General features: G+C 31.9%; 5 protein-coding genes across 8 annotated transcripts; 2 read left to right on the top strand and 3 right to left on the bottom strand.

Moving 5' to 3' along the window:
* Positions 1-34,879: 34,879 nt before the first annotated feature.
* Positions 34,880-36,839, top strand: LOC125072699 (gloverin-like). Its single transcript, XM_047683370.1, has 5 exons — positions 34,880-34,925; positions 35,049-35,145; positions 35,326-35,446; positions 35,928-36,113; positions 36,646-36,839. The coding sequence occupies exons 2-5, from the start codon at positions 35,054-35,056 to the stop codon at positions 36,775-36,777; spliced, it is 531 nt and encodes a 176-aa protein (XP_047539326.1). The 5' UTR covers positions 34,880-34,925; positions 35,049-35,053; the 3' UTR covers positions 36,778-36,839.
* An 8,368-nt stretch (positions 36,840-45,207) lies between these two features.
* Positions 45,208-93,826, bottom strand: LOC125072723 (myb protein). Of its 4 annotated transcripts, XM_047683402.1 has the most exons (17): positions 93,648-93,821; positions 91,981-92,097; positions 64,817-64,946; positions 64,256-64,405; positions 56,676-56,773; positions 56,052-56,186; positions 55,590-55,749; positions 54,430-54,632; positions 54,169-54,260; positions 53,499-53,641; positions 52,937-53,083; positions 52,544-52,629; positions 51,902-52,094; positions 51,347-51,505; positions 50,426-50,599; positions 46,679-46,789; positions 45,208-46,115 (listed from the first exon to the last, which is right to left on the bottom strand). In XM_047683402.1, exons 1-17 carry the CDS (start codon positions 93,668-93,670, stop codon positions 45,996-45,998), a joined length of 2,241 nt encoding a protein of 746 aa, XP_047539358.1. In that variant the 5' UTR covers positions 93,671-93,821; the 3' UTR covers positions 45,208-45,995. The 4 variants fall into 4 exon arrangements, with proteins under 4 accessions (XP_047539358.1, XP_047539357.1, XP_047539355.1 ...); XM_047683401.1 differs by lacking the exons at positions 45,208-46,115; positions 46,679-46,789 and having other exon boundaries at positions 49,698-50,599; positions 55,635-55,749; positions 93,648-93,826; XM_047683399.1 differs by lacking the exons at positions 45,208-46,115; positions 46,679-46,789 and having other exon boundaries at positions 49,705-50,599; positions 93,648-93,824.
* Positions 93,827-94,683: 857 nt separating this feature from the next.
* LOC125072717 (checkpoint protein HUS1) lies at positions 94,684-100,368 on the top strand. Its single transcript, XM_047683392.1, has 6 exons — positions 94,684-94,894; positions 94,963-95,169; positions 95,636-95,736; positions 96,435-96,545; positions 96,824-97,001; positions 100,086-100,368. Exons 1-6 carry the CDS (start codon positions 94,843-94,845, stop codon positions 100,313-100,315), a joined length of 879 nt encoding a protein of 292 aa, XP_047539348.1. The 5' UTR covers positions 94,684-94,842; the 3' UTR covers positions 100,316-100,368.
* Positions 100,369-100,569: 201 nt separating this feature from the next.
* On the bottom strand, positions 100,570-116,551 carry LOC125072778 (nucleoporin NSP1-like). The gene is made up of 13 exons (XM_047683471.1): positions 116,368-116,551; positions 115,798-115,845; positions 115,506-115,601; positions 114,700-114,824; positions 114,307-114,388; positions 113,711-113,820; positions 111,951-112,101; positions 110,750-111,832; positions 109,741-109,822; positions 105,176-105,344; positions 103,501-103,676; positions 101,373-101,484; positions 100,570-100,888 (listed from the first exon to the last, which is right to left on the bottom strand). Exons 1-13 carry the CDS (start codon positions 116,432-116,434, stop codon positions 100,730-100,732), a joined length of 2,460 nt encoding a protein of 819 aa, XP_047539427.1. The 5' UTR covers positions 116,435-116,551; the 3' UTR covers positions 100,570-100,729.
* A 976-nt stretch (positions 116,552-117,527) lies between these two features.
* Positions 117,528-134,028, bottom strand: LOC125072755. The gene is made up of 5 exons (XM_047683439.1): positions 133,325-134,028; positions 131,006-131,116; positions 123,761-123,848; positions 119,662-119,794; positions 117,528-117,837 (listed from the first exon to the last, which is right to left on the bottom strand). Exons 1-5 carry the CDS (start codon positions 134,026-134,028, stop codon positions 117,629-117,631), a joined length of 1,245 nt encoding a protein of 414 aa, XP_047539395.1. The 3' UTR covers positions 117,528-117,628.
* Between the last annotated feature and the right edge of the window lie 10,151 nt (positions 134,029-144,179).

Below are 144,179 nucleotides of genomic sequence, written 5' to 3'. Positions count from 1 at the left end.
AGCTAAAATACTGTTTCGTTGCTACATCAAAATTGCTTTTTGATGTCACGAATAAAAAGTCATATTTATCTTATAACCAACGTGTAACGTAAATGTTTTATATTTAAATTATTTAATTATTCCTAAAAACTTTACAGAGACTATTAATAATGAGTTTTTATTCGTAAAGTTTTAATATATTGGGATATATTTGGGATTGTGGCCAGAAATGTATTTATATCACGGGTTTAAATTTGTCAAAAGTACAAAGCGCTATCCGTCCAATACGTTGGATACAACTTGGACGTGGTTGAAGTCATGTTGGCCGCGATAACGTTGACATTATGTGATCAATCACAACCGTAATGTGACCTTTAGGTTACGGATAATAACATGATCACTAATTCGTCATCAGATTAGAGTCCTATGATAAATTGAAAACTTGGATTATGAGTTGAATTTTCAGCAAAAATTAACACTGTAATAATATAATATTTAAAAAATAAGCAATATATATTTACGGTCCTTTTAAGTGCATCAAGTACTCTGTTCATTTTAAAATTTATTACGTTAAAATGATATCAATAATTTAATGTTTTAATAATCATCTAAAGATAAAGGACTTAGTTGCATAATTTCAGATTGTGTATAAATTGTATTGCAGGAGAATGTTTTTTATGTACCAAATGTATTAGATACTTAATTCAATAATATTATTGAGTTGGATGGCTGCAGTTGCCTGGTCGAGTGTATCCAGATTCCTACTGGTGCTGCTCCGTATGATGGATACTGTTCCCTTAAACATTAGCATTATCCACGTGTAACTGGAAAGTCTTTCCAACATACATATTTATGCGACACATACGCACGACTTTACGCACACAAGCAAACACCCATACACAAAAAAATCACCCGCAATTTCCAAATTTCAATATCATCATTTTTATTTTTAACAATACACTTAAAAATTATACCATTAAGACGTTCAGGAATTCATTCATCAAAATATCTGTCACGTCACTCGCGATGACTGTGCAAACCCGTCCGAAAATATCAAAGTGAATTTTCTACGTAATTGACAGCGTAATAAGGAAGAATAGCAACATCATTAATGTCACCTTCGTTTCAGGGAAGCGAGATTTTTACCTCGGGTTTTTGTCCGGCCATTTTGTTAACCGCCATTACACGCACTAAACATATTAGATAGTTATTTTATAGATTACTTAATATACATATATATATATATCTATACCGAATTTGTAGTCTATGTATTTACAAATTAATAATAATATTCATCTGATTTCTCCCCAAGGAAGGTGATCTCACCCGCTCACACTCCTCGCCAGTGCGTACGGCATAACGTGACCACACTGGCTGCAATCGTCCTTAAGGTCAATTGGAAGGCAAAGCCAAATTGGCATCAAAAAAGCTTGGTGTGCTCAGCAAGGCAAGACAGTATTTCACGTCGGCCCATTGTCTAAGACTATACAAGGCGCAAATTCGGCCTCACATGGAATACTGCTCTCACCTCTGGGCGGGTGCTCCCCAGTACCAGCTCCTTCCATTTGACCGTATCCAACGTAGAGCGGTTCAAATTATCGACGATCAAGCCCTTTCCGATCTGCTTGATCCTTTGGCTTTGCGTAGAGATGTTGGATCGCTCTGCATCTTCTACAGAATTTATCACGGGGAATGTTCCGAGGAATTGTTCGGATTAATCCCGGCTGCTGAATTTCACCTTCGGACATCTCGTCAAAATTCCAAATATCACCCGCACCACCTAGATGTCCGAAAATCCACAACAGGGCGATTTTTAAGACATTTTCTGCCTCGCACAACCACTCTGTGGAACCAGCCTCGCACAACCACTCTGTGGAACCTCCTGCTCGTTTGCCACGTTATGACATAAAAAAAAAAAAATCTGAAACAAGACACGTGACACACACACGACAAGACAAGATCCCTACCTCACCCCACACGGTGACGTCTTTTGTTTTAAGTCTCGAACAAGAGCCATGCTACTAAAACAAAAAGATCGAGTAAAAGCATAATATTATAAAAATTATTGAAGTAAGTTATTATACTACTACATTTATCTATAATTGAGTTTTATTCTAATTAAATGTAAAGGAACAGCCTCTAAATATCCCAGTGCTGTACTAAAGCCCCCTCTCCTTTTTGAGGGGAAGTTTTGGTGTATATTCCACTTTGCTCTAATGTAGGCTGGTTTTAACAGGGGACTAATTCTCATCCACCTCACAATATATATTAGGAAGGAATTGCATATATATACTAAATGGCCAGTCTTACAAAAATGGTCTTATAAACAATCTTTCCATTAGAATTTGTCGGTAAATTATTTAATACAGAAACGTTTCTGTATTTTTTTTAAATAATCCTAACGAATTTAGACAAGAAGTCTATGTGAGAAAGAGAATTAACCGTAAATACTTTTTGAATAGAATAAGAGGTAATATAAACTTAAAGCCATTCAAATGAATACAAAGGCTTAAGATCTGACTAACACAAGAAAAAATTTACCATTTTTATATATATAAAAAAATGGTTGTAAATACAATCTTACAACCTCTCACGACAATCCAATGGAATTTACTAGGATCTCATCCACACATTTAGAACATTATGCCTTCTCTATTTGAAAATGAATATGAGATGACCTAGTGGTTAAAACGCATGCATCTTATCCGATTATTATAAGTTCAAACCCAGGTTTAAGTGCCACGGAATTTTCATATACTTATATGTTTTCATAATTCATCTCGTGCTGCGCGTTTGAGGTTAACATCGTGAGGAAACCTACATGTGTCTAATTTCAAAGAAATTCTGCCACGTGAACCCACCAACCAGAATTGGAGCGAGGTAAATTAAGGTCCTCTTCAAAAAGGAGACTTAAGTCTCCTTTTTGAAGAGGACCCAAGCTTTAGCTTTAGATAACCTTTAACCATTTTGTAAAACCTGTAATATTTCTGATGATATGAACTCCTATGGAGGAGCCGAGCTCGCTCGTATAGCTGCGAATCATGAGATCTCGGATAGAATCCTAGTTCAGTTTAATACTTGTAAATTTTTTTTGTCAAGTAACCCTTAGATGCAAAATGGAGCAGACAAAGCTGCACCTGTTAGTTCGTTGGAATAACCTAATCTCTCACCGGTCGCCAATATTTATCAAGAAGACACTTCGTACTAAAACTAACGACGCAAATCTTACGACACTTCACATATCGATTTTAGAAGTAGCCTTAAAATTCTAAAGAGAAGCATTATCGTAAAACGGAGCAGAGCTAAGCTCATCCCTCATAGACAAAGCCGCAAGCAACTACTTCATTAACAAAGAACGACAATGTCGATAGCATCAGTTAGTAAATACTAAATGGTTTATTAACCAGATCCTTACGAACTAGTCAAAGTTGCTTTGTTGAGTTCGACAAAGTTGCTAATATAAGTTTGTCGAAGCGATCACGTCAAGTTAAGTAGCGTCTACAGAACAATATCGATATATTAAAAATGTGAAGAATTCTATCAGGTTTGGCGTATTTGTGTTTCGACTGCGAACTTTATCTTTCTGAAATGCAGATATCAATCAATTGCTGGACATCAAGTCCCAAGGGACAGCAATCTGGTAAGTTTGATGAGATCAGGCCCAAGACCTTCAGAGTATTGCATAGCACTATCAACTTCTTCACTTTGAGCTATTACTTAGACTTAACAAAAATAGCTCAACAATTTTTGCACAATTCAGCCGAAGAGGAAAATATAGCATATATCAGAAAAAAAATCGTTAGAAAAGTACATATATCCGCTAATCCACTTTAAATCAACGTGGACCACGAAGTCCATGAGTGGCTTCATTATTGAATTATTTAAAGACTCTTAAACCATATAATATGTAAAGATATTTCGCTATGTTTTGAGAACTGCTGATAATAAATTATTACATATACAATCATTATTTTTATTATTTATTGAATCGATAATACATATGGTCCTCTCCTATCCTATGGTCCTCTTATCCATCATATTAGTACAGAAGAAAGTTTAAGCAACATAACTGACATTAAATTATCATTTAAACACCATTGTTCGAGTTGTATAAACGAACATCGAAGTCTATTAAATAGTTTCTAAATATAAAAGTCTATTGAAAATATTAACAGAGAGCCAATCCAGTCAAATTAAAATAAACAACAAAATTCCTATACAGAACACGTCTCAAAAAACACTGAGATAAATTATAAGATAATTTGTTTTTAACAAAAGAAATCCAAATCAAGAATTTAAAAATCAACCGAAATAATAAACGACTTCACTCTTTGTATTAATAATTTTAAAAGTCTTCCAGATATAAAAAATAAAAATATATAAAACCTATAGTAAATGTAGATTAAAAAAATTTCAACGACATTCAATTTCCCAGTGGCTGCTCGTAACAAAACCTTCGACGAAAAGCAAAATATAAATATTTCGAGAGCACCTGCATTCCATTGAGACTTACTTCTTCATTAAGGCTTACGAACCACTGAGGAGTATCTCTTTTCATTGTCGACTCGAAATAATAATAAACTATTGTTCGCCCAGTGGTCAAAACTTGTCCATAATCATTAATGAAAATTTGAGGAACACATATATGAATTTTTCTACTATTATTTTTTTATTGTTAACATTGAAGCCTGTTAATAGTTACGAAAGAAAAAAAATGGCTCAAAAAAGAGCAAAAAAAGATACGGAATAATTTGCACATTTATATTTATATCGAATCGTTAAAATAATAATTGAAGTGTTAAATCATTTAATTGGTGCGTAGATGCGAATAATAAAGAAATACGCTGGTAGTATTATTTTAATAAATAATATATTTACGTAAGAGTTTTTATAGTTCAAGGTCAAACCAAAAAAAAAAATTACAAAAAAGACTTGCTGCCTAATTACTTAATCATTATTTTTAGATCTTAAATCTCATTTACAAATTATATTTAAAAAAATATTCATAGTATTTAAATAGTACTTACGTCCCAGTGGTTAAAAGACCTAACGAGAAAAAAGTTATTTCAAAATGGCGTTCTCGAAAAAAACTGGAACGCAACGAAAACTTTATGTTTCAATTAAGTTTCAAATATCGTAACGACTTTTGAAGTTTTCAATTCGCTTTCAGAGTGCGGATTTCTTTTTTAATTTGACTTCGTTTTGTACCAGACATGGTTTCCTCTTAATATAGATAGGTATAAATACTTACATGGATTATACAATTACGGTTTTATTTATTTAACTACTTCTTTATGGTGGAATTTTCTGTGCTCCTAAAAATGTGTAACTTTAATGGTAACGATGGTAACTTTAAACATTACATTTATAATAGTTAATTATTGATTTTAAAAATATCTAAGTAATTTTTTTTAATATTATCCTTACCTGTTCTTTTGTATTTCGGTCGCTTCAAAACCAGGTTATACGCAGAGTTAAGGTTTATTTGTTTGTGAGGCCTTTTGAATAAATACACCTACTGGTAACTCTACGGACACTGAAGTATTGTGTATTGTCGTGTTTCGATTTTCATTATTAGTGACTCAAAGTTGTCGTATAAAATTTTGCGATTTTGGTACATACATGTACCATAATGCAAGTTTATTTAAGGTTTTTGCCTTCAACGCCAAGTAAAAGATTAATTCTTAACACAAAACTCAATTCATCCTGTTTTTTTTAACATAATTTGACCTAAATTAAATTCAGTCTTAACTAATTAATCCTGCTAATACCCATAATATATTAAAAATGTATTTACTTTAATGATTCGACTTAACTCAAAAGTCAGACAGTCAACAACCATTTTTGTCATATTAGTCTGCAGATGGGCAAACAGGCCACATTGGTCGCCACTGTCCATAGACATTGGAACCATAAGAAATTTGAACCCTTTCTTACATTGCCAATGCGTCACCAACCTTGGAAACTAAGTTATTAAGTCCTTTGTGTCTGTGGTTATACTGGTTCAATCATCCTTCAAATCGGAACACAACAGTACTCAGTATTGCTGCTTAGATGAGTGGCTTAGTCAAACATCTCAGTAAACAAATATACAATTTTATAGTTCAAACAATTTCCCCATTAAAATTTCATCTGAATCGGTTCAGCGATTTATAATAGGAACGTATGATAAACAATTATCTTTCGAATGTACAGCATGAACATAAATACATGTTCCTATTAAAATTATCATGTCATTTCAAAATATTAATTAGTTCAAAAATTATACGAACACATTCGTATCCCGTTGACATCAACAAACGATATATAAAAATTTTAGTTTAATTAAAAACAAATTTATTTCGTACCAAGACCATATATTTAGCGGTGCATACATTTTCAAGATCCCTGTTTTTCCCGCTTTAATCTGTGTAATGGCGGTGGAAATGAAATATGGGATATGTATTTTGAAGTCGTGCGATTTATAATATCGCACTGGAAATTACGAATGGGTGGTATTCTAGTTAGCGTAAAATAAATTCATAATATTTATAGACAATTATATTATAAATATTTATAAATATTCATGACAATGAAACGAAGGCAGCGAATGCAAATACGAGTGGACATTGAACACGAAATCTAGGCAATGTGTTTGGTACAGAGAAAATAGGTTAGTTATGTATTAAAGACTTTTTGGTCTTGCTAGGCATAAATAAAAAGACACTTAAAAAGTTTGATTCTCTAAGCAGTGATGGAATAAATCTTCGCTAGTACTAACGGCACTCTAAAAATTAGTCGATATTTTTTAAAGAACCGCATGCCCATCATTTGAATGTATTTTTTTATTTATAGTTCTGTTAAAAGAAATCGCTCTTAATTGATAAAGTTATTCAGTCTCCCATTGTGATATATTATATCTATCTATCTTTTATTTAAAAGATAAATAGAAACCTTTAATTTACAATACAATTAAATTATCTTTAAAGATAACTTGAATAGATAAAATGTAAATAAATTGTAGGTATATTTTATAAGTGGTCTTTAAATTTGAATTCGCGAATATTTTATCTAAAGTAATGAGTGACGAAATATCTTATTTTTTCATAAATAATAAATAGTATTTAACACAGGACTGATTGAGTGGAATCAAGTACATACGAAATAAAATTAAAGATAGCCAAAGCTACGTACAAATCATGACTGCGTGTAATGGTAGCAAAAATGCTAGCAGAATTTCCGCATTGAATAGCAATTCCAACTCTGACTGAAAAATGAAAGCCCTTATGCACGGCATCTTGTAAGTATTTTAGCCCAGACTGATTGCTATCACAATACAATACGATATGCAATATTTACAAAAATCATCAAATAGTTTTTAAGGACTTCAATATAATATATTACCAGCACTTGCGCCATTTTTAAGGGGGGATTAGCCTTTTCAGGACATATTATAGTGCGTATGTGTGTGTGCACGCATATATGTACTATCGATTATCTAAGACTCATAAGCCGATTGGACTGCAATCTGAAATGACCAAACGGAGGAGCAACTGCTTAATGTGATTTATGAGACAGCGAGCTTAAACTCTACCAAATTCCAAGATATGAACTGCTGGTTTTACTTGAACGGGTGAGGATTTAAACCTAGGAGTTAAGGATTAGCGGCTTTACAAGTGAGCCATTAGGCCTATGAGACAGTTTTATATACGTAAAAATAAAAGTAAACAATTGAGCTAATCAGATTTAATTCCCTCACAACTGTAAAATAAGTAGCAGAAAATCGCCGTCATAGGTTTTATTTGCTCTAACTAAAATCCTTTAAGTGATTTTTCGTGCTAATCTCACATGGCAAAAATATCACCAAAGTGATAACGTTTAAGTGGATTTCACCATAGACTTTTGTAAACTAAATGTTTACGAATAGTAATAGTATATAGTGTGTATATAGTGTATATATAGTATATATAGTGTATATATAGTAATAGTATAGAATAGTAATAGTATAGATGGTATATTCTTAAAACGCTTAAAATATTATAACTTGGATGGTTTTAAGTATATTACTATTTGAAAATGGAATTGAGAATAAAATCTTTTTTGTGTCATACCTTTTTTAATGGACGCATCTTTTATATAAAATGATAATCCAGTGATTATGTTAGTATGATGTGTTTTTTTGTTTTTTGTATTTATGGAACATATGCTAATCGAATTAAAATAGTTAATTTTTTGAAGTAACTACTGCTTTCGATTTTTCAACTTTCTTATTAAACTGAACTCACCACTTCTAATACTATTATCAATATACATTATAAGACAAAATTAATTATTGTCAACTCGTATAGAAAATCGACGCTCTGTGCGGTATCCTTACAAACTTTACATGACCTTTCAAAACTTTCGAAAAAAATGTCTACGACATCATTATATAATATTTATTTTTAATATATACGATTTAAGTTTACTCGTAAATCAATTTTGACCGGGTGGTGGTGACCAACATATTATTAGATATTCTGCTATCAGCAGTAATGCTTAGTGCTGTTATGTTCCGGTTTGTAGGGTGAGTGAATCAGTGTGGCTTTGGGCACAATGAACGTAAGATCTCAATTTCCAAGGTTAATGCATGTGCCTTTTCGTCATATGCCTACTGATGACATAAAAAAAATTAAATAATTAAATAGTATGTGATAAAATAAATAATGTTAATTCCTAGCGATTTGGTAATAATCCCCATTTTTTCATTTCACGTCGATAAACCGCGCTCTTGTGTGCGTCGGTCGGAATAACGCGTATTTATCGACAACCGCAACCTTCGTTTACTTTTAAGCATTTCAATGCCGGCTCATTTTTTTAAAGACTTTTTTGTTCAATTTTACTATTGAATTGAAGGCCTCTTATACTTCCATGTTGCAGTCTTCTTTAAATTTTCTCCTTAAATAACAAGAGTCACACACACCTTTTCGCACGGATACACTACACACACGTGCATTGTTTTGACGGACTTCCCTGGTCTGGAGTTAATTCTTTAACGGCTCAGTGGTCCACGCAATTTTGTAAAAGCAACGAACATCACAAGAGGGTTTAAATCACTGGGATTCTGTTGCGTCGTATAAACCCTTAAGATCGTCGAATTTTTACTGTAAGAACATAGTCATAGATCAGGTCTAAGAAGATCTCCCTTGAAATCCTTTTGTCACGACGATTAGTTGAAGCGTAATCGAAAAATAAACAAACCAACTTCCATTGTACAAAGTAAAATTAATTCTATTTAGCCACTATTATTTGTCTCCCTCTAATATTACACAACTATTTAGCAGAGGGAAAGGAACAAAACGTGTGTTACGGTTTAGTTGCTGCAACGTTTAGTAACCACATTATTTTGTACTAATTCCTTGAACGTAAAATGTAAACAGGCCATCCTTTAATAAATAGCGTATCTCAAATTTTGTACCATTAAACACATTTAACAAAATCACATAGCAAATACTGCTTTATTCGACAGAAATTAGAGTTTAAAATTGATATTTTCTAAATTGCCCATATATTATAATCTCTCGACATTACATAGCACAATTAAAAATAAACTTTATATTCACCGAATAAGATCGTTATTCGAATGAAAGCGCGAGATAAGCGTTATATAAAGCGAGTGGATACTAAAACGGCTCGCAGTGATTTCAGAAAATCCGTCTGAAGTCCGTTGAATTAGAGTCCTAAGTAAATAGGATTACGTATATTTGTTCAACATAACTCCTAGTCAAGGATAATCTATTTTATTTCAGTAAAATTTTGTCTTACTATCAAATAGGATTCGCAGTTTGCAAAGTGATTTCAAATAGTTTGTTTGTATTATGTGATAAAACTTGGAAAAAAAAATCGACAGTTGAATATTTTTCATACACTCATTTATTTCGATTTGATCGAATAACTGATTCAATTAAAATCTGCCAAAAATAATTAGAAAATGATAGTTGGTGATTGTTGATTTTATATTGTAATTGTTTGCTCGATTGGTAGAGGGTCAATCCTAGAAATACCTGTAAATAAGATCATAGATCCTAAATACTAGAAAGAGTAGTCTCTTGAAAAGAGAGCAGTACCTAGTGTCGCTCAAACGATCCACGCGGCAAGTCACAGAAGTACCAGAAGTATTTTGTATGATACGACTCTCCATAACGTCAGAAATTCATCATTCCGAAATATACAAACCGACCACGACTAGAGAGGCTCCCAAGAAATTCACTGACCCAGATTAAAGCCAATCTCTTTGAACTCATGGGGCATTGCCTTTCTGAAGAAATATTTTGTTAAATTTATCCTTTAAATTACGCTACCACTCCTCTCTGAACCTCTTGTATGAAGAGGTAATAATAGACCAGCAAAAGTGTTCTAAGGAAGACGTCTAGCAGAGAACAGCGGCTAATTGAAAACGTCTGCCTAATCCTTTCCACCCAGTTTCACTTACTCTGTCCCTACTATGCATAATAGTTTTCGAAAGAGCGCGTAAATTGGCGTCTATAAAGCTTGGTGTGTTAACATAATGAGGAAAAACTTTAGGGTACGTCGGCTGAAACTTTACATAGATATGTTGAATCAATCCTTTATACCTTAAAGGCCGGCAACGCACCTGCAATCCTCTGGTGTTGCAGATATCTATGGGCAGTGGTAGTCCCTTTCCATCAGATGAGCTTCAGACTCGAGACTGCCACCATTTCCATAAAAAAAGATACCACTAAAATATTCTACCGACAGACAGCAATACATAGCATTGTTATGTTTCAGTTTGAAGTTAACATCTTATCTCTCACCGTTTTCAAACTTGGTGACGAACTGGCGATGTAAGCTTAATATTTCCTACTATGGCAATGCCTGTAGGCTGTGGTGAAACTTAACATCAGGTTAGTGGTCGTCCTATACGTAGATTATATTGTTGTAACCAAACCTAATACCACTTGTTTATTTATGTTACTGAGATAAAACATTCTAAGCCAAATTTTAGTAAAAGAATGAAGTTGAGCTAAGAGTCCTTCAACGAGCTCTTCCTCATAAATAAAATAAACAACATCAAGGTATTTGCAATTATTTTCCGTTCTTTTTAGCTGCTAAACAACATTAATTTTAATATACAATATAATTAATTTAAAAATAAAGAAAAAATATTTGTAAGGAAACATTGTTTCTAACATAATATTTTGTCGAAAGCAAATCTTTTGTCCCTCGAATTCAATGGGCCGCACGTTAAAATCATAATAAACGAATAGGTCATAGATGTATTAGACTGTTTTCTAGATGTGATATTTAGTAAAAGATAAGATATTCATCCTAATAATATTCATACATTAAAAAAAATATATTTACTTTAATGAACTGAGTTGACTCAGCTTTTAAATCACGTGTCAGTCGGATAATCACCAAACATTTTACAGGCATATTAGTCTGCGGACTGGCAACAGGTAGTAGTATTAGTAAATGGTCACAACTACCCGTGGACAATGTCACTATAAAGAATTTCAATCAATCCTACCAACAATGCGCTATTAACCTTGAGAACTAAGATACTATGTCACTAATGTTTGTCACACTGACTCTTCCATTCTTCAAACCGGAACTCAACAATACAATCTATTACTATTTGGCGTTAGAACGTATATTAAATGAAAAATTCCTACTGAGGAGGGCTTGCAAACAGCCTTACCACCAAGAAAAACCACCAAATTTAGAATTCATGAAGGCCAACCTTTAGAGGATGTTTGGTTCTCAATCAGGCCAGAACGGCTTAACGTATCTGAATTTAATTTGTCATGGAGATGGACATAAACTGGAATAGCACATCGGCTATTGATTATCTCGGAAAACTGTACCTTATACCTGCAACTCTATCAGACATTTCCTAGGAACATCTTTCCCAAACAGCAAAGAGGTAAACGAAGCGGTCGAAATTTTAGTACTGCGACATTTTATAATGTAACCTGAATGAGAGCTTTCATAAGAAATTATATCAAATTTATATGCAGTTTAATCTGGGTGATAGGTCAGCTACAAAAATTAATACATAACTAAGACGCATGTCAATAGAGCCTCGATAAAGTTAATGTTTTAATTTTTATTCTTAATATGTTATAATATTAATTTCACATATTTCCAAGCACCGTTTGGAAATTATAAGCAATAGCTAGAAATTATAGAGTCACTCCTCACAGACAATGTGACTTTTATTTTATTTCTTATTGTACTTCCTGAATTGGTTCAAAATTGTAGGCAATTTTTAGACTTCATATATTTCTGGTAATGTACATACAATATACAACCTCCTTTATGGTCTTAAAGTACATATTACTATCTGATGCCACTTCCAAACAGCGCTATATATCTACTGCCCGACACAAACGAGACGCGTCCGAGACATTATCAAGAGCGTTCAGCTTCGGAAAATTATTTCCAAGGATCTTCAATCTGAGACAATGGTTGTAAGGCTGACCGTCTACAATTTACTTTGCACGAAGCGTTACTTCGATATGAAACATCCATTGGTGTTATTTAGGCGTGACGACAAACGGTATAACGCTTTCTTATCTCTCCTACTGCTACCTATACCTATGCACACAGCCTACTGAACCTAGGCACATGGCCCATTAAACTCTGTTACTATTACATGCTAAATTCAAAAGCTCTTCTTAGCGTTACTATATTCAGATCAACTAGCATTGCATTTAGTAGTGATGAGTTTCCAGTGGATGCCTCCCTTATCAGTACAGCTGCTTATGGCAAAGTAAATTGAAAATTAAACATAAAAATTCTGTTAGTCAAAGGCAATTTTTTGAATTTTTAAAAATCACACTAATTATAACCCGATAATTAGACATTCAATTTTTATTAAAAAGTAAAAGTATATGAAACAGAACAATGACCTAAGCTAACCGTCTACCCAATGCGACATAAGAACATCATACAGAATCTTGGTACACTGTATGCCCATACACTCATGTTACCTCGGTCACAGCATACTTGTGTACAGTGATTCAGATTCAGATTTGGAAGACAAAAACCGTTATTATTAATGAAAACTTCCACCAAGAGGAAACTTAAATACAAGAGGAACTGCTATACAAATTTTCATCCTCATGTTTCCTTTTATTGATATTATATTTTCAAAACACTGTCAGAACAGACATTTCTCATAAACAGAAGCCTAAATACTGATTTATATGCACCGATGACAATAAAAAATGGACGAAATTCGATTAAATTTCAATAAATAAATTCAAAAGCGTTGTATATGTGTCGGTGATTTAAAAATTTTATAAAATGGTTATTTAAAGAAGTTATATTTAACTTATAAAAGCAATCACACTTAACATTTGTATGTTGTGCAAGTAAACGTCATAAGGAAAGTTACTTTGATGAAAATCTCTCAAATATATATCCGCCAAAGCACATTACATAGACGTATGTTAATAGCTACTAACCCTCCTCAAACGGAGAGGAGGCCTTAGCCCAACAGAGCGACAATAACAGCTAATTCCAGATTGAAGAACAATCTCTCGATTCTTACATATGCTAGATATAGATTACAATCTCGGATTGTAGATATGATATTAATTTCAGACGCAAGTGTACTTTTACGAAAGGCATTGTAGGGGGCGAAATGAGAAAACATTTATTTTCTTTTAGGGTAACGGTTATCGCTCGTGTGTACTGTGGCGCGCTCTCTTGTGGACTCGTAAATGTTCAACGTTGTCTGCCGTTCCTCCCCCGGCCCCCCATCCCCGCACCCCATCAACGTCCTATTGGTATATAAATATATAATATTTATTCATTTAAACACACATGATAACACTATGATATTTCTGATACATTATAAACAGCCTCCTATGAAACTATTTTTTTTTCAATACTCAATTAATAACATTTAAAAACTATATATAAAATTTGATAAAATAAGCGTGATCATTTCAAATGAATACTTTATTCTAATCGAAGACAGAATAAAAAAAAAAACAAATTTTAGATATACATATTAGCAATTTGCTAATACTAATTGTACTACTAATTTTTGCGCTTAATATTACTTAAATTTTACCAAAACTTCGATACATTCAAAATACTTTTTTTGTTAATTTATAATGAACTATTCGCCCATCGGTCGATATGATATGACGGTAATTCATTGTAATATGTAAGATACATTAATTCGAAAGCTACGAATATTAGGCTGAACTAGACGATACCTTGTCATTATTAAAATTAAAAATATACAAGGAAATGTCAAAAACGAGTAATTGATTTATAGGTTTGACATAACGTGTGAACGTAGACTATTATTGTTTTATTTTGTTGAATGTATTGGAACATATATATAAATTATATTGATACCATAGATTTTTCAAGATCTCAACCTGCTATACCGCTTCAAATCATTGTCAAAACTAAATTTTTTCAACACTCCTGTGATTGGGATAGGCTAGTGATGTAAATAGTTTACGAATCGATTTTAAATTGATTATCATTTCTTTTTTTTTGTGTTCCATATTACTGTTATATATTTGTTATATTTAAATTTCGAAAAGTATGTAATTCTTTTAAAAATAACTTAATTCTTTAAAATATGAAAAATTAATGTTTTTTTTTTAATTACTCATATCAAGGCAAACGTGCAAATTTCAAGTGTTTACGACCGTCTATAGATATTGCCTTAAGGAATGTTAACTATAAATTCCGTTAATGCGACATCAAATATAACGTCTAAGACTTTCAGACTGATCTACCCTCTTTTCAAATAATTATGTTTTTCCAAAAATAAGTGTCGATCTTTAGTAGTACCTTTGTTGACTATATTTTAGTACTGACTAGTTTAAAGTGCTCTTGCTGATTCTACTCATTGGAAACATTCAAAACTAGCGATAGCTTTACATTCAATTTAATCTTGTTACATGACAGCAGAAGATAAGGCAAAGCGCTTATAATAGTCTACCAAAACAAAAGAATATTTTCATATTTGTTGCAGGGTAGTATGAAAAATTACATTTAAATTTATTGCATACTAGTTTCCGCCCGTGTGTTAACTGGGGGGTATTAAGTAACCTATATGCTATTTCGGATTATAATCTAAATTTGCGCTACATTTCATTCTGATCCGTTCAGTCGTTCTTGCGTGATTGAGTTACAAACATCCATCCAACCAAACTCTCTCATTTATAAAATTAATAAGATTTAATTGAATGATTAATCTATATATTTGTTAATATTTGGTGGAAAAGTTATATAACAAAAAGGTTTTATACTTTAATTCAAAATAAAAATATATTCTTTATTTGAAAAATATAAAAACTACTAAGTGTCTCGCAGATTTGTTAGAATTCGTGGACAGGAATATATTAAAAGTCTTATAAAAGTGTATTTTAATAAAGAATATTTTGATTTTGGTTTAGCGTGCAACTGCATGAAACCTTACCTCCAACGACAGATCTCTTTCTTTTTTTATATATACTCTACAAATCAGCAATCCACTACGTCAAGTGGGGTATCATTGAAAAGGCAGCTTAAGATTGCTTTTAACATTTCTTGTTTGAAAACACCGCTCCGAGTTTTCGAAGTGGCTATACACTACGAACAAAATAAAATCTGGTAGAAATCTGAGCCCAAAGGGCCAGTGGATAGAAGACAACATTAAAGATGTTTACGTAAGGTTTACGCGTGCCTAATTTGAGTTTGTTCTTTCCGATCTCCGCTGTCAAGAAACCTATTGTGAGTAAACTGCATGTATTGGGTAGGTTTTAAAATAAGTCAGAAGGCCAAATCACGATGACGCGGGTTATGTTTTTATAATTATATCTTATACATAAAAACTGAGATTCGTATTGTATTGTATTAGTTTGAGATTACTATTAATAAAGTCTATACTTTAACGCAGTTTGACCGATTACTATGGAAGTTAGCATTTTATCGTGAATCTCTTACTGATTTAAACATTTATACTAACATTATAAATGATGCGAACGTCTCTGTTTATATTTTCTTTAACAGTGAAGAACCGAATATTATGATTTTTTTGTATGAAGCAAGCTTGTACTCTATAAAACGACGATACTAATTATTTTAAACTGAGCTCAAGCCATCACCACCAATTTTTTATAAGTGATTTCAATAACCATTAATTTCGATGTTCCATATCTCTCGAGCTTGCAGTGAGGGACATTTTTATATATTATACTATGCTGAATCTACGGCCCTACCCGCGTAATTAAATACACAAACTTCCAACCCCCGTTTTACCCAATTAGGGGTGGATTTTCGTAAAATCCGTTCTTAGCGGATCTCTACACCCTATAAAGAACTTACCTAGCAAATTTGTAGTTTGTAGGTGTGATAGTTTTTAATTTCGTCATTAATCAGTGAGATGTATTTCGCTTATTATAGATATAAATAATAATAGGAAATATTGTGCAGTTTGTGTTTATTAATTCGAAAACTAAATACCTCTTTAATAAACCTTCTAAAAAATTCATCATAATAAACCTGCAAATAATTTACTGGTACGATTTTAAGTAATTTAACTTTGACAGATACTTCGGAAAACACAAAATTAAATTCGGACATCAATGTAACATCATACAAACAGCTAACTTCTCTTTGCTTTAAATAAAATTTGCATATATGATTGATTCTTATAAAATTTAAATTAAAAATTAATTTAATATGATTATTTTTTATAACACAGAGGTCTCGTATTGCTACCTATCAATTTATTTGGGATTGAATTAATTATATTATATTATTATATCTATGAGTATGTTGGTTATTATTGTCGACATTATTAACTCTAGATATTTTTTTAATTTATGTACATAATCATTAATTATTAACCTCAAGGCCTTAATACATATACATACAAATAAAAAACATTTACTTTAGAATTATTTTCATAGAATACTCAATAAACATATACGAGGGTGCGTTTTTATGTTCGCGGAATGAGAAGGTTGGAGGGGGAGTGATTGAGCTCTATAGGATCGTAACGTGCTCAATGACTCATAATTAGTACGCGGCTTCATTGTTATTAGACAATTATTCTTTAAGCTATCGTGACATCTAACATAATCGGGAGTGAAAAGTGAAATATGGAAAATGTCCGAACATCGTGCCGTTGTAAAGTTCCGTACCAAACAAGGAAAATCAGCTACCACCATACTGAATGAGATGTCGTCGGCTTACGGCCATTCTTGCCCAGGATTTTTTCTGGGCAAGAGTGTGTAAAAGTGGCAGAATTTATTTAAACAAGGAAATTACTACCATGTAAGGAAAAAGAAAATTAGTTACAGTACAAATCATAACCGAGTGAATGTCATTCGTCAGGAAGAATAAACCAGCCCTCCTCTTACCAATGACAGCAATAGGGATTTTCTCATTTGCTCTCTTCATTTATAAAAATAATAATGACAGCTAACGGTAACTCTGGAGTTCGATCAAATTAACATTATTATTTGACATTGAACAAAGTCATCTTAATGTTACTAGTTTTATTTATTGGTGCTCACAGTTGGTACATATTAGTGGAAGACTATAATAGCAAAATGTTAGATGATCTAAACGATGAATACAGAGATAAAAATTACAATCTAAACTCATCTCACGACATTCTCTGACGTGTTCCCAATACTGACCCTTTAAAAATTATCTAAGTATAATGTCTCCTAATATTGATTTACAAATTGGAAGTTACGTTGATATTTAATATTAGAAAATTTTGAAATAATTTTATTGTAATGATTCCGACGTTTTTATTTTTATATTAGTTTAAAGTATTGGTATTCTGATTTAATTTGTAATCTTTTTTATATAGTTAAGTTTTTAAATTGTAAACATATTTTCATGGCTCTAACGTTTTTAGAACCACCTAAAAGAGAAGCTTTGAAACTAGTATCGAAATCACAAGAACCAAATCATGTATCTTCGTAAGCAAATCTGTAGCGCAAATCGAATTCTTCCGTAGTTTTTAGCTTACTTCATACCGAAGAGCTCCTGGGATCTCGTGTTGCTATTTTTTAAATCACCAGAGGATTACATTACTTTTCAATATTAAAGGCTATGTTTTCAATTCTATTATAAAATATACGGCACGTATTTATAAATTTCTCACTACTTGAATTTAAATGTAAGCCGAGATCAATATATATGTGGATTTAACCGAAAATCGCTAGTTTAACTCCGGAAAAGCATTTCAGAATTTCCATGTGCCATTTGTATTTTTCATCGTGAGGAAGTCTGCATGCGTCGTCTGTGTTTCCTGAGTATTGCAGCTCGGATATCTTTGATCGCACCTTCTTTTATGCTACAGTAGAACTTACATTCATATGTTTGTTTGTGCATATAGTTGATTGTCATCAAACAAATTCAATGAAAAAATACGAGAATTAAAATCGAAAACATTTTTGTGTTTTGTAAAGAAGTAAATAAGTGAATAAATAATTAATTTGTATATGTAATATAACATTTTAAATCCAATCTATTGGAAACTACGAGGACAAAACAAAATCCCTGACCAAAACTTCCCTGCTGCCTGTTACGGTTACAACGGTTTGTGAACGCTTGAATTTTACGCGCAGTTTGTTTAAACTTAATTCTATATAACTCGTATCTGTTTTGTAACATTTAATGTTGTTTTTTAATAAACTTGCTGCTAGTCAAAACTTTATAGGTGTAAAATTTAATCAAAATTCCACGACGTCTTCCTCTTCTATGAAATTTAAATTTCCAAAAATAATTTCTCAGTCAAAGTCAAAAGTCTTTTTTCAATATTGAACTGTTACACTTACATACTTATTGATAATCTCTACCACCGGATCTGATATTAATACCCCGGACCTGAGAAAAACCGGAGAAAGAAACTCAGAGGGATCTTTTTTAAATATTTTTTATTGCCATTTTTTTTATTGCCTTAATTTGTTATTTTGTTTTACTTTTGTCGTGTGTAATATTTATTCGGAAATGTCTTACATACACTAGTTCTTGCTGGTAAATTATTTGTAAATACATTTGTAGTAATAACAATAAAAATTAAGTAAGGGCTGTTGCTTGTTGTTTTTTTTTTGTGTATCTCTGGTTGCCTAAAAATATATTATATTGACAACATGAATATTGACAGGTACTCCTCATGGCGGGAAAATTGATTTGACATATACATAATTTCATTGAGTGTCGTGTACAACATTTACAATAATAATTATAAAATTATAATTATTATAAATTATAATTCAAGCCTGACAATAATCCTCTAAAAAATATTTGTCAATCCCTCAAATTATCTGATAATTTTCGTGATAGAACAATGTTTAAAAAAAATAAAAAATAAACGTATTTACGTCCGTCTTAAATATTCTGCCACATGAAATAATATTAACTAAAGTTTAAAAAATTATTAAACAATTAGTTAATAACAATCATTTTATTAATGATAAATGGTTTCGGTTATAATAATAATGTCATATGACATATGTCATATTTTGTTATGTATAGTTGAAGTGCCCTGTTAATAAAAGTCAAACCAAAAAAAAACGTACCCTGATGAAAGCTGGTGTTGCTAGCATACATAATCGCTTTTTGAATACTCACAAATAACATTAAAGCATGAATTATAACGCTAACTTTACAGTTAGCGTTATAATTATTTAGCGTTAGCGTTTATTATCTACATAATAAAGATCGTATAATACATATTAAAAAGGCAATTACTTCTTGCTTAATTCTACATTGCGAATCGATAAGAGCCTTAAATTAATGGCGTAAATGCTCGCAGTCTACTTGTACAAAGTATTATGACTTACTTCTAACGAACCATTCGCTATTTTTAATTCTGTAATATTGGGTGAAAATATTCGAAATCGAAAATGAATTTATTTTCAATGATTCAATGTTGCCGAGATGGCCTAGTGGTTAGAACGTGTACATCTTAACCGATGATTTCGGGTTCAAACCCAGGCAAGCACCACTGTTGGGCTCGAGATAAATTATAAACACAAATTAAGCACATGAAAATTCAATGATGCTTGCCTGGGTTTGAACCCGAAATCATCGGTTAATCTGCACGTATTCCACTGGGCCATCTCGGCGCACACACTCGTGCACTATAATATGTACCGCGTAGTCGACTACTATTTGATAAACACTTATCCTGCGGATGCTGTTGCCTGTCCATCACCGGTATCAAAACCAAATAAATCTATTAGATATGTATTCAAAAACGTTTTCGTCCTAACGTCATTTAAGTGGATTTGTTTATACAAATTCATCCACCGCACAAATGATTTCCTAGTGCGAATATCTCAAATTATCCTTGAGATTAACAACACGAATACACTCAAGTTTCCCAATGTTATATAACTTTGATACTTCAATTTTGGCTATAAATCTTGGTATGAGAACCAAAATGATATCAACTTCTATGACATTTTCACTTCAGCATTTTGATGTATATTTTAATAAAAGCATTTAATTTAATCGTAACTAGTATTATAAAGATGAAATCGCTGCGAAAACAAGCCTTTATTTTTCGTAAAAAGTAAAGGATAAAAAATTATATTGTGGGTTATCCCTAAGAGATAGACATATGCCATCACGGACTTTCTTGAAGACCGTTTTGAGGTGTTCAATACTGTAGTACATTATTTTGATCTATGTATGTCGTAGGGTTGAGTCAGCATATACAATCTAAAAACCTCTAAAATTATCTGAATCTTCTTGAATCAATATATCTATTAAAAAACCGCATCAAAATCCCTTGTGCAATTTTAAAGATCTAAACATTCATAGGGACAGACAGCGGTAAGCGAATTTGTTTTATAATATGTGATAATGATGAAATTCGATTTTGAGCATTCGCCTTGAGTCGAGTCGTTTGTTTACAATAAATGTCGCTTACAATGTCTGAAGAAGCTGTCTTACTCAGCGCGGTAATTTTGATTTGATTATATATTACGCGATTCACATCTCGCACTAATGTAAAGTAACAAATAGTATCAATACAGTCTACGCAATGTAGTGCTTGGTTCTTTTCACTCACTTATTACTTGGACCTAATCTATAATACAGGCGAATTCTACCGATGAAGTGCCGCCCTTGCGCCCGGGAGATAGCGGATTTAAAACCGGGCAAGGATCACTAAATTATCATTTGCGTTAATTTGCTTTTATAATAACTAATCTCGTGCTCGACGGTGAGGGAAATCATGAGGAAATCTGCACGGGTCGTATGAAAATCTTAAATATATGTATCTACAAACTCGCTCTGGAGCGGCATGATTTCAAATCTTTTTAAATGGGGAGTAGTCCTTGGGAAAAAATGAAATATTTGCCGGCTGTGGGAAAGGGGATTCAAATAAGTTTTGAAACATACTATATACATTCGGGTGTATATATATATAATTAAATTAAGTAAAAATAGTCAATCATTAAGAAATTGGCAGAATTTAATTCCATTGCCGTGGAAAGCAGGAACCTGTTGGTCATGCGTTCTAATCATGAATCTTTTAAAATGACTGCAGTATTGTTGACTGAAATGTATTGTTTTAGTACATATACGTTAACTATGAATGTTTCTTATAAAATATTATGTAGATAAACGTATATGTGTTAAACTTATCGTAGTGTGTGTAATGATTTTTTAATTATTTATATTTATATTTTATAAAAAAAAAATTATAAAATATAAATATATATTTTATAAAATATAAATATAAGTTTTCTGCGCGCCTTCTCCACATAAACTTTAATGATGCCAAATTTCATAAACTTACAAAGTACAAAGTTATTAAATCACGTATTAATATATAGATAAATGATTCATGTATTTGATTGATAAGTAAGAAGCCGCTATGAAATCCTATTTGTAAACGTATTTCAAACATTTTTATTTCAATTTAACTACGAGCATCCAGCTGCCTGAATGCATCAGTCCGGGATGTTCTGACGTGATCTGGTATCGGTTATATAGAAAAAAACTTTACTTTTCAGTTTAGAAATATTCACTAAAAAAATTTAAAAATGGAACGCATTTTGTTATTTACTGGTTTTATGACAGTTTGATCTATGGCTTTGTTCTCATATTAAACTTGATTGAAAAAACTGAAGTCGCATTAACAATCTCGCCGGTTCTTCTCGGTAGAATCTAGAATCAGTTCTGTAAAATGACGATTCAAGCCTCCTTGAATAAACTATATTTCGATTAAAATCAACTTTTGACACATCCAGATCGTGTTTTACGATGAGTTTCGAATTGCTTCTTACAACATAACTGTATTGTTCTCTGATAGTAAAAAACTTCAACGTGTTTTACTTAAGCTTAACACATTAAATTAAATTTAACATATTAAACATTCTTAAAGTCATAGTTACCATTCCTTACGATTTTTTAAATTATAAATAGCAAAACATAAAACATAGATGAGTAAAACCTATTTAGTTTTATTTCAAGTTAATTTCTTAATAAGCACAGAATAGATGTAAATATTACAAGGGATTACCAATAGATGGCGCTGATTGATAACGTCACCATTCTGAATCGCACTTGTCCTACTGTTACTAGGTATTTAAATAACTTATGTTAAGTGTATGATACGCGACCTCACCCAGCAATGACCGCTTCCTCGTCACGGGTTGACGGGCGCTCGCCGGGATCCACCGGTGAACTCGACCTCGCTGCACGACGGGTCTTCACTCATCACACGGACACACCAGAGCGGGATCCGCCGCATCTATCCGATCGTCGAGGCTCGATCGCTCTGTGGCGTGAACTCCACCCGGTTCAGACATCACGGATAATAATCCACTCAGTGACCCGTCTGTAGTTGCAGATGGCATTGCCGCCACTGTAGGGGGCCATCGCCTCGATCAGTTACCCCGGGGCCTATGCGGGCCTGCGTGGATATCTCGTGATACTAAGAAACTGATAAATCACTCCTTCATAATTATATAAAAATATATTTAAAAAAATATATATTATTAATGGTGTTTTTTTAATTTAAAAACTACCGAGTACCAACATTATTTTTTTTAAAATCGATATCACTGAGACAACACGATTTAAAAATTAAAAAAAAATATAACTACAAAAATCAAATCAGAAAAAACATCCAATTAACTTATCGTACCGAATATTCCAGAAAAAGAAAAGATCAGAATATCAATCCTTTCAATACATCGAAAAATCCTCTCATCTCAATACGAGCAGCCGTTAGGCGTATAGGCGTTCCATCGATCGTATCTCAAACCTATGAAAAATACCTCCTGGGCATCCAATCTTTCATTAGCAGTTCTCTTTTCCCCCGAGACTTAATCTCGTTTCAGATGAAAACCCTTCAATGAAGTCATAACAGAAATTGTATATTGTAGATTGTCTTCGTCTGATTATGACTAAGCTATATTATTAACAGAACTTGCATAAAATTATATATTTTAATAATATATTAACATTATACATTATTCATATTTTAGTTTGAAGACGGATGGATGGGCTTTTGATCTCCTTGATTTCGGAAAGAACCAAGATTTTTTTACCACTGAACAGTATAGGATGGTCATCCTCTCATGGATCCTCTAAAACCGTTCTGACAGTTCGAGTAAAGGGGCGTAAATGCCAATCTCCTCAATAACCAACAGTTCCGTCCCATTACCAATGTTGATGTGACGTCGTTTTCCAAACTCATACTTCCCGACGCGAGGATGTCGCATTGAGTCGCTCGCATGGTCCTATTTAAAAAAGTATCAAATAAAAATGCTTTTAAAAATTCCACTTTTTACATTATTACAGCTTACAAATTTTCCACTGCTGGGCTAAGGTCTCCATTTGAGGCGAAGGTGTATTTATTTTTTTATTTTAGTACATGTTACTTACTACTAATAGCAGAATATAACATTTTTAATTTTTAATTTTGTCCTATTAGAGAGACTATAACATAAGATGTTATTAAATAAAAATAAACAATATTGCATCCTTTCCCTCCACTTCTCTTCCATGGGATGGTATTGGCTCGTTGGTTTTATAAAAACCGTTTAAATCAAATCAAATGTGTTCTTTTCAAGTAAACTTTACGATAAAGCATTTTTGAATCATCAATTTTTAAACACTAACATTGTTCCTAAAACAGCCTCTAACGAGTAGAAATGGCAAGAAAAGAACCAGATTTGCAATGGTGTTATTCATAATTGTTCAGCCAGATCTGTGACGGAACCCAAGCTTAAATCTAGGCAGTTTATTTCTAGCTCTATAAACCTAACAGATAAGGAAACGATAGCAGAGTCTACAGCTTCCCCGATTACGATTCATGCTTTTTGATTTGACAGGCTTTACAATAAAAGATCACAATTGTAAAATTTTCCCTATCGGACTTTATAAGTTGTTTAAGAGTTTTGTGTCGTTCTAAAATTACTTTCGACAAAAATATTATACGGTTTTATGATGAAGTTCTAGACGTATTTACGTTGAAAATAAAAATAAAAACAACCAAACAGAAGCTCGTACAAGTAGTTTCCTCTTAAATCATTGCTGCAAGACAGACAAACGGACCGCAAACATTTTTATTTCCGTACTAAAACCATGGCGATACAGGAGTTACTTTAAAAGATTGCCTGCCTTTTATATTTGGTATTTCGTGCCTTCACAGGCAATATAACGGGGCACGTAACTCGCAAACGGCCGACGATCCACCGCAAGCACTCGAATCCGAAATATACATCTTTTCTGAATTGGTTCTATAAAGATGATCGTAGTTTATTGCTAATTTTATAATAAAACTATAAGGAAAAATCACAAAAGCACAAAAAAATATCCGATTGTGTTGACACTTTTATTTAAATAAATCTTAATGATTTAAGAAAAAAAAAGTATAATAGAAAGTAATGCTGTTTAATGAGATTAAGTTCATTCTATTAATTTAGTCGGATAACTAGTTTCCCTACTAAATTATAGACGCCTTAGACCAACGCCATTTCTGCCTGATAAAAAAATAATCAAGTACACTGAAATAAAATTAAAATAATTCTCTTACTTGGAACAGTACTTGACGGTAGGGCTGTGTATTATGTTACGGTATGAAAGGTGAGTGAGCCAGTGTACAGGCACAAGGGACATAACAAGATAGCCCCCAAGGCTGGTAGCTCGCATTGTTATGATGTAAGGAACCTTTGTTAATTCTTACAGCGCCAATATCTATGAGCGGTGGTGACCACTTAACATCAGGTGATCCTTTAGTTCGTCCACCTATATATTACATAAAAAAAATCGAATTAAACATACATACACCCAAGGCTCGGAAAAGATCTCGGTGGAGAGTGGAGAAAACTGCAACAAAAGGTAATATTCTCTTTGAAAAATATGTATAGCTTTGCATTATATCTTACCAAACTTTAATTTCCGTTATATAATAATAACGAATATCCTTCCATTTAGTAGTAAACCGGCTCAACTCTTACCATGTGCAAAAATGTTTTTCTTACACAATTGTTTTGAAAATCTGACAAAATAAAATGGTAAGTTCTATTATATTCCGAGTACTTGTTTAGTTTGTAAAAAGCGACAACATTTCTTGGTATTGTTATATCTATATGAAGTTATTGTAAGATTTTTTATAACCTATTCCAATCAAAGAGAGATAAACATGTAGAGATAAACAAACTTTAGATTTGCTAATAGCTTTCCTATATTTTGCTTGATTAATACATTTGACGTCATGCCACACCACTGTCGAAGGTATACGCGCGACGGATTGTACTTACGTACATATTTTGTTATTTAATTGTTCTTATATTTATTTTTCTTTCATTCTATATAAAAAGTTGTCGTTTGCGGTTTCGCTCGCTTGTTTTAGAAGTTACTTGTCATCTCGCTTCATACCAAATTCCATCAATTCCGGTTCAGTGGTTTGATCGTGAAAGCGTAACAGATATACAGACAGCTGTCTGTCTATCTGTCCGACATAGTTGTTTTCGTATTTATAATATGAGTAAAGATTTTTTCAATAGCAAATTTCAATATCGACGTCACAGAAGGACGTTCTGTGATGACCACCACATTTTATTCAGATATTTAAAAAAAAAAAACAAAAGAATCATTCGATTTGAGAAATATGCAACTTTTAATGTTTTGTAACGAAAAAGTATCAGATTTTCGAAAAATCCAAAGGTTTGCACGCCCTTATAGACTTTGCGTTGATATTTCCAGCGCATACAGAGAGCTCGTGCCTGAGATAAAATACGAAAACAAATCACGAAAAAACCGTATCGTACTGCGAGTCTGAAATCAAATTCGAATGTCGTGTTGCGTTATTTGAATTACTTTGAAACTATAATTTGCTTTCGGTTGACGTTTTTTAAAAACCTATACAACAATTAATGTGTGAATCGCAATTCCGATCCTCTGGACAAAAACCAACCAGCCCTCCTGTCGCTAGTGGAGGCAATAAGGCGAGGTTTTATAAATTTTAATGAAGTTTTATCCACGACTACTCCAAGGTCCAATTGTATCAATAGCAAAAGGGACAAAAACATAATTAGGAATAAGACACAAATATTTGGATCTTCTATCATCATTTACATAGCATTTTTAAGTTTGAGACTCCTTAAAGAGCATAAAACATACTCTAGTCAAAGGCACCACTTTCCCCTAACATTGTATGTTTTATAAAATCAAAAAAATTATGAAAAACTTCTAAAGAACTCTTCTGTGTGTGTCATTACCGTCTTTACCATAAGGGGCACATGGGGCACATGGGGCACGTGCCCAGAGCCCCCATTCTGAGAGGGCCCCGAAGAATCAACAATTTCCTTCAAACGTTTGTACTCACGTTGACTGCTATGTATATTTTCGAAAGTCATATATATGTAAGATTTAACTAACATATTTATCAAAAAAGGCTATTGATGATAGTCGATATTAAAATTAGAAAGACGCACGTCTTCGTGATAGAAACAGATATACTATGAAATAGCCATAAGATTGTACAAACAATTTAAGATTCCTACGAATTTACGAAAATTACCGGAGCGTTTATTTGAAACTATACTTAAGGCCTGACCATAAGCAAATTATTTGTACATGATAGTAAATATCTACCAAATGGGCCCAAAATTCATGGGTGCCCAAATGCCCCCGCATAGCTTGAGACGGCTCTGGTGTGTGGGTGTGATTGATAAGTATGTCGTGTGTGTTGCTTTATACATACAAAAAATTGTTTATCTAACGAGTAGTTCTCTTAGTAGATTTTTGTTTTTAGCTATCTGCAGTTCGCATTTTCACTAGACATATATTTAAACTGTTGAAGTTCATGTAATATAACATAACATTAGCAGCCTAAGGCTAAGGCTTCCTCTCCCTTTGAGGAGATGATTTGGAAAATATTCCACCACGATGCTCTAATGTAGGTTGGTGGAATACAGATGTGACCGAATTTTCTTAAAATTATATACATGCAGGTTTCCTCACGATGTTTTACACAAGCATTATTAAGCATATGAAAATTCAGTGATGCTTGCCTGGGTTTGAACCCGAAATCATCGTAAGATGCACGCGTTCTAACTTCTAAATAACTAGATCAGAAGTTGACGTTTAAACTCGTTACACTCAAAAACGCTCGCAGGCAATTGACAGGCAAACGTCATGTGAGTAACAGCGCGTCATTCTAAAAATAAAACAAAATAGGTTATTTAAAACGAAGGCGCGCCCCTCCACGCTAAATTATCAATGTTTTGATAAATTTAGCTTGACAATCATAAACTTATTTGTATTTATTTCATATGTTTAATCAGTTGTCTGACGCACACTAGACATCTTGTTACTACAACTAAAACATGTCGGTAATAATTTAAATAGTGAATTAAATTAAAATGTAATCAATTTAAAAACTTGTATGAACATGGAATGCCTTTAACAGATATCGTGATTAAAAAAAAATAAAAACAAAATTAATAATGTCATATATTTTCACTAAGCATTTTTGTTTATCATCACGAATACTAATTAATTACATCGTTTAATATATATGTGTAGTAAGTAACATATACGTATTTTTGCAAGAGATTTTAGCTTGAAAATAGTCAAAAGTTGTAGGCCTGAAATGTTTATGTTTTTTTTTCTTGTTTTTAAATATAATATACATGTTAAGACTGCAGTATATTAAATGTAGTTTTATTATTTAAATTAATAAAAATAATTTATATGAATAAAAATTTTAACTAATGCTTTTCATGAAAACATATTCAAACATTTAAATCGTGCATGAAAAAAAGTTAGCGACGGAATGAATTTGTTTTGTTAAATAAAATCATTTCCTGCATTTTTAATGTTCTACGTAAATTTGTTCGAAATGATTGATTCAAGGGCCAATGACCTCTGGAACATTAGCCTTTTATGTTGATTAACCGCAGTGTATGTATATCTAGAATCTTCTAGTCAAACCGACGGTGGTTTTATTTCGTCAAAGCCTTACAAAATCGATTACTTACTTCAAACTTTTTTTTATTTATACTAATATTATTTATGTGAATGTGTCTATCTGTCTCTCTGTTGGTTGTTCTTTCACGGCCAAACCACATAGAAAGAACTCATAGGAAGGACATAGACTACTTTTTAGGCATAACACCTCAAACCACGCCCACGACGCAAGTAAAGCCGCGGGCGACGACTAGTTATCTATATAGATTTTGATTGCGTAATAATCCTTTTTCGTCAATGTTTTATGATGTAAAGTATAAATAAAAAATAAATGAATTCTACGTACGGTTAAGTATACACTCATCTTTCATCTGTCTGTTATTGATTCCGTTAAAGTATGTAATATAAAATAAAAAAAACGCACAGACATAATTATAACTGTAACATAAAATAGACTTGTAATAAAAATAATGAGAGCCGAGATGGCCCAGTGGTTAGAACGCATGCATCTTAACCGATGATTTCGGGTTCAAACCCAGGCAGGCACCACTGAATTTTCATGTGCTTCATTTGTGTTTATAATTCATCTCGCGCTCGGCGGTGAAGGAAAACATCGTGAGGAAACCTGCATGTGTTTAATTTCAACGAAATTCTGCCACATGTGTATTCCACCAACCCGCATTGGAGCAGCGTGGTGGAATATGCTCTAAACCTTCTCCTCAAAGGGAGAGGGAGCCTTAGCCCAGCAGTGGGAAATTTACAGGCTGCTAATGTAAAAGTAATGATATATTAAATCATAAAGAAATCCCTTTTAGCAATAATCCCTCATTTCATATTAATCTCAGTGAGCGGAATCTGGCGCGAACCAAAACCCTTAATAGCCATTTAAATCTTAAATCCTTTAATGGTGATATTAGAACAAGTATGATATAGCACGCCTTGCCAATGAAACGATCGCTTCTGTCCCTTTTAAAAATAAATATAAAGGCAGATCTCCACCACTACCAGGATAACAATTTTTTTAATCTTTACTCAAGAAATTACCACAATATAAAAATTATGAGGATCAAAGGCGATTTGTTTCGGACGTGGTAGCACTTACGCGGCCATTATTGTGGACTAGTAAACTAGTCCATAACAACATTCCCGTGACAGATGGCGCTAGCGCTACGCCGTCAAATAATAAATAAATAAGTGTACTTCTACGTTGAATAATGATTTTTGAATTTCAATTTGATAAACATGTGTTGGCTAATATAAGTTCAAATTCAATATATATATATTTATATATATGTACTTGTGTCTGTTTCTAAGCGTAAAATATTTGCGTAGTTATGAATTCTGTGAAAATTCCATTATACATGGTGCCTCATTCGCTTTAGACAGAATGTATTACTTAGAAACGTCGACGTTGTAGCTATTTGAAAGCATATCTCGTATATTGACAGAGCAACTCGGGTTTTTGCTGTTCGGACGCCTCGGGCGAGTTAATGTTCTGAATTCGCCGACCACCAGTGACGAAAAGCGACTCACGTTAGAAAAATCTGTTAAAATTCGATAAATATTTTCTACCTCGACTAAACAAATTAACTTTGGAGTATTTTTTGATTTTCATGCAGTTTCAGCAGCATAAGTTTAATTGTATATGATTAATAAAAAGAATAAATACTGAATTACTTGCGGTTCTTCTCGGTAGAATCTGTATTGTATTCAAATGGACCATAGACATTGGCGCTGTAAGAAACACCACCAAACTTGGGAGCTAAGATGTCCCCTATGCCTAGATTTACACTAGCTCACTCAGCCTTCAAACTGTAACAAAAACATATTAAGTATGGATGTTTGGATGTAGAAAATTGTGACGAGTGGATGTCTATCCAGAAAGGCTATTACTAAGCCCTATCATAAAATAAATGCTCAAAATGCTGCAAAATAAATATCTCTATATTTAATTCACATTAAAATTCGACGATTCTAAAATGCTAAATGATCAAACTGGAATAAAATATAACTTTGATTTCAACTGGAACTTGCAGACAGGAAAGTCTGATACGTCACTGAGAGAAATGACGTTTTATGTTTCTTATCCTTACATCCGTTTCATCGCCCTTCTTCCTTTTACATCCCCGAGCTTTAAAACATCATACATTCATACAACTAACTTTTAATTGCTTTGAGTAAACTTTGCCAGCAAAATCAAAATATACTTTATTCAAGTAGACCTTTACAAGCACTTTTGAATCTTCATTTTACAGATATATTTTAAATATAAAGCTAGAACCGGTTCGTAATGTAGATTCTATTGAGAATAGCCGGTAAGAAACTCAGTAGTTACTCTTTTCCAACATTTAAAATACAAAGTACAATCCAGTGAATATCATAGATTATTCAAGATCTCGACCAATGATATTTTTCTTAATTCGGCTTTCCTCCTCTTATAGTTGGAATAGAGTTCAAGTCTATTATGATATCAAGGCCACTGAACAGAATTTGATGAAATTTCGTATGAAGCAAGGTTAAACCATAGGACGAATATGGGCTACTTTTTGTATCTAACAATTGATGACCTTCCCCTAAAATAAGTAAAAACGTAAATGCCGCCTAGTTCAGCATAAACCTAATTTTAAACCAACAGTGTTTATGGTATTTATTTCTTCATTTTCATATTATATTCGGTCCTTATTTTCTTTCCAACTTCTGAACAATTCAACCGGCAATTCTTTTCCCTTCCGCACCCACTTTTCCTTTCTTCCAACATCCAATCTAACAAAATACCGTATTTCAAATATTCCCAACTTTAATATTACCAGTAAAACCTTTTTTAACTTTCTCTGATATCTACCAATATAATATTGTGGCTGGCAATAAATTATTTAAAAATGATACAAAAATTACAGGGCTGAATATTGTACATAACTTTTCTTTTTACATTTTTATGATTCAGTCCGTTCGCAAGTCACGCGGGATCAGCTGGATCAAACAATAACGTATTTACGTCCCATGAGGTAATAAAAAACTTTAATGTTCCATATTCAAAATTGTCGCAAATTACCTTACCTTAAATAAATAAACAGAAAAAAAAAATTTAAAATAAGCTTTGGTTAAAGAATATCTTGTTTATGCTTTTGCCATATCTATTTTTTCAAATCCTAACAGTAAGTGGAATTGTCTCTTATTCATGAACGATTTTACTCAAGCAATAACAGAAATTGCAAGTTAAATAAATGTTATAATACATAAGTAAAATATATTGTCGTTTTATTAAGGTTTTTAAATTTATTCCATTCCGTGAAAATCATGTATAAACAGAGCCGTCTTCGAGACAGAAGTGGGATATAATTTGTAAAGTTTATAATGAAATACTCCGCTGAAGACGACGAGTTTGTTATAGAGCGAGAAACTGAACTTCATGAAAATACTACGGAATATTGTGACACACTGAGCTCTGGATGAAATAATTTGTTAAAATTTATAAGTCACGGTCTTTGTCTTGGGCAAGAAGAAAACTTAGACGATTAATACGTATTATGCAGAATCCATGCACTGACAAATAGTTACATATATTTTTTTATTAATTACCTACAATGTCCGGAGAAAGATGGAGTTTCTGGTATTTTTTTATATTATAAATTCTAATGAAGAATATACGAATTAATCTCAATTTGAATAGGGTATTAATCACGGCACCACAGTAGTATGCTAAGCTATCCCACGGTGAGCCACTATGATGGAGAAAGCTAATCTTTAGTGGATACCACTAGAAACAGGACAAGCAATAAATGTGCCCGCAGTCCCGAGCCTCGGAAAGCACGTAAAACCGTTGCTCTCGCGCTTGAACTCCAGTTCATCGTTCATCAGATTTTCTGTGTAATTGAATGATTATGAGAGCGAAGCCATAGAAAGTACACTCGTGTTCACACTTGAGAAATCACTTGTGACACTTTACTCAAATTATAAAATCTGCGCACTTAGTTGGACTCTTTTGAAGAAGAAGTATAGAGACACAATTATAATCATTATGTAAGTATTTAAATTAATGCTTTAAGTATATACGAGTAAAAAATAAAAATAGCTATATAACCGCGTTGAATGGTGGCAAAAATTCTAACTGTGTTTCCACTTGAATATCAAATCTGATTCTCTGAGCGAAAATCTTACCAGTCCTGTCATCAGTGGAGGATTATTATAATAAAATATTTTGCCCTATTACTTATAGAACCAAGACGTATGTAACTTGAAAAAAGAGATGAATAAACTCAAGGCAATATGATTTTAAAAGTAAATTCTATTTGTGTAACTATTCTTTGTACCACGATCTTAACTCGGAGGAGACCAGTTCCATCGAAGCGCGAAATGGGGCGAGTTGTTAGTTTACAAAAAGAGGACCTTATCTCCAACTTATAGCGGCCGTCAAATGACGCCTTTCACGATGCATTGCACGGGGGAATGAAATGAAAACTTTCAAACTTGACATCCGCTTTACTTTATGACTGTCTCGAATTTAAATTATACACAATTTTCGGCTGAATTGTTCTAAGACTTGAAATTTATATGCAGTAAGACCCAAAGGTGATATACCAGTTAAAGAAAATATTATAATGAGAGAATTTAGAATCTTTAATTTTATATATTAATGGCGTAAGCCGATTTTTGTTTGGTTTAAATAATAATTAAAAAATATTAGTATAATAATAATAATTAATTTAATTATTATTAATTGTTACGATTTAACAAATAATTGATTTTGAAAACAGTTTAGAGAGTGGTGCTACGGGTGTATGAGAAAAAAAATTAAAAACGTAAACAAATTTAAAGTAAATTGTTAGCAACAAACTCCAATTACAACTGAACTAACGTATACTATTTGACATTTTATAAATTGCATTTAAAAGAGGTTTTATCATTTTGGCGCCAAATATGAACATATAAGTGACTTGCAGCTTACAATGAAATTAAATCAAAACAAAACCTGTCATAGGTTCCGAAACACCCAAAAAAATCTTTTGAATAAACGCGATGTGAAATAAAGATCCACTAGTATTTAAATAAATGTAGGATATTTATAATAATCATAATATTTTATTGTATTATTAGATAACCTATTATTATTATTACTTGTCATGACACAGTGAATTATCGATGAATCGCGCGTAGAATTACAAATATCGCGTGTTGAAATTGGAACATTCGATTGAACCAAATTTACACAAAATACATGACATTTGGGATAGTTTTAAAATAATAACGTACTTTCTCATGGAGAAGGGTTTCATGCAATCATTTCCAATTTATATTCTTTTTTTTTATGGCATAGGTGGCAAACGAGCAGGAGGCTCACCTGATGGAAAGTGACTACCACCGCCCATGAACATCTGCAACACCGGGGGGCTTGCAGGTGCGTTGCCGGCCTTTCAGGAAAGAGTACGCTCTATACTGTCCTAACGATCGCCATGACATTTTTTATCCAAGAAGACTAGACAACGTCTGCTCGACTATAGTTACATGATAAAGTTTATTTGCACCCGTATTTGAAGGAAGAACTATGTTTTTTATTAGGCTTATATATAGTGGAATTAGCTCGCTGAAGTGCATGTGAGCTGGTAATGTCTTCAGGCGCCTTGATTGCCGATGGAGCCGACACGCGCTAGACTGGAGACAACGCTTAAAATGCAAATGAAGTGTAGAACGCCCTATGGCTAGATGGACAGACGATTTAAAAAAGCTTGACGTTCCAGGTGGATGTGGGCTACCCAAAATCGGAATGGTTGGCGTTCTATGAGGGAGGCTTTAGTCCAGCAGTGGAGTCCTAAAAAGAAAAATTAATACAATAAACTTCTAGCTGATAAAATATATAAATATATTAACTTTGAATAAAATTTCCATTAAAGTTAATATTATGATATGTTAATAGCTACATGTATTATTTATGTTAAACTATTAGAGTCCCGATATAACGTGTGCGTATTTTTATTATAAATAAATTTTATCAATATGCTTATATCCTTATTCGGGTCTAAACCTAATTAAATATAAAATTTCATTACAATCAGCGGCCTAATGAGGTAACAGATACACTGACTAACTTTTACATTAATCATAATCCATATGATATATATTATGTCACGTGTTTTAGTAATATAGTATTAACGTACCTGATAATATTACTAAACCGATATACATGAAACTTATACCATAAAATGGAGTGCGTTTTGGTGTATAAGTAAATGCGTGTCGCAGTTTCGCCTGCTTTAAATTAAGACTTTTGATTCGACAAGCTTAAATTTAATAGATAATATTTTCGCAGAACATTAATAAGCTATGACATAGTATGTTTTATTACGCTGATAAGAGACGGAATTAACCTCTTATCAGCGTAATAAACTTCATTCAGATGAACGTATACGGGGAAGAACATGACTCAATAAAGCAATGATCGCTTAGGAAGTCCCTCTCGTAAACACAATGTATAAATACCGAATCCAACGGGATGAAATTATCATTTACTCCGAACACATCAAAAGTTACGTTTGTAAACCTCTTTTAAGGTGAGACTTATTATTAATTTAAGTCCAAATTTAAATATCTATTAAAAAATAGTTTTTTCTTTTAATTTATCCACTGGACTAATTATAATTGTTATACTAATATTTACCAAACATTAATTACAGGCAAAATGCAGTCCCTTTACTCACTTTCTGCGGTTTTCCTCGTCGCTGCGGTTTCAGCGCAAGAGTATCAACTAGAACCCGAAGCTATAGTTGTCTCGTGAGTTTAATAATAGATATCTACACTACTCTGTACTTGTGTATATAAATGTGACACACGACATAAATGTCCCACGGACTCGTCTCCGACTTTTTTCACATTTAAACGGTCTATGACGTCACACTTGTGCTGCCTCAGTGTACGGGCATATAAAATAATGTTTGATGTTGTTTTCCATAGCTACCCCGAATGGTACGTAAGCAACGCCGAACCTCGATACCGCCGTGACGTAACTTACGACAAGAAAATAGGTGATGGACGTGTCTTCGGAACTCTTGGTCAGAACGACAATGGACTATTTGTAAGAACTATTTAAATATTTAGTAGTTTTTGAAATTCAGTATTTCGAATACATTTTTGAAATAATATTTCGAAGTAATAAACGATTTTATTATGACAAAAGACGCATTTAAGTAACCGTAAAGCTCCCGAAGTTTTTACTTAAATCGCCTTGGGAGCTGTGAGTCGGGACTCGTAAAGTTAACTTAGAAAAATGAATCCAACCCGGTCCTTAGAGATTGAGAACAAATACTTCTTACTTAATAAATTGAATTAACTATTTTTCTGGAGAATACTTTGTTATATAACATTCCAAATTTCAAAGAGAATATAACCGTTCTGATAAAATTTATCTCCTTTTAATTTCGTAAATCAATTCTAGATAAAAGTTTTCTATTATTAAAAGTCTGTATTTAAATGCATTTTATGGAAACTGTTTCAAATTTCTTCTCGTCGAATATAATAAGCAACAACAATATAGCAGTGAATGTATTTGTTTTTAGGGTAAAGGTGGTTATGAGCATCAGTTCTTCAACGACAACCGCGGCAAATTAGACGGTCAAATGTACGGTACTCGTGTGTTGGGGCCCGATGGTGGGTCGTCGCACTTCGGCGGTGGACTTAACTGGAAAAACCCTAACGCGGCTGCTTCCCTCGACATCAGCAGACAGATTCATGGAGGAACTTCAGTAAGTTTTTAGCAAATCCCTAATCTGTCTCAACGGTGGTTACTTGGTGCTAGCTCGTCTGGGTAGGTACCACTGGGTAGGTAAATGAGCCAGTGTAACTACAGGCACAAGTGACATAACATCTTAGTTCCCAAGGTTGGTGGCATATTGGCGATGTAAGGAATGGTTAATTTTTCTGTAAGAAATATTAAAGTCTTTGGGTAGTGATGACCATTTACCTTCAGGTGGCCTATTCGCTCGTCCGCCTACCTATATCATGAAAAAGTCAATCATACTTAATAGATACTCAAACTCAAATTCCTTTATTCAATATAGAAGCATTACACTTACTTATTGATGGTCAAATTAAACACTACCACGGGCTCGGAAAAAGGAACACCAGCGAACACCGGCCAAAGAAATTCAGCGGGTCTTTTTTTTTGTCAAATTTATATAGATATATACGATATATAGATAATGATTAAGATACTACTTATGTTCCAAAATTTCGAGGTTTATGATTATATAATAAAATAAACTTCGTGTTCCTCAGTACCAAGCCGCAGCTGGTGGCAGGTGGCCGGTCGGTAAGAACGGTGACTTATCATTGCAAGGGACATATGGCCGCGCGGCGGGCATGCAACGCGAGTACGGCGGTCTCGCCAACTTCAACTACCGCTGGTGAATGGTGGCGATTATTATTTATTCTAGTATTACTGTTGATTTTCAATAAAATATGTTATAAGTTAATAATAGTTTTATTATGATCAATTATTGTAATTATTCTCCATTATTATTTTCATAACATACCTTGGTCTTAGTGCGTGAATACAGTCTCCATAAAATCCCATTTTTTTTTGTATAAATTTACTAAGGTTACACACATTACAAGGGTACATTTTCAAAAAACAAACATTCAAATTAAGAATGATATTTTGTGTTGTCTAAATACGATAGCAGTACATGACCATACTCATGACGTCCTACTGATTCGGATCAAAGCTATCATTCTCAAGGGAGACAGTCAACTATGTTTACATGTGTGCACACAAGCTCTAAAGCACTCTTTTTCTCTATTCCTTCATTCTTATAATCCAATAATACAGCAGCCTAACACAACGGTAAACAGCCAAGAGGCAGGACTAACGGCTTAACGTACTTAGCTGCAGTAAGCCCTACCAACTTCCAAACTCCTTCCTGATACTGAAATTCAAGACGATATATCCCAGAAACTCCATTTTGGGCCGTCCTAGGCTTGAACCTAGAACTTTTGGTTCAGTGTCTTTATAAGCTAATAACAAGACCAATTAAATTTGACAATATTAATGTAATCATAAACTAATAAACTTCATGTCCATAGCCAAAGTGAAGTGAAAGTCAAAGTGAACGAAATGACAAGGAACTCATCACTCCATATTATAAAAGTCATTCCAATACACATATCTGTCTGTCTGAACGCGATAAACTCAAAAACCTAAACAAGGGACATAATATCTTAGTTCCCAAGGTTTGGCGATGTAAGGAATAGTTAATATTTCTTACAGCGTCATTCATACGATGTTCACCAAAAGACGGAGTGATTGACGTATAATTAATTAATTTTTTTTTTTTATAAATGGACTTAAATCTGATGTTGATTGTCAAAGAGAAAATTATTGGCGAGCGCCAAATTAACCGATACGGCTATAACAAGTATTACGATATCAGCATTTTATAAAAGCGTGCGAAGCCAGGACGTATAGCTAGTCTAGTTATAAAGTAATACGAGTTTAAACTAAATTATTAACGCAAGTGAGTTGTTAAAGTAAAGACCTTATTACATTACATGCCGCCGATGATATCCATTTGCCTTGTTACAGTATCGGAGCCGCCAATTAACGTGAGGTCTCCATTCGAGCGTTCAATGTGGGGTGACTATATCTATAGATACGTATAACATTAAAAATATGTTTTGGTAAATGTTATTATTAATAATGGATATAATATTATCATTTTTGTTTTGTTTTATGATATTAGTAGGTGGACGGGCTATTTGGCTACTGGACTGTAAGTGGTTACCACCGACCATAGACATTGCGTTCAGGAATATTTACCATTCCATATCAAATGCACCAACGAATTTAGAGATGTGCCTGTAGATAAACTGGCTCACTCATCCTTCAAACCAGAACACAACAATACTTAGTGCTGTTAGGCGGTACAGTATCTGATGGTATGGGTATATGTATGCGCTTGCATAAAACATTATGATAGATCTAGAATAATAATATCCTTAGATAAATATATTACAGGAAAAGACAACCGACTTGCCTAAAGCTCCAAACCAACATGTAGATATAAAAAAAAAATCATTTTTGTATTCAAAAAATAAATAAAGGAAATTATCCATTCAATTTTAATTTAGTATTTTTCTCGATATCTTAGCCAAATACGAACCGCCACGGTTGCCAATTTTAAGGAACGAAGGGCGAGTCCTTGTTTAATAAAAAGCCTGCTACGCTTGCTATAATTATGAAAACAAATAATTTAATTATTATTAAAATATATATTTTTCATAAAATCCAACAAATATTTGACTGTATTTTTAATCAAAAAAGTTAATCATACAAAACTTTATCTTGTAATTTTGGACTAGGAGTTTGTATCTCATCAGATTCATTGTGCTCAATTTAACAGAAGCAAAACCACAAGAACTGGCTACATGTACCGTTTTGAATTAATCAAAGGTTGTGATTAAAACGATTTTATCAATTGACTTATCTTAGGTCCTAATGTTAATCTTTATATTTAAGATATTTTAAATATTTTTTGACTTACATTAAACACGTGTGCATTACATCTTGTTAATGTAATATATATATATGTATATAAATAAGCGAAATACAACTCACTGATTAATCGCGAAATATCAGAAACTATAACATCTACAAACTTAAAATTTGGCAGGTAGGTTCCATATAGGGTGTAGACATAAGAACTCCACGACACCCTAAGGGGGTTAAACAGTGGTTGGCTGTTTGTGTTTTATAAATTTCAGTAGGTTTCAGTAGGTTCAGCTAGTTCATAAATAAAAATATACAAATTGCTGTAATTGTTCTTTCTTGATGAGCAATAAAGTTTATTATTATTACAAGGTTCTCTATGAACACCTATAATTGTTCAAAATTATGGAGTCCCTAGCAACAGTGTGAGCTAGAAGGATGCGATTAAATGACGTTAAAGCCACAGCCTTGCACGATTTGATGTAACGCTAAAAAGCTGACAGTTAGCATGTCTTACGTTAATCGACTACGACATTACAAAACAATGTCGTCTTCTTCTTGCAAATGTCAAATCAATAATGTCAGAAAGAGAAATCAGCGTAAAATTAAATACCTTTTTTTATGACTTATATTATATTGGTTTATGACTTAAAGTGTCAATTGGGCCACTGATGGTAAGTGGACACAAATTAGAAATATCAACTATTCCTTACATCGCCAATACGCGGCCAACGTTGGGTATTAAGGTGTTATGTCCCTCATATCTGTTATTACTCTGGCTCATTCGCCCTTCAAATTGGAACACAATAGTACTTAATATTGCTGTTTTGTGGTAGAATTTCTACGTTTATTACTAAAGCCATTATTTAAATAACTAGTACTGTGGTCTGATCTTATGTTAAAAAGAAGAAACTGCCAGTAAATATCCCGCAGCTGAGCTGAGGCATCCTCTCGTTTTGAGGTTGTTTGGAATTACTTCTATGCTGCAAAAGGATAGGTGGATAGATACAAGAGGATTTTTCTTCAGGTTTTGTTTAGTTTCACAGTTGATGTTTTACTTCACTGCTCAGCCACGAGATAAATTATTATTAAATAGAATAATTTAACGCACGATAAAACAAAAGATTTCGTAATTTCTTAGATCCCAAGACAATGTAAGGTATGGTTAATATGTTTTACGGCGCCGATGTCTATTTAAAAATACTATAAATATATATTTCTGATGTCAAAACCTTCGGAATTTAATAAATATAGTAGTGTAATTGATGATTGATTAAATAATTTAAAAATTAAGTAGAACTTCTATGGGTCATTGGATATATTGTTTATTACATTTCTAATTATTGCTCTTCCTGTCTGATTAAACAAATACTTTCGTTACTGATTCCAGAAACTTAGATTGAACTATCACAAGCAAACGGACCGATAAATTGAAGCCAGGCTCAAACTAAATTTGGAGACATGCAATCTTAATTGCTACGGGCAATGTTCGTCCAATTCCGAGCGATCGGATTTTAGTATTAACTAATTACAACTTTATCGTCTAACGCAAACAGTTTAAAATCGTTTGACTAATCGCACTATGATAGACGAACTATAAACCATAGTGGCCTAAAAAGCGTTTAGTACATTTTTCTAATTACAATTTATCACTTATTACATTTATAGCTTGTATTTAAAAAAAGAACAATGAATAGACATAAATAAAAAAAAACCCTTTAAAAAACAACCCTTTTAAATCTTTACACTAAAACTTTTACTGTTAAGTTATAACGTCATATCTCATTTGACACAATTTATATGATAATGTAAAAGCTTGTCGCCGGATCTAAGTAGGTACTCGAATTATTAAATTTACTTGTTTGTCTTTAAAAGTAGTAGCATTTTCAATCAAAAACACAATTGAACTGAACTGCAGTCCGTACACCTGACTTTATTGTAGCTTCATATTCAGTGTGCACGTGTATGGAGCGGCACTAATAATTCAAATATCCGATTATGTCATGTCAAAGTTGATACTTATGTAGAGTATCAACTTTGACATAAATAACCATTCAGTAGTCAAGTAAGATTAGTTGTTGTTCAAGAGATTAAATAGCTTAGTACCTCGCTGATAATATCGTAATACCACACACACAATAGAAGAAATCCGATCTAGCATTATATGTTTAAATAGTTGATTAGATGATAATACAGTGAATATTTTATCGCTACAGGCTTTAGTTCGTTTACTAATATTAATTACGGATTGAGTCATAATCGAAAATATTAAAAAATGTGAAATCGTTCTGATGTTATTTGTAAAAATTGGACAAGCTCTATAAATATTAACACAATTATCTTCTTTAATACTGGTTAAGAAACAATTAAATTAGTGTATATATTTAAAAAATAATACTTTTGGCGGGCGATTTAATGCTCAAGATTTGTTTTAATGTGTGTCATTCTTACACCTTTGTGTCTGTAAAAGTATTAAGCGGGAAAAGTGCGGTGATACTTGGACTCATACTAATACGCTATGATACCATATCTCGCAGATATCTATGGTAACTGCTCCTATTATGTGGTATTCATTTTGTTGAATATAGTTACATGTCATAATTATACTATTTTTATGATTGTAATTGTTTTTTTAAGTGATAACTTCTTATGGGAGGGTAAACCGCTTCGTTACGTAACACGTTACGGCGCCAGTCTGTCTGGCATACACATTCTCTCTCTCTCTCTCTTTATTAAGCATTCGACAACGGTAGTTTTTGAATATAAAAGAGATATAATCTATATGAGAAAATGTCTATTATTTTTTCTGTTATTAAAACAATTCAAAAGACTCGGAGTCCGATGAGAAAATATATAAATTATGAGATGGTCTTCGATCTAACCTTATCTTATTCGTATTGTATAAGAGCCAATAAACATCCTTACTATTACATGTGACTCAATATTAGTTATTTAAATATCTAATGTTACCATAACTCTGTTTTGATAACGCTTTAAACCGCTTCCGCTTTACGCTACACCGTCCGCTATCAGGCAATAACGACATCTATACATCAGCAACTTAATCCGGCTTCATGCTAATGGGTTTTAGGTGGAGGCAGACCGTAGTTATTCAAGGCGTTTGACTTACTATGTATCACGCACTTAATTAACCGTTTACGTTTAAGATTTACTTACGTTAATAATATAACGCATAATATTTAGCTGATTCTTTGATTTAATTACGTAAATTGAGACGTTATTAAAACTCATTTAATTTGAGGAAACTTAGCGTTTTTATGGGAAAATTGTATCGCATCTTTAAACTGTCTTGTTGACTTTGTAGTTAGCTTAAACGTCCGCAGATTCTGTGGTAACTGAGCCAAGCCGAAAGGTGCCATAAAGTTTGTTTTATTACTCGTCAAGAGATTTTCATTCGCAGTACGGAGATATAAAGCTGTTGAGTTGACCCTACGCCTGATCTGTCTCCGGTCATGTCCATCCCATTGCTCCATAAGAGTATCTTTGATGCCGTAGATTCCGGTATTAAAAAAAATATATCTATATTGCATTCAATAATCAAATTTATCTTTTGGCCACTGCCATAGACATGGATACTGTTAGAAAGATTCATTTGTTCTATTGTCAATGCCCAATCAAGCTCTAAAATGTTATGTCCCTTGTGCCTGTAGTTGAACTGAATTGCTCACTCTTCAAACTGAAACAAAACAGTACTAAGTACAGCTGACGGCAGACTGTGTGATTATGCGATATCTACCCCGACGAGCTGGCGCAAAGTCCTAATACCTAATAAAGTTTATTAGTTTAATTTATTAGTAAATACATATATTACATAAACAGCCTGTAAATTTCACATAGCTGGGCTAAGGCCTACTCTCCTTTTGAGGAGAGGGTTTGAGCATATTCCACCACGCTGCTCCAATGCGGTTTGGTGGAATACACATGTGGCAGAATTTCGTTGAAATTAGACACATGCAGGTTTCCTCGCGATGTTTTCCTTCACCGCCGAGCACGAGATGAATTATAAACACAAATTAAGCCCATGAAAATCCAGTGATGCTTGTCTGGGTTTGAACCCGCAATCATCGGTTAAGATGCAGGCGTTCTAAACACTGGGCCATCTCGGCTCTCATTATTATTGACTCTAGTTTATTAATCCTAATTGAATTTGATTCCAAGAGGTTAAGTTGATATAAGTAGTTAAGGGGAAGTACTTTTTTCATGTTCGTATCCTAATCTATTTACTTTCAAGCCTCCTCCTATATACTCGCTTCTAATTCTCATTCTCGTTAGTCCATCCAACACAACATCCTCATCTCTGCTACATGCAATTTCTTGTCTTTCCTTAATCACGGCCCAGCATTCCGATCCATACATGACAACAGGTCTAATGGAATTGATTTTGCCTTTCAAGTTGGATTTTTTGTTTAATTAATAAATATATATTAATTGATAACTATTAGTAATGCATCATAAAATATAACTATTAGCAAACCTTGACATACGTCAATGTGAGGTTTATCTTTCACGTTTAAATCATCATCACAGTGTACTTCGGTCACGTGACTTATGTAGTCTGATCGTACAAACTACAGAGATTTGTCGTGCAAACTACTTGTTCTCTAAAGCACGGGAGTTTAGCACTGTCATCACTGTAAGTCAATACTGTATATTAAGAATTAATTGATTGAAAAATTAAACAAAAATTAATAAACACTTTCCGTCCTATGTAACTCAAAATCTGCTTGAACTATTACTGAAAATTTATTTAGGGAATAACCCAATAGCTATTGGGTATATAAGCTATATAAGCAGGAACTGGGAAACACTATCTGGAACCCGTGATGTTCCTTATAAGGTACTAGACAGACGAAACGAGTTGATTACAAAACCATACCATGAATACAGTCACAGTTGAATAAATTTGTATTAATTTAAACGCAGAGTAATATTAAGTTTAATTCTAATTAAAAAAATAAGCATACTTATACTCAATCCTTTATTTCCACATCCTTAAAACAAACTATTTACAATAACATACAATATTTTTGTCACAATGTAAAACTTTGCCTTAAAAAACTATAATTAAATCTTTCTACACATAATTTACTCTTAAAATTCTAAACTTAAAATAGTATATCTATTTATAAAACCAACATTATCAAAATCGAAACGGCATTTTAGATTTTTTTCGATGTTTAAAACTCTCAAAGACAATTCCGTCTTAAATCAAAACAAAATTAACCATATATTATAGTTTATAAATTTAAATTTTAGTAAAAGGAAATATATTACAAAAGTTAAATAAAAAAATGGGCAGTTTCTCTTTTAAATTCAAAATTTGAACCGTTTACATAGAAAAATAAACTCTTACAAAAAAAAAAAACTTTAAACAGAAGATCGTTATATAAATCTGATATGCGAATTACATTTAGCAAAACTAACACAAATAATATCAAACATATGACACACAGACATAGCATATAAAAGTTTACATTAGTAGTAATAATCACAAAGTATCAATACAATTTATCAATTCTAATCAAATCCAATACAAAGAAATATTTGTATAATCTGGATTCCAGGCACAGATTATACATTTAAATTTTAAACATAGAACATTGTTTCTTCACTGTTTATATATTGGATCAAATTTCCAATATTCTTACATGATTATTAATTGGAATAATTTTCCAGAGACATACATCATAAAAGATTTATTTGACATTGCAAAGTGTTTTTTTAGTTAACGCAATTAATTTTGACAATTTTTTTTTAAATAATTCAATCGCTGTTACTTAAATAATACACTTAATATATGTAACAATCAAATTATTAAATTTTCCATTCAAAGAAACGCTTGGCTTGATACAACGCTTTTCAACCAGCGGTCTTAACGACAACCAATTCATCTTCCGTACATAAAATAGGTTTCATTTGCTAGACTCATTTTTTTTTTAAATTGATTGATTAAATCACACTGGTGTGACAACCCATAGACACACTCCTAGAGTGTTTTTTAAAAATCCCAAGATGAAAAGAAAGTGCTGCACATCCCATAGTGCTGAAGGCTACCGAGTTTCGAAATAGTTGATATACAACCTTATTTTCAGAAGCGTCCTTATTCTATGAACACAAGATTTGATTGATGTCATTCAGGCCGCCTGTTGAACGGTGACTTTAGTAAAGTGGATAGCCATTTTATTGAATGGCTAATTTAATCATTTGGCTGCGACATAGGCATTGTTTTAAATTAAGATTTATAAACTAAAATCACACTATTTTTATTTACAAAATCACATGGAGCTTAAGCTCTCGTTGTTTATTTTTTATTCATTGTCTACTACGTTTTGTTTTATATCCAGAGTGAAAATTTTAAATAGCTAATTATACACTAAACCAACAGAAAACGTTGTGTATAATTTTGAATACGTTCAAATATTATTCGTTGACGTTGAGAAAATAGTACGGTCAGCAAGACAGAAATATTGTAATGATTTCACAATTAATCGATAATTATTTATTAATTATTGATTAGTTGTATGTTATGAAAAATAACGTGTGTTTATCAAAATAAGAACCTACAGATTGTGTTAAAGCAATTTCATGGTCATTCGGATACGGTTTAAGACTGTGTAGTCCTTGCCTTATCTTAAACTTCCATCCTCTATATATAATTTCTTAACATCTTCCCAAAATTAATTATGATTTTTAATACAACCTTTATATTTCTGTTGACTTTCTTTAATAAAATTAAAATTTGAATAGAATAATTGAATTGATACTTTTTATGACCAAATTAAACGGACTTTTTAAAAGAAACTGATAATCTTTTCTCATGATATTCTTGACATTGACATTTTGACGCAACATTGTTCAAAAATATAATATTATTGTAACTTAAATAACAAATCACAAAACAAATTACTTTAAATGTAACACTTTCAATCTAATAACTATTATCAAGCACAGCCTGATTTTATATTAATAATAGTTTTCTTTCGATATGTAGATTAACATTCCAAGAGTTCAAACAAAATGCCGTATTTTTATTGGATTGTAATTCTTATTTTAAACTAATAAGGTTCTATATTGACTGTTTTACTTTGACGTTTATAATTTTTGTATCTGTGATTGTACGTTAAAAATTGAGGGAACGTGGTTTTAATGCAGTTTTCCTTAAATATTGATGAGCCAACATTGTTAAATCAAGTTGATCCTGAGTCTTACCGCACGCGAATGTCTCCCATTTATTGTCGGTCTGAAATTAAAAATATAATCATTAAAACCTTTTTTTAATTGAAATTTAAAAACAGTAATGTACAAAATTAATCAATTATTATTATAAATATTAGATGTATCTTGAAAGGTAAGAAAGAAGTCGTGGCATAGTATGGACATGAAATGCTGATTAAAAATAGCATTATCAAAACATGGATACTACACATGCGGCAGTTATGAAATAGAAAGAAAATAAAACACCAATTTTAATCAGTTGCTTTGTTTTTTTCGGAAAAATATCGCAAGTAAAATCTTTTTGGAAACAAACAGACTTTTTTAGAAATGTAGAAAAGAGAATTTAAGAATTGCACAATACTTACGGGTCGGTTAATACACCCGTGGCAGAATATAGTCTGACATAATGCATTTGCTCATGACGTTTTACTTTACTTCATTAGGAAATGAATTATAAACACAAATTAAGCACAAGATAATATAATATATACAGTATGTATATTTGTGAATATATCCTAAAGTAAAAATATTATTGAACTAAATTAATAGTGAATATACTATATAATAATAATATATAATAATACAAACCAATATGAGAGGTTTCTCCTCGTTCACACCGTCCGGTATATCTTGGTCGAATTTGATAGAACGTACCGCTGACTTCTTCACGACCAACGGTTCAGTTGAAAGCCTTCGAATCTATAATGTAAAATCCCTACTTAATATTGTGTGTATTTGATATTATTAAATAAGCTATTTTAGGCATTGAAATTTTGGTCGTAATATTTGGTTTCTATTGGAACAGTAGACTAGCAAGTGACGTACTAAATGTTAACTTGTAACCACTGTCCATAGACACAGGCACAAAACAAACAATAAAAATTTCTATCACTAACAACGCCAACCGTAGAAAGTATTATTAAGGCCCTTATGGCTGCGATTACATTGGCTTAGCCCCTCTTTTGAGTGGGTGGTACCTACCGCGGCGATCTTTTACTAATATTACCGCTAATAACTATGACCTGGACACCGCGATGGTACCACTTTTTGTTGAAAATAATTAATATTATCGATAGTACTATCACAAAAACAGTTACATAGCGATATTATTTTTACCTTTATTTATGTGTACACCATTTATCAATAGATTTTTTTTTTTAAATATTTGATTTTATAGATACGAGATTATATTAGTTCAAATAAAATTAAATCTTAGAAAATAATAAATATAAATATCACTAAACATTCGTTTGATTCGTTTTTAAATAATAACGCATCGACAAGCGTGTGAACTAATCTCTTTGTAAAAAAATACATTGTTTCATTGCAAAAGTTTACCTTAAAAGGAGGATAATCCACAAAACCATCACGTACTTTAACGTACTTATAATGTTAGATATAACTTTTGTTATATGTAATGGATATTTTATAATAATTCATTTTTAATTCCTATTCTGTATATCTGTTAATGTTAATCTTTTTTTAAGACTTATTTTGGTGACTTGTTAATTTAATATATAGTTTTTATTATGTTCCAGATAAAAAACACATGGAGACCACGGATAGTAAACCAACAAAAGCGAATACAAAATACGAATACGATTTTCATATGGTGCAAATCGACGAGTCTTTTTGTTAATTAAGTGTCCCTCTAATTTAATTTAATATTGACGTATTAACTCTTCGCTTTTAAATCTAAGCTGTGTATGATATAAATCTGAATTAAAGAATGATCAACACCCAAAATTCATTATTTTTTTTGCTTTTGACAATTACATAAAGTACAGTTATACTGTAAATTTATAATAAGAAGATTTAAGAGCAATGTTATGTTAATTTGATAAATCATCTAAAAAAATATATAAATGTAAAACTTATTTTTATAAATTCACACTCACGGATTATATTTACATATATATTAGCACTCGTGCAAATTAAGGTGATGCAAAAAAAAATATTTCTATAAAAGCAAAGGTAAAAACTATTCCGATACCTTAAAAATAAATTATTACTTATAAAACTCGTGTTCATTTTATTTTGTATAAATAAAAGTTGTTTAAATAAACCACAGCAGCGATGGGTAAAAATAAACAAACATATAAGTTATTAAATACATTTATTGAAATAAAAAATGACATCGGATTTCATTTGGACTGTGGAATGGAATTAACAATATTGACAGCTAAACTACAAAACAGAAAAACACATTGTTTATAAAAGAAATGTTGCCATACAAAAACTACAACTACAGAATAAATTAAAAAACAATTTAAAAAAAAAAACATAAAATTATTAACAAAAGAATAAACAATTATTCAACAAGAAAATAAATACGTTTTTAAAAAATAAATATAAAAAAAAATGTAGATTCAACACTGGCCTGTCAATATTGTACGGGAAGGTCGGGAGGTGAAAAAATAGCAGGAAAAGGGGGTAAAAGGTAAAAATATGTCATTTCTTTATTTCAAATAAAGTACTCTTAAGTAGCTGCCGATTTATATTAAAATTGCGATTATTATAACAAAAAAAAATGTGATAGAAAATAAATAGTTTCGTAATTACATTACACACGACCTCGCCGTAGAATCGGATAAATTAATGACAAAAAAAAAAAAAATCATATGCAAATTACAAAGCAAAGTACTATTTAATAGACATTTAAAATAAATAAATACAGGGACAGGATAGGTCGCCTAACAGGGATAGTTAGTATTAAAACTTTGCTTCCGCTATGAAAATCAACCGGTTTCATTTCATACAACGTAATACTTTCGCGTAAAAATCTGTCGACAATCCCTAGCCTATAGGTAATACTTGCATAATTAAAACTAATAACACTAAAACAATTTGGTGCGTGGTAAACTTGAGGTATAAGATTTAAACGTAAAACATAATTAAAAACTAATTTATATATTAGAATTCAGAAACAAATATTCATTTGATGAAGATTTCCATCTTTGGTAGCCTACGCCCTAATCTCTTCAATTTGGTGCACTTAATCTATACTAACATTATTTTTATATTATTAAGAAGCATTTATACATTATATAAAGAAACGCCGTTTCGTTATCTATTTGTCGTTATTGTATTTACGGTTCAGAAAACACAAAAAGGTTTTAATGTCTTCGTTGAAACAAAAATTTGGTATGTGGAAATACCAAGTTATTTTCTCATTTGTTATAAAAACTGTTATCGTTGGGACCAATGTTTAGTCCAAAATATTCGACTACCTCCATTTGAACCAATTTTTAAGTCGTCAATATGCAACTGTTAATGTTGGAACCAATTTTCAATCCAGAATAATCTTAAATTTCATCTCTTGCTGTAATTAAATTGTTAGTTTTAGTTTATTAGTTACATTCCCATTCAGAGTACCGTAATTTCTCAGATATTCGATTAATATCGCAAAAACTATAACGTCCACGTATTATTTAAAATTTTATATTAACGATTATTTCAATCGGTTTTTATTATGTCGTAAAAATAATATGATTAATAATATTTTAACATTAAGTCTTAATTTTAATCACTAACAGTTTTATCGATAAATCCATATATACAAACAAATATATCTCCAAAAATTATTAATAAATGTAAGTTATAAAAAAAAAATCAATATTATTTTGACATAATCAAATAATAGTTTAGTATAAATCCGTGTAAGTCGTAGACTTCGTATAAGTCATAGAGATTATTTATCGCCATAGATTCTAGAACGAATAGTTCTTCACCACCAACTAAAGACATTTTAAATCGACAAAACGATTCAATATCATTAAATCACAAACGTAGTCACCATTATTAAGAAATAATGTACCTTATAATACTTTCAATTTATGTATAACACTACATATTAGTGAACATATAATAATCATTATACAAATCGTCCGTCGTATCTTTCTCGACTTGCCACCATTGATTTTCCTTTTCGAAATCGTTCGGTTTGTTCATCTTATTGGTCAATATTTCATCTATACGTGACGTTGACGGCTTCTGATTGGTTACTTTATAGATATGATCGGCTAAAACGTTAGCTAGTACTTCCTTAGGTGCTATTAGGGAACCATTGTTAGAGTTATTTATATTGACCGTATTCATATTATTAACGTTAATGTTATCACATGCTAGTTCATTCGATGACGTTATCGTTCTTAATCTCTCCGCGTTTAATCTAGCAAAGCTTCTAGGCGATTCGATATTAGTAATATTTCTAAATATATTAGGATTCGACTGCATGTCCGTCTGTGTCGTGTTTTCGTAATCTTCGTATAGTATTAAGTTTGGATCTAGGGTGTTAGGTAAAGGATTAGTATGGATTAAGGACCTGTGTTGTACCTTAGTTTTTTCTGTGATAGCCGTTTCAATGTCGATTTCTTCGTATTTCATTGGTTCCGGAGTGTTCTCTGCACTCATTAAGCTGTGGAGACTCGTGGACTCTTCTAGAAGGGAGTGTTTTACTATCGATGGCGGAGAGAAGAGAACTGAACTGTCACCGGCTAATGTTTTGCTCTGAAACAATAAATATAAAAATAAATAACTATTTTTCATTAAAAAAATAGCATTATCAGAAGAAAAATGTACAACATTATAGTTAGTTTAGCGTCTAATTTTTTACATATACTTGTTTTGGGACTAACTTAAGGTCATATTGGATTATACAGATTCAGGGGCTTAACAGATAGAATTAGATTCGTACATTAAGTGGTTAATGAATAAACTAACATTAACATGCACAAAACTGCATGCGATAAAATTCTGCCATATTTAATATAACAAGATCTTTGGTTTACTTTAAATAATATTCGTGATAGTTGATTGTATAACAAAACATAGGTGACCCTAGCATCGAATCTCAGGTTGGGTCAAAAACGTAATTCGAGCTTTTAAGAAAAAAAGTTCGAATTTTCCATATTACGTACACCCGTGCTCAGAAAAGGGTACATATTAATATTCCGCAGTCAATCGGTTGGGTAGGCAATAAAATCGGTCTAGAAGATAATGATTCAAAAGCACATTCTTGGTGGTAGAGCTTAGTGCAAGTCCGTCTGGGTAGGTACCACCCACTCATCAGATATTATACCACCAAACAACAATACTCCAGTGAGCCAGTGTAACTACAGGCACAAGGGACATAACATCTCAGTTCCCAAGGTTGGGAGCGCATCGGCGATGTAAGGAATGGTTAATATTTCTTACAGCGCCGTCGTCTATGGTCGTCAAAGACAAAAAGAGAGAATAATCGGAGCGTCGACCGACCGGCGTCTCGACGATGAAGGACACGTCGGGCACGAGCGCCAGGTGCGCGTGCGGCGTGCTGGTGGCGCCCCAGCTGTGCGCCAGCGCCTTGCGCGCGCGCTTGTGCGCCGGCACGTTCTCCTTGCCGCGCCGCCCGCTGCCGATGCCCGAGTCGTTCACCTGCCGAGGCGCACCGTCACACCGTCACACCGTCACACCGTCACACTCGTGTCGAGACATCATTCGCGAAATGGATGAAATGGATTAATACGACCTACGTCGAGTTTCGGGGGGGCCTTCGTTTTTCGTTAATTTATTTATTTACTTTTTAGGAATGCAAGCAGTTATAGAACACACGATTAAATTGTCAAATGAAAAGACAAACCAATCGAATATTCACAAATAAATGAAACAATGTCGGGGCAGTGACAACTAAAATTATTACGATATGATAGTATTAATCCATAGAAGAGATTGAATTTAATATTTCTTCTTTATAAAGAGATATGTAGTATATCATTCCCAGTTCGGAGGATAAAAATATTGAACTGTTTGTCTATTTAAATAGATGCAAACCTGTACATTTGCTTCTTGATCCGCAGTAGAAGATAACATGGAATCGTTCAACTGAACCGTGCTTTCTGAATTCCCCTCTCTCTGAATCATCTCGGTGATATCCTCTACAAGCAGACCGGGACTAGAAGGCTCGTATTTGAGACCTGACTTCTTGCCTATTTCCGCCATCGCGATTTTAAATGGTGTAGGTGTTCTGAAAATTAATACATATTATATTTAATAAAAACGCTAAATACTATTTATTTTATATCGATAATTAATTGGAAAATGACTAAAACTTATAAATTCTTAATATTGTTCTAGAATAAACAAAATCTTTATAAAATTTATTTAAGGATGCCCCGAAAAGCACTGAATGATTACTAGTTTTTACAACGTTAAATTAAATTAAAGTTACCGGTTCATACCGGGTAAAATACAATGTAATTATTATTAATCCCTAATGAAAATCAAAGAATACTAATACCACACTTTGAAGCAGTTCGATATTAATTAATCGTTTTATTAAGTAACAAGCCTTTTTTACCATTGCATCATCCATACTTATCCTTACTTAGATAAAACGTGTTTTTAATCATCATTTGTTTTAAAATTGGTAAAGTGAAATATTACATGATTTAATCATATTGTCAATATACTTACTTCGGTGTATTGCTTTTAAGCTGACTGCCTCCGGGAGTGATGTTCACAGGTGTAGGTGTATGGAGTAGCGGACTAGCTCCCAACTCCTGCAAACATTTTATGGAGATGGTTTTTATAAAGGAATAATTTCTTGAATAAGATTTTTACTAAAAACTAATATTGTTAAATAGTATTTTATATCAATTGTTTCAACATATATTTACAAATCCATTCACTATATTTACATGTTGAAAATATAGGGCAACAATAATAAAATTATATTTAGAGTATTAAAATACTATCGCTTTAAAAATGAATTGTAATAATAAATTAAGTTCCATTTTCAAATGTTTAAAAAGTTTTACTTATTTTTATGAAACATTATACTAATAAAGATATAATTTATATTGTTACCTTATTGGTAGCATGTCGCAAAGGTGTTGAATCAAAAGCAGGAAACGATAATCCGGCCGGTGAGTTCAGGAACTGAGAGGGACTGAACGGTAAAGCTTTGATTGGAGTCGCACCTTCTAGAGCTTTCGATATTGTTTCGGCCCATGTCTGAAATATAAAAGTCAATTATTATAGGTAATTAGGTATTTAATGGAATTGACGGTTATGATCGGCTTGATCGACCATACCAACGAATCGTGCGCAAACGCATGTGTAGTACATCAGATGCTTGATCATGTTTACATACTTTCCGAGTACGAAAGTAAACTATAAGAATAAGGAATTGAACTCAGTATATGGATATTCGCAGTCATACTTGCTAACCGACTAGACAAACTATGGATTTATCTGAGAGCCTTATGTATGAAATATATAAAGTAATACTTCGTTCAAACTTTAGAACAGAATTACAGATGTTGATAAAATACAATTTATCATCAATCAAGAAAAGTAACCATATTTTTTTTTTAATTGGTTTAAAAATAATACATATCTGTATTGATACCATTTGATACCGACTCACATTAGGATTAGGTGTAAGTGTCTGTTGTTTCTTAATCTTCCCTCGTCTCAATATAGGCGGCGGACTGTTCGTGTCGCACTTCTTAGGAGAATACACCGATGGTACCACTATCTCCTTTGCTGACTCTTGAACAGCATATGTCACTGAAAAAAAAAAGGTTATATTTAATTTTCGATATGCAGACCACCTTTTTTACAAGAATATAAATATTAAATTTTATTTAAATCAAGAATACACGTGCAAATGGAGACACTTGGTACATCTGCCCATAAAGATATTAACATTATACAAACTAACCAATACTATACATATATATGTATATATATTATGCTAGAACTTCTGGCAAGTATAAACATATAATGTAGACGGATTTAGAGCTCACTCTATAACTAAACTTTATTCCAATGGAAAAGGAATAAAGAGAACAAATCCTATTTTTACAAGCTCCATGAGATTTGCGAGTTAACAAATTGTGGTTAACATATATTTATTTATGTTACACCACTTTATTTTAATTTTATTTACTGTTGCTGATTTTCAAAAGGTCATTTGCGGACAATGATAAATATTTTCAAGTCACCTCATTAATTAATAAACAATTTTATAAAGTAATTAAAATTCAAATAGATAATAATACTTTAGGATTTTATCAATTTCAATGTGTATTTACCTGTGTTTTGATCACTGCTATCAGCTGTCGACGTTTGACTTAAGAAGTTCTTAATGGGAGAGTTTATTGGTAGCGTGTCTATGTTTACAAACCTGTAAATAAATTAAAATGTTTAAAACATTTGTAATATACATACTACATACTAGTATAAGAATACATAAGCTCTTCTAGGCTTCAATTCATAAGAGTTTCATTGGGAGAGCCGTATGTCCAACAGTGCACTACAATAATCCTAGTACTTAATTGATGAAAATAACTCACTTGAAAGGTGATTCAACAATTTCCACTGTATCTGCAGCGACCAAACCCCCTCTGTCTGGAGATTTCCTCGATGGTGTCTGGTGCTGAAGGTTGCTTAGCTGATCCTTCAATAGCTGTCTGAAGTGTAACACCTGTTTTGAAGGTTGACTTGTGTTGGAAGAGTTGCTTTGTGTTGACTCGTTGAATGGATCGGTCCAATTAGACTGGAAAGAACAAAATATTTTATGAGTTTTAGAATATATGTAGTATTTCTAAGTCAATTTTAAATTAAAAATATATACAATTTAGACGTAAAGTTTTCAATTAAATAACAAAACACAGAAAATGTTAAATTAAAATCTACATTAGCTAACATAGATCATACCAAATATATCTAATTAGTCAATGCGAATTTTCACACAAAGCGCGAAATAATTGAAAAAAAATAAAACATTAACAACAAAATGGTCATAAAGAATCACTCCTCAGTTTCTTATTTCTTTGCATTATAATCATGTATAACGATAATTTAAAAATGCTTGTAAAGCCTCCTTGAATGAAGCATATTGTTTTAATTTTTATAATATTCCAATCACTACTCCTAAAACAAAATAAGCAACTTTGACATTGAATTGCCGCAGTACCATTGGTATATATCTTGAATAATCCATGATATCCATTCATTCATTCATTCATTCATTCATTGGATTAGTGTATTGACTTTAAAATGTGATGTGGAAGTTTAAAAGCAATGTGTGGATATACATACTTAAGTGGAGTAGTGTGTACTATATCCAAATATATATTAATAAGTACTGTTTGTAATGCATTATATAGCAGAGCTATAAGTAAATCGCATTGAATATGTAAATCTAAGGTCTGCTTATCTTTACTCTTTGGTAGATTCAAATAGGGTTTATTTTAACCAATGAGCTGTTAGTAATTATATGACGTCAAAAAAAATATCTAATAGGGGAATGTCACGGCACACAAACAATTTAAGTTGTAATCGTTTAGTGCCGTTTTAGTTCCATTCTGAATTCTTTCTCCAATAGGAATAAATTATAATCGTATAAAGTTCAGATATTAGACCGTATTTACATAAATACTTGTTATTTACATACGAGTAAAACTAATAATAAAGCGTGTTACAAAACAAAAAAGCATGCAAGCAAACTAACGTCATTATAAGCGACAGTGACTTTCTCTCTACGTTCTTCGTTTACATCATATCTCTTCAAGCGTTGCTTCTTCCGAATGTTCTCGAAGCTGTCCAGCAGTTCCGGCTCGTACTTGCGTCGCATTGTTGAATTCCAGTGGTTTTTTATTGCGTTATCCGTCCTGGAATTAAATAATATAACAAATATAATAATTACCTTCCTTTAATATCAAATTTAAATTTATTTGCAATTTAAAGTTTTAATTTCTAATAAAGTAATCAATGTTCAATGTCGTTTTTTTTTTTTAAATACGTTTGATTTCATTTTTTTTTTTTTTTAATATTAATTAATATCTCTCGTAAATAAATAGCTAAGAACCCAGCATGTAGTATGTGTACAATAAATTAAATTATTGATTTAAAAAAAAAAAAAGTATTCAAAGTCTTGGTTTAAGGCAAACATACATAAAATATAGGTACTCACCTGCCCGGCAGTAACTTTGCTATCTTGGCCCATTGGTTGCCAAGTTGTTTGTGAGCTTGGTATATGATTCTGTCTTCATGTTCCGTCCAAGCTGTCTTTTTAATAGATGGGTTGAGATGATTGTGCCAGCGTTCTCTGAAATAAATCACATAAATATATCATTAATTATGAAAATATTTAGTATTAATCAACTTATAAAATAACAAACAAATAAGTAAACACTTCCTGGCTATAATTCTAATCTAGCATTCATTTTTTTTTAGTCGTTATATATTTATTTATTTATTTAATTTACGAGTCTCCAACAAAAGACACACACTAAATATATATTCTTAAAATTAAACAATGTGAGGTAAGTAACAAATTGTGTGCTCCTTGAATTATAGGAGACCACAGCATGCACTAAGCTTAAGCAAAAAAAAATTAAATACAATTAAAATAAAAAATGCATTCCTTACATTCATGAATTCCAATAACTATTTTGAATTTTATTTTGTAAATAATTAAATATTCGTTTGTATATTTATAATGTATTAGAGCTATATAGAAAATTATATCATTGAAATTTTTATTTTTTTTATATCGCAACGCGAATTTATATTAAAATTTAAAGCAATTTATTACCTGCACTGCTTCCCTATCCTGCCTTTAAGATGTCTCGCGATCAGTGTCCATTTCTTAGGACCGTACTTAGCTACTAACTCCATGACTTTCTCATCCTCCTGTAACATAGAAATACACCGTATTCATTAGACAATACTCTACAATAGTATTCTAAAAATATGTGAATAAACATATAATTATACAATTGCACAACAAAGAATATATATATATATATATATCGCAGGTTCAAGCAATTGCAGAAATCCCTAAATAAATTGAAGTTAGAAATCGATTCGACATATATTTAATGCTGCTTATCTTTCACAGGCGGTTACATGTCAGTTCAGCAACATTTGTTGATAAACAAAAAAAAAAAGAAAATAAAATCGATCAAAAAAAATTTAAAAAATATCGATTAACAATTAATCGATTAAAATCAACACGTGTGAATGGTTTTCAAGTTTGTATTCAACCTTGTTACTTAATCAGCCAAAGTTAAATAATCCAAACACTTTATAGGACATAACTAATAGTTTATTGTAAACCCTTTAGACAATGTTTTGTTATTGTAGTTTCAAATTAGTTTTATATACAAATAGATGTTTTAATTTTCTTTCCCAATTCAGAAATCTTTTCGCTATTTCTTTTGATTGATTTCAAGTGCTCTTGTTTTTAATATTCACATTTTCGCTCATTCGTTACGCACCAATTTCAAATATACATCAACACATCGAGATTGATATAAAAAAAGCAATTTTCAAATTATCAATGGTGTATACAATAAAAAACATAAGAATAAGATATCCTTACAATGTGAGAAGTCGTTATTTCGCAAGGTAATCCGGTACTGGAAAAAAATACGATGAAAAAAAATAACGTCGAATCAGCTGAGCGGCGGCGAATATTTGAAAATACTTGCCGAACGACAAACATTTTGTATTTTAATGTATTCAATATTTCGATAATTATAAATAATAATAATAAAAAAAAACCTCTCATGAATGGATAAAATATGATGCAATATATTTTTATAATCTATATTTTTTACCGCCCATATATAGATGAATTGTTTTCACACAGAGTTAGTTTATTTGCATATCATATCTGTAAAATTTAAAAATCGAATTAGCTTAATTCCGTTTTGATTTATAGAATGTTAGATATTAAAAATAAGGACAACAATATAATCAGTTCTGAATAGTGATTATATATTTCAGACGTCAAAAACAACTCAAAGTTTTATGTATTTATAATATTTATTGTTAAGTAAATTATAAAATGATTTTTCTTTTTTGTTAAATTGATAGTTGATCATATTAAATAAAGATTATATATATATTGTATTATAATAGTTCTGACAATTCGTCACGATTATTATAGATTACAATACACGTGTTAGATCAATCGTATCGACAAAAACTTCCTTTATATTAAAGTAATTGGTGTCCTTGGAACATCCTATCTGTTTATGGTTCCCGGGTACTTGAAAACGCGGTCACGAAGTCTGTACACAGATTATATCATCTTTATAATTTGACTCGTCAAGATCTTGTATGCCATGTGTTTTAGAGGACTAAAAAATTGTATTCATCTATAAGTTCATAAGTATCTATAGCTCTTTTTTGTACCTAACAAATGTTAAACTGAAAAATATATTAATTTTTTTGCAAGAAATTACTAATAATTTTTTTTACAGAATTATAAACAAAATTTAGTTATTGTTCATTCATTTGTATGGCCTAAAAATTAAACATACTTGAAAAAAAATCTAACACATAAAAATTTATGTTAGTGGACAGAAAGAGGTTCATAGTTTTCGATACAGTGTGACCGATCACGTATATTTTCATATAAAAGGACTTGTATTGTCAACATTGGACATAACTCGCCGCTAGATGGCGCTGCATCACATAAACTATTTCGAAGGTTATGAATACAAATACATTAGCAGAACAAAGCATGCCATTCTCTATTAATTACTAATTTTTTTCTTATTCGAAAGTATCCGTTTCGGTTGCATTTGCTTTGTATTGTTTGAGACTAAAATGTTACGACCTAATTGCCTTAATAGCTCTTAGAACAGATGTCCCCCTTCCTAATCGGTTGGGAGGCATTAGGCAGTACTGTGACAAACAAATTGACAAAAAAACCAAGGTCGATCTAAGTCACAGACCATAGTCTAAATATATCCAAGACAAGATTTGGTAATGTTTATTTGACGAACAAATTGTCTTTGCATTTTTTTGTACATTCTGAATGATATTTTAAATAGAAGTTTTTTTTTTTTTTCTTTCTTAAATCGAATGATACAGATCTTAATATTAGTTGAGTAGTATTTTTTGACATTGCAACATTTATTATTTATATTTTGTTATATGTATTTACTTTTAGTAGTTGCTATCGTTTGTAGTTACAATTATATTTTACTCTTTTAAATATCTTTGTTCCAACGCACATTTACTTAATAATACGTAGTACGAACGACCGTTTGACCCATTTGTAACTAATACAAGGATACTTTACCTGTCTGGTTATTACGGTTATAGCATAGCAACTGCTGCCACCAAATATTTGTTGCGGATTGATGAATGTTACAATCGATAAATCAGTATTGTTATTGACTTATGCGGTTGCGATTTGAACAAAGTACGAGTAGAAGCACCAACTTTCATTTACCATTTTAATTATAAATACTAAAATGAATGACTATTTTACAAATTTAATTACTGATATCAATAGAGCACCACCAGACATCTTTAAATTTTCCATGTTCACTTATTATAATAATAAATACGTTATTATGAATCGTAACTTATTCAACATTTCCAAGTGTCACGCCTTAGTCAACATTCCATTCAAAATATATAATATATAGTTCAAATTTTATTTATGTATTACCATTTACGGAAACAAGAATACATAGGAAATCCTTTTAGTTCCATCATAAATTTAATAATGGTTTTATCATATGATTTTTTAATGCTAATAAATCGTTGATTAATATACGTGTATACACTAGAACAATGTGGTTTAACCTAGCCTTAATATTAATGGGAAGTTTTAGCCCAGCGGTGGGATATTGACTGACTGTACCTCAAGTTTTATAACTACACTCTATTCCAACAATAAGAGGAGAAAAAAACTAAATAAAAAACATTTGACAGCAAATTGACGCGATATCATTGGTCGAGAGTTTGATTAATCTATAACTCACTATGGATTTGAGAATAGCGTTTTGAATGTCGACTAAACTCGACGACGTCGATCGGAATTTTAGAAGTAAAATTAATGTGGATATACCTTGTTTATTATTTTATTATTATAGTTAAGTTTAATAGTATTTTATTGTAAACAAAGATATATCTATCATAATAGTTTACGCAGTTTACGCACAATATTTCTGAGTTTTTAGAAAATCGCAAGCAAAACGTAAATCTAAGGTATGTTTATTGCTACTTCGATTGGAATAGGCTATACGTGAAAGTCACATATAGCCTAGTGTAAGTACGTGGAGGACATACATTTTTCGGTTCTGACGTCACAATAAACCTATAAAAATAAATGTGTAACCATGTTGCATAACATTGTCATCGCACGTTTAACAACAATATATATATACGTATAACAGGGACATATGTAAAGTCAGTATTTACGTTCGTTTGTTTCGTATATTTTTTAATGTATAAATTAAATCCGAGATAAATCATCGATTTTAATATATTTAATTGTATTTTCATTAAAATAATTTAGGTATGTGACATACAAAAAATGATTAATATTTTAGGTCATATAAGACAAGAGAATAGAAACATTATCTGATAATGATGTCAGAAGTCGTGTTAAATGTTCAATTTTTTCGTTTTAATTAATTAATAATGTTTATATGTATATACAAAATATATTTCATATTTAAAGTAAGTTAAAGGTTAACATCATATTACGACCAGTAAGAGCGGAGCTGTGTAAGAGCACTATTCTGTAAAAACAAACTCATAACTCACCTCAGAACACGATCATAAAATGTCAGAAAATGGTAAATGACATTCACTAATATAATTTCTGCCGCCAAACAGCAATACTTAATATTGTTATTTCGGTTTGAAAGGTGAGTGAGCCAGTGTAAAAAAAGGCACAAGGGTCATAACAATTGAGTTCCTAAGTTTAGTGGCGTGTTGACGACGTATGCCTTATATCGGTTAATATTTCATACAGCGCCAATATAAATGATTAAATAAATATTGGACAACATCACATACATTACTCTGATCCCAATGTACGTAGCTAAAGCACTTGTGTTATGGAAAATCAGAAGTAGCGACGGTACCACAACAACAACATAGAAAATTAATGAACTTTTTCTACATCGATTCGGCCGGGAATCGAACCCGGGACCTCGGAGTGGCGTACCCATGAATACCGGTGTACACACTACTCGACCACGGAGGTCATCGATATAATATATAGGGGCGATTGTAACGGATAAACGTCAGATGGTCCGTTTGGGAGTTACCCTATCCTAAAATATCGCTGTAAGTCGATTCACAACATTTCACGAATGATAATTCTTACAGAAATATTATAACAACTGCCGGCAAGTAAGGTGAGCAAGAACAACCAATTAATAGTTGCACTTGGTGTATGACTAATTACGCGTGTGAATGAGCGATGTAAAATACGAATTGAACGCGGGTGTACTGTGAGGTAAATAATTACTCATCCCTCACGCCATATAACATACATATCTTTAAATTCGTAATTAACATTCCATTACATTGAATAACATACAAATTAATTTCAATAAATAAACACGTGTTTTCGGTTGTGAAAGTTATTAAAAAAGGCTATATCTACTGGATACAATATTCCACAGCACTGCTCAAATACAGGTCAGTGTATAGTCATATGACAGATTTTCATCTAACGCATGCATTTACGATGTTTTCCTTCAGTGGCAAGCGCGAGAAGAATTTAAAACACAAACTCAGCGAGCTTGCAATCATCGGTTACGATATAAAGGCTTCGGCAATATGGTTCTACCAAAATCATAATATCAAACAAAACACAATACATATATTATATCCCAATCTATATATATAAAGGCGAAATATCACTCCCTGATTAATCACGAAATCTCACACACTATAACACCTACAAACTTAGACATCCGCGTTAGTGGTTGTGGATTTTACGAAACTCCACCCTTAAGAAGGTAAAAGGTAAAAGTATGCATTTTATATATTTCACGCGTGTAAAGCCGCAGGTTCAGCTAGTTTTTAATGTAAGAAATATCAGCTTCGATAAAATCTTCTAGTCACTAAGTGTGGATTGCTAATAGACAAAAAATTCTAATTTTAAATTTGCATAATTAATATTATCAGTAGTGTTTGACCGCGGATTTGGTCCTACATTTGTCTATACCGTCCATTCAATCACTCTCCGACCTATAAGCTATACAGGTGAAAAATATCACATCGATCGCACGTTGAACAAACAAACTCGCTTTATAACTTAGGTATTCGATTCAATAAAAACATTTCAATTAAAATGTCAGTTTGAAAACAAATAAATTCATAAATATGTTATCAATGCGTTTTTTTGTGTCAGGCCACCTACCAGTTTTAATCTTTTCTCATTCATAACACGATGTACATAAAACTAAGCTCTGTGTACAATATATACCAAACAAATATAGTCACTAATGCAAATATATAAAGACGCAAATCCTATTCACGACACGTGTTGTTCCATAAATTGTCGGTATCCGATCAATTTTAACAGATGATATCAACAGCTGCTTTTACGACAATATTTAAATTAATGTAATAAACTAAAGGTGGGTTTAGACATGAGACTTGCGTACTATTTTATTTAAATAATATAATAGTTAGTTTTTTCACTTTACTAGATACTCTTTTCTGTGAAATAATAGTTATTAAATTCAAATTTAAATTTCGAATTTAATAAGTAGCTTCCGCCTGCTACTTCTTGGAAGTCTAGTAAGGGGGAGATGTTAGGTACACTAATTCCAATTTTGTACCCCTGACGTGTATGTAAAATTTCATGATCAGATATTTAATTAAGACAAGAAACCGTTGGTTCCCTTGCAACGATTCCTTTGCTATATATTGATTAGTATACTTAAAAAAAAAAAAATAACGCCGAAGTTTCAAATAATTCTTAAATGAATTGAGTACTTGGATTTAGAGTTTTCGCCTTAAGTATTTGTATGATGTCATTCGTTCTATCTCAGACACGAGACCTATTAAACGGTAGCGTTGCCAAGTGTAAATAGTTCTTTAAGATTCACGACACGTACCGTCGACAAAGGATTCATTCATGAAATCTGAGAATTAAAACGCCTATGTTGAGCTATTTCTAACATTAATGAGAATCGATTAAATAGTTTTTCGTTATATTAAAAAAAAATATATATTATTAAGTTATATTTCACGATTTTCTTTAAATAAATTTACTACACCATTTTTATTTTCATAGAGTTTACGTTTAATAAGCATGCTTTTTTATACCAAGACTCTTCTAGTGTTGTTTTTTAACAGATTTCAAAAACATAAGGAGGTTATCAGTTCGCTTGTATTATTTATGTCTATTACCTCAGAACCCCTGTCCTGAATTAAGTCTGGTATATATTTTTTATGCAACTTCTAATTTTAATATTAAAATAGTATTTTGATTAAGTTAACTAAAAAAAACAAAATAAATCCCTGATTTTTTTCTAAGTATTATTTATTTTTATAATATTAATAAAAAGATCAAGTATTCAAAAGAGAATTTGAAAGATTCTACGAGAAACCTACCAATTAGAACGAAGGCCGTACAACAAAGTGAATGAATGAAAGATGCATTTATCACGTGTGCATGTTACTGACCTGTGAATCATCTTCCTTTGCACTATTAGACTGAATGGCGTACAAGTGTGTATTGTTTGTTTGCTTTGTGTTAAACCGCTTCCTTGAATTTTCTATAATTTTTATGAATTGTTTTGCCGTTAAACATGATCGTGACAGTATCACGATGGAGAACCGAGTTCTAAGACATCAGAGAAAAGGGGAAACCATGTGAGGGCTCAGTGTCTTGAGTCTCTTACAGTTTTGAACCACTCGAATTAAATCGTTGGCGGATTGTAACCTTGAGTTTACTAATGAACTTTAATAATAAAAAACTAAGACCAATACTATTTGTATTTGTACAGATATTCAATATAATCGCACTTGTTTTTAATTAAGTAATATCAGCAATAACGATATGGGTTTTATTTAAGTATGCCATATATCTACGTAAATATTTATTGATTGATTGATTAGGCACTGAAGGCCCTTATATGGTCTCTTTCTAAGACGCCATCCCAGTTTTCCATAAAGTAAAAAAATATTAGTATCACCCTGTAAACTGCGAGACGTGGTCTGGTGGTCTAAGAGCTCATTTTAGTGCTTACTCCACTCTGACCCAAAAGCAGTTCGGTTTTCCATATTTATAATTAATAAGCTATGATATATCGTTTGAAACAATTACCTGCCGCCTGAACGATCGCTGCAATACCTTAGGAAATTATATAAAAACTAAAATCAGTAATAAAAACTCACCTCTTTCGTCCAAGGGCCTTTGACTAGTTCAGGGTTGACGACCTTCGTCCACCTCTGTTGGCACTGGACGTCCGACCTATCTGAGAACTGAGCGGCTATCAGCTCCCAGTTCTCGTTGTACATCTTCACGTACATCTTGAGGACTTTGTCCTGTAAATGTGGCAAAAGTTGACGTTTATTGATTTTACTATGTTTAACGATCGGTAATTATGGAGAAGATTTTAAGTATCATATATAATTTTAATAATAAATCTTTATTTATAAAAATTAATGAAATTAAACGATAAATTCCATTACATACGACAAATAAATATAATAATGCTATGTTTAGAATATAAATATTCAAATGCATCATTATACTCTTTCCTTATTTATAATCACAGTAAATATAATATACCATATATTTGGAGTTAATCTAAAGAATACTCGAAAGAATATTAAGCACACATCTTCTCCTTTTCTAACGTCAACCCTCCATGGAAATACTTTGGTGTTGGGATACCGCCCCCATTCGATTAGTTTAGCTTAAATTAATAGTTAAATACAGTATCATAATCCTACCTCATCCTTCGTCCACCTTCCCCTATTGATATTCTTCCTCGGCCCAGAGCTTTTGGTTGCAGCCGGCACATCTTCGTATGCCGCCGAGTCCTCTGAATACTCGCTCGACTCTGAATCATACCCGCTACGTCTATGAAAAAAAAAAAGAAAATGTAGCGATACTTAGGTAATAAGTTTATATTTAATTATACTGTAAATGTGAAACTAATTGTAAATAAACCTGTATGAAAAATACAATACTTTAATAAGAAATGAAATAAAATGTGTTCGTCGTTTTTCGTCTAATCCAAAGAAAAAATACTATCATAATAAATGTATATTAAAATATCCAATTTTATATTGGATATTTTAATATATAATTGATTGGAGGATCCGTATTATGACATGGAGTTAATAGTTTTTATTTTGTTAATATTTTAAAAAATAGATATTACAAAAATTTGAGCGTACAATTTGCAATCACCAAAATGTCTACAGACATGTCCACGATGTATATTTATACCAATATTATTAAGTAAAATTTGTTACTTGTATGTAGGGTGTAATATCCGGAACTATTGATCAAATCCTATTTTTTTTTTATGTTAGATAGCTACAATATCCCTGTGTGCTAGGATACAGTATATATACACATCATGAAATAAACTGTATGATTGCGAAGCCGACCGAGGCGCAATACATAGACACGAGACGTAATACCTGTATAAATTTTAAGAGAACGGACAACTGGACTTCAATTTATTAAAATAAGCAAAACATTAATTACAAACGTCTATTTCTCCAAATGAGTGACAATTTCTCACAAACATGAAAGCAAGTACAATTTAATAACTTAAGATGGGAACCACGTAGTCCTAAGAATACCGGTACAATGATAGTTATTATTGTTTGTACTAATGTTTTACTAATCTCGGATATCTGCAGGTATAAAAGAGCCTATGTCAAAACAACTAAAGATCCGAATACTTATCATAAACATTTCTTAAACTCAGGCGCCATTCATTCAATTTGTAGACATAGAATAAAATTCCCAGAAGACGGACGCTACTTTATGTCTTAAAACATTGTAACGTATAACAATGAACCTTAATTATAAACGAATAGGGATTACATTCGTATGCTATACATAGCATTCTTTAATATCAAGAAACAAGTTTTAATATGTAGGAAAATAAGTCATTCCGGTTTATGGAAGTCTTACAATTCTTCGACCATACTTTCGATGAGGTAAGAATGGAAATAAAAATAATATAATTTATGCATACCGACGAATATCAGCTGATTGAAACGAGATATTCCTCATTCATTGCGAATCTTGATACGCGTAAATGTGGACAATAAGTATACGAATTGACTCATATATAGCATGGTATTACGATTTACAATTTGTTAAGTATAGCTCTACTAAGTTAAATCATAGCTATCTTTCCCGGCTTCACGTAAAAGGTATATATATACATTTTTTAGATTGAAGAACAAACATAAAAAGAGGAATTCGTTCAGACAAAAGATAAATTTCTCAATTATTCAATGATATGCACGTATTATAATATTATAGCAACGAAATTTCGGCAATCAAATAGTTATTTGTATAGTTCAAAATGCACTTGATAAGTTTAATTATATAATTAGACAATTTTTACGTTTTAGGTATATACACGGGCGGGCAAATTATAATCTGATGATAAGTGGCCACCACCGCCTAACGACATTGGCACTGTTACAAATATTAAACATTCCTTGCATCATCAATGCGCCACCAACTTTGGCAGTTATTATTATGTATTTATGTCCCTTGTGCCTGTAGTTACAAACACACCACAACAATAAAAAATTGCTGTTTGGCGGTACCTACCCAGATGGACTTGCACAAAGCACTACCAACTAGTTTCATAGTTATTAAAAAGTTAAAACAATACATCCAGTTAAATATAAACAAAAGATCTATGAACATCTATATAGCACGATAAATATCATCATTACATAGTATAAAACAAAGTCGCTTACCGCTGTCTGTCTTTATGTATGCTTAGATCTTTAAAATTACACAATGGACTTTGATGCGGTTTTGTTTTAATAGATATATTGATTCAAGAATAAGGTTTATATGCATGTATTATAACATGCATAAGCATAAGCATAGTAGAGAAACAGATAATTTTTGAGGTTTCTAAAGTGATGTCGTAAATAAACACATTTTTGAACTTACATTGCAAATGCTGGCTGAACCCTACGAGATAGATCAAAATAATGTATTACAGTATTGTAAACCTTAAAAAGGTCTTTAAAAAGTCCGCTACGGTATGTGTCTATCTCTTAGGGATAACCCACAATAACCATTTTTATCCTTTACTTTTTAAGAGAAATAATGGCTTATTTTCGAAGTGATTTTAAGCAATACTGCATTAATCCTTATCCAAATAGTACCTTAAATAGACTGTGAATTTAATATAATATGTCTCTTTTACAGTATGTAATTTAAACGAATTATTTCGAAAATATTACAGATTTAAAATGCAGACACATAGCGGTTTGTATTGTCTAATGACTGCAAAACTTTGAACGTTGTAAAACATTCTGTAGTGTATTTAGTACCAGCATTGCACCAATGCGAAGCCGGGGCGGGTCGTTAGTTTTATATAAAATGTCTAGTCCTCATTAGATTTACCCACAATTGATAGTAATTTTAAATACAGATCAAAATAACAAACTGAACTTCATCATAAATAATAGAAAAGTTGAATACATGCGAACGTTTAAACTTAATATAAATTCGCATATTATTGTGAGATAACACAACGTTAAATCATCGTCGGATTCCGAGTAATTCAGTAAGTATACCTACAACATTCAGCTGTTCTCGAGTAAGAACATGATGTCATTGATAAACGTCCAAGAGGCCTTAAGATTCAGAGACGCTCCCGATTCAATAACATCGATATCTACTAGAACCGGAATTTGTATACTTGAGTTTTTGTATGTACATTTTTTACGTAAATGAATGATCCATATTCAAGTTTTTTTTTACAATTATAAATTATCCAATCAAATCGAATGTATTTTATTAGCTATATAAATATTATACACTTTACAATAAAGCATTTTTGAATCAACAATATTTAAACTACCACCCTTTCGGAAAGCAGCCTCTGGCGAGATGAAACGACAAGAAACTCGAATACATAGTTGCTCTTTTCAGATGAACTGATTTACTTTGCTGTTATTTTCTAAATAGTATTATTTTAATGAATATTAAGATTTATTACAACATAACTTGTATTTGTGTCACACGATCATTCAAACTGTAATTATAACTTATTTAGAGCTTCAAGTGTTTGTACATTTTATAAATGAAATTAAGTTTGTTTAAAGTTTCATTTAAGTGTATACGTATATAGATGTATTAAAACATTATTGAAACATATTAAAATTGAAGTACTAAATGAAATAATAAATACTAAACATATAATAATATGTTCACATACAAGTATTATCACAATAATTATATACGTATATATAGACAAGTCAAGTATCTTGATTAAAACTAAAGAATGTCGTTTGTAAACTTACTCATATAACATCACGCCGAATTATCCAAAAACAAAACGCGACGTCGATTGCAAAAATACAAGTATCATAACCTCCATCATCCACATAAAATCATTGTACACATATACTTAAACACAAAACGTTTGAAATTAGAATAGAACAAATTCACTTTCCCGCCAAAACTGTTGTGAACACATTTCTACCACGCACACTCATCGAAGGGCAGTAACACACTAATATAGAAAAATTCTATCCTTAACTCACACACAAAACGAGCACACACCCACACGGAACGCATACGCAGCACTAAATAAGGGTGAAGAATACAAAAACCCCTAAAGGGACGCGGTACAATGAAAGGGACAACTTATACAATACAAAAGAGAGCGACGAGGACAGAGAATTGGGTACAAAAATCATACCCTCCAGTGGGAACTCGTGACGCAACACAGCTAAAGGTAAGCAGGTGTAAGCAACATACATAGACAAAGAAAGTTGATTTTATAACTTTGTTGGATAGGTCAGTCGTGTCTTGGTTCAACTCAAAAAAATATATCTATAGTAATAATCATTCCAATATACGTACCAGGAAAGGAATTTGTAAGCAACATAAAAACCAAAATCTCAGAAAAGCACTATAGTGACTAAAAAATATAGTTGTGGACTTTTAAAATGAAGAAAAATGAATGTGTTAAGTTTGAAATCCTATTGAAAAACCAATAACTAATATTTAATAACGCATTTGAAAACTTTACTTTATCCTTTTTATATATTATGCAAAAGATTAAATGAAGTGTATCTTCTCTCAAATAACCACTTACTAGCCTTAACAAAACAATATTACAAAATTACAAATGATTCAGATATGTTTTCGACTCCTGTAATTTGGGAGCAAAACGGGACTTTCATGTACCCAAAAAAAAATGTAGCAAAAAATGAAGTCCCTCGAGCGGATGCCGTACTAATTTAATTCTGTAGTTTTGGTTTTTGCGAGGTCACATCTGCAAATGTCTATCAGCTGACATTTATTTATATAGGTATCTTGAAATTTTTGCAGTTAAACTATTGCAGTTATGATAACACTTGATTTAGTACAAATATATTTAAAAATTTTAGAGTGACATCATATATAAAATTAGATATTATGCAATCGAAGATTGTAAATCAAGTGTAAATCAACATCCTGTGGTATACATAATGATAAGTTTCTTTAAAGCACGCCAAAGGGCATTGCCAGATATCAAAACATCTAATCAGATACGTTGATAAGTAAAATTCTTTTCACATAGCGAACCAATTTTATTTAGACGATATTGATAAAAGTTTTGAATGAGAGCTTTTTTGACAATTTCTCGCTTTAATATGATATATTTTACGTTTGGCAACATTATAATAAATTACTACTAATGTACTACCCGTCACAAACAGCGTTAAACATTGTACAAAAATATACTATTCTAAGTGCGATTTTCATACCCAAAAACTTCCATAATTATTTGTTTTGGAGTTCTTCAAATAGAAAAAAAAAGATCGATTGAATGAATTTTTAATAATATAAATAATAAAACAAAATTTAACAGAATCATTTCTTAAAGAGGCTCTGCCTGATAGATTTCAAAACAAAGGGTAGTTCAATTTAGTTCATAAATCATATCTATTTATCGTTAATGAATTATTGTAAAGACAAATAGAACATTGTTATTAAAATAATAAATATTAAAAATAATGAGTCGAGCAATTATTAAAAGGAAAGGAAATACTAAAAAAAAGGATTACATAACTATAGAAACCTTAGCAACAAACGTAAGGTGGTGTAACGTAGCATAAATTCTAATTAAAGTAAGGAAGTTCGTAGATAGTTCATCTATGGTCATTTCCACCTGTCTTCAGACCACCCTTCGGAAATGTGATTTCAACTGCGATTGTAAATAAGCGGAAATAGTCTGATTATCTACCAACCGAAACATAAACCAATGAAATAACCGCAAACGTTAATATATTACAACTATTATAAAAATTTAATTCTATAATTATTTTGGGTCAATTAAAGACTCTTTGAAATAAAATATATTAGACTTTAAATGATAATGATTTGTATTTTAAACACAGACAAGCTAAATAGCAAACACAGACAAGAAACAAAAGCACTGTTCATACAATAACACAAAACACTATATATTCAATAATAGCTGCGATATAATTGCACATAATTTGCACCTATATTTGCGTCTTCTACCTCTCTACTACGTTAGCTACAAATCTTACGCTACGCCCTAATATTAAACCTTTCATAATTATATCAAGTCATATAATTTAGTAGCACCGATTGATAATGATTACTTCCAGGAGTCCCTTGTATTTTAAATTCAGCAAAATAGAGGGGTTTTTGAGGAAGAGACCAGTTAAGTCACGCGTATTCCATATTTCCTGTCTTATGTCCCCTATGTCTCAACGGTGAACGTTTGACTGCTTAGTTATTAACACTTGTGGACTCTTCAAACGAGTTCTTATAAGGAATTCCAAACAACATCCCGTTATATTTGGTACTCATTTCGGGAAAGTTGTTAGGAAATAGGTAAAAGATGAGAATTAGAAGTCTTGTTTTTTTTTGTGAATATTTTATCATGATACGAATTCGGGCTGATTGGATAAAAAAAAACATTATTATTATTTTAATATTTATTTTTAAAAACATGGATCAAAATTATTGTTTTTAATTGTGTAATTTCTTTTGCAGCATTTGTATATTTGATTGATTATTTGCTATTAAAACAAACTTTCTCATAAAATACTTCAATCATGATTGAATTCTATCGAGTCCTGGCTCTAGCATAGCATTATCGATTACATGTGGGCGTTTATGAAGTTTCTTTTGTTTTCTTTTCCATTTAAATACCCATGAAACCTGTTTATATTCCCAGACGTATTGTTTCTTAGTATTGGATTGTGTTTGTTAGAAATGCAATGAGCGTTTAAGTATCAATGAATCACATTTTTTTAAACAAGTTATTGTCAATCTGGTTTACAATTAAATTGTATTATTAACAATATCATTTCACAGTATTCTTAACTGTAATGTCTTATTTCGTTTGAAAAATATTTAAAAACAAAATAAAAATTACTAAGTCTTGTAAAAAGTCGTGTTTTGTAAATATTTTTATAAATAACACGAATATCTTTTAAAACTACCGACATACTAATCGTTTTACCTGAATCTGACATTTAAGTTTATAAATGTTTTATAAAGAAAACGTCCAAATAAGAACCAACAACTCTTTAAGATTCTTTACATTAAAATATCTCAAGACAGTACAATAATGAACAAGATGTATCACACATTCTTGGTCAACGAAATAATAGAAAAGCAAACCGCTTAATTACTATTGGGATACGGGATTTTTAATGCAAAACTGAATACAATTATTTTATAGTTGCTTTTATAAAGTATAAATTTCTATATAATGTGACCTAGCAAGCACTCATCTTTAGAATAGAGAACTCATTTTGTTATTGACTAGCTTCTAGAGGATGGGTAGGTGATTCGTAGTCTACAAGAGACAATACCTCACATAAACATCGTTGATACAATAGAATATTTTAGTGCCGAAACATGTATGGTAAATCATTCGTAATGATGTTGGGTATCAGGCAGGCATGCTGTGTCGTAACACTGCGCCGACAAACTGAATGGGATAAGGGCATGTATGACCTAGTTAGTAGGTAATTTGACATGTACTATAGTGTATACATGTACTGACGTTCGTAACCAACTTCGTTTCAATCAAATCTGATAATTGAACAAAATTATTATGAAGGAAAACAATTAATTTTTGAATATAACATGGTGTAAGGAATAAAAATGCGACTGATTTAAAACAGAAAGTTAAATTCACGAAATATATGTACGTGTTTAAAAAATTATGTATCGTATATACACGAGCGCCATCTACTGTCGGTATGTCGGCTCTGACCACATTTATAAATCTCGTCTATAAACAAGTACTTGAAAGACGATATGACACCGGATTTTGCTTTATGAGAAAACACTTAGGCGGCCTCCAGCGACGCATTTTACGTAACACTATCCGTCCAATGAATTGGAAATAATTATTTTCATCCTTCAAGCAAAACGAGTTTCGTACAACAAATATAGTATTTATACTAGTTTACATTTACGAACATTAATCCTAAATAGCACAACGAATCGCATTGTGATTCGAGAGGTTATGTTTACAATATAGTAATATACTTTAAAAAATAATTGAGCTGATACGTGACACTTTCAAGACGACAAAAATTACTCGTGGGAGGAGATAAAAATTACAGATGACGAAATTAAATGTTGGACGCGTCGCTGTGTCAATATCCAAAAGCTTATTTCTTATTGATTGAGACTAATCAACATGTATATATCGGTCGTAATTTTTTAACTACTCTCCGATAATTATACACCTTAAAATTAATGTCTTGAGTACAAAAAGCAAAAATTGCAGAAGACTCTCGCTTTATAAATATAGTGACACCAAAAGGAAATTAATTTTGATAATTGTAATTACTTGTAAATTTAATTTTAAGGGGCCGCTGCGACACCCTGTTTTGTTAATAAAATTCATAACTTTTCGGAATTAGAAGATTTTGCGCAGCAAATAAGCAAAGACTTTTTAACTTTTTACGTTGCTTTTATCTTTTATCTTTCTTTTTTGTTTATTTTCAGGTAATTGCAGCCGCATTGTCATCGATTTCACAAAGTTCACCTTATGAATGGTTATTATGTAATCGTTTCATATATCATCAACGCATAATACACACACTGCAACTTATGACTGGTTTAATGCTTAAGAGTATAGTTATCATATACATATGTATAACATTGTAAGGTGAGTAGAGAAAGAAAGGCATTATAATAGGACAATAAATAATCAATTATGCGTCTGCTTAATAAGACAATTAAGAGCACACTCCAAACTATCATACTATATATAGTATAAAATCGAACTTAAAAACAATGTCGTAATGGAAAAAAGCAACGGCCTTACTTAATTTTACTAAGGGGAGTATAGTTACTTAAACAATGCTGTCTTCTTCTTACGAATGTCAAATCAGTTATGACAGAGAGAGAGAGAGAGAGAGAGAGAGAGAGAGAAATGCGTTTTCAACGAAACACCCGCTCAAAGTTTATAAGTGAAGCCGTAAGACATTACCTTTAGTGTTTATACATACATATTATCTAATCTTATAAATATTTCGAGTACGAGGCCTTGTCTATGAGACAAGACTTAGTCTAAAGCAAATATAGCGAGGGTTCAAACAGGTTCAGTATCCCTTTGAGGATAGACAAATAGACGTATCTAATGTGCACACGTGAGGTGACGACAATGGTCTGGTTGACTAGGGGAAACATGCGAAATTATGGCCTTTGTTATTCATTAGGACTTTCTCACGCATCGTCATGGTCATTTATACATATTTAAAAAGTTTTGTTATTTAAAAGAAAAAACATTTATAAAGTATATATTTATATTAAAGGATTATAATTAAATGAATGAAAATAAACTGTGCTATTTACAAACTCTATTGAATCGTTGAACTTAAACTAGAGATTCTATCGAGAAGTACCAACAAGAATTGTGTATAATATATTTGGGTATACTAAAGTATTCTATTTATTTTATCAAGTCACCGATTTTAAAGTATTCTTAAGTAATTATTATTTGTTAAAATACAAATAAAGGCAAGAACCCAAAAATCTGGTAGCAACTTCCGACTTGTTTACTAAACGAGGGGATCCAGGTTTTTGTTGGAATCAGACGACGCGTCAGCGCCGAACCATATGCCGTATGATGACACATTTAAACGCACATGTGATGTTTTTGTCCGATAGTAAAAAAAACTTCGCCTTTACGGGAAGCAATACTCTGTTTATATTGAAAATTATATTTTCTTTCACGTCTGCCGAAACCTGACCAAATTTAAAACAGTGGTTTCATTAACGAAGGAACAATTGTAATTGCTTTTTTATTATGCAAAGGACATTAGGATAGGTACAAAAGTGGGGTGAATTATAAAGGGACAGATGTTCCCTCATGGTGATTACGATCGCTGTAGGTACGGCGAGACATGAATAAAAATATTTAATGGTATAAAATCGTCTCCAGAAAATTTTCAGAACGCGAATACGTACAAATTCCCAAAGTCAATATAAATAAAAACTTTTATTGTTGAACAACAAAAGTCTAGGGGTTGTTCACCTGGTCACTTCCCCCTAAGATTAATGTCTCAAGGCGTACAATGACTCCCGCGCACATGGCCTGACATTTCTCAACCCCGCGTCGCTTTTTTTTACTCTTTTTTCAACTTCCTCCCCTTATTATCGTCTTACAATAATTACGAAGCAGCACGCGCCCGAAAGGTGTTTAGAGAAAGCGCTAATGAAGCATTTGCTTTTGAAAGTCCACCATTGTACGAACATAGAATAATTTTCTGTGACTATGTAAGGAATCGCATAGAAACGTTTTATTGAACTTTTTAAAGTATCAGTAGTGTGTGTACCACCTGCTTCTGCTAATTAACCCTTTCCGATAGTCGTATTAAAGACAAGCGGAACGCTTTTAAACATGTGAATAATCATTCAACATTCTATATTTACTTGAACGTTGTTTCTGGTATATGGCACAAAGCAATCACACAGCCGAGGGGCCTCTTGTGTTTATTGTATGAGGTCATTGTTCCAACTGCCAAGCGCCACGGGACTAAATTGTTACAGTTTATCATATTATCGCTACTCTATATTGCAATAAATCATGAAGTCTTGAAGACCAAATTCCGCTCTTGGCAAATTGTATCACAGGAATTTTCAATAACGATATAATTATTTAATTGATTCTATAGTAAAAGATTATAATCCATATGGTTATATTCACTAATTTTGTATAATCTTACGCCGTTCTACTTTAACGCAACCATTTTATTTATAAATAAATTCAGCGTAAAACAAAGAACGTTTCAATTTTTAAATGTCCCAAACGTTTGTCGGCAATATAATTTGTTTTTTTTTTAAACGTCCGAAATCCTTTAAAGGACAAAGTTTCGTATTCAAGTTGGAAAATCAAAAAATCGCAGTGCAACGACCGGTAGTCGGATGGCTAAGAATGCAGTCTGAATCAAGCCCGGAGCCTCGGGCAGGTGATGTGCCATCTGGGGCCCACGTGTCAATCGAATTTACGCGATATCGTGTGCCAATTATCGGAAATTAGATTTCGAACGGTACTAAAATTGGCTTTTTGTTCTGCTAATGTGTTTATCCATTTTTAATAGACCCTTTTGTGATAATATTGATTAACGGGAAAATAATTAATTGTTCTCGATGGTTTTTAAAAAAAAAACTGCTCAAATGAGCTTCGATCTTTTTGTAATATTTTATCGCACGTAGTCTGTTTATATGACACGAGTTATATAAAACTCGTGGCCGAAATTCGTCGTTATTGAAAATTCGAGTAAAACATAACAATTTACATATTTCGTACGCTTTTTTTTTACCCGTATTTTCAAGATATTTTATATATAACTCTAATAGCAAAAAAAAAAATCGGTTGACCAAAAACTGCTTTGATTTAGCCCAAAATTTTAAATCACAAAAATGTTCTTAATTTTAGTTGCAAATTATGTGAATTTAACTCCAATATTCATAATTAATGGAGCACCTTAAATTCAGGATACTTCGGATTTTAATAAAGTTTCGACCTTACAAAATAATAAATATATAACTTCACCGTGTAATAAAATAATACAGAAATATTGACCGAATTCAAATGCGGGAGTACACGCGCCATCTGCGGCCCCCACAATGATTGTCGAGCAGCTGCTACGATGCGCCTAGGAAAAACCTATGTTGAACACAATAGGTTCTGTAGAATTATTTATATATTTTTTTATAATAAACTATTCGCACTATAAAGCTATTCTTTATTTTACTATGTTTATAAATGGTGAAATTTTTCATGGTTTTCATGGAGACAATTCAGATCCGACCGTCGATAGAGGAGAGATAGACGAATTATACTTTTGTCTTTTGTATGCTTACTTCCAAATTATTTTATTTTTGAAATTATAATTATATTAAATCGTAATTATAGTTTCAAAAATAATATTTGCGTTTTCTTTCTAACAACTCAAAACCAAGAAAGTTATAAACAAATAGGTAACAATAATTTCCTATATCTTCTTTATAAGCTTTTTTTTAATTAATTGTGCACGAAGGCATAATATTGAATTAAATTTTTCGAAAAAAAATTATTCAATTAAATAATGGTATCAGTATTACGTCATTTAGCACGGAACCCTAATCAAGTACAAAATGTATCTTTTTTGGATAAAGGGTATCACATCCTGGTTATATTTGAAGTATTAGCGATTATACTTTAATGTTGAATAGGTTTTTTATATCTTTATACACTTTATTATTTTCCGTTTATAGACTTAACTAATGTATTTATTTCCTGCTGTTATCCTTGTTGTATACTAAAGGTGTCTTGTGGTAATTATGTATTTCTATTTACATTTAATCTATTTCTATATAACATTGTTATAAAACTTTAGACATAAACAATCTTCAATATTAAGATTTTAAACTCCGATATATCAATTTGTTTTTTTTTAATTCATTTCGAGAACAAGACGTTACAATTATACAGAAATAATCCAGCGTAGTGTTCATTGTAAGGAAGAGTGTGACCGATTAATTTGAAAATGAGACACAATTTTACCCAAACTATGGGTTGTAACTGTTCTTGTTCTACTGGTTCTAAAGCTATGCATATTATATGCATAGCATAAGAACCGAAGTATCAAATGAAGAAAAACAATGTTTTTTCATTGGTTTTTAATAAATCCCATTAGGCGGTGTCTGTAAAAATCGTAAGGAAAACTTAAGTGTAGAACAAAATGTAGCACGTGTGACTCTGTCACAACCTCCTTAACAACCAGACATTTAAGGCTACTTACACATAAAATGTACCCTATAAGTATCAACTCTGAATAAAATACATAAAACACTATTAAAAAAAGAACTAGACCTCTCCATCTCTTAACAACTACCCTTTTAAAGACTCATCAAAGCTTGCTTTAATAGAGAGGGTTATTTAACATTAAATAACTAAGAATCATCTTTAATACATTTCAAAGAGACACTTAAAACGAGCGTCGAAATATATTTTTAAGATTCGATTCATGTATTAAACACAATAGTTATTTTTCTTTTATTTGTGTAATAATAAAGCGAAACACACTAGTTTAACATTCGTTGAATTTTTCATTCGACTATCTTCACCAATTTTATCTATTACACACGTACCTATTAATTTTAGTGTCGATATACGTAAAATAAAAAGAACATTATTTTGTATTATAAATGGATTAATAAATACCTAACAATAAGCAACGGAAGTAAAACGAGTTCGTAATTTACAAAGTTAAACTGTTTATATAATTATAAACAGTTTAACTTTGTAAAATGTCTCATAACTAAAGGAAAATACAATAACGCTGATATATATTATATATATAATAAATATATAATATATATAATAAAAAGCTAATATATATATATATATATGTATGTATATATGTATAGACATTTTGATCGTAAGAAAGACAGACATTCTGAAATATGTTTAAATGATTTCTGCATTGATAATTAACTATTAGTTTAATTATATTCATTAAATTATTTATTTACAAATAATTATTTAGATTCTTTATCGAATTGAAAAAATACTATAAAACAAGGCAGTCATTTTGAAAATGTTTAATAACAAAATCGAAGAATGCGATTCAATTAATCTCTGCAATGTATAATCCTCGGGGTCAACAAACGGGATCAAAACAAACGTAGCATCCCTTGTGAAAATCCTTACAGAATTCAGTCTGAGATAGCTCGACTTGCATGCACAAACTTGTCCCTTTGTCCGATCATATGCAAGCCCCCTCTTAAAATCGTGGGAATCAACATTTACCTGTACCTACATGACAACATCTGAACCTTACAATACACATTACGTAGGGAGTACAGAACTCACACCCCTAAATTAATTATTGTAGGCGCAATAAATTGTAATCAAAAATTTTCACGTGTGATTAGATTTTTGTGGGAAATTTATAATAAGGTATTTTCATGTTTAACTTTTACGCATTACAACACTGAGCAGCAATGGTGCCAATATTATACAATATATACTGTAGATATGTTAATTCAAAGGCTCTTATGTCTACATAAATAAAATACATTTAATATTGATCTGCCTACGAAAGACAATTTCATAGATTAAAATAATTTTCTGGTTTATTACAGTTTAAAATGCCTTTAGAAAAAACACCGTTATCTCTTTTAGTCGAAATTCTGCCAGATGTATATCCGCCGAAAGAAAATACAACGACAACGCTGATGACATTCCTGTAAAAACAGTTTATTTACACGTTGTCAATAAAATTTCTCTCCAGCAATTACTTACAATACTTCAAACTACCAACATTAAATAAACTGTCATCATAAAACCAAAGAGGTTTTAATTACACATGTTCAATCAATCTTTATATCGAAACCAATTACACAATACAGTGTTGCATGTTGTATGACATAAGAATACGTGTAGTACCTGCAAAAGTAATGAATTCCTTTGGACCGCTTTTCATTAAGTCAATAATAATCAGTTGCAGATTTAATTACTGCGCCAACGACTATGGGCAATGATGTCCACTGTCAAGTGGTCAGCGAGCCGTTTGTCCGTCCAACAAAATGTCATAGCAAAATATATTCTCTCGATCTAGTAATGAATCTCAAAATTATTGTTTTTTAATATAAAAGACTATTTACGATTATTTTGTAACCTGTGATGATGTTTGACATTCAATTCGTTTGAGAGAAAATAAAAGTTATTGTGTTGTTTGTCCAAATAAGAATTCGGTGTTAAATTAGGTTCATAGACGTCTTTGACATCTTTCTAAAATCTCCTAGTGGAAAAATTATTTATATTATTTGCTATATTTGTTAAAAATCACACAAATTTAACCAATGTATCTTCTACATTAACCAAAAACGCTGCACCAAGACTTGCTGCGATACATTAATTTATTTATAGATATTAAAATACTTAAACTATCCAAAGTATTAGTGTTAGGATACATAGTCAGTGATAGAAGGAATAAGTTTGTTTTCAGTTACGTCAAATACCAAGAACACTCATATTGTTTAAAAATAATTAAATAACTTTACTGTATAAATTAATTTTAAGACAGGTTTTGTAACTACAAAATGTTACATCCTTATTTATAGTAGATAATGGATTTTTAAACTGTTTCCCATAGAACACTTAATCGCCCGTGCGTAAAAAAGGTGCAATATGAGGGTCACGCCTGTTGATGGTCAGAAAGAGGAATAAATTAGAATAATTTGTATGGAAGCTCACAATTACATGCTCATTAAATGAGTAATTGATACTAATGTTGTTAATTCATTCAATTACGAAATACTTCATCCGTAGCGTGAAGAGATTTTTTCTCGCTAACTGGTAGGGGTAGATAACGTGTACGGACGGATTCACTTAGTATATTGCAGTAATTAAGAAATATATAGCTATCCTTTTTCAACGAAATTTCTTCGATGTTGTCTATCTCTCTTTCTCTAAAATGACGAAATTGTTAGGTACGTAAAAACATAGTAAGGTAATTCCTAAACCTTTTTATATTCAACAATATAATCTGTTATTGTACTAATAAAAATGTATTCTTATGATTCGGCGTGATGTCCTTCTGACGGATTTAACAAACGGTAATTATTCTCAAAGAAATATAGGAAATTACTCAGTGCATATATGTGTATATGTGCAAACATGTTACATTCTCTATTTTCCCGCTCTCATAGTCATACAGGACGGCAATCCGATACGACTGAAGAAAGCTTTCCAGCTCACCAACTCCTGGCTGCGGTTTAGAATTTCTTAACAATAAAACCTTCATTGATGCGACAACTGATTCGAGCTTGGCGAATACGTATTCTTAACAAGCGTAAGAAACATCTTATAAATAAAACAATAGTTTTATGATAATTTAAAAAGGATAAAATAACATAAATAAGAGGAAAACTCATGTCAATAAGTTATAAAAATAAAAAAAATAGCATTAGCAAGTGTAAATATTCAAACTAATGTACTAGCGGTGCCTGCGCCTTCGTGTGCGTTTGAATTTAACAAAAAAGTTATTATTTTAGACTACTTTACTCCTTACTACATCAGGTATCTGCCAGTGAAAGTCACGTCAAAATCGGTCCAGCCGTTCCAGAGATTAGCCGGAACAAACAGACAGACCGACAGACAGACAAAAATTGAAACAAATGGTATTTTGGTATATGTACCATGTATATATAGAAATGCGTTTAGTAAAAAGCGGTTATTTTAATATTACAAACATACACTCCAATTTTATTATATGTATAGATTCATACAATAAAACTTGCCAGAGCCTTGTTGTGTATGAAAAAATATTTCGAAATCCTGATGTTCTATTTCAAGTTAACAATGACTTGACTTAACCATACGTTATAACAGGAAATTAAAATATAGATTGCGACAAAACAACTCGCTATTAAAATGAACGCGTCGAGCTCCGTTCAAATCCATAAAATCGATTTCAAATACGGTAGCCATATGTTCGCTGGCAATATAATCATTTGATAAGCATTCAAAAAGCCCTCATACTTAAAGGAAACCGTGGTAGTTTCCTTAAAACAGTAAAAATTATCTTTATAGGGGTTTGCGAAATGTACTTACAAGTCAGGGCTGCCAACAAAAATAGTTAAAAAAAACTTATAAGACTCGATGTAAAAGGTATATTTACATAATAGCACTAATTATCTTAAATAAGTTAATTTTAATCCGTCCTTTAGGTACTTTCTTAATATTCAAAGATAGACAAAATAACATTAAATACTCATTCAGTTAGAAGTTAATATCAATGTTCTTGTGATTGATTAACTGTAGAGCATGATTGACATAAACATTAGTTTATAATATAAAAAGCACGAACATCTGTCAAGTCTGACAGTTTTTATATATAAAAAAAATGTTCACAATTAATTGTTTTTTCTCTATTTTTTTATTAAAAACTTTCAAATGAAAAAAATAGCAACCCTTAGTACAATGTTTTAAATAGCAATGAACTCGCCCGCATGATATACTTGTAAAGGTGCCCTCACTGTCCATGATGTGGTTTGCATGTTTATGTCCAGGAATCAATATATTTATGACCATTTATCTATCTATTTAAATTCGATCATAATTAGTTTTTCCTATAAAATATATCCGACATGCAACTTTTTAATTAAAAATATATATAAACGTAAGCCGTATAAAATAAAAATAACATTTATTTATTACCTACCCTCTGTTGTTTTTATTAAAAAACAACAGAGCGAAATATGTTGTTTTTCCCTTTGCATTTATTTCTAAATGTCACAAGTGCCAAATCGTTATTATCAAATAAATATGTATATAAAACGCACTTGACCTGTTGTGTAGTGTTAGTCGTCTTTGTTTATCATCGATCACGACTATTTTTCTTGTATTCGATAAATTTATTGTTTAATATTTATCAAAAAATTCCGTACAATATAATATAGACCAGGGATTAATAATTTTATTGACTACTCCCTATAATGATAAGAACGCATCATCTGCCTTTTGTTTTATAATCTGTGACCAGTGCGGGCAATCTATTTTTTGTTAAATTAATAATCTCAAATTAAAGGAAAAGTATATCAGCTCTTCCACCGTATATATAATAATAAAGTCATTGCTTACATTAATTTAAAACGAAATCATTATTGACGTTTAATTTTTTATTTTTTTATATAGTGGGTATTTTTCAGCATCCTCGTTAGCGGACGATTGACGCATTGGCTATTGTATTGTACCGATGCAGGTAAAATTCTCATCATGACAAACATTTATTTGACGATGCAAATTTTATTATACACATCTAAGCTTCGATACAAGGTATCCCTAAGGAGGCTTTCGCCTTATGTGTGATTTATTTATATAGAAGATGCTTATGGTCCCAACTGCTATATGTATTCGCTTTTCTGATTTCGATTCAACTGTGTAATCATTAAAATGTCATAGACAAACGATGCTACTTTCATATTTATAAAAATAATTATTTATTACTCAAGTTATACAAAATGTATTATTCAATCGATTTGATCTAAACCCACTTTGCAAACAATTTGTAGTAGACATTTTTGGGACAGAAAGACAAAAGCGAACGCTAATATAAATAAAAAAAAAAACTGAAAATGTATTTAATCGATACTTATTTAATTGTTACAAAGTCACATATCCATTACGTTTTAAAGTATATTTATTACTTTTCAGTTCTAGAAACATTGAATGCTCGTTATAATTTAATTCTAGTGTAATTTATTATAGGCGTGAGCGAGAGCCGAGTACTTTGGCAGCACATATAATTAAGCGAGATTATATGAACATAAATAGTGTATAATGAAGGTATCCGGTAAATAATTTAAAATGGATAAGTATTGCAAGCATATATTTATAATTACATTTGCATTTAAATCAATATACATTTTAATGTTTGTATTTGTCTTTGTAGTAAGGATTTTTCGGCCTTATAATTTTTTCCCTTTGTCATCATTAATTTGAAATTCGAAAGAAAGTACGGAAGGTCGTCATCTCCTAAACAATATTGTCTGGTCGATAAGCAATTAGGCTCTAGGATAAGGTATTTGTTATCAAGATTACATCAACTGTAGGAATTGCTTGAAACTGTCTTGCGATTGATGACGTATTATTTACATACATAAGCTGTCGACTTTCAATGAGTGTTTTATAGAAAATAAAATCAACCAGCTGTGAATTTATATATACTAAAGAAAACACCGGGCGATCGCACGCGCCGACACAAAAGATACAGTTGCAAGCTCATATTTTTATATGTAATTAGATTTAGTTACATAAAGATGTTTTTAACTAGTAGAAAAAAGTATACTAAAATTAATATTAATTGTAATAAAATAAAAAAAAAAAATCTTGTAGATTTAGTAGAATAAAAACATTATACGTACATTTACCCCAAATTTGAAATTGATTGTAACAAGATTTGGATTTTGAAATATTACCAAATGCATTTTTTTTTTTAATTTGACATAAATTTAAAAATCGAACTTTGACACACATACAGGAACAACCCATGTCGTCCTCAAAAAGTATAACTATAACATCCATTGCGAATCCGTCTGTCGCCAACAAAGGGAATAGGTACACGGTATTGTTCGTAGAATGGGCTCAAAAACTTCCCCTGATTTCTTAAGATATTGTAAGTGTATTTCTTGAACCCCAAAACAGCTGGTCTATTCATTGGCAATGAAAAAACGAACTAGTGCCGTCAGTCACGTGGTCCGGAGTATTATTACTTTTTAAATGAACTGTTGCTATCACAACTGTTGCGATAGTAACACTCATTCCAGCAATTGATTTAACAAAAACATCAACATTTTCTTATATTATTCCTTTAATAGTACGCCAATACTATTCAGTAAGACCTCGACTTCGTACCTTGCTAATGAAATAGATAAATGTGAATATTCGAGATAGCTCTTACAGAACATAATATTTAATCTTAGTTCGATGTCAAAAATATTTAATTAAGAGAACACATAAGTCAGAAATCTTTAAATAGTGACAGCGCTTCATCATCATTAATTACCTTATTCCATGAATTTGTGATCTTTTTATTTGGCATACAGACAATTCTGTAATTGTTAAAAAAAACTTAGAAAATTTTAGTTTCAATAATAGACAAAAATCAAACAACTTGGCACTAATAGCAATAATAAAAAAGATATAAGCATAAATTTTACCGAATTCCTTGGGAACACATTTTGCTAGTGTTGTAGTACCCCACCTAAGTTATTCGATGAGCGTATGTCATTCATTGATGGATGCACTAACATTTTTTTTTTCTTCAGCCAAGATTTGAAAACACTAGTCTAGGATTGGAATTACACAGGAAATTATTGATAACTCCGGTTATATAATTTTGTTTCTTAATTATCTTCTTGTTTGGTAAACAAAATACTATTATGAACATAAAAATGAATTTATAATTTCTTAGATAAAAAAAAAACTTAGAACGAAATGGACATTGTTCGTAGATATATAATAATTAAAAGCATTTAAAGCGAAAGCTTCTAATGTCAACAAATGCTACAAAAAAATAATAGAGGAATGTTTAGTGAGTATAAAACATGAGTGTTATTACAGTGACTAGCGCATAGTTGCAGTTGTTCAGTTGCATCGTGTGAAAGTCGCGTCCTGCCATCGCCACCACCCCAATTACTTTAGTATTCATAGAATAGTTAGATAAGGATTGACTTCACAATTAGATTCATCGATATCGATAAATAAATACGAAATAAAAAAAAAAATCTTAATTTTACAAGTACAACCGATAAAAAGTATTTATATTATCATCAAATCATTTAGATACTTATAAAAATTAAACACCTGCCTAAGACTTTCTTTATTAGCACGTATTCCCCTAACATAAAAAGCAACATTAAATGTATACGAGCAAGGTTATCTAGCATATTATTTTTATAAAAATATGTAACTCGATTTCAAATATAAATATAATTTAATATCATTGCATGACTCTAGCAGCTGCTAGTGAAACACGCGAGCACATGTAACATCTTCCTTATCGATAGAATGAAAATCATCGATAAGTTAGCAAAGGTCATCACTGGCTCGCACCTTGACAGCCATCTGCCGATGCACGTGAGGCAATTAAGGCATCGAACCCTTGGGGGTGCCACCCTCGTCTGTTGGTCGTTTACCTTTAGAGGGGTTGCGCGGTCAACACTACTTGTCTGTACTTGTTCTCACATGAAAAGAACAGTAATTGAGTACCGCTATAATTGTTGAAATATTTAGAGAAAAAAAAAATTAAACATGGTTTCTTGGCCATTACAAGTTCTTGGGATTAAAAAATAAAGTATACCATTTAGATAATCGTGAAATGCTCTAAATAACTTAAGTTAATTAAAACAAGCCTTATTGAGCGTTTAAATAGAAGATAATTTATTTAAATAACCCAGTGTACACGTACCTTTTAAAGATTTACAAAGAACAAATTATAATCTTTAGAATTTTTAAGTATTGCCAACTTCATAAGTTGGCAATACTTGAAAATTTTATTCGTCTTACCTTTAATATAATTCGCTAATCGCTAATTATTAAATATATAATTATTAAACTTATTATTATTATAGTTTTGTGCTGTTCCAGTAAAACATCAAATTAATGTATTTTCGCATAATTATGTTAATTGATTTATAAAAATTAAAAAATATGACGTAATACAGAGAAGGGTTGGTAACAGATTCGTTGGGAAATAGTTAATGAGTGTTAGCATAATATGATAATCATCTTTAATATATTGTTTCACGGCTGGATGCGGAAGACCGAGGACACAGGACAGGACAGGATAGGACAGGACAGGCGAGGAAAGGATAGGGAGCTTCATGCACCTAATCAGAGGTCCAGCAAAGCCCAGATGGCCTCTTTTTGTTTGTTTTGTTTTCGTAGTAACTTTTGCTGGTCCTCGACACCGGTCACCGGACGTAGGAGAAACTTAAAATATTTCCTTAAGACGGAGTCTAAATGACCCAGCGGTTTGAACAAGCTTATACGAAAAAACACCACTGAGTTTTTATATATTTAATTTGGACTTATAATCGTGTTCGGCAATGATATAAAGCATAATGATGACTCAAACTCACACTTTCATGTGTAAGGTGAAATTCTTCCACGTTTATTCACCAAACCGCATTGGAGCGTGGTAGTATAAGCTTATCTATAAATGGTACAAGAGTTTCTTGTGCTATTAACTAATTATTCGCACTGGGGGTGATCGTTTCCATAGGTCATTCTTATAATCTAGCTAGGATGACCAAACTATACTCTAAAATATCTTAGTTAACTTTAATTCATGCAAAAGTTATTTCTTATCTAAACTGATAAAATGTATAAATCAAAATATTATATTTTTGAGCATTTTCAACAAAGAAGTTTTATGCCCAGCAGTGGACCATTTACAGGCTGTTTATGACTAGTAAGTAATGATAGGCTGATTAGTTATAGATATAATTGTTGAGTTGTAGGTAATGGTTTTACCTGAAGTAACGAATTTGTGTAATAATAAGATACTAATATTGCGACTTGTTGATTAAAATACATACAAATTTATTGATAAGAATTTATTTATATAATCTATGGAAAATCATTTTTAGTGTAAGGTATGGAGGCGTTGCGAGACATTGATGTTTGATTTTGGGGAAGGTTTCAGAATTCCACTACGCTACTCCACTGCATCGTGGTGGACATACATCTAACAAGGAAGAAAGACGACGTAAACACGTGGTTGTGATGTTATCCTCTCCGAACACGAGAATTATTAACTCAAATCAAGCACAGGAAACAGTAGTTATCGCGGAATTCGACATTACTCATGATTATTTCTGGTCAAAATAGAACAAATCCTTTAATTGTACAAGGACAGGTTTCTACCTTCAAATACAAAGGTACAGCGGACAGTGTTTTTAACAAGTTTCACAGGGTTTTAATGTCGAAATAAAGTTTAATATCACTACACCATTAAATAGAAGTAATATCCTTAGTACTTCATTTAAAACCAAGGCCACATAGATCATTATTAAGCCTATAAAAATTGTACCTACACGACAATTTGTTATGTTACATTTATAATGAAAATAAATTAAAAAATCAAATTAATTATGCTTCATAGTGTTTGCGAGTTCAGTGGAAAAACGGAAGCCTACAGTGCCAAGGCTTTTGGAAAATGAAGCTTAGTTACTTAACTTAAGCCTCATTTCTCAAAGGTACCATTTTGGCGCTTTGGCCATTCTTTTTTACTTTGATGATATAATTCTACTGGTGGTTCTATTAACACAAAATGCGTGTTTTAATTTTTAGATTGATTGTAATTTGATATTATTAATATACCTTAATACAAAAAATAATATATTTTATCCACAATAACACAACTCAATAAAAATATAACACAACTTCAGCCTTCGCAACGCGAAGCTTCTGTTATTGTTTATGAATAATGTGGAACTACCCTCACTTGAAAATGTTACTTATCGCCTTTGAAAATAGCACCTTTGAGTTATTAAAAAGGTACACACTATGAATATAAATTAAAATAAATTACATATTATATTATTTTTCGTGATGCGTAAGCATTTGTTGATTGATTATCAGTAGAATGGTAAACGCTCAACTGCTTATTTGGTCTACTGACTATCTTAAGCTAATTCACATTAAAACTCTAATATTCATATTCCTTCAATAGAAAAGTACATAAGGCTATAAGCCCATTGGACCATCACCTAATCTCTCTTCAATTATGTTGGGAAGGACCATTGCACGATAGAGTATGAGCAGAAAGTGAGTGTGCCAGTTTGCGCACAGGCTTACACTACTGCGCATATTTAGGCTTAGCTTTAAAATTGACAGCTGTAGTAAAATTCAGTCAGAATCATTCATAGCAAATGCAGATTCCAAATCCTCACGTAACACGTTTCAACATTTGCAAACACAGCAACTTTACGTGTACAAATTATATGAAATTATACACAGACGCTATATGAATTCTGAGAGCGAATTGTAGTCAAAACTCGTTTAGATAAGACCGGAAATACCATGACAAATATTGTAATATTAAATGAAATGCGAATGATGACTTCATTCATGTCTTACGTTTGAAATTTATATTTTCAACTCGACCGGTTCATATTCAAGCTGGTCGTCTCGACTTTGTTCGAGTAAAATTCATAATAGTACTTTTAACCTCACCTAGAACTGACTCCCACCCTCTCCTAAAGTTAAAATTTGCAAAAAATCATTTCTCAGCAGATGCTTACCGTAAATCATTGTTGAAATTTCATCAGGCACAATTATCTTTTCAATATAATCTGTGATGAACGAATGAATCTATTTTAATTTGACGATAAACATCAAAACTTAATTTGAACTCTATGAATTATATAGTATATAATATATGTTCTACTATTGTATTTTTAGTAGGCCTTCGACCTGAAATAATAAAAACAGTGCGAAACTATTAATATCGTCTTGCTGATTTTGTTTATCGACAATAGTCACGTCAGTTTAAGACTATGACCAAAAAAAAAAAAATACGAATTAAAAAAATATACTGATTGAGATTACATAACTACTGTCACGTTCGTTTAATACCAAGCTAAAATCAAGTTAGTGCCGATAAAATTAATTTTAACTGATGATTACAAATCGCATCGCTAACATCCAAAGACAATTTAAAGCATAATATTTCGCAAATATGGAAGATATCTTCTAGCCATCTACTAAATAATTTAGTGAGCCAGTGTAACTACAGACACATGGGACATGAGACCGTAATTCTTGCGGTCGGTGGCATATTCGCGATGTAAGGAATGGTTACATTTCTTACGACGCCAAAGTTATGAAAATTACATTTTTAATAAACAGAATGACTAAAAAATTACTTTAATTTTATTAAAAAATCTTTAATTTTTCTCTATATTTAAATGCCAAACGAATTCATTAGTCAAACGATTCAATAATGTAGAATTGGCATTTGGCACAGAAATATTCAATCGAGGGTACGTTCTTCAGAGTAAACGAACCTGATATAACCTTTAGTGTATTGAGTTTTCAGTGTTCATACACAACGCATGTATAAATTTCAAAGTAGGTTGAATAGGCACCCAAGTTCAAAGCACAAATAGCTTTACATGACTAAAAATAGGTATTACAAAGCAGTCAGGTTCTATCCAAGTCAATACGCGATAGAATTTGGCCAAGTTTTTGTACCTCCGATCATCTGTAAAGGTTCCGTCCGCTATCTAGTTAAGTAGGCATTGTACGTGGGACCTTGGAATGTTTCAAGGTCCATAAGAGCACGCAGGATTACCCAGACGAGTTGAAGGTCACGTGGCTTATTCAAATTTGGCTATTGAAACAACCGGTGTATATCTTTATGTGTACTTTATATCTCTTGAATGTGTTTTTATGTTCTAGGTAACAAAAGGAAGTATCTTAAATAGAACACTTGATTTTGAAGTGTCAAAAATATGTATCTGTATGAATATGAATATGTATCAAATTATGTATCTATTTTGAATACTAAGCTGGTAACTCTCGAACATTAACTCATTATTAAAGCTGTTTTAGAAGTCGAAGTGATAAATATAACCGGATCTTCCCTGTTTATCCTTTTAAAACGCTTTGGGTAACTAAACTATTTTATATTACCTCCATGAGAACTATGTTCCGCCAGTCAATAAGTCTAATGTAATTTCATTAAACTAAAATTAGTTCAATATACTCCGATAAAGTAACCAATAAAAAAATATATATCAAAATTTGCAATGTACTACATTGTTAATTAAGTACAAAATTTCGGCGATACAAATACTTTAGAATAGTCTTGAAACACGTGGTAGGTATCTTAACTTCGTGTTTAATCCAAGTAACTCAGCACGCAATTCAATTACAATACGAATAGAATGGTAACCTATTATGTAGTAATATCTTATTTAATTTTAGGTGAGTTTTTTTATTAATTAAACAATAAAATATGCCAATCGTTCGCAAACATCGGCGTCCATAAAGTATAATTATCATACATACGGACATTGTTAATAATAAGTTAATATTGTAGGTATACAATGAAGTTTTACTATAAGTCAAAAATTGTTTAATTCGTCTATTACTTATGCAATTAGTTCATTGCGTCCTTTATTTATTAAAATAAGTAAAACATTAATGTATACAAAAAAATAGTCAACACTCACTTTCTGCGCCGGCTGGCTGAGGTATTATTCTCGAGTGGAAAATTGAAGGATTCACCAAAAATCCGATATTGCAAGTCGTCCTCTTCATTACTTTGATATTGCATCGCTTACACGCTAATTACAAGGCGTATGACGAAATTAACCACCCTTATCATTACTTGACCTTAGAATCATCATTACAAAACATACTAAAACATCGAACTATTTCACTTTCATTAAAATTAAACACACCGGCGTACTATACAAAATTCTTGTACATTTGCCGCCAAAAAAGTACAAACTACAGATATTTTCTTTCTTTATTTTTTTTATTAATTTTAAAATTATCGGCAGCGAACACGACGAATCACTGCCGTAACGCGTGCGGAGCCGGACTGACTGAACAGTGAACGAAACGAGTAACGACGGGGCGCGGCAGAGCGGGAACCGGCATTGTCGTCCCACCCGGCTCGCCCTGGGCCGTGTTATAATGGCCGTGGAATTCCAAACTTTATAGTTTTCATAATTCATATCCTTATTTTCATAATGCATTGTATTTAAAAAATACTTTTTATATGATAGAAATGTTTGTATTTTTTCATTACATTAAATAAGTATTAAGCTTTATGTTCGTTCGTTCGTAACATATAAGTATGAAATAAAAAAGTTCATCATTATTTACAAGTAATAATTATTATAAGAGCACTTTCGTGATTAAATTGTTGATATAATGACGTCAACTCTCGGTGCAACCATACACCGGATAGACCACTTCCAGGTTTAAGATAACATACTTTTTGTGGTCCGGCGACAAGTTTGACTACTTACGATATATTTTTAAATTCTTCGTCAGTTTCGACCATAATTTATATGACAATCAGTGAATAATTTATCGAAACAAGTCCTGATTCCTTCATTATATTCTATTCGCTACGATTAGTAACATGTCTTGTTGGCAGGCTTTAATTTAAATATCGAGTAGCAAAAATTAAAAATTAGTCATGTTACTTAAATAAACTAAAAATTAATATTAACTAAAGCAATATCTATTGATATGTTTCGATAAATGAACTATAGGTTCATAAGAGATGTTCTAACTAATATCATAATAATCAAATCAAAAGGACCGTTCGAGTCCAGTATAAACAACAAAAGTGTATGATATTTTGTAACTATACACAATAAAACAAAATAAAAAAACAGGATCTCAGGATCACTCTCGTGTCTGCTGTTTATCGGTCACAATTTCTCAAAAGTATTCATTTTTCGAGTTTATAAGTCCGTAAAATAGGGCCTCGCTCATATAAAATCAGCAATCAGTAATGTAAAATTTACCTTGAACACGGAATCTTAAAACCCTCTCCACATGAGACGGACTTTTGAGCACCAAGTTTTTTACTATGAAAATATGTTGTTTAACTCTCATTTTTTACTAGAAAGGCTTTACAATACAGATGAGATTAAAATTATATATGGGTATATAATATTAATGAGACATCCTCGTGTTGTTTAAAGAAAACAATTAAGACTGTGTTTAATCATATTTTATAAAAGGGGAGTAACTTTCTAAATTTAACCTTGACTATCCAGTTAATGCTAATCTACATAATTTTTTATTTAATATGTTGATATTCAACAGAACAGAATAGAAGTTACTGTAGAAAAAAAAATTACAAAGTTTACTTACTGTTCTTCTTTTACAATAACGTAATTATCTTCTGCTCCAGACGAAAGTTTTGCTTGTAAAGCTTTTAATCTTTCTATTTGAACTTGCAGATATGATTTTGTTCCTTCTTCTTCCATTCTAAAATTAAACATATATATTAAGTATTATACTTTCCACATAGAGTTTGACATGTTCTCTATTGACATTTAATACTATAACAAGTGAAAACGAGAAGTGGAAACGTGAGTGGTTTATAACTATGCTCAAGTCTTTATAATCACCATGAATTCATCACAATGCTTTAAGTAGCTGGTCGCAACAGATTACTTCTTTCTCAAGTAATTTAAATAAGGTCCTACAATACAAGATGCTTGAATTTCCTGTTGATTATCTGAATGTGTTCATATATGATATTAAAAAAAGTTATGACTTACAATTCTGTGTGGTAAACTGATGAAGTGTATTCTACCAATCGTAGTTTAATATTTCTTACAAAATTATCCTACCATAGGAATTATACCAAAATTAAATATTGAAGTATTTGTTATTTATTCTAAGAGAACTTCGAACTACTTTCTTTATTCTTTGTATTACTTGAGCATAATCAAAAGAAAAACAATCATTATTTAGTTCAATTGATAATAAATTTGAAACCTACGTGTCTAAGGGTGCTTAAGCATACTGCCTATATTTAGTCCTTTGCTTGTTTAATATTTCCAGACTATGAAAATTAAAACTTGTTTATAGATACATTATTTTTTTTTTAAATCGATAAAATATTTTGCAAGTAATATTAGAGTATTTACGATAAGTTATAAAATAATAAGAACATAATACATATAGCCAAACTATTTGCAACACGCATGTAATATTATGTATGCTATTAATATCAAAGGTTAGTATAGTTTTATTTCGTAACTCGAAACAACTCCTAGATATGATCATGATAGTTTATATACATAGTGTAACATTTACTATAGTGTATTTTGATACTATTTTTCAGCTACTCTATCTAACAAACACTAAATAGTCACTAGATTATAATTTATAAGTCATTTCTAAAACAAATTAACATGAAGAAACTTCGTAACGCTATTTGCACCACGGCACAGCTCAATATTATTATCAGAACGATTAAAAATAACCTCACACAAAGATGTTTATAACCTAATTATACACGTTTAAGTGCAAGAAAACATTGAAATTTTATTTCGTAATCGAAACCTTTTATTTATATAAAATTAAATAAATCCAAATAGAGAATCGTAGTTCATTGCGTAATCATGGACGACATTGAGTTTAATACTTCACGATACATGATTGCTATGAATAGGTCCAGTGAGGAAAATTTGCGCGTAACTTGTTCTATAACCCTTCACGCATAAATATTTTTAAATATACACCTACGTGTGTCAACATTTAAAAATCATCTTTCAAAACTTAAGTCCGTTAAATATTTGAAGATCGAATTCGAAGGAAAAACGTTATAGCAACGGCAACGTTAATTTCATACTTCATCATTATACGATTATTATTGTGTTTCACAGTCTTATTATTTTTTGATGGATCCTTTAATAATATCACATAGTATTCTCACTTTGGTAAGCTTATTTAAAACAAGGAATAAACGGGGAAGTTTGTTTGGTTATGAAATGACGACATTATCGATCGTACATTTGTACACATACCTTGACTTAGCATTATTCTCCATATATTCCTCTTATTAGAAATTTCCTTCACCAGTGAAGGGATACAATTAAATAATAAACAATAATATAAAGTTTTCAATAATAAATTAGTTTCTAAATTGCACAATAAATAAGAATAATAAATAAAATCTTTAAGTAAAATAACCACAATTCGTTAATATTCGTTACAATCAAAAGGAACATTGCCCGTCTCTGTCATAGTATACCAAATTCTATAATGTATGAAAGAGACCGAATAGAGCAGTGTAAATAAACTTATCAGTATGCCAGTTATGTCAGGCGCCATCTTTGGAGGAAATACGGTTATATTTCGTCTATGGATAACATAATTATTGCCATACACAATAAAAATCAAGATAAATAAACGCTACGAAGTATGTATTAAATATTGGTTTTATTAGTGAATTTTGTTAATACAAAATTTTCTGGCTTCATAATACCGCTAACATGATGGCGGGTTGGCCTAATAATTTATATTGTTATCTTTTACTATTTCTATTCTTACTGATTACTTTAAAATGTTAATAGTTATATCACTATAAAATCAAGATGACAATGTATTTTTTAATAATATTTCCCTTGTTAATTAAAGCTTAATATATAATGTCAAAAAATAAATAAAAATATAAGCTCACCAAAAAATTCACTTACCTTTCGATGTATATTTTAAATTCATTTTATCTCTTACTTTTATTGTTTTTAAGTTTAATCATCTTAAAAAAGAGACAATATATACATAAATAGAAAAAAAAACCTCTTTGGTGTGTAAAGCATAATGCAAGCTATATAAGTAATATTGTATAATACTATTGAGGTAACAACTGAAACCAATTATTGAAACGTAAATAAATCGCTTTTAAAATAATTCTCAATTTTTAATTGCTTTTTTAAGACACATAAACATTAAAAACAAATTATATGTATGTACCATAAGCCATATATTATATTTTAAATAGCGATAGTTTGAAATGACATTGACATTAAATTACAATTTAAAATCAAATCTAGAGCAATTTCTACTTTCGCGCGAATCTGCAAATTTTTTTCAACACAGTACTTTCATTCTTTGTACTTTTTAATAGTCGTTTCTTTGCACTTTGTATTGCTAATATGTAATAAATCATTTAATCACTTGACCTTTTAACAACTTAAGTAATTAAGTTTTACTTAAATCATGAAATTTCGTGCCGTGATGATAGATACGGGTCCAATGAGAGAATTTTCAAGTATGAAATTGAAATTAATGAATTATAAACCAAAAATACCTTGGATTATAATGAAATACATCTTTCAGATATAGTGACAACTATTTCAAAGTTATCCAAGGAATGCGTAATGAGGTTGTCCGATGATAAGTTATATTTCATAGTTAGTGAAGACAATAGTGGTCCCACTCCGCCGGTGTTGTGGTGTGAGATCCCTCAAGATATGTTTTTCTCCGAGTATGAAATGATTGGTATCGACGAGAATCACAAAGATATTTATTTAGGAGTTGTATCAGGTACATATTTTCTATTGAATACAATAAGGCTTAAAATATCGAGAAACTAATCTGGATTCAGTCTATTCTTTGTATTTCTGGTACACAATAAATATTCAAAACGTTAAAAGATATTTCTATCAGATTCCGGTGATTCTTTAACTTTATTTCACTATTAAGTGTTTATTGTACTGAAAACTTACTACTGCAAAAAAATCATAAGTAAATTTTCTTAACATTTTCTGTATTCTTAATTTATTATATGTCTCATCGATTAGGCCTGTGTTTATAGTTTCAGAGTGATTGCTTTTAATATTAGTTTGTTTATACCATTTATTTTATCAGGAATTATTTATTCAAAATATTCTTGTTTAAGGTTTTTGTTTTGTATCAACACAATATCAGAAAATACTTAGTATATTTTGATGTAATTGATGTGAATAAAAAGCTTATATTTATCCAAATAAAGTGAACTAATTATTTACAGCAAACTTAGCGCGGTCACTTATGACATTAAAATCAGCAAAGTGTTTAAAAATGAAATTGACAAAAAAACAATGCCCTTGTTTAACATTGGAAATTGAAATGGTGAGTATTTGTGACATTATAAATAATCTAATAAATTAATAATCCCAGGGATAAAACAAATTAAATTTTATTCAAGTAAAATTAACAATAAAGGATTTTTGAACCTACAATATTTCACCACTACCAACATTTTGAAAAACAGCCTTCAGCGAGAAAGAAGGCCTGACATTTTGTTTTATGTGTATAGACTTTTATGGAATGTTTTCTATGTTCTTCCATATAAATATATTGTTAAACAGCCATTAATACTTTTAATTGGACTGTTTTGTCAGAAAATTTTTGAACTACAGATACAAATATAAAAGTTGTTAAGAGAAAAATACAGTCATAAAACCAAAAAAAAGTAATGAGATGTGTTGTGGAGCACTCATTTGAATATATTATATGTGTTACATAACAACTATTGAGAATAACGATATGACAATATATAATATTGTTATTAAAAATCTTTTTTGAATTAAAACAATAACAAAACAAGTTAAAATAATATAATATAAAACCATGTGCAAATGAAAGATAGGGAAAGGTCACCTGCAGGGGGCATAATGATTTATTTTATGTGACAATTACTTTGTTGTTGTCATTCATTGATGTACTTTAATCCAATAACTTTATGATAAGTCTTTAGACTAATTTGAGTATCAATATTGGCTGCCAATTAAAATGACAAAGAAAAACAATTTTTTTTTTATTTACAGCCATCATCTACCTCACAACAAACACGTCAAGTTACTCATGATATACCCGTTATTGTTGTGCCCAGGAAACTATGGAGCGAGTTTCAAGAGCCCAGAGTCCCACAACCTGATGTGAGTAATGGACCGGAGATCATAGTAGATAGAGTGACAATGTGTTTGTGCTTGAATGGAGGGAGAGGGAGGGAGGAAATACATTAGTATCGATCAAATCAAAATATATATTATTTAAGAGGCTCTAAAAGTCTGCTTATTGAATTGACCTTTAATTAGAATTATTTAGTCTGAATTTGTTTTAAGACTTTTTTTGGGTGCAGTTCTCTGTAAGTGGTGTGTTTACTTATTTTATATTATGTACAAATATTTTTATGAAACATAAAACTTGATTTCAGATATCTATAGAGTTACCCACACTAAAACAATTACGAACAACAGTAGACCGTATGAGAACAATGAGTCCAGAAATAGTTATCAGAGCTTCATCTGAGGGTAGACTTACCTTACAAATTAAAACAAGTATGGCAAAGGTTTCCACAAGATTTAAGGATTTAAGAGTGGAGGCTTTTGAAGGTACTTATTTAATATTTAAACATTAAAAAGTAACCATAAGAAAGCTTATAAATTTAATTATTTAATATTAGCTTTAAATTTAATACAGTAAGTGTAAGTGATGTAATAAGTTCCTTCAGATCACTAGATATTAAGAAAACGGCCGATCTGTGGGGGATCTCTGTCAAGGTAGTCAATTCAATAATTGATGTAATCGCACCCTACCTTGTCACTATATTTAATAAATGTGTCCTTAGTGGCGTGTTTCCTGACCTCATGAAACATAGTAGAGTATTACCAATATTTAAGTCAGGTAGTACATCAGACCCCAACAACTATAGGCCCATCTCTGTACTACCAACTCTTAGCAAGATCTTTGAAAAGTTATTACTAAATCAAATGCTAGTACATTTTAACAATAACAAGTTGCTACACAAGAAACAATTTGGATTTACAAGGGGTCGCTCGACAACTGACGCTGGTGTTGAGCTCGTTAAAAATATTTACAGGGCCTGGGAGGAGTCACAGGATGCCTTAGGTATATTTTGTGATTTATCTAAGGCCTTTGATTGTGTGCAACACGAAACTTTGGTCAGGAAGCCACGTCATTATGGAATTAGGGACACTGCACTCAGTCTTCTGATTTCGTATCTGAGCAATCGGATTCAGAGGGTTGATGTAAATGGAAAGAGATATCCCGGGTCTCCAGTTACTGTGGGGGTCCCTCAAGGATCAATTCTTGGACCTTTTCTCTTCCTTGTTTATATAAATGACCTGCCACATCTCCTAGGTGATAAACTCGAGATAGTATTGTTTGCTGATGATACTTCTTTAATTTTTAAAATAAAAAGACGTCTTTCAATATATGACGATGTGAACAATACTCTCTCTGAAATAGTAAATTGGTTTAGTGTTAATAATTTAATGTTAAATAGTAAAAAGACTAAGGTCCAGTTTCACCATACCCTGTTAAATATTTAACGTATTGTTAAGTCAGTTAACGGACTGTTAAAGTTATCGAGTGTCCCACCACGAGTTAACGCGTGTTTATTTGTTATAACAAGCCGTTAAATTTAATCACCGCTGTAGACGTCCGTTAGACCGTAACAGACAATTAAACTCAAGATGGACGCTGCGTACAATTTTATTTTCGAAAATAATGTTTTAGAAAATTTTGATTACTTAGACACAATAGTGCGACGCGTGTTAAATTCTTCCGCTAGTTTCTTCCATCCTTCATTTTTGATCGCAGTAGTTACTGCGTCCGTTTTCTTATTTTCAATTAGATCCTTGTATTTTGTAACTAAATGAACAAGGATTTCCTTTTCATTTGACGAAAAATTCGGTCCGCGTGTTTTCTTTGACATAGTTATTTATATTCAATAAGAAGCACACCACAAACACAATCAAAGAGCACAAAATAATGCTGCATAACCTCAGCTCAAAAATAAATATTACCATGTTATAATTATTTGACGTTTCAATCGGTTTAAATCAAAAGTAGTTAACATTTCATTGAAATCACTCGGAGCTAACGATTTTTGAAATTGGTCGCGCAGCACAACAAATGACGTATTATACGACTAGATAAAATATTACCGAACTTCGTCTAAATGACATGTCACAAATAAGCATTTCAATTTGGTTGCTTAAAATAAGAGTGAGTAACTTACAAGCCATTCAGTTAAATGTTCTGTTTAATAACGGCTTGTTAAATTTTGTTCCTGGGACATTTAATGATATAACAGCCCGTTAATTATTAACAACTCATTAGTAAATTACTGATTAAGATTTAACAAACATAGTTTGGTGAAATTAGACCTAAATGTATTAAATTCACTACTCCCAATGTAAGATGTGTCAAAACGAGTGTACTTTTAAACGGGGAAGCATTAGATGTTTTAGAATCAACAGAGTTCCTTGGTATGACAATAGACTCTAAGCTCCAATGGGGGCCCCCATATAAGTAAATTGGCGAATAGACTCAGCTCTGCAGCCTATGCGGTAAAAAAAATTAGACTTTTGACTGATGTGGATACGGCTCGCCTTGTGTACTTCAGTTATTTCCATAGTATAATGTCGTATGGCATTCTACTCTGGGGTAATGCAGCTGACATTAATACTATTTTTGTACTGCAGAAGAGGGCTATTCGTGCAATTTATAACCTGGGCCCAAAAGATTCGTTAAGAGGTAAATTTAAAGAAATTAAAATAATGACTGTCGCTTCTCAATTTGTTTTTGATAATGTTATGTATGTACGCAAAAACATAAATGATTTTCCCAGAAATTGTGACGTACATTCTATTAACACTAGGAACAAGAATAAACTTGTTACTCCATGTACCCGATTACACAGGGTTAGTAACTCTTTTTTGGGGCAATGTATACGTTTTTACAACAGGATCCCAGAAAACGTTCAAAATTATTCAATTATAAAATTCAAAAGAGTCGTTAAAGAGCGTTTGTGTGCTAAAGGATATTACAACACTAATGACTTTTTAGTTGACTGCACACCTTGGGAATGAAATGATCGCCTCCAGGCTGTCTCAAATAACTAAAATTGTACATGGAAAAAGGTCAAAAAATATATATATATATCCCGCTGAGTTTCTTTCGCCGGTTCTTCTCAGGTCTGAGGTGCTAAATTTCGAACCGGTGGTAGATTTTTGACAATCAATAAGCAAGTGTAATCACTTCTATATTGAATAAAGATTTTTGACTTTGACTTTTGACTTTGAATTATACATCTATTTCAGAGTGTCTGTACTACTTTGTTTAATGGTTAAAAGATGGAGCGGACCAATTTTAGATTGCTCTTTGTTATTATTTAATTGCGCTCAGATAGTATAGTAGTTGTGCATGTGTATACTTACCTTAGATACACAAAGAGAATTTTGTGTTTAACTTGTTGTAATTCAGGCCTTGCTTGGAGATGAAGGAAAACATTTTGAAGAAACCAGCAATAGTCAGATTAAAATATGCCTCACGTTTTACAATTTTTTATGCAGTGAGTCCTGACCTTTGGACAACAATAGACTATAAATTTTTATAAGACATAAGACATGTATGTATGTATTTAATTAATATCCTTTTTGTATTTATAGGACCGATTGATCATTCAGATTCTGAGACAGAGAGCCAGGCAAATGAAGATATGTCAAATTTATGTTATTGTCGAGTGGATGCTAAGAAGTTCTCCATATTCCTCAGTGCCGACCAAATATCCCATAATCAAACTATGTGTAGTATTGTACATAAAAAATTGATAATTTTATGTCTTCAGACTGAGGAAAATGTGAAATTGCAGTTTTTTATAACTGGGATTGTATATTAATATTAGATGAGAATTGTATATATAAATAAGACAAATAAACATGTTATTTTGTATGAATTTATTTTTATTTATTTTATATAACATTCAAACTTTAATATTATTTTGATCAGTACTAGAAAAAAATATGGAATTCTAAATAAGATTACTTAAATTCAAACAATGAAAGGTACTGTGTTTATTATATTTCAATGTATTTATTACAACTGAGTGTACGAAAAAACACAAAATTATAATTGTTTGATCTTTTGTAATAATTTTTGGTATAAAAATTTGTACCAATGAATAATTATTGAAATGGATCATGAGGGTGTTTGTTACATAATGCAGATATTTGAAACATTTAACAACTTGCAACTTATAAATCAACAGAAAAAGTAATACTTTTACAAATAATTTCAAAAACACAGTTTATTATCAATTATAGGTAAGTTGAAAGGATCTTTCGTTGTCTCGCCTCAGCGTGTCGTGGGTGGTCTTCAATTGGTCCAACTTAGTAGATATCTGAGCAATGGAGCTGTCTATCCATTGCATTGACGACATGTGGGCGTTGAGAATACGACCTATTTGAACGATCTGAAAGAAAACGAGTAAAAATTATAGAGTTTATTTATTATTTCCGAAATAGAGCATTTATATTCTAAATGTTATTAAGAACGGGTTTCGGGGAACTCCCCGATTCCAGTGTTTCCGGATGGATTAGGTTTAAATATTGTTACTTTCTTGTTTAGTTTTAGTTATTCAAAGGCAAGTACGTTTTTGATACTGCATTTCTACCATCTAGGAGTCCCTTCTGTTTGTAAGATTTTTAGAAGGTCACAAAAAAATAACGATTTTTTGTTAAGCTTAAGCGCGTAAAATGTTTTCATTAACGCGAGATGACAACACAAAACCTTTTAGTTTTTATTTGGCGATGCATACGTACGTCGTACAAGTAAATAGACATTGCCATAGATAATAGTGCTCAAAAAAAAAACATCAAATTTGGTTGATTCGGAGCCAGTTTCTGTGCCATATAAATGCTCTTTGTAATTTTTGGAAGTTTTAAGTTAAAACTTACCGGATCATTATTGTCTTGACTTCTATTCGTTTCATTCAGATGTTCAATGACTTCCTTGAGATCTTCGGACATCTGTCGCAGTTGCGTGTCTAAAGTTTCAGCTAGCGTGTACCTGGAAATAATACATTTTTAATTAATGGATAAAGTAATATGTAAATATTTCTCATAATATTTTTACATTAAAATAAATGTTATAGTCTGGTCGCAAAATATTTATTTTGAAAAAGAAAGAGGTAGGCAGAATGTTTTGCCATTTATTATATAATATTTATCTTCTTAGGCTTCACTTGGTGGTAAGGCTTTGAGCATGACCATCTGGATAGGTACCACCGAATCATCATATATATTACAAAAAGGATATAACATCAGTTTCCAAGGTTGGTGGCACATAGTCAATGTAAATGGTTAAAGTATCTTACGGTACCAATTTGTATGTGTGATATCTTTATATCAAGCGGTACATACCCCCCTTCACCTAGTGACTTTATAGAAACAAGAAATAAAAGATAAGGCATATCTTTTATGTCATAGTAGTAATTAATTTATTTATTTTAAAGCTCAGGGTCAGTTTTCGCCGATTTTCATGTTTGATATATAATTTTTGCTCTGTATACAAAAAATCTAGTTTGATTCATGGAAATGATTAATACATGGCCTTTTAGAAGTAATTGTTTTATGATTACATCATTTTTAATAATAATTCTTTCATTATTATATAATATCTATTAATTTATTACGTAAGACGATTTAGGGGGGGGGGGGGGATTCCTCGACCATGTCTTATGTTTTCTTACAAACTTCCTTAGTACTGGAGTATATCAGTAAAATCTTATAAGTGATTTCAAACCAATTGAGCTGAATGCTTGCACACACTTTAGTATAAATTTTATATATTTTAGTTATAATCTATGTAGGATGTAGTATTATTATATTAAATTATTTCAATTAACAGTATGTATATTTTGTTAGTTACATTTTCTTGATTCTGTTTTTATTTAGTAATTTATTTTTGAATTTTTATTTTATTAATTAAGCAGTAAATCGAGGGTCGAGTGTATTTATTAACTACATTCCACTCATAATTTAAATTTTGAAGCCTATATTACTGTATTACTCGACTTCTATAATATTATACAAACTAATTGTTTATTTTTATAAATATACCGATACGATAAATGTATCTTTATAATAAAAACGAACGAAAACCTACAACAAATTATTCGATTTCGATGAAAAACAAGGAAAACGTACTTCGTACTATAGCGGAAATTATTTTCACTCGTGTCGTCATAGATGGCGTCACAGTACTTTTAAATCGCGCTGACGAGAGACGTAGACTCTAAACCCAAAACATCCGTAATTTCATAAACGGTACACCTACGGAACAAATACTACAAGCCGACACTAAACATCAATATATCAAAACGCGTGTTGAATAAATTTTTGAAAGGACCAATCTCCTCTATTGGGATGATTTGGTCTTGATTAATATGGACAAATGCTATCATAAAAACAGTCGAATAAACTGTCTTACAAATAATAAATTTAATATTAGAAAAAGATAAATATTTATGGCATATCATTCTATGAGATTTTTAGACGATAAAAAAGTGTGGTATAATTTATTATCCATTGTTTTTCATCGAGGATACATATGAGAAAATAGAGCTACCGGTGATAGATTTACGATTAATAAAATTGTGAAAATGAAGATTCAAAAGTGAAACTATACTGGAAAGCATATTTTGATTTTGCGCGTGTGACTATCGAGTTTCTTGTCGGTTTTGATCAGTAGTATAATGTAGTATTTATCTTTTATTAAATTTTATATTATTATATATATATTTTTTTTATATAATTATATATTGAACCTTGGTAGTAACTAATAAGAGGTTACTTGGGAGAAATATAATTTGATTTTAAACCTTACATAATTTACAATCTTAGGATACTAACTTTTATCTTTACTTGGTCCGTCCCCGTGAATCATAGCCTGATATTATATAGTCCATATCTCAATATGATAGGCTATAACGGTCTATGGTTTATTGAAACGGGCTATGTAACGCAAACTGATATTGGGCAGTTCAAATACTTTCGCTTTATATTTAAGTGAATGTTTACTAACATGTGTTCTCTTTCTGGATCTCTCATTCTGTCACTCTTGTCTTCTAGAAGTTGTTTCTCAAGTGGGGCTAGAAGATCTTCTAGCTCCTTCTGCTGAGCTAGAACAAAATCTAGTTCATGTTCTAGACTTTGCTGTTCGTTTTTGACTGTCTCCACTGCATCATTAAGTTCTAGTATCTGAAAGTTTAACCAATAACATTATATTAGTGACATTTATTTTTAAATTTTATTTGTAACAGATAGGCTGACTGGCAAATCAGCCACCTGATGGTAACTGCGCTAAGACATTGGCACTATAAGAAATATTAACCATTCCATACATCACACCAATACGTTACCAACCTTGTGTACTAAGAAGTCCTCTATGCCTGAACAGTGGCTTAATCATCCTTACCGGATTACAAAAATACTAAGTAGCGCTGTTTGTGTTTAATAAGTTATGACCACTGACTCCACAGTCAGACTGGTAGGTACCCAGATGGGCACACGAAGTTCTACCACCAAGTTAAGTCGTTAATCTACTATCTATCATACTTGATATTCTAAAACAGGGATGTTATGGATATGTCTTTTCGGATATGGATGTGGATATATGATTAATATTTTACCAGTATCAGATATGGTTACGGATACAAAATTATATCGGATTATCCGATTGTTTCGGTGACGGATGTTAGATTATTTAGAAATTGTAAACGAAAAATTACAAGATTTATTTATTTTACTTTTTTTTTGTAGTCTATTACTTAGTATGAGATATAATCACAGAAAAAAAAATAAGGTAGGAAAAAATTCCCAAAATTAAACAAGAAAAAAGTACAATTATCTAATCTCTTTGCAATATAACTATGCAAAAACAAAATTATTAATACTTTTTTTTATTCGGGTACGGTTACGGAGCTCCATAACATCCCTGGTCTAAAACATTGAAGAGTTGTTTTTATATGAGTAAAATATATTAATCTAGAACATATCTTTATACGACATAATATATATGTCGGCGCAAACGCTTTAAATTGATTATTTAATCAAGTTATTTCTAATTAATTTGTAAATAAGTTGTTGTTTATTGTTTAAAAATCAGAAATGAATTAATATTTGTGAAAACTAAACATAAAAATGAATTTTAAATGTTATTTCATTGATTGAACACCTGTGTTCAACAGGTGTTGTTATTATGATGTTTGCTATAAAAAGCAGTGCGACGGTTGCTCGGGGTTCATTCTCATTCGAGCCGTCGGACTGTTCAGACGAACGTTGTGTCCTGATCGATTGTTGAATAAACCTATTATTTTGCTGAAAGAGTTTTATTATTTCATTGCAAAATGAGCCATCAAGATCATGTTGGTGAAAGTGACGTCACGCTTTTTAAAAATAACCCTGGAGGAACTTCTTCGTCATATATGTTTTTAATTATTTTAAATAAAAAATGCCATTTTCAATTTGCAAAATTAATGAATTTTTTTTGCTTTCTGCGTAAGATCTTGGGGGCGATACTGAGTGAATTTAAAAGGCCATGTGTTATTTTAGAGTTAAAACTGTTTTAAAAATATTAAAATTGTTTGGACTTCGCTGATAAAGAGTCCGTGTTATACCTACACAGACCGTCATCTACTAAAGACAATGTACCCGTTTCCTTGGCCAAACTCCGTCATTTGTAAGCAATATACACTAACCTTCTCTCCGTTAGCGACCAGCAACCTATCCCAAGCGTTGATCTGAGTGGCTTGATTAATAAAACTGCTCTCCTGCTCTTCAAGTTCCAACGTCCACTTGTTGATGCTCTCCTCCAGCTGTGAGAATGTTATTGATGATATAATCGCTGGCGGTCCGGCGGCTGTTGTTCTGGAACATATGCAAAAATATTTGATTTGTTATTTAATTTGTCGATTTTAAAAAAGGAGAACTTTAATTCGACTAATGTTTTGACCGTTACGTCGTTACCTTTGGTAAAAAAATTAAGATAGTTTTATTATTTCATTTTTGACTCTTTCATACCGTGCTCTTTTACACCTCCCTTTGTGGCTTTCGTAACCATATTATTTTAAATAAAAACTGAACAGTTAGTTAAGGTGTCCAAGACAATTAATAAAGGACGTAAATTAAATTTGATTGAGAAATAAATAAGATAGGGGCCGAAAGTTTTTAAGTCAACGAAAACAATAAAGTGCAAAATATAAACAGCATAGATAAAGGTTACTAAAACTCAGACCCATCAACAATAAAGAAAAAAATAAGACAATTTTAAAAATGATAAAAATAAAAAATTATAAAGAAATCACAATCGTGAACGAGACAAGAGTTATGCTTACATAAATCAAGGTGTACTGAACTAAACAAAATATACACAAAAATAGCCATATGTATAAAGAAAATATTGCTGACCAAATAGAAACTATGTTTAATTTTTCAAAAAATCATAATTTCCATGATGGATATTTCTCATGGATCGAATGGTCCAGGTAATCGCAAGCATAATTGGAAAATGATCCACTCACTCCGAGTGGTCACTTGATCAGAAGTTGAGAAACAAACATACCTCTTATTTCTGAAACAAGATGAACTGCCAAATATTACATTGCTTTTAACAATTTCACAATCTACACAACAAATCACTCATCTGGAAATAGCATAAAAATCTATACACTTGAGGGATATCAATCTGCTCAGCAACAAGAAACTTCAGTTAAAGAAAAACTGAACCACAAAAATGAGACAACTTTATTTTAAGCTTGAGTCTAAATACATTAGCAGAGGCAATTGGAATGCAAAGCACACATTCTGGACCTCAAGGCTGATTACTCATAGGAAAAAATACTTAAATAGGTAGAGGACTTCGGACTTGAATCCACACACAACTTGGCCCACAATAAGAAATAAGATTCCTGAATTGCTCAATTTCTTTTTTACAAGCAGTATAAGCAGTAACTATTTTAATATTGAACCTTTCATCTGACCACACATCAGCCCTACTTAATTACAATTCAACAGTAGTACTGACTCAACCTCCACAGAAAACGTATACAACAAAAGGTACACCAACTGGAAACTATTTCAGGATATAGTCATATCAAAAGTCAAACTTCGAAGAGTCACTAAAGAGCCAGAAGAAATCGAATAAGCAATCGAGAGTTTTAACAGGATCATATCTTAGCCTGCTAAGGAGTCTACAAAGATGCGGAAACAGCATCCTTCAAAATCTATTGAGTACCAAAAATTAATTAAAGGCAAAATAACAAAACGCTGACGACTGACAAAGGCTTGGCAGTTGAAACTGAAACGGTCAATTACTCTGTCCCTCCTATCATCATCAGCCAACTGCTGTCCACTGCTGGACATAAGCCTCCCCTAGAGCGCGCCACGTTGCTCGGTCCACTGCTTCCCTAGTCCAGCTTCTATCGGCGATCCTGCGAATGTCGTCGGACCAGCGGGTCGGAGGTCGCCCTATTTTACGCTAACCGAGACGCGGTCTCCACTCTAGGACTCGTTTGCTCTAGCAGCCATCGGTCCTACGACAAATATGGCCAGCCCACTGCCACTTCAGCTTGCTGATTCTCCGAGCTATGTCCGTTACTTTGGTTCTCTCACTGGTTTTGGTTTTGTCCAAGTTCATGCCTAGACCGACCTGCCGGGAGGACCCATTTAGGTCGTCCAGAATTCCGCGAAGCTCTTCCAGCGCCTCTGCAAAGATGACTATATCGTCCGCGAAACGAAGATGTGAAATACGCTCTCCATTGACGTTGACGCCTCGTACAGTCCAATCCAGAGTCTTGAAGACGTCTTCCATCGCGTTAGTAAGGAGTAGTAAGTTTTGGAGATATTACATCTCCCTGTCTCACCCCGCGTCGGAGCTGAATCGGTCTTATTCTCTGGTCCTGAACTTGCACGGTCACCGTTGCAGCGTTGTAAAGGCAACACAACACCTCTATATATCGCCAGTCGATATGACACCGCTGCAGAGATTCCAGAACAGCCCAGGTTTCGATGGAGTCGAAGGCTTTCTCGTAGTCCACAAATGCCATACACAGCGGCTTATTGTTCTCTTCGGTCTTCTATACAATCTGCCGAACAGTATGGATATGGTCCATGGTGCTGTAGCCTTTACGAAACCCTGTCTGCTCCGGTGGCTGGAACTCGTCAATTCTAATGGCAAGGCGATTCGTGATGACCCTCGAGAACAGCTTATAGACGTGGCTCAAAAGTAAGATTGGCCTGTAGTTTTTCAATAGTCCTATCAAGAACAAGATCATTGCACTCCTGGACCACGCCACCGGCACGATACCCCAGTGGATGATAGGAATAAAGTCTCGCCAAAGCTGTTAGCAAGGGTTTGCTCCCAGCCCTGATAAGCTCCGAAGTAATACCATCATCACCGAGGGCTCTCCTATTTGTAAGCTGTCTGAGAGCCGCACTAACCTTGCCAACGTCGACGTCCGGGATGTCTTTGCTAAAATTGCGCGTAAGAGGGGCCCGTGGATCGTCTACACCTTGGGTCGCAAGCTTCTCCATCCTCGGAGAGTATAGGTCCCCATAGAATTTCTCCACTTCTTCTAGAATCTCCGGGCGAGACGCATTGATTCTGCCGTCTTCAGCTTCGTCAGGTGACTTCTCCCCAGCGGTCTTGAGAACATCTTGGACCCCCTATTCTGCTCAATTGATAACTTCCGTATTTGAGCAACGGAGGTCCTTCCGCGTGAGGTTTCTTATCCGTATGGAGGGTCTTGGATTCCACTGACGAAGCTTGGTCAGGCGGCATTTCCCGTCTCAGCCGCATTCAAAGTTTCAGTGGAGAGCTTGGTCTTCCTGTACTTCCAAGCAAGGGGAAAATGTTTGCGTCCCAATTGGCACAGAGTCTTCACCACATCGTCGGTTTCCCTGTCAATGCTATCGGTGGTTTCCAACGAAGCGAAGTTCGGTTCTGAAGTTCCAGCTGGAACTCTTCGAACGTCTTCTTAAAGAACGAGTTCACCAAGAAGAGTCCTTGCATCTCGAGGAAGTTGACCAGCATTTGCCCCCTGTGATTCCTGCGTCCCATGCCATATGTTCCGATGCGCAATTCGTCGCTATCTTGTACTCCCACCTTAGCATTGAAGTCCCCCATGACAACGTTGTAGTGGGCCGCTAGTTATATCTTCATACATGGCTTCCACCTTGTCGTCAGAATGTGCCGAGGTCGGCGCATATACCTGTACGACTTTCAGGGAATATCTGTCAGCCAGCTTCAGTTCTAGTAAGCTAACCTTGTCAACACAGTACTGACTTTCACAACACTGCCACTGAGGGCCTTATTGACCAGGAAACCGACGCCACCCTGGGAGCTCTGATCGCCGTGCCGGAAGTAGAGTAGGTGACCGAACTTTAGGGTTATCGTGTCCTCGCCCTCTCTTCGGACTTCTGATGACCTTAAAACGTGCTAGTTAATATGACCTAGCTCCACTTCCAGTTTGGCGATGTGGTGTTCGAGTCTCAGCGTGCGTCTATTGTAACATGCCAAATAAAGTCGTTTGTATTGGTAGCCTACCGTCACCCGGGGATTCTTCGCACCCTCCACCCCACCGTTACCACGACCGCTACCGAATCGAGAATAGCTACCGGAACAGAGGGCCGTTTCTTTTTGTGCCTCATTTCATTGGGGAGGAGATGCCTAAAGACCGCAGTGTGAAGTCGGATCTTCGACAATTTGAGAGAACGCTGCTGCACATTCTCTCAAATTTCCACTAGGGAAAAAAGCCTGCGTCAGAGCCTCGTCCGTTGATCAGCAGGGTACCGCTAGCAGGTGAGATTGACTTGGGTCCCGAAGGTATTGGTGGGACCCCATTCACACCCCTTCTATCAGAAAAATTTAATTGTGGATGGGCCAGACCTGATGCAGAAAACCAGTCTTTGCAGGACATTTGACTACCGTCTTAAAGCCAATGGTTATATTGCTTCCTGAAAAAATTGTCGACGTAAAAAGTTACCTACCGAGCCTATAGATGGGTCAGCCACTAAAACACACCACTTCTAAACTACTAACTAGACAACATATAACACATAATGCTTCAATGACACCGTAATCCTAACCTACTACATATATTTAACAATATGGCTGAGCGTTGTATCCATTCAAGCTAGTGGCATACTTAACAGAGAATTAAGTCATCCACTAAAGAGGTAGACTATTGTCGTCAACACAGAGATTGCCATGACACCGATGCACACACAAAAAAAAACTTTTAATGTTCACATAATAATTACTCACGTAGTAGCAGTTGTCAATGACGGCATAGTCGTTGCAGTTGATTTTCCCAACGCCGTTATACCAGATGGCGTTGTAGTTGACGCTGAAAATTTGCAAAATGATGTTGTTTTATTTATATTTTTCATCTAAAAAAATCAAATGTTATTGTTTTTCTTATTCGTTTTCTAATTGTAAAGTACCGAGTTTTTAAGTGTAAGTTTAAATTACACTTACAAACTCGGTAGTTTTATAATATTATAGATCAGATTAACAATTATAAAAAGATTTGAAAGTAAATGGCCAATACAAATAGACTAATAGGTTTAATGATAAAAAAATATGATTTTGAAATGCCACTAGTTAGACAGCTGAATTCCCATATGTATGACGCTAAACATTGTCTACAACTCTTTTGAAGCCTACTCACCTATACTTTGTTATATAGATTTATATTTAAAGCTTACATTGCATACGCAAGATGATCTATGTACTGTTGAATTATTGATTTCAAAATCAATCATTATTACTCATTGAGAACTGTTCCAAAAACGAAAACGGGTGAAATATTTATTTGCTTTTCTCTAGCTTTATGTGTACCTTTTACAACAACTCATAATTTGCGAGTAAAGTGTCATACTGGTTATTATTTTAAAACAACCAAAAGATAACTTTTTTGTAAAAAAAAATGTAATTATTTTATTTATGTATGGTGGCTTTATGCAGAGTTGAATAAGTTCTAAACTTAGATTTTGCCACCTATTTCTGTGAATAATGTACCCAAGAAATTGAGACTTCACTTTATAGATTTACATTAAAATATGAAGGATGTCAATATAAATATAATGACACAAAATAAGACAACTGACATTTATGAAACTAATCAGATAACTAACAATATAAAGTTAATTCTCACTAAACATGAGTTAAAACTTTTTGGTTTGCAAACAATTTCAGAATACGAATTTAAATTGAGGCTTCAAAAGGTCGTTGAAACATTTAGTTTAAAACTTTAAATAAGGAAAAAACTTACTTGATCCTGATGTAGCAGCTGTCGAAGTTGGTTTGCCAAATGACAAAGCTGAAGTTGTCCCAAAAGAGAGACCGCTTGATGTAGTACTTGCAGTTTTAGCCCCAAAGCCGAACCCAGACTGAGTGGTAGTTGCCAAACTAGTTGGTTGTGTAGTTTGACTGGTTGTTCCAAAGCTTAGGGTAGCTGTTTGAGTAGTTTGAGCTGTTGTACCAAATGTTGATGGTTGGCTAGTTTGACCAAATGTTGGTTGAATCGGCTGAATCGTTTTTGCAGCTGAAGTATTGGGAAGTGTTGGTATCACGAAATTTGGTGGCTGACTCGTTTGCGGTTTTGCAAAGCTTAGTGCTTGACTAGTTTGAGGTGATCCAAAGCTCGCTTGAGTTGCTGGTGTTGTTCCAAAGGCTGATTGAGTTGTTGGCGTGGTCCCAAAAGCCGACTGAGTTGCTGGAGATGTACCAAAAGCAGATTGAGTAGTGGGAGTTGTGCCAAAGGCTGATTGTGGAGTTGACGTTATTCCAAAAGCTGTTTGACTCGTTGGAGTCGTTCCGAAAGTCGGCTGGCTCGTTGGAGTTGTTCCAAAGGCTGGTTGACTCGTTGCAGTCGTCCCAAAGGCTGTTTGTGTTGTTGGTGGTGTTGATCCAAAAGCGGATTGAGAAGTTGAGACTGTTCCAAAAGCTGTTTGAGATGTTGGCGTTGTTCCAAAAGCTGTTTGGCTAGTTGGAGTCATTCCAAACGCTGATTGAGTAGTAGCAGTTGTTCCAAAGGCAGGTTGTGTTGTCTGATTCGCTCCAAAAGATGGTGGTTGACTTGTTTGAACATTTCCGAAATTCAAAGATTGTTGTGTTGTCTGTGGTGCTCCAAAACTCGGAGCTGCTGTCGTTTGACCTCCAAAAGTTGGTGTAGATTGGGCACTACCAAAATACGAACTTGATTGAGTTGTTGTTGTGCTGCCAAATGTTGGTTGTTGAGTTGTGAATGTTGACCCGAAGCTTGGAGGTGGTTGTTGTTGTTGTTGCGTTGCTTGATTAGCAGTTTGACCAGTTTGTGCAAATGAAAACGACGGTGATGCCCCGAAACTTGGTCCTGAAAACATTTATATAGTAAAAATTGATAATGTGTTTCTGTGTTATAACCTAATAGTTAGAAGGTAGTTTAATCATTCAGATATACGAAGTTAAGATATTTAAATTTACAAATATACCTGCTGCTGTAGTAGAAGCAGGATTAGAAGCATTAAAGCTGAATGGTTTGGATCCGAATGCAGATTGTCCAAAGCCTAGTGATGATTGTTGACCCGGTGTTGTGTTTTGGTTGAAAGGCTGTGCCGTTTGTTGCACCGATGCTGTTGTGGCCTTGAATATATTAATGAGACAATTTTATAATTATAAAGTAGAATTAACTGCTTATTTTTATAACGTATAAAGTATTATCTGCAAACACAAAATTTTTATAACTTCCAATAAGGAAACCGTATTTTCCGTTAGTAGTAGTGAAAATATTTTAATGTTAGTTTCTTTTTTGTACCTTCATAATAATAGCTATTAAGAATTAGTGACCGATATTAATTCTGTAGGATTAGTTAACGGCGATGTATTCAAAATGAAAAGAAATTCCGAGATAATTGGCTCAACAGTTTTAATTTATCTATGAAGTCGTTAATGGGCTTATGAAGAAATACCATGAACATCTGCAACACCGGGGGGCTTGCAGGTGTGCTTCCGGCCTTTGGTTCCATGACACGCAAGTACTTAACACTTCCTCTAAAAATATTATTTTCAAAATCCCTACTATCCATGACATTTCCTACAAAATGGAAAGCCGGTATTATAGTACCAAGTGTAGTATTATAGTACTAAGCGTAATGTGAAAAACTACTGAACAATTTCAATATTAAAAACAATTCAACAACTCTTTGAAAAACTTATCTGTCCATTTATAATTCAATATTTTAAAATATTATCTCCAAAAAACAGCATGGTTTTAGACAAAATAGGTCTACGAATAGTAGTATCTTGAACTACGTTAATGATCTTAACAAGAATGTCGACGATAAAACTCAAATAGATTCTCTTTATACTGATTTCAGTAGCGCATTCGATAAGGTAAACCACGCTATATTATTGACAAAATAAGAACATTATGGTATTCATGGCAATTTATTAAGATGGGTCAAATCTTGTCTAAAAAGTCGATCACAGCGTGTTATTACACATGGCTATTCTTCTTTTGCATTGGTGCCTACATCTGATGTTCCTCAAGGGTCTCATTTAGGTTCGATACTTTTCCTGGTCTTTATCAATGATATTTCAAAAATTGTTGTTAAATCAATTATATTTTATAAATGGTGCAAAAACATAAAATGGTTATCAATATTAATAAATGTCTTCATCAAATTTACAAGAAACAAAAACCCTCTTCTATCTAATTACTAAATTTCTTAAGTTGTTTTAGTAAAGTCTAATACAATTCGTGACCTAGGAGTAATAATGGATAGTAAATTAAACTTTAATAATAACCAATACACCACAATATTGAAGGCTTCGGAGATGTTAGGTTTCTTGAAATGCACCTGACTTTAAAAATATTATCCAGCATATCAACTTACCAGTTCCTCTACTACAGTACAGTACTATTCCTAGACATCTTTAGATATTGACATCTTTCGTAATAATAAAATTAATTTTGTTAAACGTTCCAAAGAGATCATAGTTCAATCTCATAACTTATAAGTAATATATTTAATTATTGTTTTATTTTTATATTTTTTATTTGCTTTTTCTTCAGTACAATATTTTATTTTAGTTATGAAAATTTGATTTTATGTTTTATATAGGTTAGTTTGGTTTATAGTTGTTTACACTTTTAAAGACATATCACTTTGAATTAGTTGTTAATTTTAAGTGTTTAGTGATAAGTTGATGGTGTAGCTATTTCAATAAATAAATTAATTAATTAACATACAGCAGCTGTCTGAGGTGCAGAAAATCCAGAAGCAGGTGTGTTAAAATTGAAACTACCGCCTGTTTTGCCGAAGGCGAATCCGGAGCCCGTCGGTGAACCAAACATTGAGGCTGAAATTAAATTACAATTTATTCTATAAATCATATAGAAAACAATTTAAAAAATATATCCAATTTCCGAAGTACTTATAAAAAAATAATGTTACAGTCTGTGAATGTCCCACAGGTGGGCAAAAGCCTGTGGAAACATTTGTGGTAGAATTTGATCAGTTGCATGCAGATTTTGTCAGAATAATTTCCTTGACCATTGAATATGAAATTGGTTATGAATAGATATTAAGAAAGTAAAAAATTGTTGGGGTTTGGACCCAAAATCTTTGTTTATTTAAAGCTAAAGAGGACCATCAATATAAAAGTAACAACTGTTATATATATTGAAAAGCAAAATATAATGCCTTAATATTTTTTTAAAGCAAATCTAGGCAATTTTTTGTGGGTTCTCAAACATTTTGTAAAGAGAAAAAGACATTTACAATTACTTTGACCAAAATTACTCTAGTTTTAGGTTCAAAGAATTTTTAAATAGTGGATTTTTACCTTGAGTTGCAGGTGTACCAAACGCAGGAGCTTGCTGGGTAGCTGTCCCAAATGCTGACTGTGGTTTGTCTGTTGGATTTGCCTGAAATATTAAAAAAAAAAAGTTTATTAAAAAAATTGCCTATGTTTTACAGCCTATTAGTATATCTATTCCAAGTTTAGCCAGGTTAGGCAACCATCAACATATAATTATAATGATTCATCTACTCCACTACTTCAATTTTCACTTATATCAGTCCTACTTTATCAAAGAACTTTATCCATTATGTACATTTGAGCCTGAATAAAAATGGTTTGGTGACTAATATAAACATAACATGATTACCAAATGTTCTAAAATATTAATAGTTTTTTTTATTTTATATACTTCTTATGAGAAAAAAAGAATTTTACTGGTTTTTGTTGTCCAAAGCCAGGACTGCCAACTGTTTGCACCGGTGGTGATGTAAACCCTCCAAATGATAGAGGTTTGTTTGCACCGAAGGCCGAACCTGCATTTGTTGTTGCTGGCGTTGAAACTGAAATAGATAAAAAATTAAATAATAAGTAATGAAAACTTGTCTGAATATCTATTAATGAACCTAATAACCATAAATAAATATGCAAAGACCATAGCAACTGTTTGTCCAGTAATTTTTAATTTGTTATGTATCTGTTGATGGTCAAAAGTATTATTAAAATAAAATTGGAAACAAGTTTTGACCTTGTGAATCAATTCATTTCTTTTCTCTCTTTTTAATACATAATTGTCTCTCTTATCTCAAGCTGCATGTATCAACTAAAAATCCTATTAATGTTGAATGTTTATTTTTGGTACATTTTGTAAATTTTTATGTAAATTTATTGAACATAATAAGATTAAGCTGTAAATTGTTTTGTGATTGTTCTGATGTATTTTAATAGAAGTATTTTTAATTTATTATTTTTTTATCTAATTATTATTATTGTGTTGTTTTAGGTTATGGGTTTCTAATCAAATGCCTTAAAAATTAATTTGAGCCTGTAATCTCGACTGTACCGATCAATCTCTATCGTGTCTTGTCCATCGCACATAAATTTGGCGAAATAATCTGTGCCTTTTTGGCACAAATAAAAACCAGCCAATATAAGTAATTGTTAAATTATGATTTATACTCGATAAATAATATTTTACTTGTAATTATCATACAAAAACACTTTAATATAAAATTTGAACTTACATAAGCCTGATGAAGCTGTAGTTTTAGCTCCGAGAGCAAAACCTCCAAATGCGGGTGTACTACTTGTAGGACTACCAAAGACATTTGTTTTATTATCTGTAATAATATTAATCAACATTTTAGACCATTTATTAATTAGAAGTTACTATATTGTTATTGGTATTAAGTCTCACTTAGCGCGTAATTAATGTAAAACAATAATTGCTATACCATATATTTTACTGATAATACTTAATTTTTTTATTTTTTTTTATTAAAAAAGAATTAATTACAAATTTCAAATATACTGTACCAGTGCCTCCTTGAAATGCCTTATTGTCTCCCCCACCAAATAGTGACCCTGTAAATATTCATAATAATATATGTAACAATTTAATACTTAGGGAAGAACCTACAATGGTAAAGTTGATTATTTATAGATAAATAATGCAAGTGAATCTCAAAGTTATGTTGATGGTTAGGTGGCGCTGTTTCTTTTATTTTGGTCAAGTGTAATAGTTATATAGTATATTCAGCATCATATTTGAAATTTCAAAATCCTTACTGTTAAGTAATGATTATTTTGTTAGTGTTACACCCTTAATAAAAATTTTCATGAGATACCTCAGTTTTGATGTTAAATTAAAGCTTATAGTATATAATGATTGATTAACATTTTTAAACCATAACATTATGATACATACATTTGTTAAAGATACGAAAATATAAATTTAAGGTTATGTTGCTGGAAACTAAAAATAAAAGAAATTTCTATCAAACAAACATATATGGGTGTTTGTAGAAACGTTAATATTTCCTAAAAGGTATATAAGATTATAGCAATTGTTTAGAAATTTTAATTTCAAATAATGTAAATATTAACCTGAAGATGTCGTAGTACCAAACGTACTACCAGAAGTGGTTATTGCTTGACCGAACGAAAAACTCATTGTGTAAAATTAATTATCAAGATACCAATATTTATAATAAAGATATTTCAAATAGTTTTTGGAAATAGTTGCAATACATAAACCGCTTTCAATGTCACAACAAATAAATGCCGCGGACGGATCACCGTTAAGCAGTGCTGCCAGATGTGATAATTGATAAACTTTATTTGCGTTTCGTATTTGTTAATGCTTTTTTTTGCATTGTGTTGTTTTGTAAAAAATATGTCAGGGTAAAATTAATAAGAATACGTACCAATAAATTAAAAAAATACTAATGATGTTTGAATTTATTACTATGGAAATTATAGAAGTCTTTGCATACTAATTTTAATTTATAGTTTTTAAAACTGAGACAAAATCGGCCGTTTATTTAAAACAAAATGTTTGTACTTTATTTATATCATATGTATATTATGTATTTCCTTAACGATTGTAATCGATAGTCCACTATCGAAAATGCCCCTCATGTTGGAGTGCGTGCGATCACCATGTTCGAGAACATGTCGTGCAGTCCTGGTTTTTCGTCGGCGGAGATGGTACTTAATAAGGTTGCATAAGTATCGACCTCGAATGTCAATCTGTCGGTCATTCGGCATCCTAGACCCTTTCGTGGCATTGTTGACGACTAGGTAAAGTCTTAAGTCTTAATGACCTGTATAAATATGTATATTTAAATACGTTATACATATATAATAAGGCAATACAGTGTATTTTCGGTAGTTAAGGATGCCAAAATAAATTCAAGCTTCATAATAATTCTCCAATGTCAATTCCTCGCAATAATGTATTTATATCTCGTGATCGATCAATCTTTTTTTTTTAAAAAAAGAAACGTTTTTATGCATCTTTCATATTATGCCACATAAAATAATATTAATTAAACTTTAACAATATATTAAATAATTACTTACAATAATATTTTGTATAAAATAATGTAAGTTTAGGTTATATAATTATATGTAAATAAATATATATGTTATGTGATATATATAATTATGATAGTCTATGACCGTGCTGGAAGCTAGTGTTACTCGCTAACAACAATTTAAAAAATTCCCTTCTCTACCAAGATATAGTTCACAAAAACAAACAATAAACAATCTGTAACATGTATTTATGCAATATTATATTGCATATATATGCTTGTTCTTGTTGCCAATTAAAAACACTGTTCAGTGAAAAAAATAAGTATATTCAAACAACGTGATATCTAGATCTCGGGAGAAATGGCACAGGGTTCGAGTCGGGGGTTAATAACAGTTGCACATTGACGTTTGCCCTCCGCCAACGGTTCCACATTACGTAATGATCTTTCCATAGAAAGTATACTGTCACTGAATAGCCACACAAAACTATTGCCATAAAGAAATCCATCGCCGTTTCTGTGATTCGATGTGATATACCTGAAAAGAAATATTTATGAATAGGTACAAGATATATTTATTTATGTAACGTATTTTGATTCCTTTAAATAAGAATCTGTGCTAATATTATAAATTCGAAAGTAACTTTGTTTGTTACACTTTTCTATTGATCCGAATTTGATGAAATTTGGAATGAACTACCAACAAAACACAGCTAGAAAGGACATGGTTTACTTTATGTACCTAAAACATACGATCGCCCTTAACACGCAGGTGAAGGTGCGGGCGTGATCTAGTATAATTAGATAGATGTGCTATAATTGTTTCAATATATATATATATATATATATATTTTATTTTTCTATGATTACTCAGCTAAATTATTTTACTATTGCGTTCTACATAAAATGTTTTTCTCTGAATTAGAATATAAGGAACGATGAGTTTATCAATTTATCTTACCGAATTATTTTATTATTTTCGTAATTAAATCTGAAGAATTACTGTGATTACCTACTGGTATATTCTTATTTTTGATATCGAATGGGTGTTCCTATAAATAGTATCTACTTTTTTCGCATCCTTAGTATTTTATTGATTTTGAATATCATTACTTATATTTGTGCTACGTTTATCTATTGGCTAATTTTATTATTTCTAACGAATTTGAATCGGTTCAAAGTAGTACAACATAACTATAGGCATACACAAGAGGAAAGTCAAATGATTATTATGTTGATTTGACTCGACAACATTAGTCGGGAACTTTAATAGTCTATGATATTAATTTAGATTATTTATATATATAGAGTATATATAAATAAAAACCATAAGAGAAGAAAAGCCAAATAAACAACATTTGACAGCAAATTAACGCGATTGTTCGAGAGTTTGATTAATCTATGATATTCAGTCAGTGGCATAGCTATCGTAGGGCCAGGTGGTGCAGTGCATCAGGGCCCCGGAGCTCAGGGGGCCCTCTAACCTAAGTTTTGAATAGATATGACATATGGATTTAGCCTACTAATGTTCGTCTCAATGTATCCTTTGTCCTATTTTTATTCCTATCTATAATTATGAAGCGCAATATTAGTTAAAGAGGGGGTGAGGGCCCGTTTCTTTTTCTATGCACCGGGGCCCTTGTACACCTAGCTACGCCACTGTATTCAGTATGGATTTGCGAAAAAAATGGCGTTTTGAACGTCGACAAAGTTGTTATCGGAATTTTGGAAGTAACATTAAAGTGGATATAATTAGTAAAATAGTATTGTATCATAAATATCTATCATAAACTATTAGTAGTGCACAATATAGCTGAGTTATTAGCATATCGCATGAAATACGTAAATCTATGGTTTGTTTATCTTTATTCCTACTTCAATTGGAATAAGCTATATCTAGATAGTGTCGCGCTATAAAAGAGACTAAAACGGCCCAACTAAATTATCTTGGTGTGCTTGACAGGTAGGTACGCTTGACACTTGACAAACGTCAATAAAAAATCCCATACTACCTTACTTGTGTGCATGTAATTAGTTAACAAGTGTTGGCCACGATTTTTTTCGAAGCGCACTCATTCATTATGAATTCGCGAAATAATGGCGTTTCAAAGATCGGTGAACTGGGTTTCAGAATTATAAATAAAACTAAGTTAGATAAATAAAGACGAAATTGTCGATATTGAATAGCGAATATGTAAATCCTAAGATTGCTTATGGTATTTAATTGGATTTTTTATGTATTATTGTTTTGTATATAAACAAAAGCTGTATACCTATTAATATACATACATTAAATGTTAGATATTAAGCAAATTAATCCGATGCCATTATAAATGAAAAAAATAAATAAATAAAAACAAACCTTCATTCTTTCTAATGGCATCGGGCTTACCAAAATTGTTACCCTCAGTCACAAAATACTGTGTGCCAACGATGCATACCGCCAGCAAGCCGGCTGTCACTGTTGAAATCAGCCAAAATATCAAGCAATCGGACTGAAAAGAAACGCATTGTTAAATGAATATTATCAAAACAATAAAATGAAGTACTCTTTATTGGACAATACTTATAAAAAAATTGTAAAATCCAAAAGTAGACGATTAAATAGAAAAAAAAAACAATTATCTTATTGACAAATCACATTTCGACCAGAATAAGTAGGATCAGGCTTTATATTTTGTCACGGTAACATGTAAAATTGAATACGTGGCGCCTGGCAGGAGACGGAGAGGATAGCGCTGGATTTTTAGTAGGTATTCATGTGTACTAGGGCGCACTAGGGTGTTGTGGGCATCGGCGAGCCCAACGTACCCCCTTCACTTGACGCTGGGGAAACACATATCCAGCAAGATAAAAAAAGGCAGCTATTATATATAGATACTAGATTTATATGAAGATACTATACAAGAATTGGGATTTTTATTAATTATAATTAAACGACACTAAGTAAGATAGCTTTTCGCTTTAGGTACCCTACCTATAATTACAGAAACGAATTTATTAAAAAAATAATTGACTCAATTAGTGATTTTTACGCAAATAAAATTTGTTTTCTTACGTTTCAATTTGATGTTATTATGATTCGTGCAAAAAAGGAGAATATTTGCAAAGGAGGTTTAATCGTCACGAAAGCCTAGACAGTCCTAGGCTAAGTGAATTTTGCCGTCACCCTACTCCTTGAAACTTCTAACAATAGTAAAAAAAATACAGGATTTTTTTCCAAGGTGCTATGGACACATTTTCGAGTTTTAAAAGTGGCTTAAAGTAGAAGCTATTTAATTAAAAATCTTTGGCTGGGCTCTTTATTTTGCCACCCTAAGCTATGCTAGACTAGGCACTATTAGAAAATGGAACAGCAAGGACGGAAAGAATAAATTTCATAAAGGCTTATTGCAATCTTAAAGTATTTTAAAACGCCTAATATTAACGTCACAGAAAAAATAATATTTCAATATTTAATATGTCGTTGTGTTCCGGTTTAGAGTTGGTGTGAGCCATTATGATAGCCACAAGGGACATAATATCAGGCTGACTGATTGCCTGTATGTGATAATTTGAATTTAAATTTACGTTACAAAAAATAGCTACAATATAATATTTTTTTATAAACAGAAATGGGAAAACAAATAATTTAACTTTAGTCGTTAATGTTACTGGCTTCCGCTGTATCTAAACGACAGAACATGCTTAATCCATGTCTACATCGTTTACGTAAATGTCAGACAAATTAATGTTAGGCACATTTTAGAGCGGCTGTAATTTAATAAGTGACAGAAGCGATATAGAAATTCAATATGCTCTCTTGTCACGTCAGATGGCAGGCGCCATCTTTAACGCGGTTGGCGGGCGACTACGACCTCTTGCGGTCGTGGGTAAAATATGGGTTGGGTTGAGAAGCTCTGGAATTTTGCAAATTTGAAGTTGGTATTAGTCATGTAATGGTTTTAATATAACTGTTTTCACTACTAAATAAATCATAAGTTTTAGTTATATCATCGATTCGCAATATAGGTGATGTTAGTATTACAGAGCAAAGGTACAGTCCCGGATCTAGAGGGGGATCAAACCGGGGTATTTGCCCCAGGCGGCAATGTAACGAGGTGCCAAATTCAACAATGCTTTACGCGGAAAAGTCACTAACACTACCATAAAGCCTAGTTCGAACTAGACGAATACGTCCTTTATTTTCCGTTCCATTCGAAGAAGGAGTCAATATAGACAAACCTTAGAAATACATATTCCATAAGATTTACTAATAGCTCTACTACATTATATACCACAAACAGTTCTTGTTAATTATTCCACTTAAAGGTTAAATAGAATAATTATATATTCTTTCGTAAAAACTTCCGATATTCGAAACGTCATTTGCCGACCCATAATAAAATTATATTATTCAAAATCTCGCTCATGGAGTTTATGTAAAATATATTTAATGGTTGAATAGGTTTCACATATAGAGTATAAATGCTTGTTCAAAACTGTGTCTTCTATCTGTATATCATATACTCTGGATTAATTTCTCCTTTAAGCTAAAACTTGCGAACACGTACGAGACCGACTGGTTCCAGCAACTAGTGTAATATCTCAATCCATTGTTATATCAGGCTATCAGCATAATGTTCATTCTAGTTTCAATATGAGCTGGGATGATTGAAAACGTACTCAATTATACTTTTTAATGCCGGGATTACACTGAGCGTCATTTATGGAGAATTTGAATGATATCGAGAAATTGCTTATTCAAAAGACATAATTATATCTCTACCTACGCTTAATGGTACAGTGGTAATATTATGCTCTCATCGAAACGCATTTCAGTTTTGCGTTACGAATTTTGAACATTTCGTTACACGAGTTTTATCGGTAATTAAAATTATAATTTCATTAAATCACAACATTGATTAACTGTAGAAATTGTTAAAATACGGCATTGAATATTGCACGTACCTATGGTGTTACCTTTTCATTAACTTTGGTTTCCTATATTAAAAAGTTAATTGGCTCCGCTTAGTGAAAGTTAATATATATGTATAGTTAAGTGTATATATACTATAAACATATGTTGATGCTTCCATATATATGCTTGAAAAAAAATAGCAACCTGACAGAAATAAAACCTAAAAATTAATGTTAGTTAAAGAAAATAATATAATTATAGAACACCGATAAATAAATATGGAGGGAAGTATATTAAATTTAGTGTTTTTAGTCAATAAAATACATATTTATTTGCTGTTTTTAGTAGTAACACTCAGAAGAGAAGATTATACGCACACACACGAGGGAGTAGAAAGCATCGGCTGAAAGGGAGCATGACGGCACAAGAGAACGTCATGCCTTTCGATGCTACGGTATATTTAAGGGATAGGTATTCTGTTTTTTTATGTGTAATTTTTTTAAACGATATAATAAACAGTTCCTTATCAATGTTATGAGCGAACATAAGGTGGTACATTTCTAGTCTCTTTGGCCGCTCCGTCGTGTAGCACTTGTGCCCTGACAGGAATTAATAAAGGTACATAATATGTGCGGATGTCTCAGAGATTCTTCAGCCACCCCGCGCCACTTTAGTTCGCGCTTACATGAAAATCAGAAAATATGCGGATTTTATATTAAAATAATGAGTAATATAATTTTTATGACCAATTTGTTAGTTATATAGGTAAGTTATAAATCAAATTATATTAATTTAAGAAAATTATTAAAATACAATCTCAAAGTCCAAGCACTTCTTTAAAATTACAAAAATGGATACTAAAAATGACAAATGATTTGACTTTTCGATGATTCTCGAATAAGTGTTTGGCATTTTTAATAGAATAGGTAGTTTGAGAATAGAGTTATAATGAATATATACGAAATCGATATCTGTGGGAAGAATCATTTAGATTGTATCGGTTCGAAATCGTAAACAAAACTGTAACGACATAAATGGCTTTTTAAAAGCGAAGAACGTGTTTCGGGCGTTCGGAAAAAATGTTACAAAAAATTCAGAGTGCGGACAAAAATGCGAAGACGTATTGCCGGATGGTCGAGCGGTCGTAAATGGTACGCGAAGTAAAAAGGTCTGAAATTTATGTGACTATGATTCAAGACTAGATCCGGACACATAATTTAATACAAATATATACACAAACACATACACAACAAAGTAAATAAGTACCTACTCAACACGTCGAAACTGCAATTTCTGTATGAATTCAAATATAATTTTGGAAATATCATTCAAACTATTGTGCCGTTTTAAAAAAATGATATTTTTATTATTTAAATTGAACAGGCGTTGCCGTATTTTAAATACCAGCGCTTTATAAATAAGCTTGAAAATAAACAATTAAGGCAGTTGTTGTTAAATACATAATCCAAAGAAAGAATCATATTTTTTAAATTCCTATGTGGATTTAATCTGCCACTAAAAAGTCTACAGATAAGAAATAATATGGCCGTACAATATTCACCTGTAGATGACTCCTATTTCGTGGATTGCAGAACCACAGTCGCAGCGCTTGGAGGACCGTGTAACGGGGCGTGCGAATCGCCGGGTAACTAAAAAAGTAATAATAAAAATAAAAAAGTACGAATTTTTTAATCATTTTTTTGCAATCATGGGTGTGTTTGATAAAGTTTCAGGATATGTGGACAGACTCTATTAATGCTTTCTCTATAATATTTAACATTTCTCAGTTAAATAATTTACCGCGTTTACCGACTCTAAATTGCAGAAGTAAAGAGACTAGGTAGTGTACAAATTATCTAGGTCTGAGGTTAACACTATTTAACATCTAGTCTCAAGTGTTTAATGAGTTTCGATCGCCAGCAGACCGAGGAAAATCGGGAACTGGTTAAAAGCGGTATTGAAACGACCGCCAATATTTTATCTCTAAGGGTTGCCAGCGTTAAAAAGTCCTAGTTATATATTTTTTATAATATGTAAATAAAATATTTTTTTATAAATATAATTATTGCTATGACATTATGCGTCGAAGTTATAGTTTTTTTTTGAATAAAATTAAAGCTATCTACACTTATATTATAAATGCAAAAGTAACTCTGTCTGTTACTCTACACGGCGAAACAGCTGAACCGAATTTGATAACATTTGGTATTAAGCGAGCTTGAACCCTAAGGAAAGACTTAAGTTACTTTTTTATACTTAACACCCGACGAGACGACCAAACCCTAAAACAAGAGCGAAGCTGTTGGCGACAACTAGTACGTAATAAATATACTTCTTAATATTTAAATGAAATATTTACCGATATAGTTGTTTAAATTGTTGGGCAAAATAAAAGGTCACAATGATCACTGGTGAAACTCGAGATCGAAAAAACTTTAATAAGGATACATAATCCATACATAGTCAAAGGTGAATTTATTCTATTCGCGTATGTTCAGACTGTTTCGTCCATTAAAGTAAATACTCGTAGAGGTAATGGACAAGAGGCTAATATCAAAAAAAAAAAATTCGTTGTAATTTCATTGGTTAACGTTATATCAAATAACGAAATCTAGATTTAAAATGTTTATCTTATAAAAATAACATTACAGTTTAAAAAAAAAAAAATGAACGACCTCGTCTTATTGCCTAGTTTTCTAGGAGAGATGACTAATTTTTCGTTTCAGGGTAATTTATATATGTAATTGTATTTTTAAATAACTGCTTGAATTTCATAAATAAATAAATAGTATTCGAAGTCTAATAATAGCTCACTTGTCAAAATATAATATTATAATAATCACCTAAGCTAGTAATACATATATATATATATATATATATATATATATATATATATACATAGCGTGTTGAAAACATGTATTCTACATATTGCGTCACCGTAGGCGAATAAAAATATTATAAAATATAAAAATATATTTATTTAATCTGGCAACCCTTAATCCAGCAGTTCGGATACTCGAACTTGCACGGTAGATCGTCTCGGTTCAACCGTAATCAGTTCGATTTCCCGCAATTAGTTGATGTGATTTATCTGCCTCACAGAGACGTCCGTTCCATCGGTAGCGAGATTGTTCTTCCGATGTATCAGTAGATATCTTAATCCTGTTTCGTGATTGTTTATAAATGAACAAAGATAATTAACAAAATGATAGTTGTTTTCTCATTTTATCTAAATTTATTGAAATACATTTATGTCTTCGTAAAAATAAAAACGAATGAGCCATCTGATATAATTACATATAGATCAGATATTTGACTTGACATCAATGATTTGCTTGACGTTGCTCATAACGATTTTATTTTACAAAATAGCTTTCTTTAAACTTAATTCAATACATACAAAAAATATCCAGCATTAAGGTCTTCCTTTGTGTTGGCTCGTGTATATACACCCACGCATCGGTTTTTGTAACGCTACACGTAAAACATTTGTATTTTTCTGATCCAATTTGAAGGCTGAGTGAGTTAGTGTAATTGCATGCTCAAATGATCTAATATATTAATTGATTTTGTCGCATCATCGGTGTAAGGAACGAAGAAATTAATATATTTCCTAAAGTACCTGTCTATCAACAGAGGTGACCAACTAGTAGTATACCGCTAAGTGATTTTGTTTTTCTTGACAAGTAAATGTAATTCTTCTATTCTTAAAGATTTTCGACTTGGACTTTAACTTTTTAAAGTCATGTGGCGAATACCAACACGAGATGTTTTCAGGTTGTAGAACTTTATTAAGTACTTATAAAGAACCTTAGAGTTCACTTTACAATAAGCAATACATATAACTTATATACAGAGTTAGATTCAATGGTAGAATCTGTGGCAGTACATATCCACAATGACCAAAAAAAGATAAATAAATAAAAAAACAAATGAATGTATAAATTTAAATTTTAGTAACATTACATTTGAGTTTAAAATATAGAAATAATATTTACTAATTTTATGCATATACATTTTGACTTATAAAATAAATTAGCAAAAACACGCTTTTGTACTATTCGGCAAACTATTATATAATGTTACCCCGTTATACAACGCTTCGATTACCGTATTTAGTACTAGGATTTATTTTGTGTTTATTTCTTAAGCTGTGTGTATAATTTTTATTAGTAATTCCGTATGAATTTGAAGAAGCTGAGTTTTTTTTATAAATGTACATATGTTGTTTGTGTACGTCTGTTTTAAGTTTTTTTTTTCTTTGCATAGTATTTGCGTGAGCGTCAGTCCTAATTAAAGAGTACTTTGACAACTTTGTTTTGTGCTATTTTAAGAGGCTTAAGACTAGTTTTTGGAACTCAACCCCAGACTTCTATTAGATAGTCAACGTTGGATTTAACAAGTGCATTGTGTAACCTTAATCGCTTCTTGTATGGTACACAAGAGGCATTTTGCACAGTGAGCTAAATAGCGATATTAATTTATTTTTAACTTTGGTAATTTGAGGTTTCCATGATAATTTTTGTCTAGAATTAAACCTAAGTATTTCTCCTGTTCAGATCTATAGAGTATGCCATTGTTTATAGTTAGAGTGTGATTTTATAGGTAAGATCTTTATTAATTTTGTTTTTCGCTATTGTTTTAAATCGCACGGGATTTTTAATTACAATTTTGTCATTGCCATTGAATTATTCATAAGTATCTCTTTCTAATCAGGTATCCCACGATACGTCTCATTTAATTTATTTATTTGCTTGTTTGTTACGTTTTAACGTCTTAACTACGTAATCAATTTTTATGAAAATTTGTATACACATTGTCAGGGGTATAAAAAGTACACAGGGTATCCTTTGAGAACGAAGCCGCGGACGAACACTACTTATTCTATAATTGTATAAATAATATATAAACAAAGTAAAACTTCTTCGAAATTCAATCTTTAAAATTGGAACAAGCGAATTGCTATCTACGGACAACTGTTACGATTGGGGCCATTAAATAAGTTTTACTAATGAAATATTACTGGCGAGATTCGTTTTAAAAGCTTTCATGGCGTAGCAGACGAGATACTATCTGTATGTTTAAGTAATTATTAAAAACTAAAATGAAAAGTTATTTATTTAATTAATTAATTTCAGCTTGGACTATTAAATAATTTCAATCTGATGTCCAAAAAACAAATACAATAAAGGCATATTACTCAATATAAGATTACTATTCGTTGATGAGGCAGAATTAAAATGGTGGATAAGAAGTCATTCGCTAGAATACAGACACATTAAACGATAATTCTACTCCTTCGGTAGTAGTCTTATACCTATACATATGATCTTTTTGATAAATGGGCTATGTAACGCATAAATGTTTTTTTTAACAGACTATTATATAAACCTCGATTTTAGCGCATTCAAACAAACAGACAAATAAAAAAAGAACTCTTTTAAGCCCTTCTATCGTATGAACATCAAAAGTTGCACATTTTTTCAATATTTTTAAAAACGAAGAGGAACATTATGTGATTCGAATAGTTGTGCCATAGCTTTGCATGGAAAAAAAAAGAAAAAAAAAAGTCTCCGATTTCTACCATACACGACGTTAGTCCTCAATATTGTAACACTAGATGAAAACCCGGTTTCGTTCGGGTAAAATAAATAAACAAATACTGTTTATAATTTATTAATATTTTATTGTGGATACGTTTCCACTGAGTTTACCATACCGAATTTATTTTGTAGAACACACTTACTGAACGTACCCGTAAACGTCCAACATTGAACGCATCCGTTGAAACTTCATGTCATTAAATTTTATGGATCGAAATATCTCGATATAAAAATATTGTAGGCTAAAAAAAACATTATTTTTTAAATATCTATAACTGTGGATAGGTTTCGATGGGATCTATCGTATACGCAGATCGTTACTCATCACACATGAGATGACAAACTTTGATCAAATAATATGATGACACAGGGCTAGTTTTCAAATTACAAAATTTTTACAGGTTTTACCTTAAGACTGAATTCTTACTTATCCACCCTTAACAACGCAAGCGTTTTTTTTGTTTGCGAGGATTATGTAATTAGAATGGATTTTTGCAACTTAAAGCCTTTTATTCGATTAAGACGATTGGGCGAAGTAAAGGGGATCAAATCTTCGAAGTAGATGATTGGGTTCAGATGAAAGGGTATCAAATTTTATTAAAATTTCAAGTACCTCTACAGAGATGTTTCCTATTGGTAGTCATCGATTATATCTATTGTATTTTCTACGATTATAATTGGTCGGTTATATTGTTTGATAGTCTTCTAGCTACTTGTTTCTTTGTTCATTAAGGATTATTACATTGATATGAACAAGCATAAAAAATATGTTTTTTTTTCGGCAATATGATATTCTCGGCTTTTCTCTATGTTATATGCAAGTATTATACATAATATAAACTTCACCTTGAACTTCTCCGATTATTTATTAATAAAAATCGCATTAAAACCCTTTGCATAATTTAAAAGTTCACAGACTTTGGGAAGCGACTTTGTTTTATACAATGTGGAGAATAAAACCTCAAGGACTATCGCCAAATAAACTATATATACATTTGAATGAGATCATTGGTCAATTTGAGAAAATAATTGGTTTTGTTTGTTGGTGAAGTTGTCCTTGGACCTTTGGAAACTGAAGTGACTAAAATTAATACAAACAGTGAAATGCAAAAGTGTGAATTATATTTAAAGATAAATAATTCAATTCACTGTCTGTAGTGTATAATATACCAAAGCTATAAACAAATCGCATGGAATATGCAAATCTAAGGTTAGTTTATCTTTACTCCTTCATCGACTGGAGATTTGACATTTTATATTATGTGCCATAAAGTTAGGAAAAGTGACATGAGCTTATTTCAACCAATGAGCTGTTGATATTTATATGACGTCATGAGAAATATCTAATGGCGGAGGGCCACAGCACACGAGCAGAATTTTACAACTAGTTGTATTCATTTGGTGTTTTTTTGTCAATCAATGAAAAGTTCCATTCTGAATTTGAAATCGAACATATAAAAATTAGAATCCGTGGGGTAATTATTTAAAATTCACAGTGATAAGAAATTTTGCTAAGAAGATTATGTCTTCGAAAAAACAGCTCACGAAATACTCTGTACAGGCGAGAGTGTAGGGCAAAGTCTGTATTTAAACGTCCTGCGGTTGGTCTAAATGTTTCCACATTCCTTTTAATCAGTTTATTTAATCCACATGTACATATATCCAACACATTTGGATTTTCAAGCAATCCATACAGGTCAAGGTGAATTAGAAACACTTTTAAGAGCATGAAATTTAGTGATGCTTGCCCCGATTTTAATTTAATTGTTACGATTCAGGTGATCTAACCATCTCAGCTAAAAGTATTGAACAATACTTTACCACTGGCATTGTTTGACACAAACATAAATTCACTTGGGAAACCTTTTTATCGTGTTTGCTAAGAAGATTTTCCTTGAAATTCACTTCAGATACTAAGTACAGAAGCGCCGACATTACGTTCTTGGAGTTAACCACTTCTCAGTCCTATTTCTTTCAAGCATTACGTTAATTATTACCGCCAATAGACAGATTGATTGTATAAATTTCACTATAATCTAACGGACGTCCTAAATTTAAAAAGTCGCAAGTTTGCACCACACATACTCTTATTTGCTCCGTATTATTTGCATTCATTGCATGGTATTCAATTATTTGTCCCATTCAGGGCACATTTTGTGCAATGAAGATAAATTCAGTAGTCATTCCACCGTTTAATTACCGAATCTGCTAATCGGATTGGTTTATTACATTTTCAATAATTTATCAATGAACACGTAACACTAAAAACGAATATTATTGAAATTCGAATGTTTGATTGGCGTTTATTTTTCATCTCAATTTATGTTATTTGAGATATACAATGCACTGTACACTGTGATCAATTATTTTAACAATTACATGATCCATTCTTAACAAACGTAACTTATAATAATACTCTATTATTATATGATATAATAAAAACGACGTATTACGTATTATTCTCATCCTTTTCGCAAGGACGAAGCCTGATAAAATCAAAATAAAACAATATTCTATTCAAATAAGATCGAAGTACATTAGAATTGATTTTATAAGTTTCTATTAAATATAAAGCAGTTATGTATATATATATACATACATAACAATTTCTTATTTATTTTTTATATATATATATATATAAAATAAATAAGAAATTGTTGAATATTAAATACAATATACACGTTTTTATTTTTTATTTTACTATTTAATTATAAATAAAGATCCAATACACTATTTAATTAGCGTAGTTCATGATGAGATACAATTTATCTTTTTTTTTTATTGAATTTAAAATATTATGATCGAAAATAAAAAATCTAAAGCTTTAGGTAAAAGTATCGTAAAGTGCTTGTTATCCTAAAAATACATATACTTTTTCCAGTAAATTTAGCCAGCATAATGCAAAATACACAAACAACAATGTAACAGCTACTTCAAGCAGCTTAATTATAATATCGATTATACATATACAAAATTTATATTCAGTATTCGAATCGAAATAAAACAATAAAATTAAATAACACTGAACAAAGACTGTCATAAAATTATCCTTAAATACTATTCAAATATAACAGAATATCATTTAAAAAAAATACCGTAATTCTTATTTAAAAAAAAAAAAAAATTAACGTCAATGATAAAAATTTGGAGATATAGACAAAGTCACAGGTTAAAACTAGTGATATAAAAGTGATTAAGGTCACCTGTAACCGCAGAGCTCGCAGTGGTTCCTACCCACTTGATTAAGCCACCTTTGCAAGCAAGAGAGATGGACGTTTGCCAAGGATCCCTTGCAGTTGCAAGGCGATATTAATCTGTAAGATTAAAAATAGAAAAAGAATTTTTATTATCTCGTTTGAAAGCTTTCCATTTTATTTGAGCTTAGTTTTGATCTTAAATAAAGTGTACGGTTCAATCTCGTTCAAGTATCACCGAATTCAGGTTACAAAGTTGTATTTATAATTCATATCATGCTCGATGAAAGAACCCTGTATTCCGATCCATATTGTTACGTGAGTGAGTGAGTGAGTCACTTGGTCGAATAAGTTCGAAACAAATTACTGAAAAGCAGAAGAGGTGTAAGCCTTTTCGGTTCATTTGCATTTCTCGGTCTGTTTTTTGTATACAATTGCAAACGACAGAATGCTCACTGGACTACAGTGCGAATTCTGTCAATTGCACCATCTGTCAAATAAACCTTAACCTTGTTACTTTTGTAACAGTGGCGAAATAATCTGTGCCCTCTCGGCACAAAAGCCAAAACAAAAAAAAAAATCGATATTTATTAGAAAAGTTTAGTAATTGTCCGAGAAAAAATATTTTTTTTTATCTTTAATAAGAACCTTCTACAACAAAGGTAACAAAAAAAAAATTAGCGAAATTGGTCCAGTCGTGCACGCATGATAACGTGACCAAGGAAAATAGGGATTAATTTATATATATATATGATTCATCCTTTTATTAATAACATCTATATATACGTTGAAGTGCCTTATTCAATACTTGCTTAAACAATTAACCAAAAGGACTTACTAGCTATCTATTGTACGTTAATAGTACTGTGTCAGCGTCTTCATGCACGTACCGACAACAACACTGTACAAAGTTTCAACTAAATCGGATGAACGATACGTGAGCGCTTAGAATTCTAACAAAACAATCTGTGCATATGTATATAAGAGGAGTTAATATACGTATGTAAATTTAATCTTCGATAAGTTTAGACTATGTATTTTGATTAAGCAACAAATAATAGTATCCAAAATATCTCAATATTAAACGTCCGTTTCGATGTAATATCTATTGCTATATAAATATTTTTGTGCAGCACGGAATTATTAAATTATATATTTAACTGAACGGACAAATGGGCCATTTGATGGTAAGTGATCACCACCGCCCATAGACATTGGCGCCGTGAGAAATAATAACCATTGCGTAATAACCAATACGCCACTAACGTTATGTCCCTTGTGCTTGTAGTTATTCTGATATATAGTTATACGGTTCTGTTCACTCACCCTTCAAACAACAATGTAGTATTGTTGTTTCTACACCTACCTACCTACCAACCTACCCAAACAATCTTGCACAAAACCGTAACATCAAGTAAATATTTATAATACGAAGTAAGATATTTAAACTCTCATCTTCTATTATCAATTGGATGAAAAGTAACTAAAGAGATTTTTTTCAAGTACCAATAATAAATAATAAATATTGGACAACATCACATACATTACTCTGATCCCAACGTAAGTAGCTAACACCCTTGTGTTATGGAAAATCAGAAGTAACGACGGTATCACAAACACCCAGACCCAAGACAACATCGAAAACTAATGAACTTTTTGTACATCGACTAGGAATCGAAACCGGGGCCTCGAAGTGGCATACCCATAAAACCAATATACACACTACTTGACCACGGAGGTCGTCAACATAAACTTCTTATAAAATAATAACGATTACAAGGAATGTATTCATTGTTACTTAATTTGTGTGATACAATTAGGAAACATACTATGAAAGTTACTCCTAATCAGTATAGAAACATATTTTTACATAGATAGGTTAAAACTGTTCGTCCCAAAAAGCTTTTTAGGCAAGTACGTCGAAAATAATTCAGTAATGTCGAACGCAATTTCAAACTCATTCGACGGCTCTTAATGAAGCTTCCGTACCCTAGCAACCCTGATAATTATGTTACTTCTGGTATAGTACGGTGGTATATGAAGCTATTTATAAACATCGATTTGAAGCATTAGAAGAGATATTTTGGACGCAAAATAATTGGTGAAGGAAACCATTTTGAGGACACCTGCATTTGTCGGATAAAAATCTGCTATGTATTAATCCAACCCACATTCGAACAGTGAGCTCCAAACCGTATTTTTAGGTGGAGAGAAGGTAAACTGTAGAATATTTACAGTTAAAATTGTTTCAGCAGATTGGTCTTATAAACCTTTGTATAATTAAAATGTGAGTTTAATATTTACTAGTAAAATATTTTTAATTCTAACCTCTCCCTTCCTCTAGTCATACAAATTCTGCAAACATTCGAGCCAATACTTGAAAGAGAATCTCTTTGTGTCACTGCGAAATCTGATTTTTCAGACAAACTGTCTGGATGCTTATTCTTATTTCCTTCAACTACTTTAGGTTGGACAAGATCAGTATTTGTAACCACTGTCTTAGTGACAGTTGCATTATTTGCTGTAAGACTGACATCTGGAACATTTTGTACCAGATCATTTGCAATAGTACTTATCGCGGCATGTATATTTATATTTGACGTTTCATTAAGATTAGTTACGTCTTTGTTTAGTTTGAAACAAGAAGCCATAAAACGTTTTAGTTCTATTAATGTTATATCATCATTATCTTTGTCATTTGTATCTAGAATAGGTATTTTAAGTTCTTTCAAGTCAATATTTTGCACTTGATTGGTTGCATAGCTTAGTGAGGTAAGCCTAAGTGCATTGGCGACATCTTTGGTTGTGATAATTTGTCGTATGTTATGTTCTGATTTCGATACTCCTGGTTTGAGTCTAGTGCTATTTTTAAGACAGTGTGGAACAGCTCCAGGTAAGCTTATGACCCTTGACGGACCAGCGTCATCAATGATTTGGCCAATTGGTTTGTTGATTACTTTCTCTCTTCCATCGTTTGTTTCTTCTTTTGTAGGATTTTCTTCATTGCGTTCAGTTTTTTCTCGATCGTCCATTAAAACGTTTGCTTCATTTATATTTTTATGTAAATTATAATATTATTAAAATAAATCTTGTAAGAATATAATATGTGATGACAGCTGGTATTCAACAAGCGTTTTGACAGGAGCATTTTTTGAACACTGCTTTATCTATATACAATAAATAGTTTTCCGAAAAAAGTATATACTCAATTTCGAATGGACTAGGAACTATATCATTAATCAAGTCAATCAAATTGAATGCTCAGTGTAAAGATCAAAGTATTCTTGTGTGAAAAACGATTTAAAATTAAGGGAAAACCTAAATAGCAATTAATCTCTCACAGCTATCAAATCGGCTGTGTATATTTTTTTGTTTACAGAAAAAATATTAATTTATCTTAACATACATTCATCTGATCATTATCTAGCGCGATATAAGCAACATTAATTAAACGATTAATTAAATAAAAATACCTTGAATAATAATGAAGAAAAACTCAAATAACGTTTCAAAGACTTATTTAAAAAATTTACAAATTCGATTATTTTAACGACGCAGAACAGACCACTGTAGAAAGATAGCAACTCATAAAAGTTTAAGGGACCGTAAAGTGCTGAATTGTTTTTTTACGATTCGTAATTACTTGTCATTACCAATCGTAAAAAACATCGTTAATCCCTCTTGTATTGTAAAATGGGACAGATTAAAAATCGTTTAATAAAGTTAACATTGACAGTTGTGATAAGATTTTTAAATTTTATCTACGAATTCGAATAATGAGTTTCGATTTACTAATAATTTGACTATGAGTCGTCGTGGAACAATCTAACCGTCTTCTGTCACCTGTGGTCACCAATACCATGGAAATTGGCACCGAATGATATTTAAAAAAAATCTGATAGAACCAATGCAACACCAACATTGGAAGTTAAGATGTCATGTCCCTTGTGCCTAAAGTAACACTGGCTTTACATTTAATATAATTTCGTAAATCGATGACACTTGTTAGAAAACCTAACAAAAAAAAAAAATCTTATTATTTTGAAAAAAGAAGAGAGAAGAAAAATTCGTCGCTTACATTAGTACAAATTAACGGAACGTAATAATAATGCCATCTAATAAAATTAGTTAGGATTAAGTGTAACGGATATTTACACCGTGAGGAACTATTAAACGAATTTACCCATAAAAAATCTGTTTGGTACTGACAAATACTTTTATATGTTTGATGAAAGGTAAACATGAGTTTCTGCACTATGCAGAAATAATATTAATTAATGAATAAATATTAAGATTTATCCGTAACAATATTTTTTATAATAATTATTTTATTCCAGTGAACAATTATTCGAATGTCTTCCGCGGCACTTGTATAAAATTCGCTGTTCATATAAAACATTTTAAAAGCAATAATTAAGTCGACACTGAACTTTTACTTTTTAGTAAGCGAAATATTTTAATTAGGTTGTCCGAACTCATGGCACGAGCCATGTGTAAAAGTGAGGCCCGCATTATGCAGAGAGAAACACTAAAGTATAATTTTTAACGTAAACTTACTTTTATTTTAGCTAGGTAATATTATACAATACTAGCAAAATAGAGCTTGTCTTTGTATTTATATATATTTTTATCGGTTAAACGATATGGAAGTTGAAGCGCTGCAGCGCCATTTAGTTACAAAAGTTATAAGAAAATATACTTTATTAATACCTATAAAAATTAGATTTTTTCAGCTCTTATTTACTCACACATTAAATTAGGTAAACAAGTAGCGAATCGACATTCCCGAAGTTTAAAGACGTCATATATTCTAAATAATGAGTACATATTATACACGCTAGCTAGCACAGTTGGTATATATATGTGTATGAAAAGAGCATGTTTATACAATAATCTTATTAATTTATAGCGTAAGCTGACTTTTGTCCCAGTGATTATGGGACGATAGCTGCACATAAAAAATCGGTTATGTTTCCATTTTGGAGAGCTCCAATCATAGATGCAGAAAAATAATGAGGTTCCTTGAAATTAACTAAATTGTTACGATTTGACAAATAATTAATTTTAGAGATCGGAAAAAGGTTACTGGCTGGTTAGATAGTGGTGCTACGGCTGTATAAGAAAAATAATGAAAAACGTAAACAAAATTAAAGTAAATTGTTATCGATAAACTCCAATTCTAACTTAACTAGTATTTGTTAAACATTTCATTTAAAAGTGTTTTCATAATTTTGTCGCTAAATGTAGATGAGTGACTTGTAGTTTAAAATGAAATTAAATAAAAAAGAACCTGTCATAGGTTTTGAAATTCCTTAAAATCTTTTGAATAAACGCGAAGTTTCGCGGGATACCCGATAGTATCTTACTTAATGGTAGCCTGGTTCTTTTCGTTCTACCTAGTACAGGTGTGAAGCGTGGTGCGAGAGAATAAGGGCTCATAAATGAAGGGAAGTAGTCTGAAAGTCTTGTTAGCAAATAATTTCAAGATTTACTTTAGTCAATTTATTTTAAATACATTTAGCGAAATTTAATGTATCATTAACGCTGCAGCAACTATTGCTTTAAGATTATTATAAAAAACCGTAACGTTGTCTTTGGTATAATTACTTATGTCCATTTTTATTTTAATGAGTTCTGAAAAATGAACAATTTAATTTAATAAATACTGCAAAATCGCATTCATTTTTAAAAACTTCCAATAGTCACTTAAGCGTGCTTAAATAAGCATGCTCATAAATATTTTTTATATTTTCAATGCTATTATTAGTAAATGTAAATACAAAGAAGCATGCTCTTTAAAAGCACGTGTATTCGAGGATTGATAATTATTATTTTTGATTAGTTTCTGAATTACGAAAATATTTAGGTCAATTATCTTTATTGCATAAGGCCATTCTTGTGATGCTTCGATGAATTTTGACAACATTAGGGCTCGACGCTGCGGTGCCGTGCTATAATTTGTAATTAAAATCATAAATGTGTTATTTTGATCTTTTGCAGAAATATTTATGCTGCATTGTCATAAAGAGACAGCGGTCAGGAGAAGTTACAGCCCCTTAAGTTATTATGAAAATGCTTGTTAATATTCTATCACTTGTTTCTGTATTAAGGTGGTTTTTTTATAGCACACTAGAATATACAAACCGCATGTCCCTGCATTTTGAATATGTAATATCTTTGAGAATATTCATTTTAATTACATGCTGTAAAGGGCCATATTGATCGATATTACATGCACAATTAATTTAAGGTATGATTTAATTGGATAAGGATTAATGCTGTATTGCTTAAAATCGTTTCGAAAATAAGCCATTATTTTTCGTAAAAAGGATATAAAATGGTTATTGTGGGTTATCCCTAAGAGTAAGACATATTATACTATCGGGGATTTTTAAAGACCTTTTTAAATCGTACAGTGCTGTCACTCAATCAATCACTGTATTAAAATAGAAACGAATCAAAACCCGTTGTCTAATTTTAAAGATCTAAGCATACACAGACACAGACAGACAGCGACTTTGTTTTATACTATGTAATGATGTAGAAGGTAGCAGTCAGTAAGGGGTCATCAATGTTCATAGAAATTGACGCAGTAAAAAATGTAATCATTCCTTACATCGCCAATGCGCGACCTTGAGAACTGAGATTTTATATTCCTTGTGTCTGTAGTCACTGGCTTACCAAATCGGAACACAACAAGACTAAGTATTATTACGTAGCAGAATATATGTGTGGGTAGTATGTACCTACACACGCAAAATGGTTTGCTCAAGGCCCTACCACTAAGTAAAAATTAGGTGAACTATTGAGAATAATAAATAATTCGGAATAAACTCAATGTATGTTCTATACACGATTAATAGAGGATGGTTTTAAGCAGTTCAGATTTTATTTGATTGATTTGTGATTAGGAAATAGAGTGAGTAGGAAAATAATATGAAGAAATCAGTCGAATGTCATTTTGCCCTAGAACTCATAAAGCAAGTAAAATAAACAACCTCAATATACTCAACCGTATGATCTAATGTATTAAATTCTGCTGTTTTGCTATTAAACTAGCTGATATCAAATCAATAGAAAAAAAAGACAAACTTCCCTAATGAGTAATTAATTAACGAATCGTGGTAAAATGTTATTATTCTTTCTTGAATTTTGTTGTATATTATTCGTTATTCGTAATAAATAAATGTAATTTATACCCTATAGGAATAATGAAGCTTTTACTGGTAATATATTAGAACAAATTTAACCTCTTCCTAATATTAGTAAAGATATCCTTAATGCATTTTTAAATTGTATGTAATTTCATAAATTTAATTTATTATATTATTATTATTATTAGCAGCCCGTAAATGTCCCACTGCTGGGATAAAGGCCTCCTCTCCCTTGGAGGAGAAGGTTTGGAGCATATTCCACCACGCTGCACCAATGCGGGTTGGCGGAATACACATGTGGCAGAATTTCGTTGAAATTAGACACATGCAGGTTTCCTCACGATTTTTCCTTCACCGCCGAGCACGAGTTGAATTATAAACACAAATTAAGCACATGAAAATTCGGTGGTGCCTGCCTGGGTTTGAACCCGAAATCATCGGTTAAGATGCACGCGTTCTAGCCACTGGGCCATCTCGGCTCAAATATAATCGTCATAAATTTAAACTCGAATCAAATCAAATCAAAATATATTTATTCAAGTTTTTGATTCGTAATGGTATCGTGTTGAATTAAATTTAAAGCAACGACCGTGTCGGAATAAGATTCTATCGAGAAGAACCGGCAAGAAACTCAACCGTTACTCTTTACCACCATTTTAATCACAGAGTATGTCAGCAAAGAACAATTATTTTTTTATATATACTGCCTAGAAATCAAAATGATACTAAGGCCACGATTTTTTATCTTTAATATTATCTTGTATTGAGTAATATGTCTTATTGAACAATATATTTTTTACATGATCTTTAGTAAATGATCAAGAGCCGAGATGGCCCAGTGGTTAAAACGCGTGCATCGTAACCGATGATTTCGGGTTCAAACCCAGGCAGGCAACACTGAATTTTCATGTGCTTAATTTGTGTTTATAATTCATCTCGTGCTCAGCGATGAAGGAAAACATTGTGAGGAAACCTGCATGTGTGTAATTACAACGAAATTCTGCCACATGTGTATTCCGCCAATCCGCATTGGAGCAGCGTGGTGGAATATGCTCCAAACCTTCTCCTCAAAGGGAGAGGAGGCCTTTAGCCCAGCAGTGGGAAAATTTACAGGCTGCTAATGCTAAAAAATAAAATGCTAATGATCTTTACATTTTTAATAGGTCAAGTCAAAAGTACTATACATAGCTTTTTATTTAATATTCATTAAGACTTCGTATTGTTAACACTTAAGTGAAATAAATAAATGATATGAAATAAAAAAATACATTTTGCTTTACAAGTAACGCAAAAAAAAACAACTATATTTATTTAGAACTTTTAGAGTTTATTCCTTAGCGATAGTTAAACATCATTAGAATGAGGTAACATAGTTTCAACCGTGTACAAAATTAATTTCACCTCGATGACACACTACCCTGCTTCTGTATAGTAAACTCTCTTGTGTATAATCAAATATATAGTACGGTTTAATACGTATTTGTGTCACATTACAAAGTAATTATTATTTTGGGTTGATATAATTTATTATGCGAAATAATTTCTCAACATTTCGACTTTTTAAAATAAATATTTTATCACAATTATTCCAGTAAATTTATTTAGCTTATGTTAAAAGCTGTAAAATACGAAATGTTTGTATGTGCAAATAAACAAATGGATAGATAATTAAGATTTTATTTGACTATAAAACCACCAAGCCGAGACAGTAAAGGAGCTAGAACGCTTAAAACATGACCAAGAATAGCGTGTTTAAGTCTGGAACAGCAGATGTAGTTTCCACATGATTGTTTTTATAATTCGTGCTTAGCGGTAAATGAAACTTGAGGAGGATGACATGAGTCGGATGGCATTTGCCACATTCGTATCTACCAAGCCGAGATGGCTCAGTGGTTAGGACGCGCATCTTAACCGATCATTTCGGGTTCAAACCCATACCACTGAAGTTTCATGTGCTTAATTTGTGTTTATAATTCATCTCGTGCTCAGCGGTAAAGGAAAACATTGTGAGGAAACCTGTATGTGTCTAATTTCCACATGTGTATTCCACCAACCCGCATTAGAGCAGCGTGGTGGAATATGCTCCAAAACCTTGTCCTCAAAGGGAGAGGAGGCCTTAGCCCAGCAGTGGGAAATTTAAAGGCTGTTAATGTATGTATGTATCTACCAACGTGCATGGGAGCATCGTGGTCTGATAAGTTCGCCTTAGTCCAGCTGTAAGACACCTCAGCACGCTGATATCCTGACCGACCGTTCGCGGCCAATCTCAAGGGTTCTGGTCTCCCTACGCAGGACATATTATAGAGCACATGTGTGTGCACTATCTATATTCACTCAGTCTCATGGGACGGGAAATCCGACACGATCGGAACCATTTCAGGCGTAGGAACAACGGTTTTACGTGCTTTCCGAGGCACGGGACTCCTAGACTCTTGTTACTGATGATTTTTTAATAGAAAAAGCAGTAATAACTGTACGTCTGAAGTAATTTTCAACAGTCAATAGTTTTAATAAAAATACCTATTACGACTATTAGTAATAAATTTTATCTTTATTATAATATCTCTATGTATACAAATTTTAATTGTGTAATTCGAAACAGCTACAATTTTCTTTAGAGATTAAGAAATTCTTCGGTCTTGTTGATTATAGTAAAGTGTAGAGCAGCTTTTGTTTTAGAATTTAAGTATTTCTAATTAGAGTAACAAAATTCACTAGCTTATATAGCTCGTTTATTTTGTGTTCTTAGCCTGTAGTGGTCTTAGTATCGTATAAGGCGAAGCAATTCTGGCTTGGACGTGTGCCAAGCTAACAAGCAGCAACGTTTTGTACCTAATAAAATCCCTGATTGTCTTCGTAATTGGCTATGGGTTGTTGAATTTTAATTATATTCATAAAATTTATGTGTAATCAATACACGAAATAGTATTTTCTGAATACTGGACTCTGTAGCTTTGTACTTGTATCAAAGTTGTGTTTGTCTTGGACGTTAGCTACTGCTTGACAATGTCATTTTAATGTTGGTGAACAATAAAACTACACGGTGCACGTTACTGGAAAAACAGGCCATATCCGGTGCGTTGATAACCATCTTTCAACTAATCGCAATCCACTGGTAGACATATGATTCTCCGTATAGCTAAGGCCCACCACCCCTATCAGTCTATTTAGCTGTATCCTACGCTGCGCTTGCTGATTCGTTGTCTTCACTCTAGGACTCGTCTGCTCCAAACGCCAACGGCCTTTGACATATATGGTCAAATACTACCCTATAATTGCCTGTGACTGACTCATTTATGTCGCTTTTAGGATATACCGCCTAAGATAAATAAACATCAGTCGAAATTATAAAGAATATTTTTTGGTTCCATAAAAAGAGAGTAAGGATTTTTTTAAAGTAAAATCAAAATAATCGTACACATGAGCAAATAGTGAGGATCGGTTTATAAAAATCAATCGATTTTAAGTACATTACTGAGTATTTTCTAGAAAGATATTAATATCAGCTTTATCATCGTGAATGTTCTTACATAAATATTTATTAGGGTCCTTCAGTAAAGTAGTCGACATACCAGTCATCGATTAAGGGTTTGGATGGTTTAGTAAATATATTGGACAGTCTTGTTTCATTTACCAATATATATATTATTGGTATTTGAAATATCAATTGGTATGTACGTTGTATAATATAGTCTAGTGAAATTGTTAGGCTATTTCTGTACGAAATTTGTCGAAACAAATGACAACATTATTTAAAAATATAATAATGTTGCCCTTATATTTATGAACATATGGCAACGAGCAAACTCTCAGTCGTTTATGAAATATTATTTATTACATTATATTTGCACCGTAAATGTAACGCTTATGTGTGGTACCGTCGTTACTTCTGATTTTCCATAACACAAGTGCTTTAGCTGCTTACATTGGGATCAGAGTAATGTATGTGATGTTGTCCAATATTCATTTGTTTATTATTTATAATAGATACTGAGATAAATCTTTGAGTCTGTGATTGCGCTGACTTACTTGACCAATCAACAAACAAAACATGGCAAGGTATTGTTTTTAGCCAAATCTAATAAAATCAAAATATTTTTAAATAAAATATAAGTAGTACTGTTGAATCTATAAATATCTAAGAATCTATAATCTAAATATTTCGAGATACGGATTATACCGATAAGAAACAGCACGAATATCAGTAGTTCCACAGTGTTTAATTTACATATTTCAATGCATGTCTGTCATGTATTGTGTTATTTTTGAATATTTTTGTAACAAATTCAAGTCTGCTTAGTGGAAGTTCAAGTATAGACTGCGGAATTTTATTAAAAATGCGTATATATGGACCTAAAAACGAATTAGTAACGGTATAAAAGCTTAGGTTAATTAGATAGTTTATTTATTAAATAGATTTTGCTACCAATGAGTAGAACTCTAAAAGGGCTTTTAGTAGTAAAAGTTCTAAAGTTTAAGCTGTAAATTTTATGGTCTTTTATTCATTTGTATAATCTAAAATGTCACCTATATTTATTATGGTATTCCAAATATGTAATCAATCTACTGAGATACTGAGATACCGATCAGCATTGTTTGCGTCTTTCCATCATAGTTGTTAATGACAAAACTGTTGGGAAAAATATAATCTAAACAAAATTAACAACAAAAAAAAAAACACTTCGATGGCTATGAGTGCCTGTCTTCTTAATCAGTTCCACTTAACCAAATTATACGATCCCATTATCAGTACTGGATTTTGATGAAATGTCCTATTTCAAATAAAAAAAAAATTTCGAAATCCAAATCGTCTTATCAATGACACTTTCCGAAGTAACAATCGGGACCTCCTCCTTTTACTGATGTCACTTAAAAAGGCTTTAGGGTTGAAGTGGATCAGCTGCAATTTAAATTGTTATGGGAAGGCTTTGTGTTCGTCTTGGTAAGTACTCATCAGTTGTTCTACCGCCTTTGTGATATTGATCTTGAAATTGTTACCTTCACCAAATTCTCCAATTTAATTATGGATTCAGAGCTCCAATGGAGCACCCATTTATCATCTTTAGCAGGTAGGCCCAAGGAAAAGAAGATGAGACAATAAGGAAATTTAGGGAAATGACTGATTAAGAAACTGTCAGAATCGTTCATGTCAATTATTCTCATCCTTCTTTGGGGTAAAAACATTAAAATGATTGTAATTCTCATAAAAAAGCCTTACGGACTATTTATAATGTCTGAGCCAGAGCTTCCCCAAGATATGCTTTAATGAAGTTTGACATTATATCAGTATTTTTGCTTCAATATTTTATTTTGTATTGACATCCGAATCGCATTATAGTATTATGCTTCGAACATTTGTGAAATAGTTTAATATCGTCGTATATTTGCTTTACTAGTAAACCTCGACGAGTTCTTATGAAGCATATGTATCCGTCACCTCGTTGGTATCAAGTCATATCATATTATCAACCAAATTGTAGACGAATGGAACTTCTCAGACTGATACGACCTATAATATTTGTTTTCAGACTGAAGTTGTTTGTTACAAGTGAGTTACATACAAATTTAAAGCGTCTAAAATATATATAGGATCCAAATGCAAAGTTAAGTAGCTTTTTCCTGTCCCGTGGATCAGGCGTGATTTATGGTCACTAACTATTGTGTGCTATCTGATCAACCCGTTATGTATGTATATGTAAGAGTCAGTATATCATTGCTCTTCTATTTAACGTGTCAGGAACAGTGAGTTGCAGCCCATGAATATTGTAAATGCTTTTATTTACTCGACTGTTAGTTTGTGGGTGATATCTTAAAACGGAATTTTATACAAGTTTTATTTTATCTGTTGATCTACAATTTTGCACAATATATTTGTTTCTGGTGACAATTTAGTATCTCTCTTTCTTGAAATAGGTGTTGGGTATAAAATGCTTTTAAAAGAGAAATTAGGTAAAGTTTTTTTTATTTTATTTTTAATCAAAACCATAGTCTTCAATAAGGTCTACAATACAATCATGATTTAATTAATT

The sequence above is a fragment of the Vanessa atalanta genome, chromosome 22 (genome assembly GCF_905147765.1).
Source record: "Vanessa atalanta chromosome 22, ilVanAtal1.2, whole genome shotgun sequence".
NCBI classification, from domain to species: Eukaryota; Metazoa; Arthropoda; class Insecta; order Lepidoptera; family Nymphalidae; genus Vanessa; species Vanessa atalanta.
The sequence above is the reverse complement of the archived record's forward strand: the minus strand, read 5'-3'. Positions and strand labels throughout refer to the sequence as shown.

What these genes read in the sequence shown, in the direction of transcription:
- LOC125072699 (XM_047683370.1), top strand. Translation starts at nt 35,054, where the DNA reads ATGCAGTCCCTTTACTCACTTTCTGCGGTTTTCCTCGTCGCTGCGGTT. An exon ending in AGAACGACAATGGACTATTT is followed by an intron (nt 35,447 to 35,927) that starts GTAAGAACTATT and finishes ATTTGTTTTTAG; the next exon opens with GGTAAAGGTGGTTATGAGCA. An exon ending in AGATTCATGGAGGAACTTCA is followed by an intron (nt 36,114 to 36,645) that starts GTAAGTTTTTAG and finishes CGTGTTCCTCAG; the next exon opens with TACCAAGCCGCAGCTGGTGG.
- LOC125072723 (XM_047683399.1), bottom strand. Translation starts at nt 93,670, where the DNA reads ATGGAGAATAATGCTAAGTCAAG. An exon ending in GCAAAGTTACTGCCGGGCAG is followed by an intron (nt 55,750 to 56,051) that starts GTGAGTACCTAT and finishes ATTTAATTCCAG; the next exon opens with GACGGATAACGCAATAAAAA. An exon ending in TAGCAGTGATCAAAACACAG is followed by an intron (nt 53,642 to 54,168) that starts GTAAATACACAT and finishes TTTTTTTTTCAG; the next exon opens with TGACATATGCTGTTCAAGAG.
- LOC125072717 (XM_047683392.1), top strand. Translation starts at nt 94,843, where the DNA reads ATGAAATTTCGTGCCGTGATGATAGATACGGGTCCAATGAGAGAATTT. An exon ending in TTATTTAGGAGTTGTATCAG is followed by an intron (nt 95,170 to 95,635) that starts GTACATATTTTC and finishes AATTATTTACAG; the next exon opens with CAAACTTAGCGCGGTCACTT. An exon ending in TAACATTGGAAATTGAAATG is followed by an intron (nt 95,737 to 96,434) that starts GTGAGTATTTGT and finishes TTTTATTTACAG; the next exon opens with CCATCATCTACCTCACAACA.
- LOC125072778 (XM_047683471.1), bottom strand. Translation starts at nt 116,434, where the DNA reads ATGAGTTTTTCGTTCGGTCAAGCAATAACCACTTCTGGTAGTACGTTT. An exon ending in TACAGCTTCATCAGGCTTAT is followed by an intron (nt 114,825 to 115,505) that starts GTAAGTTCAAAT and finishes TATCTATTTCAG; the next exon opens with TTTCAACGCCAGCAACAACA. An exon ending in CTGCACCTCAGACAGCTGCT is followed by an intron (nt 112,102 to 113,710) that starts GTATGTTAATTA and finishes AATATATTCAAG; the next exon opens with GCCACAACAGCATCGGTGCA.
- LOC125072755 (XM_047683439.1), bottom strand. Translation starts at nt 134,028, where the DNA reads ATGGACGATCGAGAAAAAACTGAACGCAATGAAGAAAATCCTACAAAA. An exon ending in ATGACTAGAGGAAGGGAGAG is followed by an intron (nt 131,117 to 133,324) that starts GTTAGAATTAAA and finishes TTAATCTTACAG; the next exon opens with ATTAATATCGCCTTGCAACT. An exon ending in TGCGAGCTCTGCGGTTACAG is followed by an intron (nt 123,849 to 131,005) that starts GTGACCTTAATC and finishes TTACTTTTTTAG; the next exon opens with TTACCCGGCGATTCGCACGC.